At 40.0% G+C, this 144179-nt stretch overlaps 2 protein-coding genes across 2 annotated transcripts; one reads left to right on the top strand and one right to left on the bottom strand.

The window, feature by feature from the left end:
- Positions 1–15051: 15051 nt before the first annotated feature.
- UTP23 (UTP23 small subunit processome component) lies at positions 15052–19913 on the bottom strand. The gene is made up of 3 exons (XM_027730590.2): positions 19551–19913; positions 18074–18248; positions 15052–17165 (listed from the first exon to the last, which is right to left on the bottom strand). The coding sequence occupies exons 1-3, from the start codon at positions 19736–19738 to the stop codon at positions 16779–16781; spliced, it is 750 nt and encodes a 249-aa protein (XP_027586391.1). The 5' UTR covers positions 19739–19913; the 3' UTR covers positions 15052–16778.
- A 9515-nt stretch (positions 19914–29428) lies between these two features.
- Positions 29429–115940, top strand: EIF3H (eukaryotic translation initiation factor 3 subunit H). Its single transcript, XM_027730575.2, has 8 exons — positions 29429–29567; positions 45849–46005; positions 98784–98951; positions 100462–100561; positions 101942–102091; positions 110161–110281; positions 113505–113637; positions 115678–115940. Exons 1-8 carry the CDS (start codon positions 29448–29450, stop codon positions 115773–115775), a joined length of 1047 nt encoding a protein of 348 aa, XP_027586376.1. The 5' UTR covers positions 29429–29447; the 3' UTR covers positions 115776–115940.
- Positions 115941–144179: the final 28239 nt, after the last annotated feature.

Genomic DNA, 144179 nt, shown 5'->3' with positions numbered 1-144179 from the left:
CATTTCTTTTGTCTTTGCTTTTGCTTTTGCTTATGGTTTTCCTTTTCCTTTTTCTTTATTAAATTCAAACTACAGGACAAATATTTCTTTCCCTTTGCCCAGGTATGGAGATTTCACCACTCTAGGCCAAAGGCAGGTGAAAGTCTACTCAATACTAGTGGAAGCTTTGTACAGGGACAAAAAAAAACACTCTGGGAAAGTGTGGCATTCTGTGTCATGAAGAAAACAATGCTGAAATGCCACTGCTGTTGAAGTGAGAGGAAATCTACCCCTGGATTTCAGTTAACTGGTGCCTTGGTCCTGGAGTTTGGGACCAAGGAGCTGGATGTCATGAGGGGACAGTTGATGGTCTTGGCCAGAAACATGGCAATCGTGTCCCATGGGAGCTGATGCCACTGCTCACTCTCACTCACCACCAGTGCCGTAACAAACAGAAATGGTGTTGTGGAAACATGGTCTTCATTGCCTCATGGGAAGATGTAACCCTCTGCAACCAATCACTGTGGTCACCCCAGAGGACTGTGCTGGGCTGGTATCAGCCACTCCTTCACTCTCTCCTTATTCCTTATACTGAGAGAACAGAAATAACATTCAAACATTATTATTATGTGGTCATTGGCCAATTTGGTTAACCATTTTGGTTATCTTACATGCTGCCCTTTTTCCTTTAGCTGACGGAGGAGGAGGGAGTCCAGGCAGGGACTTCCTCATCTGACCCACACCCACACCTACTGGAGAAAGGAATACAGAAAAACATCTCTTTCTCCTGAAATACAAACCTAGTGACCACTACAAATTCCAAATGACACTCAAAGCCATAGTCCAGAGAAGGAAGATCATCCCTTAATTTTTTGCATGTTGGACTAGAAAGGAAAAAGTGATTGTGGAACTTGGGTTTTAAAAAAGACAGAACAAATCGCCTGTCACAGTCAGAAACCACTTGGTCTCTGAAGGGAGTCAGACAGAGGATTAGCCACTGGGTGAACATCATGGTTCTGCACTGCTCAATATTTAGTTACTTTCTTTTCCTCTTTTATTGTCCTATGGTAGCTTCTGTCTGCCTGTTGTCTCCATGCCCAGTTGAAATCTCCATGGTGATTGGTGTGGCGAAAGCAGGCAAGGAGGGCACGTGCTCTAATAGAAGCCTGTCCTCTAATCCTGCACTTCAGATTCTTCTAGTTAGCCTGTCCTGCTCAACAGGTACATTGAAAAACTCCTGTGAGTAATGGATCTGGCTGCTGTCAAAGAACAGGAAATTGGATATGTTTGTTCCTTCCTTAAAATAACCTCAGACAAAACTGCACCTTCCTTGGACTCTGCTTCCATCCAGGCATGCAGGTAACCTAGGTACGGTGGGGCTCTCTGATGATTCTCCACATACTTTATCAGAAGCAAAACAAAAATGCTCTTGATGCTGAAATAAGCTACCCTGATGTACAGACACCTGACCTGTGTAGTGGTCAGTCAGGTGACTTCTTCCTTGAAGAAGTCCCAGATACCTGGGATATCTTGTCCTACCCAAACCTGCAGGCACCCAGCCCTGATGATTGTTGAAAGCAGGGTACCAAATCAAACAGACCCTGCTTTTGGTCTCCTGCTCTTAAAAACCTGCTGCTTTTTTGAAACCCATCCTGCCCGTCTCTTCCTGCCAAGCTCCAACCTCTACAGTGGATCCCGTTTTCTTGCAGCAAGCCAGGTCTGGCACAGCACTCATGTCTGATGGAAATGGCAGTTTCATTACTCCTAAGATGATTTGCTCAATGTGAAATGGGTGTGCTTGGCACAGAAAGATGCATGGCAGATATCACAGACTGAATCAAAGGGTTTGGGGATACCTCATGCTTACTAAGAGGCATGGCCAGAAAAAGAGCCACCTATTCCCCTCTAAAATGCCCCTCTGTGTGCAGGTAACAAAGATATGCAGCCTGAGTTGTGATAGTAGTTGGAAACGTTTTAAATTCCATTTTCAGGTCACATCTAGCAGGCAGGCAGGCTGTCATCAGCTCTGATTTTGCCATTTCATTTTCACTCATTCATGTGGAAAGATCCTGGAGTGCCCAGGGCTGTGATCTGCTCAGTTCTATTTTTGGCTGCCTCCTTTCTGAAGGAAGGTGATTTCTCACATGTGGTTGTTTTCCAATTATCACTTGTTGAGACATACCCCCTGGTTATATTACAAAGAGAATCAGGTGGCAAGTACATATTTACAAGTCTTTATTCTAAGGCACAGGGATACCTTATTGATCTGAGCTCTGAACTGAAGCTATGGATACTCTTGGGAATCGTGTTTCTTCTGGGTGAGTTGACCCAGCCTCTTACTCTTCTCTGAGAGATAGAGAAAATAAAGTATCATAATTTACTTGTGTGTATATGTGAATAGAGTATCGGTGGTCCATTGTACAAGATTTAAAATAACCAATTGTCTCCTACAACATGCTCTGAAGTTTCTATTGTATATGATATGAAACAGGCTTTTTTTTCCCCAGTTACTGTTCACCCAATGCTCACCAAGCTGTTACACAGCTTCTTCCTTCATTTAAAAAGCTTAATCTTTTTGGTGTATAATATTACTTTGTAAAGCACTTTATCAGGAAAAGCACGGATTTGTGGGGGGATGAGTGGGTGAGCTAGCAGTGCTGTGACCTTTCTGTTTGCTCTGTCACACTCACAAGATGCACAGAATTACCTTTGAGCTCTCTCAGCAGCATAAGTTTGAAAACCAGAAAAAGCATGATGATAAATGAAATATTTACATTAGTAGGGAGCAGATGGGCTCATTTCCCATCAAAAATTAGCTCAGTTATTGACAGCATTAAAATAACACCTCAAATACAGGAGAAAAAATCTCAGCAAGGAGCCTGGGGGTGGACAAGAAGTTGGGAGGGAACACAGCCGAGAGAGCTGACTCCGAACAATCAAAGGGATATTCTCTACCATATGGTGTCATTGTCAGTGTATAAAGCTGGGAGAAGAAGAAGGAAAGGGAGGGGAGATATTCAGTGACGACATTTGTCTTCTCAAGTCACCACTAAACATGATGGAGCCCTGCTTTCCTGGGGATGCCTGAGCACCTACCTGCCCATGGGAAGCGGCGAATCAATTCCTTGCTTTCCTTGTGTCATAGCTTTTGTTTGCCTATTAAACTGTCTTTGTCTCAACCCATGAGACTTCTCACTTTTACCCTTCTGAATCTTTCACCCATTCCACCAGGAAGGGAACGAGCAAGTGGCTGTGTGGGGCTGAGTTGACAGATGGGGTTAAACCATGACACTTCCCCATCATCCACCGTCCCAGCAGAGTCTCAGGGCAGATCTCAGGAGTTCTCCAGTGCATCCCAGCTGCAACAACAGGACTAGCAGGGTCTTGTTTGGAGCAGCCTTGTAATCAGTTGAGGCTCCCTTCTGTGTGAACATGTAGCTCAGCAAAACCTCCAGTCATTGGTTTTCCTCCATGCTGGGAGCTCCCAGAAGTTGCAAAAGTCCCAGCGAGAGCTGCTGAGAAGAGTGGATCTGTTTTGTTGATGCTGTGGATATTTCACAGCTCATAACCATTGATTTTTTTGGCAGCCACCTTTTCCTTTGCACCACTGTGGTCAGCAGTTGTCTTTTCTTCTTGGAACTTGAATGAATTTGACGTATTTCTGTAGTTGCTGTTACTTTGGTGAACAGTTTATCCCAAGGTCTTTACACCAGCAGTTTTCCTCTTCCAGTTGTTTGCTCACATCTCATGGAATGATTTCATTAGACCAGCTTCAAGCTCATAGAAGTCAATGTCACAGTTTCTTTTAGAGGTCATTGAGACGCAGTTCATTTTCTTGCTTGTAGCTTTGGAGACAAATTGAGATGCATCAACATCCTGATAATTTCTGGTTCTTTCTCACCCATGTTTTCATTTAGAGACATTCTACTTTTTCTAGGCAGACAATAGATCTTTTATCCCTCTTCTTTCTCTGCATTCTTTGACTCAGAAAGTCACACTGGAGAACCAGCTCATAGAGCTTTTCATCTACAAGCACATGTATTCAGCCTATGGTGAGTTGTTTTGACTCTAGTTCAGACAAAAAAGAGTACCAGATGTAAATAAGACAACTGTAGGGCCACGGAACTGAAGGAGAAAACCAGCATCTTTCTGAGAGTGCCAGAAGGATGCACACAGTAAGTGTAGGAGCTCCCTGTCTAAAATATGAACTCCACAGGCCTGGACTGTGCAACATTACTTTGTACTTGGACACCTGGTCTTGGAGATTTCTGTGAGCAACAGTGAACAGAAGGAGTGCTGAGAAAGAAATAAAAGGTACAATCACACTGCAAAAAGAATAGGCAACAAATTGAAAAGTTCAATAATAGCACCAGATAGCCAGGATGGAAAATGCCCTAAAAACATATGATTGCACTCTGCAGAGGCTTGCAGTTGAAATTTCAATACACTAAGTGGACTATTTCCTTATCAAATGTGACAGAAGGCAGAGCAGACTGTAAGGTTCTGTACAAATATGAACTATGGCCATTATTGAAAGCCACCCTACTGAATAGTCTGACATCTGGAAATTCATTTACCAGTGAGAACAGTTATTTTGTCCATGCCTAAGTCATATTTCTTAACCTTTTCTACCTGTCAGTCATTAAGTTAGAAATAATTATGAGATTGAATAGCATGTTAAGGGAAAAGTGAGTAGTATGAGAAAAAAAAGGTCATTTTCCTCTATTCGGCTTCGTTTTCCATGTTCCCTTCTGTGCCATTCTCACTCTGTATGAGGGATTCATACTAATGTGAAGGAAGAATCAAGTGGCCTGGAAATACTTCATTCTAAACGTGCACTCCTGATCCATGAAGTTGTCCAACAGAATAAACTGGTGTGGTGGATTTTACTGAAATGGAGTTTATTGAAAAGAATAAGCAAGGGAGTTCATTTTTAAGGCAGAAGGGTAAATTTGCCACAATTTCCCAAAGTTAATTAAAAAATGGAACAATCCTGTGAGTGCATCAGTGTTCCTATTAATAATAAATCAATAAGCCAATGGGTTCAAATCACAGAATCAGTTCATTACTGCAGTGAGTAATAAAACTGGAACCTGAGGTTGGCAATGAAATTAGTCCCGTTTCCAACTCTCACGACAGCAAGGAACAGAATTCAAGGAAAAGGCAGCTCCCTTTCATCTCTGGCTGTAGCCTGTAGTAGTCTAACCACCGTATGAAAGTATTTAGTCAGTGAAGAATCATTTTGGTTTCAGGACCATGCCAAGGACACATTGCAATCCCACCCTGTTTCACTTTGAGGAAATGCAATTTAGAGAGTTCCCAGAGGTTCTTCTGTAACATGGCCTTTTCGTGCTGAGCTGCTGCCAGTGGTTTCGGGTTAACTGTTCTCTTGAAATACCAACAAAAGCTAGAAACTTCCCAAAGAAGATTAAAAACTCCTTCCGTGAGGTGCAAAACAAATGGTACAAAGAGGATCCACTGCCCTCAGGCTAGCTGCTCTTTCCTCTCCCAAGGCGTTTCTTCCCATCAACAAATTTCCAAGCACTGCTCTTCTGACCTGTCTGCCTTGTGGAGAGGCTGTTCCAGCACAAAGCTAAACATGTCCTGTAGTAATGACTCCGGATGAGCGGAAGTTGAAAGGTTACCTGAGTTTAGACACTTTTCTTTTGTTTATACCCATGACTCTGAATGTGCTATTCCAGAATAAAATGTCTATCAAATTGTTTATGGCACCTAGAAAACCACTCGTGAATATCACAATACATCCTCCCTCCAGATCTTCTGGATTAAGTGTCCCTACATGAGTACTATCTTCACAGCTGATTTGTAAGAGTTTCTAACTCTCACTCAGATCAGTGCCTTCAGAAATCAGGTGTAATGCCAAATTACGCCCAAGGGGTGATGGGTGCTTTGAGCAAGTGTAAAATTGTCCTGTTTGTTTATCTATGTTTAAAAACCCCCTGTTATTTAAGCACCTGTCACTGTGCAAAGTGTCCCAGTAGGTATCTTTTCCTATGTTTATCCATTTTGAGGTATTGCTTTAGTTAGGAAGGTGGCTGTCAGATAAACACACTCTTTAAGAACGGACTAGGATATTATGATAAGGACAAGATGAGGAAACCAAAGTGCTCTAATTTTTATCCCTCAAATATAAAGTGGAAAAGATACTTCTGCCTTTGTTTTCTTCTGTTTAACATAGGGTAGGGAACAGTCCCCCGCCTGATGTCCATTGGCACAGGCCACTACACAAGAGAGAGGGTCAAATCCTAGTCAGGGTGGGCTCAAAACCTGATGTAGTACTGTCAGCATAATTGTTATCCGGGCACACTGAAGTCCTCTGTGTTCACTGGATCACACTGAACAGTCAGAATAACCAAATGACTGCTTCCAGCTGAAATCACTGTTATGGTACAAAGACCGGGGGTTCAGCATGCTGGGCACAAATACATCACATCTGGCAGAGCAGCTGAGGCTGTGCCACCACTGAGCAACTCTAGAGGGCTGGGTGGGCCATAATATCCCTGCCATAGACTTCTATGGTGAAAACATACAGTCAGGCTTTACTGGATTTGACATATATTTAATGAATTAGAAAAAATGCATGGTAAATTCATTAAGACTTTTCCACGAGGGTCTCTAACCAGACTCCCCTAGCTGGGATTTGAAGGACTTGAAACAAGATGTAGAAATTTTCCCCTTGGATGAGGCCCAGATAACATACTGGAAAGATAAATGCACACTTCTCATCGTCTTTCATTCTTTGTAAAACATTTAGGCTTAGATCTTCCCTGGAGATAAACTGGCACGGATTCACTCATTGCAGCAGGACTGCAATAATTTACAAAGGGCCTGTGAATTTTAAATCACGACACTTATGGCAGAGAGAAAAGGAATATTGCAAACCACAATCTCTCCTGAAGGACCAGGCCCTGGTCCCCGCCTTGCTGCTCTCCCTGACCCCACTCTAAAGCCAGGCTCGATGGAGGTTCTCTCTCTTGTCCACCAGCACCCGGTGTGACCAGGGCACAAGAGCTGCAGCCAGCGCAGCTCAGTGCCTATCGTGTGCCCAATCGTGTCCCCAAGCCGGCGTGGCCCCGCTCCCTGTGTTCAGGCTCCCTGTGGAGCAGCATCCTGGGGCCCCCACACTGGCTCTGCAGCCATCTCTGGGCTCCCCAGGGAGCTTGGGATGCCTCGCACCCTCCCACAGCACAGCCAGAGTCCAGGGACCTGCATCCAGCCCGGCCTCACCAACCTCCCAGCCTCCCACCGGATCCTTTGCAGACCTCCGGGTTTCCATTGAGTGTCCCTCTGAAGTAATTAATGCCGAGGGCCGCATGCTGATTCCGCAGAGCCCATTAATCACTTTTGCTGCGGCACAGGGACTGTTTGTACAGAGTTTGCAGAGATTATCGCCCTGGCTCCGGGATTTGTCACGCTGCATTACAAATGGTGCTTTAGTGAGCTCCTTAGGTCCCAGTGGGCCATAACCTGTCTGAGGCAAAGGCAAATATTGTGGAGCAGCAGAGATTTCCCAAGAAGGGCCTTATCTGTTCCAGATTGCTTGATGGTATAAATAGGACTTCGATATGCGAATGCAATTAATTCCTCAAGGGTTACATTTGATAAGGGCACAGAAATTAATCTTCAGTCACAGAAATAACACTGGCTGTTTCAGGGAGTTCAAGTAAAAGCCTGTCAAGATATCCACTATCCCATTGAAAAATATTGCTTTTTTCCCCCTTTTGGTAGAGTTATATTATTATTATTGTAACCTGCTGAGATTTCTTTTTTGAAGATGTTCTAACAAGGATTAATTCATTAGTAACCAAAGGAAAGGGCACAGCAGCCACAAAACAGCTGAGCCTCATGCACCAACCTGCATGAGTGGGAGGCTGAGCCAGTGTTCCCAGCTTTCAGATCCACTCTCCCATTCAAAACTCGGTAGAAAGGTGAACCAAGATGGGGCACCCTCAGATATACCACACAAGTGGTGCTTACCACTAGGCAGATGAGTAGGATATCAAGAGAAAGTTGTTCCGGGACCAGGACACACAATTTTGGCCCAATCATGAAAAAAAGATGCCGAGAGATCCTCCAGAAAAACCAAAAAAAAAGTGAAAGCAGAGCATTAGCCTTCTTCTTCAGCATAATGGTATCAGATATGTTTGTGGTGGAGGTAAGTTTGTGTTTAACTGGAGGGTGGTTAAAAAGCCTTAATCAAATGTGGTTTTAAAAAAGCGTACATGAAATGAAAGTTTTGTTATTTAGAAGTTTGGTAATTATGTATTTTGAGCAATCCTACCACCTGCAGCTTGAGTCAGTGAGCTACTTCAGAGAGTTCTGGAAGGCACAAGTGAACAGATGGTATGTTTGTGACACCATCAGGTAGTGGGCAGTGAATATTAGTAAACTGGCAAGCATCCACCAAAAATTATTCCAAAGCACGTAATTAAATATGTTATAAATAACAACAAAAACAACAACTAATAGAAAAATAAAAATCAGTAGTTGAAAAGGATGGAATGTGGGGAGGAACCAAGATTTATTCAGATGAATTATAGGGCCTTATTTCTTATCTTTTCCTAGTCCATTACACACAGAGACCAATTAAAAATCTAATAAATTAAACAACCCTCAGATACCCTATATAACTGAAGCTAATTGTCTACCATTTTGATACTGCCAAGCATATGTATTAACAATGTTCTAGTTCTCACCAGAATTAAGAAGTAAATACAGACTTGAAAACAAATCCTCCGGCCATCACAAAAGGCCAAATAGACGGAAGAAAATTCCACAGACTGGCATAAAGCAGTGGTTTGTATGAATGCCATATCCCCATTTTAGTTTTACTATCTTCATCTCAGAAGCTTGGCAGGCCTGCCTGGGTTCTGATAGCACTGATCTTCATGCAAATCTATCTTTGACTCAAGCTTGACACCAATGGTGTTGTTTATGTTTAGGGCAGCAATAAATCTGACTTCTTTTCTACACAATGCAAAAAGAAACACTGCAATTCTGTGGGCATTCTGATGATGATGTAGAACTCCTCTTTTTTTTAATATCCAAGTTAATTAATATAAAAAATCTAATGTGGACAGGCTGAACATATTCTGAGAGGCAAAGGAGGCAAAGTCTACAAGTGGGATAAAAATACAGGCATAGGACTTGGGGGAAGATTCTGTCTATAGACATGCAGCCATGTAGCCTTTGAAGACTACAAGAACCTTGCAAGGACGTGCAGAGGCAGTCAAGAAGGCTAAGGCTTGGCTAGACCTGAAATTGGCCAAAGATGTCAAGAAGAACAAAAAATGGGGTTTTGGACACATAGACAGTAAGCAGAAGCACAGGGAAGATATAGGACCACTGCTAAACAGGGCAGGGAAACTAGTGCCAGGCCACTGTCTATAATATTTGAAAAATTGTGGAGATCATGGGTAGGGTACCCCAGGGATCAATACTGGGCCCCATGATGCTGAACATCTTCATAAATGATCTGGATGATGGGACTGAAAGAAGCCTCGCCAAGTTTGTTGATGACACCTGAGTGGGTGGTGAAGAGGACATGTCAGAAGGGAGAAACATCTTACAGAGAGACATGGACAGGCTGGAAAAGAGGGTGAGCAGGAACTATATGAAGTTAACAAGTGCAAGGTCCTGCACCTGGGACAACATAACAAAAAGCCCAGAACAGGCCAGGATCTTTGTGCCTGGGGAGCAGCATCGCCAAAAAGGACCTGGGGGTCCTGGTGGACAACAAGCTGACCATGAGTCAGCAGTGTGCTGCTGCAGCAAAGCAGATCCTGGGTTTCATCTGCAGGGCCAGTACTAGCAGCGGTAGAGACATCACCATACCGCTCTACTCCATGCTTGTTAGGCTGCACCTGGAGTAGAGTGTCTAGTTCTGGCCCTCACAATTCAGGAAAGGTGTGAACAGACTGGGGAGGGTCCAAAGAGAGGTCATAAAGATGGATCAGAGGGCTGGAGAACCTGCTCTGTGAAGGAAGACTGAAGGACTTAGGTCTTTTCTCCCTGAAGAAGAGAAGGCTCAGGGAGAACTCAACACTGTATTTCAGTATTTAAAGGGTGGCTTCAAAGAGGACAGAGGCTGTCTCTTCCCAAAGAGTCACATAGAGAAGACAAGGAGCAACAGGAGCAAGTGGCACTGGCACAGGTTTCATATCAACATAAAAAAAAGATATTTTTTACAGTAAGAACAATCATTCAGTGGGACAATCTCCTCAGGGATGTGGTGGAGTCCCCATCACTGGAGGTTTCCAAGACGTGATTGAACAGGATGCTAGATAATCTCACTTAGGCTCCCTGACCTGTGAAAGGTTGGACCAAATGATCTTCCAAGGTCCCTTCCAACCCGGGCTGTTTTATGATTCTATCATATTCAAATTATCATTTACATCTTAATTTTAGGGTACAGGGATACCATCATAAGCCCAGTATGCGGCTGACTTTTATTTTGGATGTACTGTGTGTTGGGCAAAGACTGGGTTCTTCCAACAATATCAGCACAGTAGCCAGTTGTCTTGTGAATGTTGTTGTCTAGTTGTTTAGTGGTGCCAATCTGTGGAGAGCTTAGGAGCTCAGGGAAATACGTACACCATCATTCCACAGGCAAGAAGCCAACACATGTTTAAGAGCAATGGCATTCAGCTCAAGCAGGGAGTCTGTGGCAAACAAAAAGCTGAGTTCCTGTCCTAGACCTTTTCTCACAAGACTTTTCCTGTTCATGCTTTTCTATGAAGAACATCCAGCAGAATGCAGGCACTCTCTGGTCTTTTCAGGTGAGCCTGACTAAGCTGCAATCTGCTTTCCTGTTAGGTGCTGCTCTTTGTGATGCAGAAGACACTTCAGCTTGGAAAAGAGAAGAATGAGGGGAAATATCACAGATGTCTATGCAGCCATGAGTGGCATGGGAAAGGTGACTAAAGAATGACTGCTTAAACTTTCACCCATTACAAGGGTCAGCTTACATACATGAAAGTATTTTTCACGTGTTCAAGTTGTGCAGCTCCTTACCACAGAAAATTAGAGGCTTAAATTAGTGAAAGAGAGATTCACTGTCTGCTGTTAAAAACCAAATATTTTTCTGGGGTCAGGAACTCCCTAACAAATTGTTAGAAAGTTGGAAAGTCAGTTGAGGAAGCACCAAAAAGATGTTTTGTCAATTTTCATAATACTCCTAAGAAACAGCTTTCAGCCACTATTGGAGGTGTGATGCTGGGTGAGACACATTTTTGGACCACCCTAGAAGAGCCCTGCTTGTATTCTTGGGAGCTGAAAGAGAGGTCAGGGTGGAAAGAGGGAGCCAGGAATTCTAGAAAAGTTCTCTCTTCATTTTTTCTGAAAACCTGCCTGTCGAAATGGGTGCCAATTCACAGAGTGAAAAATTTCCTCAGTGTTTCCCCAAGACAGTCTGAAAAAATAACCCCCCTGAAGAGTCTAATCAGTAGCATCTTTGGCCCCAGAGGAATTAACATGGCCAAGTGATCATTCTGGATCAACTAGAAGTCAAGACTGCAACGAGCAACTTTTGAGGTTCCCTACTGAGCTCCCGGAAGGAGATTAGACTTTAAAAAAACCCCATACCATGCTCTGGGTCATGATCTCCACAGCCAGAACTGCTGGCTATCCCAGACTATTGCTGTGAGTACACTCAGGAGCAATTAACTGCGTGGATTCACCTATCAGAAATGGCATGAGTCGGTTGCTCCTGGATGTAATATCTGTGTGCTGGGCAGTGAGCCACACGCGATGTTAGGCAAGATCTACAGCAGAATGATTTGGCTGCAAACCTGCCAGTGCTGCAAAGTGTGTGATATTGAAAAACCATAAAGACACAGTGTTTGTCATCATGAGACCTACATTCTGCAGGAAATCTTGGGCTATCAACACAAGATCTATGAGTGGTTTAGTCCATCCAGCTCCCTGTTTTAAAAAGGCAGAAACTGAGTCACAAAGAGTAATGAGGTTTTCTTAACGGAATTGGAATGATTTTTTTTTTAATTTGCTTATGGTTTATTATTTTGTTCCCTACTCTCCTTGACTGCTGAGCCATTTCTGGTTCACCTTTTGCTGCTGACCAATTCTTTCCTCCAGTTAACACTCAGAAACCCTTACATGTATTTTTCTTTCTTCCTTGATTTCTTTAAATCCCAGTAACTACTGTCTCTTTTCTTCCTTCCAACTCTTGACTCTGAATAGTTTTTAATTGGACTCTTGTTAACAGCTTCATTGTTTCCCTGTATCCATACACAGAGCACAGCTGCATGTTCTCCCTCTCAACTGCAGGAGAAGAAATCAGAAAATAAAGTCCCCCTGAGAGAGCCCAGCCTGCGTCTTCCATAACAAGCTGTAGCAACTTTTACAAAATGACTGCCTCTGTGGGCAGACAGCTGAGCTCTCTGAGACAAATCTGGGGCTTGGAGTGCACAGACATAATAATTATCAGAAATACATCACAAGCCCCTCTCTTGGCATTAGTTAGGCCATTCCTAAATCACAAGGTGCAGTCTCTCTCTCACTACTGGCTCTCTGCGTACAAAAACTTTTGCTTTCTGTCATTCTCTCTCTGAACACTGCAATCTTTCTCCCTTAAATTGTAAATGATAACACCTGCTGGGGCTCTTATTTGTTCATTTCTGTATCTCCGGCTGCTCCCTGTGTGAGATATTACGCCCACACAGAGGTATGAAATACACAGTAGCTGCTTGTGAAACTTCTATCTGAAAGATGCAATGAGTATAAATCATGGTATTGTTCCGACGTTCTTCATCTTGTCTCTGACAGAACACGTTCAAGAAACTCCAGGAACACTCTAAAGCTGACGCAGAAGTCATTCACAGTGTATCAGTGTAGCTGAAAACAAATGAGCAGGACTGCTCTGGACATCCTATTTTCTTTTCCCCACTAGCATTTATTTATTCTTTAAGTCATACCATATTCATATTTACTTTAATGATTCATAAACATCTCAGGTTCCAGAAGCTTCTAATTAACTCATCTATTTAGCGTCATTAACAGATGCTCAGGGAGTGATTTATTGTACAATACTGGATCACACCAACATACAAATCCAGCCAATTGAATTGGCAGGCAGTCTAGATAAATGTCTTCTGCTGCTGGTAGATGAGACTCTGTTCTAAATTCAGCATTAACGCCCTGCAGACTGTGGCTGACATTTTCTTCTTCTATCACTCTGCACATGTAGCATACATAGTACTCTACAATACTGGTTGTTTCCCTCTCTTTTAAAAGAAAGATTTAGCGAGGTACTGCCTAGGATTTAGGGTGTATATTTATGCTGAGAAAAGAGGAAATCAATAGCCCCCAAGAAGTTTTTGTTCATACTTGTTTTAATTTACCTGGGGCTTTCTGTAGTTTCAAAACTGAAACCAGTCCCTCTGACACCCTACAGCAAAATGATCCTAAACTTCATTTGAAAAGCTATATTGGGAACCCTGTCTATGCTAGAGTTGTGGTCACAACTCCAGACCATTTATTGATAAATAAGGCAGTGGCTTTTTGGGCAGAACGTGGAGTGAACACCTAGAACAGCAAAGTTAGCTCTACAGGTACTTCCACAGTGGTGTTTTCCATAGGCCTAGGGATGCTTCCAGTGACTTGCACCACAGAATTACTAGAGGGACTTGTCATTGGTTAGCCCGGGCCAACTAAACCTCACCAACCCCTGGCAGGCAGAGGCAGCACATCCTGAAAGCATCCACACGGCCGGTTTGCCGGCAGCCGCGCTGGTGGTGTGTGCTCCGAGCAGAGCCCAGCCCGGGCAGAGCCAGCCCGTCCAGCTGGGCTCGGGCTTACAGGCAGCTCCGAGTGTTGCTGATTTAATGGTATAAATACAGCCAGTCAGTTTGACCTGGATGGGCTTTCTTTTTTTCATATTTCAAAATGGTAACAAAACACGGTCTGATTGCTTGTTGCCTGGGCAGGAGCTCCCTCCCAAAGCTGACAGACAAGTTATTTACCTTGCTGGAGGAAAGCTGCAGCTATGCAGACAAATTTTACAGCTTTTCTCTTAAGAGCTCACTCCCTTTACATTCCAGTTCTTCCCAATGGCAACACCATGACTCAGTTTGTGTTAACAAAATGCCAAGGAAACATAGATAAATATTGTTTTAAATTCCTTAAGGTGGCAGTCATTAGATGACTGTTAAAATAATCTTTTTTTTTGCAAGAATTAGGTTTTTATGTCTATAAGTCTTCAAAAAAAAGTGGATTTAAGCTTTAACTACACTGAAAGGGACTACTGCAAATAATTAGAGTGTTTTCTTCTCTATTTTTAAAAACAATATTTTTAGTAAAGTTACTGAGTTTTAATATACTTTTGACTCAGAATGAGATTTTGATGCTGAACCATCTCTGCTGTCTGCTCCAAACTTTACTTACAGTAGTGATGTCTATGGGTCAGTTTGGGGAGGGGGAAGAAATACAAGCAATATTTACAGTAGAATGAGAAGTAAAACTACATTAACATGGGACTGTGCCCAAATGAGTGCAGGTGAAAGGGCTATGACAGCTTGAGAAAGGCAATATACATCAAACAAATATGCTGCATTAAGATATTTTTAGGAGTTACTAAATTTCGCCTCAGGACTGACTTTGGCAATCAATGTAGGAACAATACTATGATGAGCGTGACTGTTTTAAACTTCAAATAAGCTTTCATCTTGACTACAGCACCATTCCTTGCTGCTTCTGTCTCTCACCGTCCATTCCCAAGATGCATGTGGTCTTGTATGGAACAGTAAAGGCACAGTCACTCCTAACAGCCGTGTTGGGAGGAACAGCTTGGACTGGGGCTACAGCAGCAGTGTCCTGTGCACCTTCCTGTGCTGGCCAGAGGGATACTCTGTAGATTCTAGGGAATGATCCTGCAGTTTTTGCTAAGACTGGCTAACTCTCATCACTCAAGCTAGTTTCTCAAACTCCGTGAAACAGCTTTCCATACGATTTGAAAGGCCAACAGTACAGCTGTGTACTCCAGACATTCAAGAACCTGCGCAGACAACGCACAGAAAAACTACCTTGCAAACACGATACAGAGGCTGAAGAATTGTTTAGGGCACATGGCTTAAACTCACACAGATGAAGAAACAGAAAGCTTTTAAGGACTACATCTTGGTTAAGAAGAAGTGCACTGAGAAAAATTAAAAATCTGGGCAGTGATGACTGGGAACACCGTGAAAGCACACCTATGCCATAGCGTGTGCTATAGTGCATACCCCTCTATTATGTCATCTCAGTCACTCACTTCTGACTTAATGCCACCAGACACGTAAGAAGGCATAGGAAGCAATAGCTACTAGAGAAAATTGGGTACTTGAAACAGATTTGGAAGCTCCTTCTTTGTGCTGCTTTAGGCTGGGATACAGTTAGTTTGCTTCACAGTAGCTGTGTTTTTGGATTTGTGCTGAAAACAGTGTCAGGATGTTTTTGTTGCCATTGAGAAGTGCTTACAGAGGATCAAGGCCTTTTCTGCCTCTCACCCCACCAGCAAGTAGGCTGGGGGTGCACAAGGAGTTTGGAGGCGACAAACCTGGACAGCTGATCCCAGTTGACCCAAGGGATATTCCAGACCATACAGCATCATGCTCAGCATATAAAGCTGGGGAAGAAGGTGGAAGGGGAGGACATTCAGAGTGACAGTGTTTGTCTTCCCAGGTCGCCATTACACATGATGGAGCCCTGCTTTCCTGGGGACAGCTGAACACTTGCTTGCCCATGAGAAGTTGTGAACAAATTCCTTGTTTTGCCTTGCTTTGTGTGTGGCTTTTGCTTTCCCTATTAAACTGTCTTTATCACAACTCACAAGTTCTCTTACTTTTACTCTCCTGATTCTCTCCACCTCCATGTAGGAGGAGTTGAGTAAATGGCTGTGTGGGGCTGAGCTGCTTGCTGGGGTTAAACCACAACTCTCCTCCAACTCAGTTCTGTTCTGTTCATAACCTTACAGAACAGTGAAACAGGTAGCAGGGCCTGAGTCCCATCACCGTCAGCTGCCCTGTATTCCAGGACTCCTGCACAGCTGTGCTATACTGTGACAGCATTAGGTGTTGGTCAGTGCTTTGATTTAGCATTTTCAAACTCTATTCTTCCTATTTAAAAATTAAAAATAAACTACAGATGAAATAGACAGATCAGAGATGCCATTATACTGCCAGGAATATCAACACAATTGCACCTCTGGGATCTTCTTCATAAATGAAGATCAAGAACAACAGACATATCAGTCCACATGGCATTTACATAGTAATTCAGTCTGGATGGGACTTCTGAGGGCATCTGGTCACTTTGCAAAAGAGTTAACTTTTGTATCCAAACAATAAGGATAAATAAGCCATTGTGTTATTTTAGGTCAATTTCATATTCTCTAACAGACTAATTGTCAAAACTAGTCTTAATAAGAATAGCAACTTTGATTTAGAAAAAAGTCTAATATCCCACCAAAATCCATATGGAAGCCAAGAGGCATTTCTAAAAAATTGCTACATATCATGTGAATTTCGACAGGAACCAAGAGGCTGGAGAGAATAATGAAACGTGAGGGTTCCTAAATATTTTGTCACAAACCCAATTACTAAATAAAAGAATAAATTATTAGGAAATAACCCGCAAATGTTAAGATACAGACAATACAGAGAAGATAATAAGCAGACCTACTAAAAATAAGTTTTAATATTAACAACTCAATTTCATGCATAATAATCTTTCTTTTTGCAAAGTTCAAACAATGTTCAAGCCATGTGCTGTTTACATAGATGGACTTATTCTCCTTCTTTCTTCTGCACTGATGGCATGGCTTCTGCTTTAACTCTATTTCGTTTTCTTTTTCTCCTTTTCTTCTTTTCAGCAGAAGGATCCTGACCCTCCTGTGTTTTCTTCTTTTTTTTCTTCAGACAGCTGAGTGGATTGGGGCCACCTGCCCTTTTGCGTTTTCTCCTCTTTTCACCTTCTTGCTTTGCTAGTCCTTCTTTTTCTTTAAGCTCCACAATACTTTGTTTTTGGTACTCTGGAACAAGCTGATTTGTCTGCAACTTTTGAACAAATGCCAAAGATTTAGGAGAAGGTTTGTCTAACACCATCGTGTTTTGAATAATAAACAGGAGAGGAACGCCAGGCTTCTTTTTCACTTTGTTTGATAAGTCCTGGTCCTGCAAAATTAAATACTTTAGTCAACATTTTGGGATTAAATTATATTTGCAATTCAAATGCACCTACTTTTAATACAAAACTATGAAGATAAACTACACTATGAAAAAGATAAGAAACTTAATTCTTATCTTATGAAAAAGATAAGAAACTAGCAGATTTACATGGCAGTGCCTTTCACAGCAATTTAAACTTCAATTTCTCTCCTAATGAGCTGTGCTTCTAATGGAAAATTATCAACATTTCCTTTTTATCCGCATATATATGCACACATGCATTATTTGAGGAAAAAGTCCCAGTTCACTGGTATGCAGACCAACACTCCACAAGAAGTAACATAACTTCTTCTGTCACAAACCATCTTAAATTCTTTTATCTTACATAACTATACAGAATTCTACTATAAACCTTTCTATATATATTGTGTATCATATATACATACAGTCCCAATAACAAACCCAGGAAAAAATGCCTTTCTCATTTGTAAAGTTATTTATTCTGTAGTCCAAAATTTCTTAAAACTGAAGTTATATGGATGTTTGACACTTAATTTCACTTTTCAGACTACTGTGAAAACAGTTCAGGGAACGGAATGCACACAAAGCAACATGCAAATTAGCATCAATGAGTTGTTTTCTTACATCAATAGGTAGTCAGTATGTTTTCTACACTTTCTGCTAAACTAAGCAATATCCTTATAAGGTAAAAAAATCTAGTCATTCAAGTAAGAGAAAAGATTCCCTGCTTCATAATTAGCAAATACATTTAAGAGTGAGTAAGGTTTTACATTATTAATTCCCACAAATGAGGTAAAAATCTTATAATTGAGGTTAGTGGAGGCTTCCTTATCTTTAGGTATCAAAGCATCACTTGAAATGAAATGGAGTTAATGTTTCCCACGAGCTTTTACCTGTGTAGCAATAAAGAAGTGATGAGGGTTGCCGTCTTCAATCATAGAAAGTAAACAGGTGGAACCACTCACAGGATCCTTGTGGTGAGAACAGTTTCGAACTTGAAATCTCTGGGCAATTAATTTTGCTCCATACAGTGCTTTCCCCAATGATTCCAGTTCTTTTATAACACATCTGAAAACCAAAAGAAACAATGATTTCGAAACAAAAAAAAAACCAAAAAAAACCCTCACATTTTTTTATAACAGCAAATGGCTGACATGAGTTATTTAAGAATGAGCAATGCCCAGTTGTTCAGGCTCTATGATTTGTAAATGGCACCCAGAAATCTGAAAGCAGTAGCCCATCTGAAGATATAGCAAGGTTTCCTTGGTTGTCAAAACGATTAACCAGTAATAACTTTAAGTTATAATAAACGATTTAAAAATATTTCACATCAGTGAATATACTGAGTCCTTAAAATTATGTTTGGATATCACCTAGCATATGAACTACTACTTAATAAATATTTTTTTAAAATTTAATTTATTATTATTAAATTTTAAAATTTAATTTATATTTAAAAATGGAAATAAAGAAGATCTGGGGAACAACATGCCAGTCAGTTTCACCTCTGTGCCTGGCAAGATCATGGAGCGGATCCTCCTGGAAAATATACGAAGGCACATGGAAAACGAGGAGTTGACTTGTGACAACCAACATGGTTTCATTAAAAATAAATTGTGAAAATATGGTGACCTTCTATGACAGGGTTACAGTGCTGATGGATAAGGGAAGGGTGACAGATTCAGCTGCCCTAAGTGAAAGATGGTCAAAAAAACCAACAGATATTGCTGAAAGAAGTGGCATTTAGGCAGGACAGGAATACAGTTTGGATCAAAGCCGTTCCTGAACCTCTCACAGCTAAGGACACGACTGGATACTTTATACTGTTTAGAAGTACAGGCCAGTTCTGTACGCTGTGCAAGATGCTCAGTGTGTTTTTTGAGCCTAGGTATACATCTTCCTGGTATTTTCACTACTTGCCTCCATGATGGGCAGTTGGCTATTCCGTCATTGCAGAAATACAAGTGAGGGAAAATTTATTATATACGATATATATAATCAAACAAAAACAAAGGTAACTTCGATATGCAGTGTTCGTGCTTTACTTCCACATCTTTCTCTAGCACATCCTTGTCCTCCCCTGAGAAAAGCTACTTTGGAACCAATCCCGCCCTGGCAGGCTGCAGCTCCAGCCAGGCAGTAATTCCCTCCCTGCCCAGGACATATCAGCTTGCCTTTGCTGTTCCCACTTCGCCAAGAACACGCTGGCGGTGGGAGGAGACCCACCCGGTTCTCCCTCGCACACCGGGGTTACCTTTGGCCCCGCAGTTCCCGCTACCTTCGGAAAGGCAGCTGGGTCTCAGAGAAGCTGCCACCCTCCCGCAGGCTGCCCACAGCCCCAGCGCCGCCTGCTCCCCGCTCGCCCCGTACCGCGTGGTGCAGAGCTGCGCGGCGCCGCCCAGGTACCCGGGCAGCTGCTCCCGGATCTGGATCTTGTTGCGGAGCGCGGCCTGGCAGAAGGTGCCGTCCAGCAGCACCTGGAAGGGCTCGCGGAACTGGAAGCTGTGCTTGTAGAAGCCCATGATCTTCTTGGCGTGTTTCTGCCGCGTCACCCCCATGGTGCCCGCACCGCCCGGAACGGCCGCGCCTGCCCCGGAAGCTGCGCCGGGCCCGGGCGGGGCCTCCTGTCACCGCCGGAGAGCCGGGATCGGCCCGGGCAGCGCTGGGGGGTCACCCCCGGAGAGCCGGGATCGGCCCGGGCAGCGCTGGGGGGTCACCCCCGGAGAGCCGGGATCGGCCGGGGCAGTGATCGGGGAGCTCCCCCCCCCGCCCGCCCTGTCCCACACACGGGTTACCTGAGGGCTGGTTCAGTGCCCCCTGTTCTGCGGTGCTGTGCTGGCTCCTGCCCTTCGCTAAGAGCAGAAATACACGTGTTTTGGTTTAGTTTGTTTTTTTTTTTCCTAATCCACTGTAGTGATAAAATTACAATTGCTGTCGCAGAGACTGTAATTTAATCACACATCAGCCTACGGAATCACAGAATTAGGTGAATCACAGAATCACAATTAGGTTGGAAAAGACCTCTGAGGTTATGGAGTCCAATTTATGTCTGAACACCACCCTGTCAACTAGACCATGGCACCAAGTGTCACATCCAATCTTTCCTTAAACACCTCCAGGGATGGTGATTCCACCACCTCCCTAGGCAGCCAATTCCAATGTCTAATCACCCTTTCTGTGATGAAATTCCTCATAAAGTCCAACTTAAACCTCCCCTAATGCAGCTAGAGACTATATATATCCTCTTGCTAGTTGCCTAGAAGGCTTAGGATGTCTTAGGAATACTTTGGAAGGCTTATTCAACACCTGTTTATATTGTTTCTTTCCATTGGCTACATCAACCTAGGCTCAATGTGCACAAAATGGAAGATGAAAAGCATGTATTCTACATTTTAATACTACTTTTCTTTTTTTATCCTTTTTTTTAAACTTTTTTCTTTTTTTTCAGTGATGAATACTTTAATTTCACTGCAGTCTGGAGAAACAGCTGTCACTCAAAAAGCTATTGCACAAACTCCTCCCTTTCCAACAGAAAATATCAGCACACCAGACATCTGGCATTAAAAATCTGAACTTAATGCCCCTGTTTTAGGCAGGCAAAGGAATGTGATACCTTAACATCATCAAAATGATCATTGGAAGCATATGTCTTTCTATGCAGGTTTCACGGGAGACATCTTTCTGCAGGGGACAACTGTACTGCAAGAAAAAACATGGCAAGTACCTGCCAGTTAGCTGTAATCAGTCAGGCTGCTCTAAGGTCATTTAAGCAAATACCCAGCTGTCATACTGGTCTTTTTGCTAGCAAATAGACATGAGAAATATGTGCTTTGAAGCAAGTTAGTTAGTATTAAGAGAAACTGAAAAATAAATTATTTGATTACTATTCTAGAAATTCAAATCAACAGGAAATTGAGAATATTTTCCATGGGATCCGATTGTGCTGTTGACAGTATTTTTTGCCATTAAATCCTTCTTTCCAGTTGTCTTCAGGGGACAGTTGCACATGCTCATGAGTATTATGGATATACATGGATATATGCCTTATTATGAGCTAAGTGATATGTTAAATTCATTATTAAACATAGTCCTAAATTTAAAAGTCTTTATTAAACTTCAGTCCTGTGGCTGATGTGTTCCCATAGTGCTATGATGACCCAGTTGTTCCATCTAACTGCACAGTTTCATTATTTAAAATATTAGACAAAAGCACTCAGCAAGACTCCGAAGTAAAACTGTATTAGATTAATTATTTTTTCTTCAAGTTGTGTTTTGGTTGGTTAGTTGGTTTTGGGTTTTTTATGTGTGTGTGTGTGTGTGTATGATGACAACTAAGTAATTGCCCAAAGAGAGGCAGTTATTCCGTATTAAGAACATTTTCCACACCTTACAGCTAGAATGAGGAATCTACAATGATAACAGCTGCTATTGCAGTATGGAGATAAAAAGTAAATGACAACTTGAACTAGTTTTTGAACTAAGTGCAAAATAAGATGTAATCCAGAGTAGGGTGTTAAATTCCATTGTGATGAGATACTCTTTCCCTGTTCAGTTGGTAAATATTATCATCACAGACAAGTTGTAATGCGATTGGTATGGTAAAATATGTTCAGAGGGCTGTGTAAGAGGCAAAATGCAGCACAGATTTCTCCTTCATTGAGCAGAAGATAGCATTAATTGGATGATAAACTACTTGAAGTACCATTCTTTAAATTTTATTTCACTTCTATGCAATTCTTTTAAAGTTTTTTTTAATAAATTTTTAATGTTAAAAGTAATGTCTATAAGAGTACTATAGCAGTGCAGAGAGGTACAGTAGAAGTCCTTGATTGCTGCTAGACAGATACAGGTCCAGGGTACAGTTCTGATCTAATAAAACAGTTCATGTCACTTTATCAATACTATTAATACCTTGTGGGTAAATATACAGTATTTATGAAAAAGAAGATGACCTTCTTTCTCTATATCCAAGTTCATGCTGAACTTCCCAAACCTGCAAAATGGGGAGAAGGCATCCCAGGAAACCAGGCTTCACCAGTGACACTGCACACAAAATGTGCACCAGCAGAAAATTAAGTCTTTGCAGAGCAGAGTATCTCTTGGCATATATGAGTTCAGCTCTGGTTTTGAGATGCTAGGTACTGCTGTAGTAGACTTAAATAACAAAATTGCTGTGACATGGATTACTTGAAGCGAAAGCTTTTCTTTATCACAAGAGCTTTGATGTAGGCCTAGTAACAAGGATTTACCTTAATAGCTGGCACTTGGCAAATGCTTGTAGCTTGGTGAGAAAACAGCTTCTGATTCTCCCAAACTTGTCCTGTGTCAGAGCTTTTAAATCTGAATGTGTTTCTTTTGGGCTAATGTGCTCTGTAGTTATCTGCAATAAATCTTAGCACCGTGCTTAAATGTGAGAAATGAACTGATTTTCAAAAAAAGAAAAGGGTAGGGTTTTCAATTACAACATTTGGAAACAAAACTATAATAAACACAGGCCAGTAAAACATCGGTGGAGTGTATCTGAAAATACCTTCCTAGGTGTATTTCTTTAATTCTTCTGAGGCATGTATAAGCCATAGGAGAAGATTCAGAAGCATTTATTGCTAAATTATATTTGTCAGAAGGTGTATTATTCATTACTGGGCCCTCCTTTTATTGCCCTGAGACTGGTCTTGAGCTTTTGAATTTTAACCTTCATCATGTACATCCATCTTTTACAGTGCCTATTTTTCTGTTATCTCAAGGGAAGACAGCATCTGGATTTACAATAACCATGGCTGCGACAAGCTCTGTTTTTCCTTTATGGATTGGTATGATCTTAGCAGATGAGAATTTTGTGTATGACAAAGCTTTCTGCACTTTTCTGGCTCTACTGTTACTATACTCTTTAGTTAGAAAGATTACTTCTGGCTTAAATACCATAACTGCCCATCACTGTGTGTCCCACATTAACTGTCTTTTAAACTGTGTATCATACAAAGCCCACATTCAATGTAGAAGTTGGCATATTTAGTTTCACTACATACTGGTGGCTTGCAAGGGTAAGAAATAAAATACAGTGGATATAAATGCAGGTTTTAAGTGACTGTTTATAGCAGCACATACTTTGAGAATGCTCTGGAGAACAAAGATTTTGCAGGCAACTTTACCTTTCTTACTGGAGCTGAAAGAAATTATAGGGCTGAAAATAATCAGCGGGATTCTTGACAGCTTCTCAAATGTTATACCATCTTTTCTCTCTTTTTTGACATTGAGCTAAATTCCCATGAAAGATGAACAGAATCAGGAATTACCCAATTTAACTAAATCTTTTGTCTTTCTGAATAGATGCACACTACTGATACACATTGTTCAGTTTATGCAGCATTTTTGGTTGATGCAGCTCCTTAAGATGTACATGTTAAACAACTGTTTTCATGCTGCTGTAAGGACACACAAGGGCATCCTTTCAGAGCAGCCTTTCCTCCCTGCACCGTTCCTCCAGGTCTGCACCAGTTAGTTGCCATTCCGCACCACGTGTGACATGCTGCTGCACTGCTCCCTCTGCACTTGCAGGGCTTGAAGAAGCGCTGGAGGGATGTAAAAGTGCCATAATGTAGAAAGATAGGAAGTCTTACTGGAATACTCAGGATTGGAATTGTAACTTCAGTTTGTGAAGTGTGAAGAACACAGGAGAGAGGAAGATACCTTGCCAAATCCTGATTATCTTCTTGCTGATGTGCTAGGAAAATAGAGGGGAAGAACAGAGTGATGCTTTACACCTCATCTTCTATTGTACCTATTGCTTCATTTTGAGCAGAAAATCCCTCTCCCCCGTTTAGTACTTCTGACAGAAAGTAAATATAAGTCCATTTTATTTCTCTTAAACACTGTCTTCCCTTGGAGCTGACAGGAAGCTTGGAAGACATAAAACATTTTTGATTTTTGGTATGCTTGCTTCCATTTGTTTCCTCATTTCTTGTTCTCCTTAGAGAAGGCTATTATATTCAGCATGTGATGGCTTGCATGTCATCAAGAATCAGAAGGTGCATTAATTGAAAATGAAGAGAAGGCTGAACAAATTGACATCAAAAGAGCAATTATGTGGGAAGCCTACCTCCAACAAGAAATTAACTTTATGGCCAAAATTCTGACTTGTGCAAGAGAATTGACTTCAGGCCTGAAGTGTGTCTTTTCACCCTTTCACTGATTTCAGGGAGAAATCATATAACTGGAACAGAGAAGTGGAATCTTTACATTTTGGTGATAGATCATATATGCTGTCTATGCTTACACAATTTTCTAACTTGATACTCTAGGAAGAGTCTGGCTCTGCTTAGAAACATACAATAACATTGGAAAGTAACTTGACTTTCTTTTACAGACCAAAATTAGCACTTAAAATGTCTGAGTTTGTTTTATCATATGCATTTACTAGTAGGCAATTTTATCATTAATTCCTTTGTCATTTTTTTTGTTCCCGTTAGTAGTATGGTAATGGGTTTGAGGTGCTATAGTAAATGATCCACTAATAATAAAAAATAGCTATAAACACCTGGAACGTAAAAAGAATGAATAAGAAGGTAACTAAAACATTTATTGGAAAACAGTCATTGAAAAAAGCATAGAAAAAACCTTGAGCAGTGGAAAAAACACCAAACTTTCCCAAGGGAAGAGCTTATATTTTTTAATATTTCGTTCATTTGCAGAAATACCTTATTATGCTACTGTCCATTTTTTTTAATATAATGCTTTTATATTTAGTCTAGAAAATGCTAAAAGGTTGCCTGTGTAAGAGCATGGTTGAAACCATAGCCTCTGAAACCTCCATTCTTAGAGAAAATAAATTGAATTTTCAAAGTTTAGATTCTGGTCCTGTAGTTGCTTTATTGCATTTGATGTTTGTCCCTGGGGGTTTCTATGCTGTTGCAGTTCCCACTTTTACCATTTTTCTATCACTACTGCACCTTATTACTTTCCATTTCCTATTTCAAATAAAAAAAGCCAATAAAACCAATTTCTTCACATTGATTCTCTTGAAGAAAATTAGAAAAAACTGTGGAATAGAATTCTGTATTGGTACCAATAACTTCTACAATCACAATTAGCCTCATGAGAAATAATAGTACTGAAAAATTCTTTGGCACAAAATGCTCATGCATTTGCGTAGCCTGATCTTAAATTTTCCCATTGAGCTACTCTGTGGAAAGTAGTAAGCATTGGATGAATATCTGACATTTCAGAAGGTGACTATTTAGCAGTGAAACGGAATGTTGTAGATGCTGTAGAAATAGGTATGCAAAGGGCCTGACTTCAGTGAGTCACAGTTGGGAATCAGTGGTATCTGAACACAGTGGGTGTGGAGAGCAGCCTCATTTATCAGGGAGAACCTTCCTTAGCATGGGTTGATAGCCCAGGGATATTTAATTTTCTTGAGTCTTAAATTGCTGTGGTCAGCAGAACACAAATAACTGAACCCCCTGAATTATACAAGGCTTATACACAATGCTGCTTCCTGAGGCTGGAGTTGGCATTTGGAATTGCCTGTGCATGGCATGCAGCACTGCTCAGTGCAACTGCAGCTACAGGTTCTACAGAGTTACACAAGCACACACCTGGCAAAACTGCATCTGCTGAGGAGACCTGAGGTCTTCTGACATGCTTTTGAGGGGCGGGGGGGACAAAGGAAAGAAGACAAAGGAAAGAAAAGATTGAGCATTTGAGAGATCTTGTCTGTCTCATGGCTTTGGAAATGTGATGCACAAGTATTCTTGCCATCCTTCTGCTTCCTCCCCCATCCTGAGGGAGGGCAGTGAGCGAGAGGCTGAGTAGGTGTGTGGCTGTTGGCCAGGGTCAACTCACCACAGATATACAGAGGGACCTCTCGTCATTAGGATTTTCACTCTCCCTATGGGTTATGAGAGTGGTATGTAAAAGACAGGTGATTATCAAAAGGTGTCCTGTGAATAAGAAGGGGATTTCAAAAGGAGCAGATTCCATGGCATGCGCATAGAATTATGTAGAATTTGCTTTTTACTTGTACAAAGGGATTAGGTACAGCCTTAAATTCACTACCCTCCTCCCAAATACAAGCCTTACTTTATGCAGAAAAGATGTTAGATTGTGACTTCATTTTTAAGCAGCACATTGGCCGTAGGTACATTTCCTATGATAGGACTCTGAGAAAGGTCACCAATGTATTCCTATGAAGATGTGCCACATCCCTGTGTTTCATGACGTTTGAAAGCTTAAGCCTGGATACCTCACCCCTTTCAGAAAACTGAGCTTTTCTGAACTTGAAACTTCTGTAAGACTTCAAGATATTACAAGGCAATTTTAAGTTTGTCCTAGGGGAGTCTTCTGCCACTAAGTTTTGGAGAATATTTTACTGGAAACTTTTTTTTTTTTACATAATAATGTTGGTTTAGACAACTGTAGTTATTAGTGCAAGTTTGTATTTGGGGTGTTTTTGTGTCTCAGTACAAGTACAGACTGCTATATGTATATCCTAAGTGATTCTTCCCTATTCCTTTACACTTTGTGATAATGAAATTAAAGTATTCATTATGCATAGAAATACTTGGAATTGCTGAGAGGATAGGAAAGAAAAACACAGAATTCAGACATGACCCATTTACCAAGTGGTAACAAGTCATTGCAGGTTAGCCCTTCTCTGGTGAATGGTCTTAGCCTGCAGCATACACAAATGAAATTCAAGTTGGTTTAGCCCTTAAGGTAAAGTCAGTCTGATGATTTGGAAGGGATTATATCTTTGAACCCTAATCAGATAATTAGCAGCTCTAGTTCTGCTCATAGCCCTGATATGGTACAGAGGTGCTGTGGGGGGAGATGACACATCTCAGTTTCACCAAAGTTTTTACTTAAGCAGGACTGGGGAATAAAAAGGTTCTGGTTGGTTCCAGCTGTCTTTTAAATTTAGAGTATAATTTAAAAATGATTAATGGAAATTGTGCACTACTTGAATTTTCTAATGTGTTCAGCGGTTTTCCTGAGTAGCTTGGGCAATGTTACTAAAATTTTTCACTCTGACATCCTTTTCATGGCCTCCTTTTCAAGAATTCAGTATTTTCAATGGTGAATTTTTTTATGGCTTCTTGCCTCCGGTGATCTGGGGAGTTCTGCAAAGTAGAGAGTTGATATTTGTGTTTCATTTTTCATGTTAATCATAATTAACCAAGTTGACTGAATTATTCTAGCAGTGCATTAAGTAGTGTAAGCCCTATGCCAATCCCATGAATAGGGCTATTTTGGGTGCCCACAGCAACCTCTTTGAATATGCTGATGTTCTGTGCTGCAGCTACTTGTTGTTTTTTTTTTTTTCTTTTCTTTTTTAAATTACATTGACTTTCTGTTCAAAACCTCCATAGGCAGAAGTAATACATCACATTTGTCTTATCCCAGGAGCTCTAATTCCCTTTTAGATTCCTAAGAATGTGCCAGTGGTAAAACACTCTGCATTTTCTGACAAAAGGTATGTTTTTCTATTTAAATACCTTGCAACAGCAGCTTTGAAGTAGCCCACAGATCTCTAGCAGTCCATGGACTGGAGTTGAAAACTACTATATTACCATAATACTATTTCCTAATCTTAGTTTTCTTTAATTAAAACTATTTGATCATATTTGTAAATTAAAACTGGATATGCATGTGAATATAACAGCACAGTGGAATAATAATATTGAATTAAGCAACTTTGTTCTCTAGAAAAAACTTCAAAAGGCAATGCCAGTGGGAGTGCAACCTTCAGTCATGGAAACCTGCTGAGGGCAGGACTCAAATTTGCAACACCTACGTGATGGCTGAGCTTGCTGGCCACAGCAAACTGCTCTGAAACTCAAGGTAGTTCTTGCATCAGTCTCTCTACAAACTGCTTTTGGACCAACACCCGCTGCACATGCACTTCAGTCTCTTTGAGGTACAAGGTACGTTTGACCTCAGTGATCCTGCAATTCTAAACTTCCCCTTCAATCTCCATTTAAGAGTTTTTTCCCTCAATGGAAAATGTAAAGTGGGATTCATCTCACCCTACTTTAGACATCTATCACAAGGTGTTCTTAGCAAAGCTGGGGGTCCAAGTTTCTTGTTAGAGTCAGTGCAAGTCTAGTCAGTGACATCAGTGGCATTTAGGATATGATTTCACTTGTTGGGATGATTATTACACTAGAATCTTTGCTTGAATTTGTTTCAGAACCAATGCAGGCAGCTGGTAGGGAATATTCTAAATGATGTTAGAGTTATTTTATAGGAACGGGCAAATGCTGAGTCCGTGTCTGCTGGAAAATGCAGATATATCTTCATATTGGCCTTAGGAAGTAGGTTTCCCTCCCTTAGTTAAAAATTATTGTCAACTACATTGTCGAAAAGGTAAATTTTTATGTGGTCACATATTTGGCATAGTGTCTAGACAGCTTTGGGGGGTCTGGTAGAGCTGCCTTTCACGGCCCATTGCATTTTTCAGAAGAGTGGGTAAGGTTTGAAATATTAAAAAGAAAAAACAAAACAAAAACCTCAAGCAAAATAGAGCAGCAAAGCAAACCCAACACTTAACCTTTACTACAACACAAACTCACTCCTGGGAATTGAACAAATAGTCGATACTTCAGGCATTTGTGTCTAATGTTCAGACCATCCCCCTATACCCGGCACTGGTGAGGCCTCAAATCCTGTGTCCAGTTTTGGGGCCCTCACTACAAGAAGGACACTGAGGGGCTGGAGCGTGTCCAGAGAAGGGCAGCAGAGCTGGTGAAGGGTCTGGAGCACAAGTCCCACAAGCAGCTGAGGGAGCTGGGGGTGTTCAGCCCAGAGGAGGCTCCAGGGAGACCTCATCGCTCTCTAGAACCGCCTGAAAGGACGCTCTTGCCAGGTGGGGGTCAGTCTCTTCACCCAGGTAAATGAGAGGACAGAATGAGAGGAAATGGCCTCAAGCTGCACCAGGGGAGGTTCATGTCGGACATCAGGAAGAATTTACAGCAATGGCTGTTAAACATTAAAATGGGCTGCCCAGGGAGATGGTGGAGCCTCCGTCCCTGGAGATGTGTAAGGAAAGACTGGACATGGCACTTAGTGCCATGGTCTAGTTGACAAGGTGGTGATCGGTCACAGGTTGGACTCGATGATCTCTGACTGGGAAGCACAGGGCACGGCTGTCCCCGGGCACACCGAGCTAGGGCCTCGTTCCCGCCCGGGGCCGCTTCTTCGCGCACCGCCCCGGCCATTTGGCCGCTTCCTGTGCGCCGTGTTTCTCTTTCCGGCCGTGCGGGGACAGCGATGGCGTCGCGCAAGGAGGGCCCGGGCGCTGCCGGCGGCGGCTTCGGTGCCAGCAAGGGCAAGGGCAAAGCTGCGGCTGCGGGAGACTCGGCCGTCAAGCAAGTGCAGATCGACGGGCTGGTGAGCGGAGGGCCCGGGGCCGCCGCGGGCGGGGGGCGGGCGGGGCGGCCGCGTGGAACCGCCAGCGGGGCCGGTCCGTGGGGCAGTGCCGGGAGCGGGGCCGCCTGAAGGGCAGGAACGGCCTCATCCTCTTGCTGAGCCTCCCGTGCCGGGCTCCCCCTGCTCGTCCCAGGGCTGGGAGCGGCTCCCGTCCGGTGTGAGCGAAGGTCGGACCAGGGCAGAGAGTAAATTAAATTGCCTTTAAATGCCCCCTCTCATCCCTCAGCTCCGCCGCCCCGTGCCCGGGTTTGCCGGTTCCAGCTTTCACGCCTCAGACTCGCCACACACTCAGAAAGCTGCGCAGGTGTACGAGGTGACAAGCACGGCGGGTTTTTCCCTCCCCGTTGTGCTTTATGCCGTCCCTGCCAGGGCTGCAGCACCGGTTGCTTTTGCTTAATGAGAAATAAAGTAACCTGGCGGGTTGGAGGGACGTATCAGAGAACGGAGTCATCCTGATACAGACAATCCATGCAGACCTGGAATAGAAGAACATCTCCTAAAGCTGATTCTTGGCTTTGCTGCTGCCTCTTCGTGTGTTGGTTCATGTCTTATCAGTTGGTAATACTATTAATGACATAGAAAGGAAGAGTTACTTCTGAAGGGTAGAAGCACTGTTTATTACTTCATTGTCTTTGCCAAATGTCAGTAGAACACTGTGCAGCTGAAGCAGGAAGGAGAGAATTGGTGCCCTGGTTATGAGAAGGAACATCATAGTTTTGAGAGAAACTTTAGAGCCTGCTTGGCATTTATTACTGAAAGTCTTCAGTCCTTGTCCTGGAGTTACATAGTGGAGAAAATATTTGGGAAGAGAAAGAATAACTTATTTGTGTGTAGTAGGTTTTGTGAAAGAGAAAACTTGAATTATAGTTTTGTGCACTGTCCTGTCCAACTGTCTGTGTGTCCATGACTTTGGTGTATGGAACATTTTCAAGGAGTGGTGAAAACTGACTGTGAAATGCCCTAAAAATCTAGCAGTGGATGTCAGACTGCTCCTGCTCGGGCTGGTGCCAGACAGTCAGTGTGGGTGTGTGGCTGTTTATTAGCAAGTTTAAGAGAACAGTGAAAAAGGGAATAGTTAAGAGCAGGATACAGAGCCTTAATTCCATTTCTGTGCAATCAGTTTTGAACTTTGATAACAACTGTTAAATCTGATTTATTTTGTTCCTGCTTTAAAGAAATAAAGAGAACAGGTGTTTAAAAACTGTTCTCTATCAGATGTATAATCTGCTTTGTGAGCTGCTGTTGGTTCAGATCAACTGTGAATGGCCCTGATGGTCTCCTTACAGTCCAGCAAATGCCTTTGAGTACTTTCTGTTTCATGCTTTTTTCCCCCCCTTGTCCTTGTGTGTTCTCCTGGTGCAGCTCAGTGGTGCCTCTTGCATGGAGTCCTACAGAGGGAGGTGGAAGCTTTCACCTTCCCACCTGCTGGAGATGTGTCTTACACAAAGTGTTCTCAGGACACTGACGGTGTGGTTCATAAACTTCCGTGATACCTATGAGGGAGCAAAATGTTGGCATAAATTTGCTTGCTTTGTAAACAAAGAGGCTTCTGTTGCAAATCCTTCAAGTATCTTACTGAAATCTGCTAAAATGTTCCTAATATTTCACTGTGCTCTCACAAAGTAACAAGAGTACACTTCCCCACTCACCAGGGATGAGTTAAATACAGTGATCTCTAGAACAAGCACAAGCTGACACTACTAATGATTATTACTAAATATATCAAAAGCAGATCACAATATTCCGTAAAAGGAAGAGCAGAAATCTCATCTTTCTGTTTATTGTGTGGTTTAAACTGCAGGACACGGTCAGTTCAATCATTCAGAAGACAACCAGTTCCAAAAAGAGAGGACATCAAACATGGCTTGTTTAACAACGTCGACGGCTCTGGACCCACATGCAATCAGTGTTTTTTCCTCTGTTGTAAAAGCAGCTGGATAGAGTCCATTTCCTTTGATGCTGTAGTCATTCCTGTACTCCTACACTGGATGAAGAACAATACCCACTTTTGCTTACTGTGCCTTACAAAAGGCATTCCTTATTCAAAACTCCCAATATAATTGTATGCATAGATAATTCCTGTCTGCTATAAATTTCTCAAAAATTAATCAGAAAACAATACAATCTTCTAGATATTAAAACCAAAATAAATTACTCTAATAGCATTAATATTTCAAGAAGTGAATTTAACCTATCTTACTAGTTAGGATTTCATTGTTTGTTTTTACTCTTGACGTGGCAGTACTTCTAAATTTGTTAGTTTGTTACCTGAAAAGCTGCACTTGATCTAAATCCAAATTACACCATATGTAGTGAAATAAGGAATTAATCAGATTAAAATAAGAAGTTAACTCTGGGTTGTTGTATTGTACCAAATTTAAAAAGGAGGCCCGAAAGTAAGTATTGCTGCATCATTATGTGCTATGTTTTAAGGTAAATATTGGAGATTTTATACTTTACTGTTCCTCTGAAATAACAAGCTTTCTAAACATACTTTCACATTCTCACATACGGAGAAGACTAATACATCCAGTATTTGTTCCAGCTGCCTAATTCTGTGAGCATTTGAATATACATTTAGGTGTCCTTCTTAAATTTTGTATAGAGCTTAAGTTAAAGTACCTTTGTAAGTTTATTTATATTAAATACAAACATGCATCGGCTAAAACATAAATATGTCAAGAAGATGGTTAGAAGTTGTAGGCCTTGTCTGCATTTGTGCACCTCCAGCACTAGTGTGGCTGTAGTGCAGATATTTCTCTTGTGTCAGATATGACTGATTTAATCAAAGATTGTTACTTTAAGCTTCATTGCATCATCCCTAGTTTGGTGATGGTGCAGTATGCCCAGTGCTTTGTATTCTTACCTGTGGTGTGTAGAAGGTTTATCTGTTTATTTATTTATTTATAAAAATATAGGTAAGAATGTGTGAGTCTGCCTTTTTAAAAACACCCTAACATCATTATTGAATTCTTTTTCAGTAGTTACTCTACTCATAATTGTGATATTTAGGTTGCTTGTGCCATGTTTTCTTATTACCAGCCATTTTTGCCTTAAAGATGTAGGATTGACTAGACTGTATTCCCAGCTAGGGATAGGGAAAGCCTAGTTAGCTTCTTGGGTGAGGAGCCCTTTAGGGTGATATGTTTGATCATAGTAAATTAAATAAGGTACCATGATTGCTGAAAATCAGTTTTTGAGGCTTATCTTGCAAATGTTTGCTTAAGCACTTTTTAAAATTCTAACTTTTGACACTCTAGGAAAGAAAGCAATCAATATCCATAGTATTTGAGTAATTTTTAGTACCAGTGAAGCCTGTATTGAACTGGCTAAAAATCTCTTGACATTTCTTAAGTTGTAAATATTGTGCCTTTCCTAGCATTTCTTCTGCTTTTTTTCCCCCCCTTCTATACCCTTTTTGAAGAATGCACAGAGAGTGTGTTCTACCTGCTCTTCTCTGTACAGTTTCTTGACACTGCAGAGCTGTAGAATAGGATTTTAGGGCATAATGTCCTTTAGGCTGTATTGTGTTTTGTGTGTTCTCTAAAGGAGTTAAAATGGAATTTTAAGTTGAAGTTTAATCTAGTTGACTTTTCCTTGACCTGTTTCCCTAAAAAATTAGATCAGATTATGCTGGCTCTGAGAGTTAGTGTGTGAAGTGAATACTGGCTTAATGTGTTCATGGATACCTTGAAGCATAGAGAAGACAGAGGCGCTTTGTTTTATGCGCTATTAATCTTCATGTACAATGAGTTGCGTGAGTCTAACCCAGAGGGGAACTTCTGACATATAATCTATGCTTAAATTCAGAAGAGAAAGCATTATTGTGTGCTGGTAAGTTGAAAGGGCAAGAACTTCCTTGGAATGTAACACTTTTCAGGCTTAGTGAAGATTTCTTAAACTGCAGTGGGTAAAGTACCCACATCGTGATGGTGTGAGGACGCAGATTTTGTCAGGGGATAGCAGGTATACTTGCTAACAAAGCATAAACTTTATATGATTTGTAAGAGCGCAGTGGTGCACTTGGCATCTCATAAGTGTCATGGTAAGTGTACTCAAGTGAGGCATTTAAAACCAGAACATCTGGTATCGCTTCATACCGTGAAACTCGCGTGCTGACAAAAGGAGTTAATCTAAATGTGGAGGGGGCTTAAATGTGTTGAGCAGTGTTACACTTCAAGGCTTTAAGGGGAAAATCTTATTTCAAAACAGGCTTTTCTTTTTTTGCTCAATGCAAGGAGAAATAATGTGTTGCCTTCTACAGTGCTGTCATTAAGAGTTAAACTTCTCATTATATTTTGTCCCTCTTGTGCATATCAGGCTGGTCTCTTATGTGGTAATTGTGTATGCATAGCTTCTGTGAAAGCAGTAAATTGTGCTCTTGTGATTTCTATTTGGTTGTGTTAATACCGAGGAAAAGAGTATTTCCACCAAATATGTTTCAAATAACTTCCTACATTTTAGTGATGAGAATATTATATCTGAAACACAGCAGGTAATAAGCATTACCTTTGTATCCTATTTAGGTGTTAACTTTGACTCTGTGAGTGGGGAGGTGACAAGTGCTGGCTTTGTTGCTGGGGTAGTGCATTATGTCCTCTTGCACACTGAAACCTTGTTAAATGTTCTCCTTTGGTTTTCAGTTTGTAAGAGAATTAGACCTTTGCAGCTGATGTACATCACAGTGTAGTTGAGGGAAGTGTATGTGGTACAGGAGGCCACAGAGAGGAAATCAGCACGTACAGATACTGAAAGGCCCTTGGTGGTGTGTATGAAGTGAACAACTTCTAGACCCTATTCCGCCTTAGGACTTTTTCTTCCATCTTTTAATTAAATCTTACTGACCTTATGACAGGCCTTGTAGGAAGAGGATCAAGTCTCTTGTTTTTGGATATTTGTATTTGTATATTTTTGGATATGGCTACTTTGTATGTTGTTTTTCCGTATTTACGCACAAGCTCAAAATATGTTCTCAGTGATGGTACAGCTTTGACCATGCTGTTCTTTCATATTACTTTTAGTCTTCTGGCAGCATTAACATTGCAGAGATGTGATACTGGCTTTACAACAGTGCTCAGCGGTTTGATAGAGTTACCATGTAACAGAATGGCATCAGCTTAATGAAAAGTAAATAAATTGTTAGTGTACTAAATGGAAAAAAATAATCAGGCTCATATAATAAATACTCCTGTTAGTATTTTTAAAGCTCTTCAGTAATCTAAGACCAAGACAATGGAACTTACCTTTGATAATGTCTTTTGTAATATGCATACACAAAGTTACTTAAGCATAAATGTAGGAATATTTTTGAATTACTTGTATATGAATATTTATTTCAGGTAAGCATTTTACTAATTTCTTTTGTCTTAATCAAATTTTAAAGTTAATACAGAGGCTTATTTTCTCTTCAGACCGGAGTTTCAAGATGCAGCTGACGTTTGCTGTATGCATGCAATAACAGGCTAGTTCTCTTTTATAAATATTTGGGGTTTTTCTGGAAAATGAGTGTTAGGATGTTGCTTTGAGCATATAAGGCTTGTCAGTCTTTGCCTTTGTTCTGTTCACGCTTTGTATTCTGCTTTGCAGTCTGTTCCTTGGCATCATTCCTGTTCCATGGAGCCCATATCTGTGCAGTAAGCACTATGCATACCTCTTTGTGTTAGGCAAGTGTTCTTTGGTGTTTAGGATCTTGGAGGTGCAAATCACTTGTCAATATTTGGGATTTTTTATGTGTAGCTGAGGAAGAATTCTGACAAAATCCTTCACCAATATAGGGCTGAGTTTTGAGCACTTAGGACTCGGGGTTTTTTTACTATTACATTACTATCAATGCAAAAAAGAAATAAAGACTGTTTTAGAGCTTTTTGAACTTTAAATGACACTTAGGGTATTTACTGCAGCTGTCATCACTCCTTGGGAACAATTTGAAAGCTATACTGCTTTCTCCATTGGCTTTCTCAGTGATAAAATTAGAATGGTTGTTTTTAATCTCACTGTCACAGTAGCTGTTATTAGAAGTGGAAGTCTTCTGGAAGTAATTTTCATGTGGCAGATCTCTGACGTTCAAGTTTGGTGTGTTTTTTTCTCAATTTTACACTTTTTTCTCAGGGAAACTGAGACTCTCTCCAGGCTTGGTTCTCTGGATTGCACTGACTGTTACTAGGAGGATCCGTCTCTGTTGCCTTAGCACATAACCAAGTGTTTGCCAAAAAGGCTGAGTGCTTCAATGTGGAAAAAATTGTTGTGTAAAAGGTTATAAATTATTAAAGTGACATGGAAGTCATGTCCGGTAGGGATTTTACTGGTTACTTGGAAGCATCTGTTGAATGCATATGGAAATCGTGCTTTAAAGACACACCCTTAAATAGTATATTATATGTATTCTGGTTTTGTTTTGCAGGACATGGTTCTTGAAAAAGATCAGTAGTCTCAGATAAGCCCTCACTCCCTGCTTCCCATCTAGGTCTACCCTATTTTACTAGTTTTTGACGCTCAAATAGGTAAGGGTAACTATCTTGCAGTTTTTATCTTCAAAATGGTAACACTCTGGCACAATCTGATTAAAGAATAAGCTGCTAAATGAAGTTGCTACTGCTACTTTTGGCTGTCATCTTCAAATCTTTTCACAGAAAGCTACTAGAAGTTGATGCTGAAGAGAAAACCTTATACTTGCAAATACACTCCCAGCTCAGTGAGCACTGTGAATGGTTGAAGGATGGTGAGTCACTAATAGACAGAACATATGTATCGACTGTATGGTGAAGTGTGAGCGCAAGGCTCTGCTGTTTCAAGCAGAAAATGTTGAAACTGTGCCTGCCTCTACCGCTTCTATATAGTTTCCATATGTTGTGCTCTGAAGGAGTGTATTCATCAGCTTTCATTCTTGAAATGATGGTTAAGTATTGAATTCATTAAAAATAATAAATATAAATTGTATTGGCGATTTACAAAAATTGCCTGAAGCACTGAATGTTTTCAAAAGATTTGAGTTCAGTGAGATTTGGGAAATAGGAGAAATAATATACTAACTAGTCCTGGGGAAATGCTCCATCCCACTTGTAACTAGCAGAATTTTGGATGTTGATATTATTACAACCCTATCACTGCCTCCTGACAGTGTGCTAATAACATCTAATGCCCTGCCACTGCAGGATTGAGGTCCTGGGGCTGCCTTACAGAAATGTTTCTACAAGGAAGTGATTCTACAGTGCCTGTGGCCCTGATGGTTTCCATGGGAATACGCATGAATGCATATACTGTGAAATGTGTTATGAGACTTTGTATTGCAGAGAAATACATTATACCAGTGTGTGAACACAGCAATGGAGAATTTAAATACACAAGTGTAATGGTGCATTTTTACTTACACTGAGGCCATATTTAAGAGGACTAATGGCTTGTGATTAACCATGGGGATGGTTGTTAACTTGAACTGCTGTGCAGTATGAAAGAACCCCCAAAATACAGTGGGATCAAAATCAGGAAGAGATTGGGGTCTATTTGGTAAAACACACCTCGATTAACATTCAGTATTTTCCTATGTTTTAATAAACTTCTCTTTTCTCCACAGTTTAATTAGTTTTTCCTTTGATGTACTGCCATTTGTGTTTAACTTCCTCCCTTTGCAAGAACAAGCAGTTCACTTGGACATGAGTAAATAAATGACTTAAGCAGATATTTCATGGTACCTACAAGACATTAGCTGATGAATGCAGGTTCCTGGCAGAGTCAAGGAAAAACACAGCCTATGAAAAACCAACATACCTCTAACCAAAACACAGTAATCTTCCTTCTAATGTTGTACTTGTACAGAAACAGGCTCAATGTCTGTACCGTTTCAGTTCTTCAGGCTGAATTTCACCTGCCTGTGTGTCTCAGTTTGTCTTTTCTGTTTTATATTTTAGATAAGGTATTCACCAATTTTAGTTCTAGGTATTAAGAAATCGTTTGTTTCATATTCCGTGTCTTGTTTTTTCTGAAATCAGTGATTTTTATAATTTGGAGTAGCTTTTTTTAATAGGCTTTATGTTGTCTTTTTTTTTAAATATCTGTGACTTTTAAAGTATCCCAGTAACAGAATGGGTGAGCAGCTAATCCACGTGTACAGCAGCTTAGTGTGCTTCCAGTAAATAGTGTCTGTGTCTATCACTTGGCAGTGTCTGTAGTGAATCTGGACTTGCACTGTGAGAATGACCACCTCTGTTGGAAGCCTGGGGCTGTTGAAAGGGGCAGGGAGGCTGTATGGATGTAGAGGAAGGCCCTCTGCATCCTGATAGGAGGGTTTCCCTCTTGCTTAAGGGAAATTCTAGGGCTCTTGAATCACAGCAGTTTGGAAGTAATTCTTTTTAAAAAGAGAGATAAAGCAACTGAAGAAGTGGGTACTTACCAAGTATTTTCTGTGGGGCATTTTCTGGTGGTGGTTGAAGCTTGAGTTCAGTTTGCATTAAATTGCTGCTGAGCTACACAGAATCTGTGCAAGAGAATTACAGAAAGTTAAAAATGAACTGAATGTCTACTTTTCCTAGACTGAGCTTCGGGGTAAGCAAGGTAGAGTTTTTCCAGCCATGCCCCAAACAGTGCATATAAGCAGTTAATGTTCAGGAAGGAGTGATAAAATGCTTCGTGGCCTGTTACTGACTTAGAATTGTGCTTTGAATCAGCCATTTACTGAGATAAAATGGCAAGGTCTGTTATATCTGGCTTAATGCTATGTATGGATGTTATCATCTTCTTTGTTCTGTTGGGAAAAAACCCAACCAAACACTGCAGGAAAGTGTTAGAGGGCTAGTTAGTGTGAGTTAGTTGGTTACAAACAAGAAGTAATATGGAAAACCATCTAGATTCCTATAATTACAGAATGAAATGGTTCCTAAACCAAGATGTAGTAGGCAGAAAATATTTGTTAAATCAACAATCTGATGTGATTTCAGTAGTTTTCTTAAGCCTCCTGCATGTTGTGGAGCAGCAAGGTTACTAATGTTCCCTGTTGTAGTTGAGTCATCTAAAATCTTGAGGTTTACAAACTAAGCAGGTGCTATTGTACCAAGTGATGTAATAAGTCACCCAGGGAACAAAAAGGTTTGGATGCTTCTCATACGCTTCCTAATACTCAAAAATATTCAAATAGAAGCATATAACATCATCCCCCCATAGTTCAAGATAGACTATTTTCCATTCAATTTAACATGAATTTCCAAAATCATTTGGTACTGAAGGCCTGCATGAGACAAAATCAACAGACTCCTATAATTTATAATTTCAGTATGAAAATATATGTAGCAGCCCCTGCTCAAGAACCACCTCAGATCAATACGCATTGTTCACAGTTGATGAATTTAGGCTCAGCTCCAAGACACTTCCACTCTCGTCAAGAGGAGATTTTGATGTTTGCACCCACTTGAAATGGTATGAAATAGCACGTGTCATTCCATTATGCTTCCTATATAAGTACTGTTTTTAAGCCCCAAATTTCTGTCAAGTTCAGAAGTAAGATTTTAACATCTGGTGTTGAATTAGCTGTGAGTGACATAAAATGTGAGCTTACTATTTCAAGAACTATATTTTCAAAGGCTTTATAAATGTTGGTGTTTAGACTCTAGCAAGTCAAGATAAAGGTAAAATATTGTGGGGCGTTCAAGGTCTTCTGTCCAAAAGATGACTGTTACACTTCCTGGACAGAACAGTGAGGGCTAAGGCTTGTTATTTCTGAAGTTGCTATTCAAAACAACATTTTTCTGAAGTTGCCTTGCTTTTCAAGTCTACTCAGTTTTGTCCTTTTGGCTTTAGATTTTTGGACAGGATGTTCAGATTAAGTATCTTTCTGATTATTCTCAGGGAATTAAAATACCTTTTTTTTGGCCACCAATCGTAGTTAGGACTGAAGATATCTGGCAAAGCAATTACTTTAAGATGTTGAAGGTCTTAATGGAAACCAGTACTTTTTTATTTATTTTTTTTTTTTTACTTCTCCTGTATTAAAATTGGTCTAATGGTTTAAGAGCTTTTATTCCAAAGTTAAGCACAAAGAAGAAAAGAATAAATGTTTAGACCTCTGCCATGTCAGGAATGGTCAGAAATGCAGTACTGTTGCATAAGAGAATCTAGAAAAATTCGAAGATCTCTGCAGATGAGCTATAATATGCATTTAGGTGAATTTGGTGTTTGTCAGTAGAGATTGTAAAATTTCTCAAGATTAGTATAACATGTGAAATTCAGTTTCACCTCTAATCTTCAGTTTCATAGAATGGTTTGGGTTGGAAGGGACTTTAGGGATCATCTAGTTCCAACCCCCCTGCCGTGGGCAGGGACACTTTTCACTAGGTCAGGTTACTCAGAGCCCTGTCCAGCCTGGCCTTGAACCTCCAGGGATGGGGCATCCACAGCATCTCTGTCCAACCTGTTCCAGTACCTCACTGCTCTCACAGTAAAGAATTTTTCCTAATATCTAATCTAGACCTACTCTTCTGTCAGTTTGAAGCCATTTCCCCTTGTTCTGTCACTACATGCTCCTGTAAAAGGTCCCTCTCCAACATTCTTGTGGGCTCTCTTCAGGTACTGGCCTGCCACAATTGGGTCATGCCAAAGCCTTCTCTTTTTCCAGGCTGAACAAACCCAATTCTCTCAGCCTTTCCTCATAGGAGAGGTGCTCCATCCATCTAATAACATGGTGGCCCTCATTTGGACTCACTCCAACAGGTCTATGTCCCTCTTATGCTGGGGGCTCTAGAGCTGGATGCAGCACTTAGGTGGGGTCTCACAGGAGTGGGGTAGTGGGGCAGAATCACCTCTCTTCTGGGCCCTACTGCCCACACTGCTTTGGGTACAGCCCAGGCCATAATTGGCTTTCTGGGCTGTGAGTGCACCTTACCTGCTCATGTCCAGCCTCTCATCCATCAGCACCCCCAAGTTCTTCTCGGCAGGGCTGCTCTCAGTCTGTTCATCCTCACCCTGTTTTTGTACCGGGGGTTGCCCTGACCCAAGTGCAGCATCTTGTAACTGCTCTTGTTAAACCTCATAAGATTCCCATGGGCCCACTTCTCAAGTTTGTCCTGGCCTCTCTGGATGGCATCCTGTCCTTCAGGTCTGTCAGCTTCACCACTCAGCTTAGTGTTGACCTCATGCCATGGCTTTATTCTTGTTCATATCCAGCACCTATGAGACCAGGGTATCGACCTGTTGATTTTGTGCTTTTGACGTGTTATCTGTCACAATGCTTTCTAGAACCGGTTTCTGTGAAGTGTCTGTAAACATCTGTCTCCTTAATCATCTGGAGGAGAGTGTTATGTGTATTAGACATATGTTTTCTTACTCTTAATCGTTGCAATGGTATCTTTAATTTACTTCTGAGTTTCTTTTCTCCTGGCAGGAAAGTTGAGTCTTTCTGTTACTGTCTTATCAAGTGGTGCTATAGCCAGGAGACAAATCAGTTCAAGGCAAGTTTTTGCTTGGTCAGTTTCCAGAACTTGTCTTTTGTAAGCATAGGCTAAGCACTTATCTGTAGTGTGTAAAAACCTCATCTAGAACTATTAAAAATGTTAGCATGGTCCATGTTTCACTATAGCTAGTTTTTCCTATTTTTTTCTAAGTCTTTGTTTATTAAACAAAGCCATTCCATGCTTACTTGAGAATTTCAGAACTATTTAATTAAATTTCAATTTTGCATAGCTAATTGGTAAAGTTTCAGCACAACACCAGTTGTAGATTTGCTTTTGGTGTAGTGTGACTTGGGGAAGGGGACAGGGCCCCTAAATTAGTGAAAAATTTGATTTGTGAAATTTGGTATGTCTTCACGTGAATATTAATTGCTAAACAGTTCAACTCTCTTTCCAGAAGGGGCAGATATGCATTTTATGTGTAACAGGTAGATGTTGATTCTAGGCATCTTGAAGGTTAGCTCAAGTCAAACTCAATTGCATGAGTCATTGTTAGTAATGATAGTTGAGATGGATCCATTTACAAAACTGCATTATCAGTTCTGTCTTGAACTTGGCTTATGCTAGAATTTTAAGTAAAATTGCTCATACTGTAACACTTAAATATAAAAGTTCGTGGTTTGAGTTTTAAGAATTCATGGAGAAGGCTCATTGTGTGGTATGGATGTATTCAAAATATATCAGACATTATTATCAGTGATAGCTTTCAAGACCCTCTTGCCAAGCTAAATGTTGATCACAGTTTCACTGGTGTTAAATACCGAGAGGATGTGAGTGTCATGGCACCTTCCACATGGATGCCCATGTCAGTTATGTTTGGTTTGCAAACATGACACGGTGTTACTTCGACTCTCTCCTCATCCTCTCCCCAGATGATGACAATTGGTGGTAGCGGTTGTGCCCACAAAGCTTTCTGGGGTGGCAAAAGGCACTTTAAAAAAGCATTTAAAAAGATTTAAATACTTGATTTAAGATTGTAGATCAGCGTGTCACATCATGTATCCAGTGGGCTAACAGCAGCTCTCTCCTTTGATTTCACATGTGTAAGACATGACACAGGTACTGGAAATCTGGTTGCAATGTGGTGACGTTCAGCTCTCTGGAACAGAGTCCTGAATGAATCATCAGTGCTTTGATTTGCTGTTGTCTGTCTGTCGAGAAATGCAGAAATGTGCATCTTGGCATATTAGTGTCCCTACAGCGGGATCTTCCCGGGACCCCCAAAGGCTCACCAGGCTTCAGCTGAGGGTTCATGTTACACGTAGTTCTGTAATGAGGTAAAACTTCGGAAATTAACAACCATGATGTTGGGATGTTGCCAAAGTTAAAATTTGGCCTTATACAGTTAAAATATGTATCTTTGATGTTCTTAATAGGTTCAGAATGGCGCCTTTTTTTTTTTTTGTAGTATGACTTCATTCTTAATGTTGGAACAGTGCTTTGAAGATCTGGAGATTAGGAGCACTGCTGAACTGCAGGGTTTTTTTTTAGGATTAATGGCAATTAAAATCTGACAAGTGGCTACTCCAAGTGATTAAAATACTTTGGTATTTTAAACACTAAATTTACAAGACTGGGGGACTCCTGAGTTTTATGTAGGAGTTACTTGTATATCCTTTTCTAAAGAGTTGTTATGTACCTGAATATTTCTTATATGTTAATTTACTAAATCATACTGCATACAATTATTGACTTGTGTTCGGGGTATTAGAATTTAGAAATCTGGGTTTTTTTGTTATTTTATATATTTTCTCCTTGAGGACATAACCTTTCCTGGCTGCCCAGCTGCATTACTTAAATAAAAGTAACAGTTGAAATGTGGTTTGGTTACTGTTAATGTTGTGTAGCAGTGGCATAGCAGTGTCGGGTCTAAGGGTATTATAATTGTACAAAGGGGCAATATCTATTATTAGAGGAATAGATGGATGGGAATTGTAAATAGTGTTTGTAAGGGGAATCAGCATTGAATGAGAGATGGGTTATACTGGTGCAGTGATGTCATTTGAAAAAATTCTTATTTTTCAGAGTGTGTTGTATTACTTGCATTATTAATATTAATATTTCTTACATGTATTTTCAGACCAATAAAACTATTCTGATTCTGTTCCAGAGCTTCATAAACATAACATCTTTTTTTTTTTTTTTTTCCCTGAAATGTCTAGATACAAGTTAGTGCTCTTTTTTGGGGGATATATATAGTTTACTCAATATGAAGTATCAGAGGTCATGGCATTGTTTGTATAGTGGTCGGCTCTTCCTGCTGTATCTAGACTAGCAAATAAATGGCCACGGCATTTTTAGAGTTTGAAACTGGTCTTGTTATCACTAGAGGAATAGTTTTACTTTGCACCTGAAGGTCTTTTTTTAGTACAAGTTTCAGTGCACATTTCCTGCCTGGTCTTAGGGTAGTATTTTGATGGCAGGTTTTTCAAGATGAGTTTAAGAGAGTGTGTCATTAGATGCATCTTCTTATAAATTATTTTGGTAGCTAATGTATTCTCCGGTGCAGTCATAGACACGAAATTTAGTGACCTTCTCTGCTCCCTTTCTCAGACTCTGTTAGAAAACAAGGTTGCAGGTAGGCCTAAATCCCTGGGGTCTGTATCTCCCTGGATAGTGTCTGCTGTGATCTTCAGGCTGGAGATCAAAAACTGCAGACTTAAGTAATAATTTATTTGTAAATTGGGGTATTTGGTTAGCCTTTAGCAGTGTTGAAATCCTAGTTTTCTGTGGTTGAAAAATCATTGATACTCTGTAATAGCCCATGCTTGTTTCATTTGTGGCTGCTTTCTGTGAGTAATTATCATCAGGAACACTGCAGTAAAATTGGCATCGTATCACAAATGCTTCTGGAGTGAAATCGAACAGGCAAATAGTATTTCCAATAGTAGGGACAGTGCGTGTGCATAGAGAGCTCAGCAGCTAATGAGAAAAAGTGGAAAAGGTGAAGCTTACAAGATTGTGAAGATGCTGAGAATAATTTTATAGGAGGCAGAGAGCTTGCTGTGCCGTAATCTGGCAGGTTAGTTATGGATTCCTTGACTGTGGAAGACAGAGCTTATGGCAAGTGTATGATAAATCTGAACTTTACCCTAAATACAAGTTGAATATTATTTATGTGCTAGCTCTGTGGTACATTCATCTTCTACATCCAGGTGGTCTCAAAAAGGTGTTTGCTGTACTGCTTCCATCACTGTTAAATTCTGCTTCACCACCCACTGATCTTAATTTCCTTACTATTTTCTTATGAAATGAGGTGTATATAACCAGAGTATCTTTTTGTCTCTCTGGTCTGTAGACCTGTTTTAACAAATTAAATAAAGGTGTGGTGGCAAAAGACCTGAGTGACACATGTGAATGTGTATTGGAGTGAAATAGTGTTTTCTGCCGATGATCGAGAATCTCCAGTGCAAGTGTATCTGGATGCAAGAGGAGGCACAATTGAGTGATACTGTGAATAAACAAGGAATGAGTGGGTGTTAGTCCAGTTTATATCTAACTTAGTTGGAAAGAGGTGCTTCTTTTCAGTTCTACCTCCCTGCCCTGCCCCAGAGCAGGCTGTATATGAAGCAATTATTTTCCCATTTTAGCCAAAGAAGACAGTGAACTTGTAAAGAATTTCTATTCTTAGTCTCCGTTTTCTTCTATTTTACCTGTATTGTGGTGCTTTAAAACACATTAATGGTGTTTTAAAAATTGTGACATTTGCTAATCAACCAAGGAGAAAGCTAGGGACAAATATATGTTCCTCATGTGCAAGTATGAGCTTAACTTCTTTTTTTTCCCCCCACCTCTGTAGAATGTTCACTAAATACCAGTATTTATAAAAAATCTGTTTCCAGGGTGATTGAGCTGAAATCTGTTAAACTAGTCTGTTTGCCAACAGACATTCAGGTAGTATTACTTTAATGAAAATAATCATCAGACATTTTCTGTTGCGTTTTGAATGGATGGATTAGTGTTTAATGAACTAAACCCCACTTATGTGTAACAAACATGGGCAAAGCATAGCTTTTTTCAAGTCTGTGTTTGTGGTTGGTGTCTTACCTTATTCTAATTCTTGTTGTTGAGCGTAAAATGTTATTTGAGTGTAAATTGTTGCTAGCAAATGATTGACTGTTTTGAGTGGTTTTGTTCATACTGTTCCAATTTACAATATCATCTCATGAGAATGATTCATTGTAGAGTTCAGATTTAGGAAGGAAGTGTGAACTACATTGTTAAAAATATTATGAGTAATTTGTCCATCTTTTTTTTTCTCTGTTTTATCATTGATTTTTCTTAAATACCCTATGACACAGCCCAAAACATATAAATTGAACTGTATTTGAAGTAAAACTGCAGTGAGGTGTAATTTTAAAGGTTAATGCAACTGAAATTTGATGTGGTCTGCACCTTTTACAAAACTCGTACCAGTTTCCGCATAGTTACTCAAGGTGTTTTTGTTAGTTTCTTGTGCAGTGTTTCCCTCAAGAGGGAGCTTATTGGTGCTGCGAGATACTGTTAAAAGCTAACAGCAACAAGATAAAGTAAAAGAGGATCAATATTTCATTTTAGAATGGTGTTTCAGAAAATTGGTTTAGAACTGCATTTTGATGGTTCATTTAATGGACTTTTTTATTCTCCTATAATATTAGGATGGCTGCCTATTCCTCAACCTGTATTAAAATTGCTGGTGTTTAAGCCAGTAGCTCACTTGTTTTGCAGCTCTAATCTGTGCAACACTTCAACAAATTTAGAATTCCAGATATGTAGTTTGAGGACCAAAAAAATGCATTGCATATTATGATTTTCTTGTCTTGTATTCTAGGTTGTGTTAAAGATCATTAAACATTACCAAGAAGAAGGACAAGGGAATGAAGTGGTCCAAGGAGTGCTGCTGGGTCTTGTGGTGGATGACAGACTTGAAATCACAAATTGCTTCCCTTTTCCTCAGCATACAGAAGATGATGCAGACTTTGATGAAGGTAATGGTTACAGTTTTGCAAAACTTTAGGTAAAAAAGAAGATCCATACGGGCTAAAAGGGTTTTTTTCCCCTATAGTGAGCAGAAGCTTGTATGTACTCAGAGATATTTTTTAATATGATGTGAAGTATCAATGGGATAATTGCAATGCCATCCTGATTATCCAACTTAAAGCTTGTCTGTATAAGGAAAGTCATTGTGATAAATACTCTGTTATATGGACACACTTTAGGGTAAGACTGTCCACACAGGAAGGTACATTAGTTTCCTGTCTAGAATTCCAGTAGACTTTAAAGCTTTTTATGGAAGTGGCTGTGTGTACATGTGTGCATACACACACATGTGGATGTAGCTCAGCATGTAGATTCCTCTCTGGGTTTATTTGTATGTGTTATGTACTCGTGGAAAGCCTGGAGAGCGGAGCTTTCCAAGTATAAGAGGCTTTGGCTAACTGGAAATCTGGGTGATCTTTTTGCTTCTTGAAATGAGCTAGAAAGTAGCATTGGAGGTTTCTCTCTATTTCAGTGTTTCCTACTGATCCTAGTGGTCCTAGTGATGTTTTGTTCTTGACGCTGCAAGTCAATGTAATTAGCTGGACACAGAATGACATAAAATTTCTAGAGTAAATTTAAACGTCTTACAATTCTAATCTTGGTAATATATGCATGTGTGTGTGTATTTAATGATATTGGTAGAAAAACTTCTCTTTTAGGGCTTAAAGAGAGTCAGTTTAACTTCAAGAGTAACCAAAGAGGCAATATAGTCAAATTAGTTGCAGTTGGAAGCTTGATTCTATCTAATTTTGATAATTCAGTTTGAGTTTTAAATTTCAATAAGATTGCCTAATCTGGAAGTATAAACTTCTTTTTCTTGCTTATAATGAGATAAGGAATTATTAAGTTAATATTTTGTTTTATAACAAAAGAATCTCGAACCTTGCCTTTAAAGGAGAGATAATTTTAAGAATTCTTTACAACTTGGTAAGGTTTCTTAGCTGGCTTTTATCACTTCTTTTGTGGGATTATAGAGTTTTCTATAAGGAACATGCAAAACAAAAGGGAGTCTTAGTTTTCCTACATTGACATGGTGCTTGAGTCAGAACTCTATTTTGTTAAGGCCTAAAAAATGCTTTAAAGATTCCTTCTCTTCTAGAGCTCTTCAAAGGATTAAAGTAATCTAAATTCTTAATTGGAGCCCATGCTTCATGTTTTTTCTGTAGAAAATGGCTGAATTATTTCCATGTAGCTGATAGGTGAAATGAATTTCTTAGTTTCAGACAATTTCATAGTTTCAGTTTCTCACTGATGGATATCATGCTGAGCTGTAAGCTTGTGAGCTGATATGCAGAGTTCACCTGTTCCTGCCTGAAAGTATTCTTGATGCCAGTCTTTCTTTTTCCCTTTTTCACCAAGTAGGCAAGAATCCTGGCATTAAGTAAAGTCCAAAGTCAATGCTGGTGGAGCTTTCCTCACCTGGATCCCTTCACTTGTCAGCTTCTGTTCCCGTGCTGCGGGCACAGAAAGCGGAGCAGCCGGAGTGGGAAGGGAGCCTGTGGCAGTGGGGCTGATGCTGCCTCCAGCAGTGCTGGGGAGTCTGCAGCCAGGTCAGGGGAGCTTGGCTCTGCTGAGCCCTGTAAGCCAACCTCAGGAGACATTGTCTGTTGGTTTCCATCTTCCCTAGTCTCTGCTGTGTGGGTCACAGGGATGTTCTCTCTGTATTCTTCTCAGTGAAATACAGTTAAATAGACTGAACCATTCAGGAAGTGCACAGCACTCAGGTTTGTTCTGCATTCCTTTACTTGGGGCCTGTTCAGGCCTTTAACCTGTGTGGTAGAGCCTAGGGAAGATGAAAACCCGAACAAAATGTCTTTTGAGCATTCGGTATCTTTTTAGGCTCCTCAGAGTTTTCTTCTGTCTTGCCAATGTGAAAAACAATAATGTTTTATAAATACTCCTTGTTTGTTTTCCCTGGAGCTGTGTTTCCCTATGCAAGCATCCTGCCAGATTTTCAAAAGATTCTTTTTTTCTTCTAGATGCAGATAATTCAGAGAAATCTCTTGTTATGTGCCAGAACCTTAAAATTCAGGATGCTAAAAACTAAACCAAACAGGGCACTTTCTTTCCCCTAGGACTTGTATGTTACATCAGTATCATAACTGGCTTTATATATTTCCACAAATTCAGGCCCAGAGATATGGAGGGAAAATATAAGGGCCCTGGCACTTCAGCACTGCTGTCACATAGAATAATACCTAACGCTGTGCTCTTCTGTTAGTATAATGTTGTATTGTCTTTTCTTCTGCCTTAGTGTGTATTTTTGTTACTTTTTTTCACCCTTGTCTAAAATTCTGAAATAGGAACAATCCTATGAAAATTCCAAATTTCTGATCATGCAGAAAGCATTTCTTAGCAGAGTTTTGTCACCCTTGATCTTATGTTGAGGCATGAACTGTTGCACTGACTGAGGGAACACACTACCCCAGCTGCCCTTCTGAGGGGAGGAAACACGGAGTGGTTGTCTGTTGGGAAACTTCTAATCTGCTATGCTGAGAATTGAATGAATATACCCCAAAAATAACTTCTTCTATATAATTTTGCAAGAGCTGTAGGAACAGGTCACCTGAAAAATACTCATTTGTCTTGTTGTCTCGAGGTGATCGTTATTAAGAGAGTTGAGCTTTTGTAGAAGAGGGTGATATCTGAGCAAACAAACTGTTGGGTAGTTGGCAAGACACATTTGAGTGAATGTTTCCCTCTTTTAAACTGTGCAAGTCTAATACAAAACACATTTTTGAGGGTGCTGAGAAAGTATCCTTAAACTGAACTTGAAATAGGTGTACATGACATTTATGAACCAATTTGGTAAAGATGTAGTTCTAACTTGCTGTCAACAACCATTTCTTCAGATATGCTTAGTTATGCTTTTGTTAGGGTGCCATTTTGTCCCTTGCTGCTAATGCCTGAGATAATATCAAATTTTGACTATTTGCTGTTACAGAATTCTGTCAAAAGTTAATTTTTTTATTTAAAAAAAGCATACTCAAAGTTGTTCTTTTAGTGCAAGAACATTTTTTAGTGCAGTTTAAATTGGACTATTTCTGGAAACTGTAGAAAACGTGAGAGGTTTTTTTAGCTTCAGGTAATTCTTATTACAAATCTGGGAGGGCTGTCCACCATTTATGAATCCACAGGTGTTTTTCATCTTAGAAAGTTTCTCCTGCAGTGTTGTCTTCCTATGATTCTTTTTGCAAAGTGTGATTTTTTTTTTTTTTTGTAAGATTTTCCTGTCAGGGAAGTCTTAAACACTTAGGTTGGCCTGCTGCAGCACGAGATTTTTACAGGGGATGGGAAGGCTCAACCCAGCTCTGTTAGAAATCTGTAGGTGAAGTGTAGTTGATGATGTGGAGCAAATGGAGAAAAATTGCAGAAATGTGGTATGTTGTTGAGTCTTCAGCATAAGATGCTTCGGTGTGAATGTTTGGTATTTTGGGGCTGCGCTCTGGACTTTTAAGCATTTACTTTTCAGATAATTGTGCTTCCTTATTGCTGGTGCACTTAAATCCTCTTAGGCCTTAAATTTATTTTTCAAGACACAGATCTTTAATTTTATGGAAATACTTTCAGTGATCTACATGTGCAACCCCTTTTCCTGTGCTCCCTGCTTCTCCCCTCCCTCTCCGGTCCTGCACCTGATGGATTCAGCTCTTGTTCAGGGTTTCTGTCAGGTTTCTGTTGTAAGGATTTTTGGCTTAGGCATTTCTGTGAAATGATGCAGTATTCCAGCTTGTCTTTGTGAAGGTACTTTTATGAGAAGCACTTTCACTTTAGGACACTTCCAAGCCTTTGTCTGAGCATAGATTTGCTTTCTTTCAGTTAAGGTTTACAAACAACCATATTTTCTGTGTATTCTTCCTGAGAAATAAATGTATTTTTTGTGACTATAAATTTTGTCTCTAAGCAACATGTTCAGTTCTTTTCACTTCATAGTTTTTATCTTCTATGGTTTTCACCGAGTAGCTTTTCTCCCTGTTTAAAGGAAATTTATATTTCTTTCTTGGAAATCCAAGAGTTAAAAATGAAATATACAACTTGTATTTTGTTGATCTTGTGAGACATTATTTTTAAACAGATTTATTTCAGCCTAATATATTTTAGTAACTTAGTTACAAAGCTAATAAATTAAGTGCTCTGGTAATTATACCAGTAGAAACTTTGAGACAGTTATATAATTATACATCAAAATAAGTTCTATATGGTTGTAACTTTTTCTTCTTTTATAACTGTTTAGAATTTTCATTAGATTTCCTCTGAAATTCTACAGATGAAAAGCTGATGCTGCCTTCTCTCTCTGCCCCCCAACATGATTTTTACTTTCTTACTGAGAAGGTTCATTTTGTTTTTCAGTTTACAGGTTAGAAGTATCAAAATGATTAAAGATTCCATTCCCTGTATTTTTCTGTGCTGTAGGTTGAATTTAGTTGTATGATCAGTCAGAAACAACTAGAAATAACGCGGTGCAACATCTCCATGAAACCACCATTTTCTTTAGCCTCAAATGGATGCAGTTTCATGTGGAGAAACGTGTTGCAGCGCATAAATAGCACTTCTTCAGGGTTTTACTCAGCCAGAGGCAGCAGTTTGCACTGCTGAGCCTCACCTGCAGCGCTGCCAGCACAGTCACCTGTGGTACGTGGCCCTTGCAGAAGCAGAGGACTCCGGGTAGAATCATAGAATCATCAAGATTGGAAGAGACCTACAGGATTATGCAGTCCAACCATCAATCCAGCACTGCCACTGTAACCCCTCAAGCACTGAACCAGATCAAGATGCCTCCACCACCTCCCTTAGCAACCTATTCCAATGCCTGACCACCCCAACAGTGGTGAAAAAATTTTTTTCTAATATCTGAATTTCCCCTGTCTCAGCTTAAGGCCATTTCCTCTGGTCTTCTCACTGCAGGCGCGGCAGAAGAGGCCAGTCCCCATCTCACTGCAGCCTCCTTTCAGGTAGTTGTAGAGGGTGATGAGGTCCCTCCTGAGCCTCCTCTTCTGGACACTAAACAAACCCAGCTCCCTCAGCCGTTCCTCGTAAGACATGTTCTCTAAACCTTTTGAGAGCCTTATTGCCCTTTGCTGGGCATACCTCAGTACCTCTGAGTTCTTTTTAAGGTGGAGGTCCCCTTGTTGAAGTGAGGTAGCTAAAAGGAACATGCTTAGGAAAATTAAGATAAAGCAATGAGCTGAACATGTTCTTTTGAACTGTTGTCTACCAGCAGTGAGGATGCAGCAAGTGTTGTCTCTATTGAGACCCCCTCCTGTTCTATTGGATGCCTTGTTCTTGAAATTGCATTTCTTGATGCCTGTGGTCTCCTGCACCAGTTTGACATTATAAGGGCTTCAAGGCCAGAGTCATAGAAGTTCTTAGGCTTCCCAGCATACTGTGTGTCAGTGCATAGGTGTGGGGGTGTTGGGTGGACTGTTTTGGTTTTTTTTAAAAGCATCTTCATAAAAAAGACTATTGTTTGTAGAGGGTTGGGGTTTGGTTTTTTTTTGTTCCATTATGTTAATAATTTGGCTCCACAAACAACTGTGTGAGTACAACTGGAGGGGCAGTTTGAACGCCCTAAAGTGCTTGAAACCACTGTATGGTGAAACCAGAATCTCACAGACAGTGCATATATACCAACAGGGAACAAACGGACTCTGAGTGTCACCTTCCTTTGCTAGTATTTCAGTAGAAGTTGTGATGTCATTAAATCACAGCCCCCTAGCAGTGTCGATTCGTCTCTTTTCCATAAATTGTCTTTTTTTTTTTTTTAATGAAAACAACTTTCAGTTATTCCCATTTTAATCAAAAAGTTTTATCATATCTTGTATTTCTCTTATGTTGTTACAGGACAGACCATGAGCGCTCAGTAACTGTGTCCTGAATAGGCAGATGCAGTTTTAGCTGCCTTTTTTATTGGGGCTTTTTTTTTTGTTTGTTTAGGTTTATTCTCTTGAGGTATAACAGTTGCAACTCATGTCTGTTGTTTTCTGTTGTAAGAAAATGTTTATGAAATGCAGAAATCAAGTTACATGAAATTTGAGTTTTATTTCAGTAAAGACAGGAACAGATGACCCAAAAGCTCCTAAATCACAGCCTTGTTCAGACTCCAGTTGTAGTCCTTTATGTGAATTCCTCATCCATGTTTTTCATAAGGCCTGTAGTAATTTAGGAAAAAAGCCATACTATGTAAATGTTGACTTTCCAATTACTAAGTGCTGGCAAAAGCCTGTCAGGTCTGTTCGTGCATTTATGAAGTTTCGCTTTGTTCTCTGTATAAAAAGGATATTGAATTTTAAGTTGGATTTTTTTTCTTTATCATTTGGCTGTAATGAATTTGTGAAATAGTAGACGATAAGGATTAATTTATATAAGCAATTCTGATGATTATGATAGAGGATGGATGGTGAGTTGTCAAAAACTCAATCTCATCTGCTCTTCCATATTTTTTTTTGCGGATGGCCAGTATATTTTGGAATATACTGATGGACAAAGAGGTTAGTTATTAGGTGTGCTTAATTATCATCAAATAAGATATATCACGTAATCAAGGTTCTTTAATAAAACTGGTAATCACACCTGAATTATTTTGTACTTTACCTGTCACTTTTGATTTGTTTCCTAAAAGGAAACTAATATTTGCATGGTTTGTGTAATGGTAATGATTTAGTGGAGTATCAGGCATGCAGCATGTTAAATGTTTTGCCTAAGTTTTCATACTTTGCAAACCTACCTCTACTGACGGGAGGTTTTTGTCTTTATGGGACAAGGAAGAAGAAATCCCGATAAAAGGCTACTTTTTCAGGGTGCAGGCTCTGGATGTGCAGACACGTGGACTTATCTTTATCAGACACGGCAGTCTGTGCCAAAGTATGTTTTTGTAATAACAAGTGCCGTGGAAAAGCGCTTTCAATTCCCTCAAGCAGAGCAGAGGGAGGGTACGAGGGTACGTGAGTGTCCCCGCGTCCGCGCTCGGGAGCTCCGGGATGCGGGCACGGCCCGAGCCGCCGTCAGAGGGCGCTCCTGCCCAGCGCACGGATCCCGCCGGGGCCGCCTTCCCGGCGGGAATCCTGGGCCTGCGGACGGCACAGGAATACAGTGATCTCATCTGATAACGTGCATGTAATCTTTTATACAAATGAATGCAGAAAATATGTTACAGAATACACTGGCTATCCCGACTCAATGTTTTTTCTGTTCTTAAGTCAGCCTGGATGTGCTGTGTGCTCGAAGGCTCAGTGTACATGAAGAGCATTTGATTCAGACATTTCCATGTGTATGTATCCTAAAAGCAGGACAGGAGCTTGCTTGTCCTGCGGGTTTGCTTCTTTGCTTCCAGTTCTGCCACACGTAACTAAGAAAGGGAAGGCAGCATTTGTGATGGAACTTCTTGGTTTATCTGAGGGGGTTATACTATCGGACTGGGTAAACTTAAAAATTGCATATCAACTATTCATCTTCTATTAGTATTGCACAAACTGCCTGAAATGCTTTGTTTACTGCATTTCTGGATTTTCAAGTTGATTTTTACTGTAGAGGCAATGCTTTAAAGTGGTAGGTTAATCCTTTTGTTCAACGCCTAATTTTGTATCCAAAAAAGAGATCATTTTACTCTTTAAAGTACAAGGCATATTAAAGTTTTATTTAAATCGGTTTCCATTGACATTTTGCTGCAAAAGAAGTTAGTGTAATTTGATTTTAAATGCAAAATGTTCTACTAGCTCTTAGCCTTTTTTTCTTTTCTTTAAGGAAACATATTTCATGGCATTTTTCCTTGGGTAATTTTAAACAGAAAAACCTTATGACTGCTGAAATTCTGTCATAGGTTGTTTGATTTTTTTTTTTTTTCCCCCCACCATAATTCACGATTGCAGGGGATATTATTAACATATTTAATAAACTTACACACTGAACTCTACTGAAAAATATGCTTAAGAATATTCACTTACTAACCCTAAGAAATTAAGTTAAAGAAGCTTCTGTTTTCAGAGGTATGTAGTTTGCTCTATGTAATCATCTTTTAGCAATATTAGAATGAGCTGGAAGATTGTATCCAGCTCAGTAACGTGTTTAAACATTTCACTATATGTAAGTTTTCAGCTTGAAGCCAAGAGTTTTTTACTTTATAGCTTGTGTTCTATCTTAGTTATATGTTTTATTTAAAATCATTATATACAATAATTTAGTTTGTTATATGGATGCTTCATATAATTCTGTGCGACTTGAAGAAACTCATTAATTTTTATGTGGTCAGCAGTAAGAAAGCCCAATTTCTTTTACCTGCAGTTTAGGTAAAATAATACAAATGAACTGTTCTGAATTTGATTTTTTTCTGGTACTATAATCAGCTCAACTTTGACTAAAGACATAAAAATGCACAGAAGAGGATAACCAATTATATAATAACAGTATATTCAGATATTTCATATCTGTTATTTGATTTCAGGCATCGATCTGAATTTTGTGCCTGTATTGTAGTTTGTGAGAGTGATTTGAAAACATTAAGCCTCGTTCTTGCTGTTTACTAGGGGAGAGAAAATGTGGGTTATTTACCCTGAATACTCAAAAATGATTTTTGATGAGTTACAAAGAATGTGAAGGTTTTTTAATTTTTATAAATTCTTTTAATTTATTTGTTCAGTTTGGGGAATATGCAAGAATTCAGAAATATGAAAATATTTTATATTTCCACACACTTTAAATGGCACAGGTGCAAATGACCTTGTGTTTGTATTTTATCATTAACTTGTGGAAATATTATGGAAAACAGTATCTAATGTGCTAGTTCCTATTAAAACAGAGACTGACGAGAAATTTTTGTCCTTCTACTACAGACCATTTTGTGAAACAGTATTTCTGTGAACATATGGCAATGGTGAAACTTACTGGCTTTTTTTTTTTCCCAGATGTACTCTCTCTTTTGCTAAGCATTCGAATTTTCCTGTACTACAGTTCAGGAAAAAAGTCTGGAGATAACCATTTGTATTTTAAAGAAGCAGTTTTTCCATGCAATTGCTAGGACATTATAGACATCCTGGTTAGATCCTGTCTTTATCTTGCCGAGCTGAGGTAGGTGGCTGCTTTGGGTGCCTGAAGTTAGCAAAGTAGTGGCTCTAGGCTACCTCTGTGTTTGGAGGAGCTAAAGCTTCATCCAGAAAGAAGCCCAAACCGTGTGAAGACAGCATGGTCAGTTCTGCTAAAAATTTTCAACTTCTTCATCCTTGTTTATTATTCCTCATCTTGGACAATGTGGTACAGGAGTGGACATTTCCATTGGACTGCCTGGATCACACTCTGTGCTTTTTGCATGTCTTCCTTCAGGGACCCATTGCTTGTGGTCCTTGTGGCTGCTCTGAGCTTTGGCCATACATTTGGACTCTACGCTCGTCTGTTCTTTTGGTAACATTTTTCCCAATGGGACTGGACCAAGAGGAAGAGAGAGTTCTTTTAACACCTTCTTATTACCTCTTTCCATTCCCCCTCCTTTCCTTTTTTGCTAATGCAAGTATTTAGCCATTTCCTTTCCCAAAGAATGCTGTAATAAACTTGATGGAGCTGAAGGAAAGCACAGCAAACTGAGCAAATCCCATATTTTTTTCCTGAGAGCCAAAATGAAGGAAATGCCTATACTTCTATTGAAAAGCAATTCAAATCAATACATCTGGATGAAAAGCGATAGAAACTTATTGAAATAAGTGGTAGCAGTAAATTAAGAAATATAATTTTGGTTCTTATTTCTCCCTCCATAGTGTTTTATGGATTTCTCAACTGCATAATCTGGAAAAATTATATAGCATTATTCTCTAAGAAAATGATCCATACTCAAAGTATAGTACACATTAAACCCAAGTTGGACCTATTTTGTTCGTAGAGTTTGCGTTTATTTTATTGATGTAAAGGCAGACATGAAACTAGCTCAAGATTCAGGACTGAATATTGAATTGAATACTTCAGGAACAGACTTGAAATCCATTTTGCTGACAGGAAACCTACTGCAGCAGTGGAGTTAAAGAGATAAGAAGTGGTTTCACGATAATTATGAAACATAAAAGACTTTCTAGATAAATACTAGTCTTTGATAGAAGAGAGAAAAATCCTTAATAGAGTTTAAGTTTATATCTGTATTTTAGCATTATTTATTTATGATTAGTATGTGTTGTTAAATCCAGTGGTACAGTCAAAAATATATGGAGTAACCAAGACAGCTCAAACTGAGCAAATCTTGCTTATTTCTGTAGTTTGGTAGGCCGGTGTATAGAATCTTAATATCAGCAAAATCTAAGAAAATAAAAGCTCTTTAACTTCTTTATTATTTAAATAATAACTTCTTTAAACTGAAGAAGAACAGGGTGTGCATAGTTGCACATGTAATAATGTATAGTAGCTTAAATTTATATAATTCCTTATTGACTGTATCCACAAAATGTATTTATTGCAGATAAGGGTCTCACCCATCTAACTTGAAGACATTTACTGTATTTTGGTTTGTGGTGTGTCAGTCAGCTGCTGTAGTTTGCAGCTTGTCTTTTGTTTCGCTGTTTGCTGAATACACAGTTTGATTTCTTTTATTGGATTACATGCTTCAGTACAACGTAAACTCATGCAGTAGAAAAATACACATTAAAATAGGTTGTTTACCCTTCAGTGAAATACTCATATTTTTTTGTAGGTTTAGTGTGATAAATCCTCTGTACATATTTATAGCCAACATGCAGCAGCGTGGAGTTCTAGTCGATAATAGAAACGGAAGGATTTCTTAAAACTTTTTAGAAAACAAGACAGGCATGTTCTTTGTGAGATATATTTAGGTCATAAGGGACATCTGCTAAGGATAATTTTTTAACACTTGCTAACAATCCTAATATAATATGGTCTATTCATCAGTCATATTGTTCCTGACTTGGCTAGTGTGGATTTTAGTGATTCCCGATGTGCATTCAGACTCTCTTAATTGCTAGTTTCTTGCTGTTCTATCTTATTGTTTTGCAGGACAATGCATAAGCAGGCACAGAATAATCAAAATGGTTTCCCTGTCCATATTAGGCACCTAACAAGAGATATATTTGCTGTGCAATGTGTGCGTGTGTTTGCAAGTGGAAGTCTCGTTGAAACAAAATAAATCTTACCAGGGAAATAATTCAACAAGATTTGAACATGGTATTCAGTGTCTATGTGTGTGTGTGTGTATATGTATTTATATATGCGTCTATATGTATATATATATTTATATATATATATTTATATATAAAAACCTGCTCCGTGCCGAGTGTCTTGCAGCTTTTATGGTGTGCTTTTATGTAGCAGAGAAATTGGAGGGGTAAGGTAGGGAGGAACGACAGACACCGAACGTCGGGGTTTTGGAGTTGCCGGCAAACTTAAATTGTGCCAGTTTTGTGCCTTTGGTTGAGAAATAAAAGCTTGTTCAGAGATATTTGCAGTACAGCCGAGATCTAATCTTTATGTTTTAATGAACTCAGAATTTCACTTGGCTGCGAGGCGTTTGACTCCAAAGAGATGCAGGTAATGTTCCTGCAGCTCAGACACGTGAGGCAGATAGTGCTGGGCTTCATTGTTTGAGGGGAGAGAGGTTATGTTGGAGTTTAGGTTTTGATATTAGTGAAACAGGAAAACTGACCAGATGAAGTTTGGTAAAATTACTGAAAGGGGTATTTGTAATTTGTAATTTGGCTTTCACGTGTAGATAGAAATACATTCCCCCCCCCCAGCATGTTCTTTTTTCGTGGTTTTTGTTTGTTTGTTTGTTTGTTTTTTTTTCTTTTTACCAGTTTGTATTGCTCCATACTGTATTCTTACTTACTGATAGAATAGTAGCTGTTTTATGTTTTGGGATAATTGTTCTAATCATTAAGTGTTTTGCCTTAATCTATTTTGTGCAACTCTGAACTGTTTGTGATAGTGAAAGAAAGAAAAAGGTAGAAATTGTAGCTTTTGCAGCAGGTTGGGGGAAGCTTTCTTTATAGCTTAGTCCAGGTGTCAAATCTTGTTTAAAAGTAAGTGTTGTCCCTCTGATCAGTTTTGGAAGGAACAAAACAACTTTATTTGCTGGATTTGTTACTCTCATTTTTACTCAGTTGTCTTAACCAAGCACAGTAGATGATCTTAAAATCCTGCATAGCTGCAGAACATGAAAATTGTTTGTTGTTGATTGGTTTGTTCTGTTTTTTATTTTAATTTTTCCAATTCTTTTGGTGATTTGTATTTCTGCTCTAACAAAACGTGTTTAGGAAGACTGTTTGGGGCTATTAAAGCAGTACAAGTGATCCAGAATAAATCAGCCTGTGGCTGATGTCAGTTGTTGAGTACAGTTGAAAGACCATAGTCTACACAAATGTTGATTTCATTCAGAGTTTAAATCTGTAGCTGTATGATGTAATTGAATTATTTTACTGGACTTGATAGTTGTTCTCCACATTGAATAGTTGAAAATTTGATTCATCTATGCATTGTTGATTAAAATAGTTTGGCAAAAACTTTATGTAAACTGCTTTACTTAAAGTATATGTACAGTTTAAGCATAGATCTGCTGATTTTCTGAGGCTGCAGCCTGGGAGAAAGGAACGAGGGAAGACTGAGAAGGGAATTGAAGACGCTGTTGTAAGGATGCAGTTTGGACACTGGGTGCCACTCCCGGTACACACTGAGGCTCAACAGCCTTTCTCATGCAGTGGAACAACAAGCACTCGTAAAAATGGAGGTCTTTGTTACTCAGGAAATTCTGAAGGTCTTCGTCCCCTGTGCCTAGCAGTTCTTGCAGTTGAAAAACATTTTCCTCAGTCCTACAAGGAGTAACTAAAGCTTTAAGGGCAGGATTTTTTTATTTTTTGTTATTTCAATTCTACTGAGGATGATTTTCTAGACTCGATGTGTTGCTGTTTAGTTACCTAGCTTCCATCACATACAAGAAAGACAAGATTGCAGCATCAACTATTCAGGAACTAGACCAAACATGACAATTCTCCTCAGGAATAGGAAGAATAATTTCAAAGCAAAAGAATGGGAATGAAATATCTCCCTGCGAGCCTGTATATATATATATACACATATACATATATATATATGTGTGTGTGTGTGTATATATACACATACACACTCTCTGTCACGTGCTTGCTTGTTAGATTAGTTCAGTGTCAAAATCATTGGGTGGTGTGTTACTGATGGAAGACTAAAGGACAGTTGAGGATTGGTTTGGGTTTGATCGATTTCCAGAAACTAGAATTGGAGGCATATAGTGATGGTTTCCAATAGGCACCAAGTGCTGGAGATGTGAGGAATGCTGAGGAGATGGAATAAGGAGTGGGAATAAGAAATGTTTAGATGTAAATTAGAACGAGGTTAGTGCTCCCACCCTGAAAGCTACGTAGCTCTCAAACTGGGAAGCGCGACCTGATTTATGCTTTACTGTGCTCATGCCCAGAGGCGTCAGCTGGCTCTGGGTGTCCTGAACATTATACAAACACGTACTTGCTCAAACATTTTAGAAACAGCACTGGAGTTTAGGTGTCCAGGTCTTAATGGCTTTCAGTGGAATATTGTTGGCATCTCTACCTGGCTAATTTGGAAACTGAAATTTCAGTAATAACTGAAAGGCAAATGGGGGTTTGGAAGGTGAAATGCCATAGCATTTTGAAAATGTTAGACCTCTAAGCCTGATTTCCATGCAAAAATTTTGTCTACTCTTTTGTTTCAAAAGAAATTGAAATAGTGGGTCAGAAATTAAAATGTGCTTACGGAGGAAGCAAGGCACTACTTGAAATAAGGAAGGACAGGGTGAGGGATGAGGGAGCTCCTTGTAAAATTCTACTTTGATGCAATGGTATAGAATTAAAAACAAAAGGTCCCTCTATCCTCAAATGTAGAAATTTGAGCTTTGTGTTTTATGTTTTAAAATGACATTTTAAAAAGAGTTCCTGTTCCAGTGTTCTATTGTATGATGCTTGACTGAATCTTCCAAAACATTTTTCTTATGATGTTTCAAGTGAAAAATTAATTGATATATTTGGATGCATAAAGCACCAAGTTAAAATGAAGAATAAATGTCAAATCAGCTTTTTTTTTCTCTTTGCCTGCTTGCCATCAGAGCTTATAGTAATTTTAAAGGTAAAGACTTTCGTGAGTAGTTAAAATTTTTAACCGTGTTTTTACATGAAACTTGCAGGTTAAGTCTCTTAAAGTTGCCATTGAATTTTTTCGACTTTCCAGGACAGACACATTGGCCTACAGAAAACTATGGCAAACTTGCTTCATTTGGTATTCCTGTATAATTAGCTAAGCTTTATGTAGATAGTGAATAATACGAAGCCACGCTGGTTTCTGTGGTTTTGTCAACTCTGGCAAAAAGCCTGAGTTTAAAATTAGTATTTTTAACTTCTTTTTTTTTTAATATTAAACCTTCTTATCAAAAGGCACCAGGTACATAACCAGAGCCAGAAATGAAAGAACTGGCACAAACCTTCTTTTGTTGACACCTGAAAATGTATTAAATGGGCCACTTGAAATAATGAGTACGGCATACGATAAGGTAGAGCCACCTGGGTTTTATTGGGCTACTTGATGCTTTGATCACAACTTTATTTAAAGAGGTGTCTGTTTACAGCATCAATGTTCCTTGTCATTGCTGTGATTTAGATTTAATCTGACACAATACAAAGAGGAATTGCAAAAATCAAGGCAGTACTTAAATGGGTAAACTGGTATGAGAGAGATGCTAGTTCAGTGTGTCAACCTGGGAACAAAAGCACCTGTTAAACAAGACCTGTAATCTGAAAGAGCAGTAGATGACTTTCAGCAGATCTGGGACACATCATGGCATGGAGAGAGTGATAATAACTCAGGCTTGCTGGGAGCAGACAGAGGAGTTCGCGTGGAATGGGGCGCTGTCGTCTCCGACAGAAGGATCAGGGTAGACGTCAGTAAGAACTTGTGTATGTTGGTGTGGTGCAGCCATGTCCCTTAGGAGCTGGTGTCGCAGAGATGGACGGTTGGAGGCCCTGGGCACAGCTCTGTACTGTGAAACAGCCAGTTTCTTGACCAGCCTTGGGTTCCCAGCACAGCCTCTGTACAATGCAGACATGCTCCTTAAGATTTCCCTTTGCTTTCTCTTCTTGCATTTAAATGGCACTTCAACATGAAAGAAGGAACATTTGGGTCTAGCCTCTGATCCCACTCATTCTTGCTAATAAATTAATAAAATCTGATCCATCTTAATAACTTGAATAGGGGAAAGATCTGTCTTTATTCCTTCTCTTGATAAAATTTTCATGCAGTTTTGCAGACATGAAATAAAGCCATCACTATATACAAGTTGTAATTTGTGTAGGTTATAACTTTTTGAGGCTTTGCTGAGAGCTGCTTGTTTGGTGGCACCTGGGTATTTGATTTGGTCGTGAATACTTAAGCATATTATTCAGCCTCTAACGATACTGCTTTTCTTGTCTAGTTATCTGCTACTGTAGATTCCCTCTCCCCCCCTATTTTTTAGTATATAACTAAGTACCAACTAGTGTTTAATGTAATGGTGACAGTAGTTTTTAATTGGGATTAATTGTGTCTTTGGTTTCTTCAGTGTAGACAGAGTGAAAGGACATTTGATTAAGTCTCCATTAAGAAAAAGGTTTTTGCAAAGGATTTTTTTCCTGTGTCCAGGATGGCTGCAAGAAGAAGCAGTGGGTTAAACTTTTATCAAGGGTGAGTCACGGCTGGAAACGGTGTAAGAGTAGTGGTGCAGTAGGGCAGGTTGAGTGGAAGTCTGGGGAGGTTGTGAAGGATGAGTTAGCCAGAGGCTTGCTACAAACGGTGTATAATGGGAGAAAACAGCTATCAGATGGTTTTAGCTTGGTCCCTGTGATTTTGATATCCTGTTAATCTTGAATTTGAAAGAGACTTCAAATTACTGAAATTGATGCATTTCAAGTACCGTTGATATTTTCAATACACCCCTGTATATGTGGAAGTCTTAATTTGTGTAGGGGCTGATATGAAGGTGGTTTGATTTAGTTGAAAATACGTATGGTTATGAAATGGAAAACCAACATTTGAATGAAAACATTTCAACCTTTGTAGTTCAAATATCTCAGAGTAGTATAAAGAAGAAATAATATTTTACTTTTCGTTATTTGGCATTTTATTCAACTGTATGTGTTGCAGTTTTTTCCCTTTTAATATAGAGGAAGGTAGTTGATGTGAACATGGTAAACACAGTGTAATGCCCAAATGTCTTTAAGATCCACTACTTTGTAAAACAAGAAAGATAATTTTGTGAGGATGGGGCAAATCCTCCCCACTTTTAAATGTTTGATTTTTTTTTCTGTTTTCAGATTACTTACAAAAGTTAAAGCTTTCTTATATATTTAACTGTAAAATCTATTTTTTCTTAATGTTTTTTAGCAATTTTAGTGTAAAATTTAATGTTCATTAAATACATGCATGCGGCTGTTTTATTAGTCCACAGTTTCTTTCAGAGCAACTAAAGTTTAATTATTGAGCTAAATTTTTAATTAGTTTTACTGATGACTTTTTTACATTTAAAGAAGTACTGTAATCTTAGTTAAAATAGCAGTAGGTCTGTATTTTAAGGGGACGTGGATGCAATATATATATAACCTTCTTTCACTTTCCCTTACCTCAGGGGGTCTCATAATTTGTCACTATGTTCTAACTCAGTTCAAAGCTTAAGTGAACCTCTTTAAACATGTGTCCGCAGGAGATGCTGGACTGACTTGTGTGGAATGAAGTCCTGTAACTCCTCCTAGTTGTGCTCCTGTGGTTGTCTGGGGCTCTGGCTGGGTGCAGTTGGTACTGCTGTGTTTTGGGCTGGGCAGGGGTCTTGTTTGCATGCTTTGCACCAGAGGTTGTTCCAGCCAGGTCTGTAGCTGAGCCCTCGTTTGTACAGGTGTGAAATGGAAAGTGCCACATAAACGGGGACAGATTGGTGACTGCCTGGGATTACCTGGACCTACCCTGTGAGTTCAGAGACTGTCAGCTGTCTTTCATCAATGGGTCTGTTTCTGTCTGGATGAGTTCTCAAATGTGGCACTCTGCTTAATGTTAAAAGGTATTGTCTAAAAGAAGCAAATGGTAGCAGTCAATTTTTATATTCAAGTGTCAAAGCATAATATTAACGTACACTCCCAGTCCCCATTAACTCTTTAAGTTGGCTAAGAGAGTGACACAACTTCCACCATACTTTTAAGTCTTTCTGCCAAATGTGTGTGTTTTAGGTATGGAAACTAGTTGATGAAATGATTTGTTTATTGTAAACTTTGATAAAAGCAGTAGTTGTCACTTCTAAGAGCACATTTTGTATATACCATTTCTAGGAAAGGTGCTGGCCTTCAGCTCAAGTAGACTTCTTTGTTTTCATTTCCTAGTAACATATTGAAGATCCTTGGCTCAGGTAGAGGCCCATCCCTGTTTTTTTGAAAATGAGAGGCAACTGTTATGATTACTGTTACTGCAGCTCTGCAGGTCGCAGGTAGCCAGGAGTGCCTGATGCCTCTCTGTGAGTCTGGGGCCAACAGAGGGTTATTTTTCAGAAGGTGCCGTGGTTGAAGAGCTGCGTCACCAGGTGAAGGAGCTACAGGAAGAAGTGAACAGGCTTCGTAGTATTCAAGTGAAAGACCAAGAGGGAAACCAATTATTTTCAGAGACACTACAGTCTCAAGACTCTCAGGAGTCTCGAACCTTCATTGTAGTGGAGAAGCAGGTGGGCTCAGAACCCTGCAGGGTAATTAGTCAGAGGACTGTTGGTCAAGGGACTGTTGTTAAAGATGAGGGCTGGAAGCAGGTCACTGCACATACCAGGATCAATGTTCCTCCTCCTTCTCAGAATTTGGCAAGTAGGACTGGCACCTTCTACAACAGGTATGAGGCTCTGAAACTAGAAGGCCAGACAACTGATGAGATGAGCAAAGGTCCCTCTGGGATAGAGGGGCCTCCTAAAGCAGCATCACCTGTACCCCACATCACAACCTCCTCTATTGAGAGGAGAAGAAGGGCAGTTGTGATAGGAGACTCCTTTCTAAGGGGAACAGGGCCTAGTGTGCAGACTGGACCCAATCCACCGGGAAGTCTGCTGTCTCCCAGGGACTTGGGTAAGGGACATTACTGGAAAACTCTCCGGTCTAGTAAGACCCTCTGATTACTATCCACTAGTGGTTGTTAGGCTGGCAGCAATGAAATAACGAAGAGAAGTCCAAGAGCAATCAAAAGAGACTTCAGGGGCTGGGACAACTGGTAGAAAGATCAGGAGCGCAGGTAGTGCTTTCCTGGATCCTTCCAGTAACAAGGAATAATATTGATAGGAACAGGCAGATCTATCAGGTCTTGGCACAGTGCCAAGGCTGGCGTAATTGGAAAAATTTTAGATTTTTTGACCATGGAACGATCTACTCAACACCTTGTCTACTGAGACCTGATGGGATGCACCTATTTTAGAGGGGAAAAAAAGCACAGGAGCTAGCAGGGCTCACTGACAGAGCTTTAAACTAACTTGAAAGGGGGAAGGGACAAAACCAGGCTCACCAGTGATGAGCCGTGGGATGGTGTGCCAAAACTTGAGGAAAAGAGTGTGAATGGGATCCCTTAATCTGCCTCACCAGGTGTTGGCTACAATGTACCACACCTGAAACGTTTCTACAGTAATACATGCTGCACGAGGAACAAACAAGAGCAGATCCAAGCTTTGGCCCCGTCCCAGAGATTTGACATCATTGGCAAAAATGAAAACTGGTGCGATGAGTCCTTTTACTGGAGTTCCGCGTTGGATGGTTACAGGCTCTTCAGAAGGGATAGTCAGGGCAGAAGAGGCGGAGGGCTGACGCTGTATGTAGTAGAAGGGTTAGAATATATGGAGCTCACAGCTGGAACTGGCACAGTTGAGAGCCTCTGGGTGAGAATCAAGGGGCAAACAAATAATGTGGATGTCATCGTGGGACTCTGCTATAGACCTCCCAGCCAGGATGATGACACCAACGAATTATTCTTTGAGGAACTAAGGGACACTTGCAAGTCAACTGCCCTTGTCCTTATGGGGTACTTCAACTTGCCAGAAATTAACTGGGAGCATCACACAGCTGGTACAACCTGGGCCAGAAGATTCCCAAAAATCTTGGATGGCAACTTAATGGAACAGGTCCTAAGGAAGCCAACTCAGAAAGATGCCCTCCTTGATCTGCTGCTTGTCAACAGAGGGGATCTCTTGAGCGAAGTGGAGATTGGTGGCCATCTTGGCCACAGCGACCACAGAGCGATTGAGTTTAAAATCTTTTGACAGGAGGAAAAGTGCCAGGAAAACCTCAGCTCTGGACATGAGGAGAGCAGACTTCAGACTGTTCAGGGAATAAGTGAGTGAGGCACCTTGGGACGATGTTTTTGCAGGTCTGGGGTACATCAGTGTTGGTCACTTTTTAAGCGTCACCTCCTAAGGGCACAGGAGGAGGCAGTTTCTGAATGTCGGAAGTCAAGCAGGCGAAGCAAAAGGCCAGCTTGGCTGAACTTTGAAATAGGGCAAAAAAGGAAGGTGTATGCCCAGTGGAAGTAGAGTCAGGTGACATGGGAAGAAAACAGAGATACTGCTTGCCACTGTAGGGAGAAAATTCATGTGTCCAAAGCTCAACTGGAGTTTAACTGGACAGAAATTTGGGGGCCAGTAAAAAGAGTTTTTTCCAATATATTAAGGGTAGTAAGCAGTATAGAAATATCATTGGCCCATTACAGGATGAGGACGGTCACCTCACAAACAGGGATAGAGACAAGGCTTTCTTTGTCTCTGTCTTCAACACGGATGATGGAGCAAGGGGGTCTCAGTGCCCTGAGCTGGAGGAGTGTGACTGTGCAAATAATCAACTCCCACTTGACCCTGAACTTGTGCAGGATCTGCTGCTCCAGCTGGATCTGTGTAAATCTATGGGGCCTGATGGGATTCACTGAAGAATCCTAAAAGAGCTGGCTGATATCACAAAACTTCTCGATTTTTGAGAGGTCTTGGGAATCTGGAGAGGTCCCAGCTGACTGGAAGCTGGCGAATGTTGTCCCAATTTTCAAGAAAGGCATGAAGGAGGACTCCATAAAATACAGGCCTGCCAGTCTCACTTCAGTGCCTGGTAAAGTTATGGAGAAGATTATTCTGGGAGATATTGAAAAACACCTGAAAGACAACACAGTCATTGGTCACAGCCAGCACAGCTTCCTGAGAGTAAAGTCCTGCTTGTCAAATCTGATTTCCTTGTATGACAAGGTAACCCACCTAGTTAATCAAGGGAAGCCAGTTGATATAATCTTTTTGGGTTTCAGTAAAGTTTTCCGTACTGTCTCTCACAGGATCCTTCTGGACAAAATATCCAGCCTACAGCTGGATAAACACATCATGTGCTGGGTGAGCAATTGGCTCACAGGTCAAGCACAGAGGGTAATAGTGAATGTGGTAACATCAGACTGGCGACCTGTCACTAGTGGGGTTCCACAGGGCTCCATCTTAGGCCCTGTGCTCTTCAACATCTTCATAAATGACTTGGATGCAGGACTGGAAGGGATACAGAGCAAGTTTGCAGATGTCACAAAGCTGGAAGGAGCTGTTGACTCCCCTGAAGGCAGAGAGGCCCTGGAGAGAGACCTCCACAAATTAGAGGACTGGGCAATCACCAACCATAGAAAGTTCAACAAGGGGAAGTGTCGGATTCTGCACCTGAAATGGGACAATCCTGGATGTTCGTACAGGCTGGGGAATGGGATGCTGGAAGGCAGTGCTGGGAAAGGAACCTGGGCATCCTGGTCAACATGAAATTGCATATGAGTCAGCAGTGCCCTGGCAGCCAGGAGGGCCAGCAGTGTCTTGGGGGGGTCATCAGGCAAAGCATCACCAGCTGGTTGAGGGAGGGAATTGTCCCCTTCTGCTCTGCACTGGAGTGGCCTCACCTTGAATATTGTGTTGCAGTTTTGGGCACCACAATATAAGAAAGATATTAAGCTCTTACAGAGTTTCCAAAAGAGGGCAATGAGGGTGGTGAAGGGCCTTGAGGGGAAACCTTGAGGAGCAGCTGAGGTCACTTGGTCTGTTCAGCCTGGAGAAGAGGAGACTAAAGGGGAGACCTCACTGCAGTTACAACTTCCTCCTGAGGGGAAGAGGAGGGGCAGGTACCAGTCTCTTCTCTATGGTGACCAGAGACAGGACCAAGGGAATGGCCTGAATATGTGTCAGGGAGGTTCAGGTTGGATATTAGAAAAAGGTTTTTCACCCAGAGGGTGGTTGGGCACTGGAACAGGCTTCCCCGGGGAGTGGTCACAGCACCAAGCCTGACAGAAGCGTTTGGATGATGCTCTCAGGCCCATGGTGTGACTGTTGGGGATGGTCCTGTGCAGGGCTAAGGGTTGGACTCGATGATCCTTGTGTGTCCCTTCCAACTCAACATATCCTATGGTTGTATAAAGTAGTAATTTAACTTCCACTCTCATCAAACATCCCTATCATATCTTGATAAATGCAAGGTCACCATTCTGTTTTTATCAAGATGTGGCTAAAAGTGTTAAAAGAACTGTAGACATGGATGAATAACTAGATGTTTCACTATATTTATTTTCTACCACTAAATGTTTTTTGTCTATAAATCCATTCAAACTCCTGTAGGTTAACATCACCCCACCCTCCTGCTTTTTGTTATGTAGGAATAGAATGAATGTATCGTGACATGAACAACATAATTGATCAGGTGTTTTTAAACACATCAGCAGTCTTTTAATTTAAAAAGTATTAACTATTTAGACGTGCTGTTGGTATTTTTCTTCCCTGAACGTTTTTCTCCAGTCAGGACTTCCATAAAGGTATATGCCTGTTTCTTTTTGTCTCTGTGTAAGGAAAAGGTGTATAGTGCACTGAACATCTATAAAATGGTATTGCTGTTGGCTCTCTGAAAAGGGAAAATTACTCAAGAGAGACTTGGAAGAAAAGAATGGAAAGGGACCTTGGTTTCAGGCCTGGGGAACTGCAAAGCACTTCTGAGCTGCTGGAAGGAAAAAAAAAAGAGTTTGTTTATACTAGTAAATCATAACTCGAAGCTATAGTGAATGCAGGACTAAAGTGAATTTAACCAGTGCTGTGTGACTTTGATCATCATTATGGTTTGTTTTGCATTTCCTTTGCAGTGTCCCACCAGGCTGTCTTTGAATCGGCTTTGTTGTCATCATGTCATCCACACGTGCAGACTCCGACACTGCTGTTCTTCTGTCCTATCTGGAACCTTGCAAATGCTGTATTTTCTTTAGCTTTTATAGAGCGTTTTGTGTCTTATTCCGTCTTTTTGTATGGAATATCACTCTATGGTAAACCAATTTTTACTATCACCTCTTTTTTAAAGTCTCTTCCATCCCCCATCCAGATTATGGCATTAGAGGAACAGTTGATTTACAGCTCTCTTCCTTGATCTTTCTCTTTCCTTCCCCCAGCTTGTCCTCTTAACACAGAGCAGATCTGCCCTTGCTTGCACTGCTGCTCTTTCTCCCCTGCATTTCCTGCTTGGAAACCTTTTCTCTACTTGATCTTCTGACCTGCAGACCAGGCAGATAAAAGCACTGTCTCTTTGCTGCACTGTCCTTTTTGCTACCTCTACTGGATCCATATCACTGGTGATCATGAGCGTGAATTTTCCGGTGTTTATGTTACTGCCTGTTCCAAACTTTTAATTTAGAAGGAAGTCTTCATCTAATACATTATTTAAATAATGTTATGATGGATGAAGTGTAAGCATTCTAACTGGTTATAGAACCAATACATGATTTGAAAAATATGCAATTAAAAGTTAAACTTGCAAGGGTGACCGGCCGGTGGTCCTTTTGCTTCCTCTACGCTACAGCTTTTATACTCGTTAGATGGTATCTGGCAACACATGTTACATGCAGCTGACAGAAGTTTCATGGATCTCAGGTACTGCAGCCAAAAACACAGTCTGTATGTGGCTCACAGGCTGTGTATTTTTGGGCAGTCTACCTGAGGCTGCAGATGTCTTGAACCAAATGCCCTGTTTTATGCAGGGAAGTGTAGGTAGCTGAACCACAAAAGTGCACTGTGTCTGAGATGTCTGCTGTGGGGAACCGAGCCAACATATGTAGTAGAGAGTTTTAATGGTTGTAAAGCTGCCAACACTAGGTAAAAGGTGGGATAAGAGAATGATTTGTACCTGGAGTGTGAGATTAATACCCTGCACTTGCATAGCACCTTTCATTTGACGATCTTGGCATGCTTTATGATCAGTTAATTGCCTCGTAACCTCTCTGTGAGGTAAACTATCACTAGTTTACAGTTAAAGAAACTGATGCATAGAAGAATTGAAGTAACTTCCTTGGGATGCCTGGGCAGTTGTGGGAAAAACGTTTAAAGATTGTCTTCTGCTAATTTTAGAACGTCTAACATCACAACACTAACATCGCTATACAAAAGGCAAGAATTGATTCTGGTTTTGCTTCTCCAGCTCTTCAGCTGTGTGGGTACCTTTCCTGTGTTTTTTCCCCCCTGTGGTCCGTTGAACTGTGGTCTTACAGGTGGCAGCTGTAGGGAACTGGAAAAGGAAACAAAATGCTCTTTTGACTGAGTTACGAGCACTGCAAATTGTCCATTTCTTTTAGATACTGAAGACCAGAATTTTAACATGAAAAGAGTTGAAATCTTGACTTTATTCTCATTCTTCTCAACATGCAGGTGTCATAAAGCTTCTTCCTTTTGTTTTTGTCACTTGAAGAAGTCATAAACCAGTAATCCTGTAGTGCCTGAGTTACTATGTTTGAGGCTAAACTGCTGGTGATGGTCTGGAAATTCTGGGTGAGGTAGAAACTAACTAACAGTGCTCCCATGAAGGCATGATTTTGTCTCTGTTAGAACTGACGAGTATTAAATAAAATTATATTTCTGTTTTAGTGCATGAACACACTTCTCTGTCGCCCAAAAAACCCTTTTAGTTAGTTTTTTCCTAGTGGCCTTTATTCATGTTATCAATAAAATAATCAGAGCTATCCTTTTATTTTTTTAACCATGTCTGTGTAAAACTCCTGCTTGTCCATACTGGTTGTGAAGACAGGAGTAAGTAGAAGTTAATATGTCCTGGGAAAGGATCAACTATTTGGTTGAAGAGGCATATGAAAATTAATTTATGTTTTAGGGAAACAATGCTATGGGCTGCATCCTTCGTAGTAGTATATATGAAAAGCTATTTTCAGAAAGATAACTCAGAATAGTAATTCTTACAGTAGGAAAATACTTTAAAATATTTTGGAAGTATGACAATTTTGTGTTCTGGTTTGAAGTACTCAAGGATAAAAATGGACACTGCATACATACCCTCCAGCATCCTGAAACATGATTTCCATGTTGCATGTATCAGTTCTTATTAGTAGTGACTTTCTTCTGGTTTTAAGACACTAGACAGTGAAAGGTGGTAAAAAAAGCTGGTGTCAGTCATGTGCTCAGTAAGCAGAACACATTTTTTGACCTCACCTTTGTAGAAGAAAAAGAAAAAAGTAGACAGGATTTTTTTCTAAAGATACTGTGGACTTGACAAGACTGGTAATTGGTTTTAATCTTTCATTTCAGCTTCTTTGCCTCACAAGATGAAGTATTTTTTCTTTTACTTCTTAATAGGCCATAATGCATCTCGTGCTTTGAGGCAGGTATTCAAGATAGAGAAGATTTTTGTTGCTTACTTTTTTTTTACCCCAAACCTGCTCTTTGTCATTCTTTCTAATCTGCATCTAATTTAGCAAAGCTGTACAGTATTGCTTCCTTAAAATAAGAGCAACTAGAGCTGAACATAATTTAACTAGTTTCTTAAAGAGAAATATATTGAAACAGATGTACAAAGCTTGTCTTTGTTACTGGAGACAATTTTAGAAACTTTTTAGATGGCACAAGGATGATTGCTGTGATGGGAAAGGTAATGGATTCTTTCCGGGGAGAAGACTTAGAATCATAGAATCATTAAGGTTGGAAAAGACTTCAAGATCATTGAGTGCAACCTTTTACTGAACACCACCTTGTCAACTAAACCACAGCACTAAGTGCCACATGCACTCATTTCTTGAACACTTCCAGGGTGACTCTACCACCTCCCAGGAAACCTATTCCGATACCTGACCGCCCTTTCCATGAAGTGTCCAACCTACCTCCTGTGGCGCAGCTGGAGACATTTTCCTCTTGTCCTGTCGCTTGTTGCCTGGGAGAAGAACTTACAGTTTCAAGTTCAAATGACAAGTTGAGAAGTTTTGAACTAGAGGCAGCTGCTGATGCTGTTTTTAAAACTTTTAGAATCATAGAATGGCCTGGGTTGGAAGGGACCTTAAAGGTCATCTGGTTCCAACACCTCTGCTGTGGGAAATGATTCTCTGATACTCCTGAAATGTATTGCATACATGTAATATTAACCAGCTCAATCTAGTTCATCCAACCCCAAGAAAGTTAGTTAAGTCACATTAGGTATGTTACAAATTTCAGAGGTTCATACTGGTAATTGTTCAAACTTACATGGTAGAGAGCAGAACAGAATTAGTCCCTTGTCCTGTAAGTGCACCTGCAAACCTTCTGACCATGGCTGTTTTCTTCTGGTGTTTGGTACTCGTTCTGCATTTGGGATGTAATTAAAGAGCAGATGTTACTGGAGTACCTGTTGCTGTAGCCTAGGTAAGGTTATGGTCATCCTGAAGAAAAGCAAACACCTCTGGTTGTTTTTCTCTTCAGTGCAGTGCAAAATGTGCGGTGCCGTGAGTGTTTTAGTCATTTACGTGCTCCTTCTGCGTGGAGTTTCTCTCCTGCCTGACTTGCATGCATTTTTCATTGTTGAAATGGTATTGATGCGTCGCCCATTTTCAGTGCGCAGTTCATTTGTCACACAGAAGAGAACTGGCTCTGCTGGCCATAAAATTTGTTTCATTGCCAATACATTTAAACATTTCTGATTAACTTTTATTGGGGTCATTTTATTAAATTTGTTGCCTGCGAGTATCATGCTGAGGTAAAGATTGCTGCTTCAGATGCCACAAATTTTATTAAATTGTTATCTGAGAGCATGGTGGTTCTTTGTTCCTGGCCTGGACATCAAGTTGATTTGGAATCTTGCAAAAAAACATGGTGTTTCCTTCTTTTAAATTGACATCGTGCTAAGTAGGCCTCCCGGTTGCTTTACACAATTATTTTCAAAATATGTAGAAAACCCAGAAATATGAAGAGACTACTTCTAAAAACTTGATGTCTCATTTGAAAGATAAATTTATTTGTTTTGCCTCTTCTACAAAAGAGTTTGCAAAATAATAACACCCAAGAAAACGTGGCTCTTACAAGTAGTGTTATCATCTTTACAGAAAATAATCCAGCTGACCTATTTGAAACACATATTTACTGTTTCCTTTCACAGTGGTCTGGAAATGAAGTTTTTAGCATTTCATGATTCAGCCCTGGAGGAGATTTTATTTTTTTTTTTTAATTGACTGCTTTTAGTGCAAGTTAATTAGACCTTACTCCCAAGAAGAGTAAGATACTAGTAATCTTACTGCAGCTCAATATTGATTTGAAGATTACACTTTATTAATTTATACTTTAAAAATAAACGCATTTTCATTATTTAAGAAACATTGCTGGGTAAGAGTAGATGTTCTTATATTTATTGATAATAAATATTTTTTTTAATTGTAATCAAAGTAATATGATTCTATATGATGAAAACTAGGCGATAGTTAATTGATCTCATAGCAGTCAAATAGTATTACACGTCCATTCTGCTGAGGAATAGAGATAAGTGGGTTATTAATTTTAAGTGGTAAATGGACTACTAGGTAGTGTTTACCTACAATTTATACTGGGAAAAAAATGTCTTTAGTAGGCTTTTGGAGAAAATTTTAGATGAATTAACTCTAGTCCCTAGTGGTAAATAGAAAGACAAAGAAGGATTGGTAAAAAGCATATCAGTGAGAAATGCAGAAGATAATAGCATACCACTTTTATGTTTACAAGATGATAATTTACTAGTTTTGTATTTACTCAGTAAGAGTTACCTAAGTAAACAGACAAAGGTTAAGGAGCAGGGACGATGGAAAGAAATGTGGGCAATTAAAATGGCTAAGAATGGAGAGAGAGAAGAGAATTTATACATGAAGAAATAATGTATTTACTGTAGTGGGAGTTGTAACTTGGTGTTACTGGGACTGAAATGGCAGTGGCAAGTAAAAGTTATAAGGCAGGGTGTTGGTTTTTTTAGCATGGTCTTTCTTTTTGTAAAGACAAGGCTAAAATGGGTAAATTAATTTTCTGCATTGTAAAAATTAAATTATTTGATTCAACGCATAAAAAACAGCATTTGAGAAATTTGATGAACTGTCTGCTAAGTGATTATTTTACCTCCGCGAGAGACCCTGAGGCCTGCAAGTTTTTGACACTGAGGGAAATGTGTAATTCCTTAAAATAACTCCTGCTGCTAACCTAAGTAAAGAGAGAACTTTCGTATGGAAACGTAATATATGTGTTCCCTTAGTTATGCCAGAAGTGCAGATATGGTGTTGCATGTGGGCTTTTCTGTGGCCCCTAGAAACACAATTGCTGAACATCTGACAGCAAAGAATGTGTTTGACCGTAAATTCGTAGTAATCTGTGTTTTCTATGAGAAGAGGGTAGTAATCTTTTGCCTTGTGTCACCTAATCTGAATTTCAATTCTTCAGTTACATAAACGCTACAAAAATCAAAATGTAGGCTTCTGTTCTAGAACGTTTGTTGATTTCTTTTTTAATAGTAATTTCTATTTTCAGTTTGTGTCTTCTATTAAAAAAAAATAAATTTTTTTTTCCTCGGGCTTTTGTGGACTAATCCTCTTGATATTAAACCGTGGCCTTCCTTTTCTAAAATGAACTGGCTATGAAATGTCTTAATTACTTGAACATTAGGTAGTTCTTCATGTGAAGAGCCAAAGCATATCAGCCCGCTCCCATTTTGTCAGAGGAACATGCTTTGTATGCTTTTTAAAAATTACTAAAACTACTTTATCATTGTGTGTTCCATCGTGGTAGACAGACAGTATTTCATGAAAACCACATATAAGGTACAGATTACAAAAACTTAGTGTACTGTATAGATGTTCCAAAAGGTGATCTGTCTGCATACCAGGAGAGATGTTTACTTCTACTCAACAAAACCACATTATTTTCTTAAGCAAGAGAGCTATTTATACAAAATATTGTCACTTCAGGACACATATGAATGTGTGTCCTAATGACTAGATGAATCTGTTTGAGGCGCCATGAGATGGTGGTATGTGTTTCTGGCACACCATACTTACTGGTATTCTGATGTTTCAGACCAGATTTTATTATAAACATAATTTATATGAAAACTGGCCATGTAAATAGTGCTCTCCCTCCCTCCTCCCCAGCAGAAACATGCCTTTTAAAAATTTTGTTTGAGATGTTTTAACCCTGTTGTAAAATCAACGGGAGAACAAGACCCGAACATTTACAAGAGTCGCAGTATTTGAAGTCTGCTCTGTCTGCTGTTTATCATGGGTATATTTTTTCTTTAGAAGTAAGAAGAAAATAAATTTCAGTAAATTGCTGTAGCTGGATAACCTTCATGGAAGTTGAAAAAAACCCCCCAGAAACAGCCGACTTGCTAATAGATTGTGTAATTTGTTATTGAAAAAAGGATACTTCGCAGCTATTAGAAGACTGAACAATATTATAACCAGCTAGAGGAAAATGAATTGTAAGTCATTCCAAAATAAATAAAGCTTGTTGTTCTTACTGTGATACTGAAGAGAGGCAAAAGTAAAATCTTTGGAAATATTTTAACATGTTGTTTTTCTAAGTGTAATTAATTAATGACTCCTAATTTTTTTCCCATGTAATTTGTATAAGTCAGTTATTATCAGTGGGAAAAAAAATGCAAACAAACCCAACAGATTTTCTTCTATTTTTTTATAAAATTCTACAAAAGATGGTGAATGAAGTCTGGTAACTTTACTATTCCATGCAGTGGGCAGATTGAGGCAGGATTTTTAAGCATTGTTTTAGAAAAAGACAACTATCTACCCAGTTCTGAAAATTCCACTAGTCTCAGATAATTGAGGGAAAGGACACTGACAAATAGAGTTGACCATCATTTAGTCACACTCAACACCTGACTCTGCAGGCAGAAGAATCCTGCTGTTTTTCAGATGCCTTTTTTGGCTTTATTAAATTACCTGAAGGTAACATGGAGATTTTTCTGGTTCTTCTAGTTTTTTGTGTGTCTTGGTAGCTGCCGTGGAGGTGGTGGGCAATTGCAAAGGGAACAGTTTACAAAGGTGGAGGATGGGCTGGGTACTAGCTTGGGAATGTCCCTTAACAGCATCTCACAGACCAAATTTATTCTATCAAGACAGATCTCCCTAGGTTCACTTTCCATTTATAAAACTATAAATTTACTCTCTCTCAGAGAGAGTAGCTAATTTGGTGGCAGGGAAGATCTCAACTGACATTTCACCCCAGAATGAGAAGGTATATGTAATCTGACCATAAAAAAGGTGCATCACTGAACAGAATTAAGCAACAAATGATAAAAAAATAAACATTTAAAGCACTGCGTAACTAACCTGTTAAATGTTGAAAGTATATACTGAAGGAGATAATTTTTCATTCCCAGTTTATAAGGCAGTACTATGTTATATCCTCACAGAAACATGCAAGTAAAGAGAGGATAAGGTAAGATATCTTATATTTTGCTTGACACAGAAATGACTTTTCAGTGTACAAACTTTAAGTGTAACACATTTGGTTTACAATAAGGTATTAGCTTTTAATCAGGTTTTTCCTGTGCTTTAGCTGATACAGTCTGTTTTTTTGCAAAACCTCTCATGAGTTCTTTATTTAAGCATATTTTAAACTGTAATTGCACTTAATGTTCTGGTCAGATGGAGGGGACTCTATCTGTGAATGTTTGGTGTTTTGGGTTTTTTGTTTGTTTTTGCTTGGGGGGTGGGGTTTGTTTGTGGTTTTTTTGTTGTTTTGGTTTGGTTTTTTGGTTGGGTTTTTTTTATTATATGCTGATATAGTTTTTTAAAACCATTCTGCTGTTTGGATCCTTATGGTACCTCAGCCTTCCTAGTACCCAGTTTAATGAACTGTCTCTGTTCAAACACGAGTATGTTTTTCTCTGCTGTTTTTCTTGTGTGCCTAAAAGTTGGGTGTCTCAGGGGATTTTTAGAGTAATTTTTAAGCTACTCACTTATTTTTCATGGAACTCAGTCTTTTTCCCATAAATTACATTTAAGTGACTCAGAAGTTGTAAATGGTCCTTCAGTTCCCAAGGAAAAAGCCCTCCTTGCTGCAGCATCTGTTTGATGATGTAGCAGGTAAAACACCAGCATTAGAATGGTGGGCCCAGAGGGGTTGCTGTACATTTGTTTATTTGCGTCAAGATACCTGTCAAACCAAAATGTGGTCATGTTGCATTTGTGTGATGCACCAACTACTGTGTTTCCTTGGTTGGGATTAAAATAGACCTGATAAATTAATTGACTTTCATCAAGCTTTCTCGTGTCCTGGTAGAGGAGTGTTTTCTCCATGAAAAATGAGAAGGACTTGCAGCTGGTTTCGGACAACTCTTCATAAGCAAAAACGGCTTTTCTTAAAAAGTTTAGTGAAATAATGAAAAAGGTGATGGGAATGGGGTGTGTGAATAGCAAAATGGAAACGAGCCTTTCTTTCAGTATCGAATGAGAAATTACATGCAGAAAATCGAAAAGGCAAACCAAAACTTAGAGAGATAAACTTCCACTTGTAACTATAACAGTTCTTCCCTTGTACTCCAGCCTTCTTTATACTGTCTTAGAATGTATTAAAGCAGTTGTATAGGAAAACTATCTATATCACCTTTGTGAATTGCTATGAAGAAATTATCAGTATACTGGTCAAAGTCAAAGGAAGACAAACAATAGATTTATAAACAAGAAAATATCAAGAGACTAAATTATTTATTTGTCCCTTTATTTTACCTGTACATAGGAATGGCTGTGGTTTAGGTTGTGGTTGACTTCTTTTAAGAACAGATCTAGGATAGAACTTGAGAGATTATCCACATGCTGACTGTAAGTGGTATATTTAGAAAGCTCTGTGTGTCAGAAAGAGCAGATGTATTCCAAGGTGGGATTTTCTGTGCAAACTAAAGCTTGCTTGGATTGACAAGAAAATGAGCCATAGGGAATGTCAAACTAAGGAAGAAAGCCAGCTGGGAAGAAGAAGAAAATATACTGCCTAGTTTTTATCAGCTGTCCTACTTAGGAGGAGGTTGAGAGGTTTTGAGAAATGGATAAAAGGTGATTCAGTTGGTTGGTATAAAGCCTGAGCTGGTGAAGTCACGTTGATTCAATAGGAAGATGCTCAAACGTGTAACTTCTCTAGAAAAGGTATGAAGGTGTTCGCTAGTGCTATGAAAAAACTGATGCTGTTGTGATCCAGGCTGAAGGATCAAACTCAATTTGAGGTCTTGATCCTGCATTTGCTGCAAAATGTAACATATGTTTCAAGCCTTTTAATTGTTCTGCTATTTTACAAGTCTCCTCAGAACAGAAATCTCTGTTCTCTGTCTTTCTCTCAAGAAATGCAATTCACAGTTAGAATTTGAATAATCTTTTTTGTGATTCATCTTGCCTGTATAGCGTTGTGCAGAGAGGAAGACATTTTCTTTGATGGTTCCTGTCTTGACTTATTTCATGTACTTGTTTAAGGTCATAGAGTGAAATACAGTATGTACCATTATTTCCTCTGCATAATTTGATCCTACTTGACGTGCCAACAGCACACAGAACCGTGTGTATGGGGACAGTGACTTGCATGCACTGTAGGATGGGGAGAAGAATGCAGGATGACTTAAAGTGAGATATGTCAACATTTCCAAGTCCTGTAACTCTGCTTGGCAATAGAACTTTTCAGAAACTGTTTCCTAATAACTTAGTTTTATATAAAAATACTCAAATCAGTGATTCTGACACCAAGCAGCCTGAAGACTTTGAGTATTAACTCAGTCTTCTGTTGCATGTTTTTCTGTTTCAGACTGGTTTGGAACTTAAATCGTTAGAATACTTTCTGTATTGATACACAGTGCACCCAAAATGCCTGTTTTAGCTGACAAAGCAAAGAATTACTCTTTAAACAGCTTTTTACACAGAAGGGGTTTTTGGTGATATTTTGTTTGTTTGGGTTTTTAAAAGAAAATATTTATTTTGGAATTCTGACACTCCTTTTTAATCATTTGCTGCATAAATCCTGTGTCTGTATGTAAGGCACTCTGACTGTAGATTTGTCCTTCACATTCTAAATTTTAGTGAATTAAAGTTTTCAGTTAATGACACAGGGCCTTTGCTTTTAATTTTACAATATTTTTTCAGTTCTCAAATGTGAAAAGCAAAGAAAGGCTGTACATAAGTACAGCTGTACATAAGTACATTGTTTGATGAATTCTGTAAGTTCTGGATGACTTCAAGTTATTGTAATGCTATTTTAATGTCTTTCTTGTGTTTTTCCTGATTACTTATAGCTCTTGCTAGGGCACACATTACTAGGAGCAGACTATTTCATTGCTCTGTCATTTCTGAAGCAAATGATCATTGTTACAGGAAGACCTTTGTAGGCAGTGTTCAGTTTAAAAATATTCTTAAAGTTATCTCTCAGCTGTTAAATTTTATACTTCAAGCATCCCTGGCACAGCAAATATTAGGTAACAGAGGTATTTATATTGTGGCCTGGAAGCAACAGTGTATCGATTAAGTTGGACGGTTTCAAGAATGGTAAATTAACCGTAACATGTAATTTACCCCTTCTTTGTTATTTTATTAGGACAGAATTTTTGAATTATGTATAGCAAAAAAAAAAAAAAGAAAATTGGGTATTTCTAGTTACGATGCTGTTCATTCTAGGAGTGGTTTGTTGTCTGCAGATGAACTTTCATAATACATGTGATTTAATTAACAGCCAAGGGATGGGAGCGATCCCGACTGTTCCTCTGTGCGCTTGGCTCCGTGTTCCTTCCTCCTCCCTTGTACAGGGTCGAGCACCTGCATGGCCACAGAGTGAGTCAGATTAGCCTTTTGATGCACTGGAGAGTGAATCGAACAAGTTGATGAAGCTTATGTAGCTGGAGGAAGAGGAGGATTGGGTATGGACTGCTCATTTCAGCAGCAGCTGGGAGTAAAGGACTGAGTGTAACATGAAACAGTGTAATTTTTGTTCCCGGCTTACTTACTTTGTTGTCCCTTAACCCAGAAGAGAGTTTATTTTTTAATTACCAAGAGCTGCAGACGTTATTGGCGTGACTAGTTTTACTCTTAGCTAAATATGCAGATAACAGTCAGATACAGTAATTCTGAAACAAGCCTGCACAAAATATTATCTGTATTACAACTCTAGACTTACTTGTCAAATTCTGTAGAAAATCTGAGAAACTGCTGTGACTCATTAAGGCAAGAACTAAATTTGAGCTCACAAAGAAAGGCAGCTTAGCTGGGTATTTAAGTGATACTTGGCTTGAGATTCATTCAAACTGCTGTACTGTGGACAAGGCAGCTAAACAGGTAATGATTTCTAGACCCTATAGTATGCAAACTTCGTAGGGCTGTCTGCATCGGAATATCATTTGCGTTGGCTTGATATTTTTGGGGTATGGGGTGGGTTTTTTTCTTTTTTTTCCCACACAGCTGCTTTGAGCTACGAAAAGCTTTTGCGTCACACTTGTCTTCAAAGTACTCCAAAGTTATATTGCAAGGTGGATTATTTGCAACAGTTATTTGAAACAGAAGTTGGGGATTGCTTGCTTTTTCTTAAATCTCAACAAATGCAAGTTCCCCCTTCGCGCCTCGGTTCTCATTGTGTCAAAGGTGGTCCTTCCTTATCCATTCTCCTGGAACCTTTCATCACTTTTCTGCAGGGTTTCAAGAAGCAGGACACAAGCAACATCTAGTAATTTTGTATGCTTGGTATTGCAGTTCTATTTCTACATAATAGACTCTTGGTATTGTGCATGATTCATATCATGACAGTACTGGCCTAGCCATGTTTTCCATGGCCAGTTCTTAATCTCTGTTTTCTCTAGTTGATCACATTACATTCATCTATTCCCTGTTTTTGTCTCATGTCTTGCATTAAGTACATGTAAAACTTTTCTGATTTTTATAATAAAGGCATTTTTGCAAAGCTAAGTGGGAGAAAAGGGCCTTGTACTGAGCGAGTTCTCTGCAGCACACTTTGTGTTAACGTGTGGTCTATTCATTGAAGAAGTTTGTGTTCCTGTGATGGCATTAAACATCTTAATAGCTTTCAGTCCTACTATGAAATTTTTATCCAAGAAAAGTAAGTTTGGGTGTGGATATCACTTCTTCCTCTTCTGATGAACCAGACGCTCACTTGGGTATTTATGCTTCTGATTTTTGTCTCCGGTTTGATGTTAGAATTGTTTAGTGACCAATTTTCTTGGTCACCAAACATTGTTTAGTGACCAGTTCTGTTTCCACTGTCTGTAATGTTCCTAGCATTTGTAACACTGTGTAAAACCCAGCCTCTCTTTCGTCAGTACTAATGGAAGTGAATGATAGTATGAGGTGATGGAAACATTTTATTTCCTAAACACTTCTCAGTTTGCCGTTGATTTCGATTTCTCTGGAGGACTGATCTTTCACAGCTGTTGCAAAATGTAAGTGGTTTTTTTCCCCTGCTGTGCAGATATCTGCCTTTTTCTAAACTCTCCATGGCACAAAATGGTCTTTTTAAAATGTCACAAATACAAAGCAATTTATGTTGGCATTAAATATAAACATTTTGCTGTCGTTGTTTATGGAAGAAATTGAAAGTTTAGGAGTGAATGGGTAAAAAAAGATAAATATTGAGCAACCTCCTCATAGAAATAGGAAAGGGAGTTACACGTAGTTTATTCCTTATGAAATATCTCACATTCAGTTTTATGAGTTACTACTTAAAAATACTTGAGGCCTTCACTTTTATATAATTGCAGTAACTATGCCAGTAAGTCTTTGTTGTTTTGCAAATAAGTTTTGTTGTAAGTTTGCTTGTAGTTTAAAACTAGTGAAAACTATATTTATGTATATATGTATGCATATCTAGTTTTATATATCTCTATATATGTACATATATAAATATGCCTAGATAAATGGTAACATATGTGTAAAACTGCCTAAAACCCCCTATAATATAAAATAATAGGATAGGTTTTAAATAAGATAACTCTACTTTTAGAAATTATTTTCCGCTGAGGGGTAGTGCTGGACATTAATGCATACATATGGAAGCATAATGTTGATTCAGATGGAAAAGGAAATATCAATTTAGATTGAGGAATGTGTTCCCTATAATCCTCCCTGTTCTCAGTTATTCTTGTTGAGCTTTGCGTGGAGCTTGTAGCTCTGGTGCGGGAATACTAACTTCAGTAGCAGATGTGAGCCTGAAGCTTATTACATGTTTAACCAGATGTTTCATTTATCTTTAGGGCAACCTTCTGGTTTGTTTTTTATATCAAACACTGTGAGAAATAAAATTCAGAATATATTTTAAACATGAATATTTGGAGATAAAGGAACCCTTTTATAACCTGAAGAAGCATTGTAGTGTCTCATATTAAATCTATTTTTCTTTTTTAGTCTGTATTTCAACAGGATACTTTATAATTTCATATGTTGATTCAATCTGATCTAGACTAAGCTTGCTTGTAAAGATAATGTAACCCTAAACTGACAGAGTTTTGTGTGTTTATGTAAACTCATTGTCGACTTCTATATTTATTAATAGTTCATGGGATTTGATATCTTGCATATTTACTGCTAGAATTTGTTTATGATTTGAAATAATCTTTTGGTTGAAGAAGTTTCATCATTTTCAGTAACAAATGTGAATCTCAAAAAGAGACCCCTTAGGGTGATGCAGCTGATAGTTCTTGAAGGAAATGGATCTTTGGGACACTCGTGTGACTCACTGGCCATTGCCTCTGTGCAGGATTTTAAGTCAGAAATTCAGCTTCTGTGCACCTGCACCTGCTCAAAGTCTGCTGCCCTTGCCATGTTTGAGTTACAACATTGTCCTAAAACTGATGTGCGTCTCGTGTCTGTGAATGAAAATTTTAGTACTTGTAACTTGCAGTTCAGAGTATAACAAAGCCATATTTTGGGAAGTTTTACCAGTGAAAATTGTAGGGGACAGCAAATGAAATGTTTATGAAGTGTGTTTAGTGACTTTTGTTCATCAAGCACATTTAATAGTGTGGGAACACATCAGGGACTCTCTCTGCCTTCTGTCTTTTCTTTCATCACTGTATCAGTGCCACGGAAAAGAAATATCCCATTTGCAAACTTAACAAAAACCAGAGTGAATTGTTAGTGAATTTCAACTAGAAGGTAAGCAGAAACCAAGTAAACTCTTAAATCTGACTTTGCAGTAGATCTGAATATTACAGTGGAGTCCTGGAGAAAAAATGTCAGATGTTGCAAAATGAAGCACCGATCGAGAGCAATTCTTGCACTTGAAATGCAGCATTGGAAAGCACGTTGTTTATTGCTCTTGTTCTTGAAAGGAGGAGTAAAAAAGAGTAATTTTAAAACTACTTTGGTTTAAGAGTTTGTGAACTCTTGTGTAATATGGAGCAGATCTTAACAAAGTCTATTCTGGTACATAATCTGTGGATCTCTCCTTTGTGGCTGTGCAAACGTCTTTTCCCTTTGGGACTTAATTACATAGCCTCCTTCTAACAGCTACAATTGCTTACATAGAAAAGTAGTATCAGGAGTGTATTTTGTGTATTTATAGCTATCTTTTAAAACAACAGCTGGCTACCAGGGCTAGTGTGTTGTGATCAGCAATTGCTCTCCAAAACACAATTTGGAAGTTGTTTTAAAAGCTAATTGGCGTATCTGTAAGTCTGGGATAGTATTTCTGTTCCTTCTCATGCTTTCAAGGTAATGCTCAGAAAGGAGGCCATGAGGATAGACTTTAATTGCCACGTGGCCTTGTGGCAATAAAGGAGTAAAGGAGACGAGCCTGGGCTCCCCTTCTCCTTTAAATGACAACAGTGGACTGGGCAAAGTTTCAGTTGTGTTATGGTGATCATATAGCACATTTAGCCAGTTGCCAAAAATCTTCCTGGAGGATTGGTTGTCCGTTGCAGAAATGGGATAATTCACCATGGACTGAGTTATGCCAAGTCCTTAGTGGAAGTCTGAATTTGTGAAACCATTGTGAATTCAGCTCTCCCTCAGTGAGATTTTGGTAGTGCAATTGTCATTTTGTTGAGTGTTTCTCATTCTCAGACTCTGGCAAGGACATTTTCTCATGTGGAATCTTCTCTTTCACCTGCTGAAGGAGTGGGACATGGTTTCAAGACCCCTCAACACCTTAAGTGTAAAAATTCAAGAAAGATTATTTGTAGAAAAAGTGTATTAGACTTTTAAGCTAAGCAGTAACCGACATATTTACTGTGCAGAAAAAAAATATATTGTATTATGCTACCAATGAACATAATCTGTTCGGTGTTTTATGGCTAAGGGCTCTGTGCACACACACTGCAAGCTCTGTGTCTGTGTGGATACATTAATGCTCACTAATAAGCATCACTGTGACTCACAGTCTTCCTACAGAAAGAAGGATTTTTTTTTTTTTTGAGTCCCCTTGAGTATATTCTTATCATTAAATATGAAGGAGGTGTTTTAAACACAAACTGTAGTTGTTTAGAGACTCTGAGAATGGTATAAACATCTTTCTTCTAAGGCAGAGTAAACTCCTGACAAAGTTTGCAGATTTCCTGCTGGCACCTGATATTGTGATTGTTACACATAAAAATAAAATAAATTGGGAAATTTAAGATAATTGTTTTAAGTAAGCAGAAATTGATCTTATTCTTCCTGAATTGTCACCTTAACAGGTACCTCAAAGTTGCTACTGTTCCACTATTATTCTGAACTGTTTTCTGGTGTGAATGTGTAACTGTGGCAAATGGAAATTTTTACTTTTCAGTGAAATACTTCAGAAAATAGCATTCTTTGTAATACCTTACAGAGAAAGTCTTCAGTAGTTCATCTAGTTTTAATTGTGGTTATATTATTAAAGAGAATTTACTGATTTTACTGTTGATGGCTGCAACAGAATTTCTCAATTTTTTTTTTTAAACGTTAAAGAGAGAACATCATGGTCAGTGTACTAAGATGCTTTTTAATTTATATTTCTTTCTGCCACATTTCCCTGTCTGTTGAACAAAATGATTTCTCTAGGCCCCTCTTTTCAAGTCCTCTTGACATTGCAGTTCAGTGTTATTCAGTCCTTGGCTTTGTTTCCTTTTTGTCCTTTGACAGTTCTGTATTTTCATGTTTGCTTACCATATTGAACTGCAGTCGCAAATCTAGGCACAGTTTGTGTATTTTCGGACTAGCTTACCCATGTTAATTTTTTTGAAACCATTTCTGTTACATTTTTGACATTCAGTGAGAGTGGCTGAAATAAATATAATCTATGGCTGTTAACCAAAGATTTTATACCTATTGTGACTCGTGTCTTGTTTGCATTTGAAAAGGTATTTAGGCTGAATCCTTTGAGAATTATATAGTGCTCTGCATAATTGCTTTTAACGTTTTCAATAACTAACAAAAAGATGAATGCAGAATAAAAATAGCTGCTTTTGAAACACAAAAAGTCTTCTTTGATGAAATTTCGTTCTATGGTTGGTTGTTTCTAGAAGCCTGTATTTTACTCAAACCAAACTTGGTTTACTTAGATTGCAATATTTTTTCTTCAACACTTAGCAGAACTTCGTGATCCTGACCCCTTAAAAAAAAATAAAAAATTACTAATAATGTTAAATGTGACTGAAATGAATGTTTGGGGTTTTTTTTGTTATTTTTCTTTACCGTCTTCTAACTTACTAAGCCATCTTTTCCAGTCATAGAATGATTGAATAGTGGAGGTTGGAATGGATTGCTGGAGGTCTCTGGTTCAATCCCCCTGCTCAAAGCAGCATCAACTAGAACAAGATTGTCCACATGAGTTTTGATTGTCTCCAAGGGTAGAGGCTCTACAGCTTCTCTGGGCAGCCTGTTGTGGGGTTTGCTCTTCCTCACAGCTTGAAAGCAAACAAATAAGGTATTTTGTCATATGTTGAAGTTGAATTTCCAAAGTATTTATGTGCATGGATAAGATCCCCCTCAGCCTTCCCTTCTCCAGCTCTCTCAGCTTCTTCTTGAATGACAGATGCCCTAGTCATCTTCATGGCCTCTCCCTGAACTCTCTGCACGAAGTCTGTGTCTCTCTTGTCCTGGGGAGCCCAGCTTTGGACACAGCACCCCCGATGTGTCTCACCAGGTCTGAGCAGAGGGGAAGGATCATCACTTGACCTGCTGGCAATGCTTTGCCTAATGCCCAAGAACTGCCTTTGCTGCAAGGGTCCATTGATGGCTCAACTGGATGTCCACCAGGGCTCCCAGGGCCTTTTCTGCAGTCTCTCCAGCCAGTCAGCCCCAGCATGTGCTGCTGCCTCCCCAGGGGCAGGACTTTGCGATTCCCTTTGCTGAGCTTTTTTCCAGCATGTTGAAGTCGCTCTGGATGTCGGCAGAAACTTCCTCCCAGTTTTGTATCATGTCAAAGTTGCTGAGGTGTACTCTATCCCATCATCCAGGTCATTAATGAAGATGATGGAAGAGTATTGGACCCAGTACTGACCCCCAGGACACACCACTAGTGACTGGCCTCTGGATGGACTTTGCTGCTGATCACAGCCCTGCACCTCGTCATCATTATGTCTTTTATCTGAAGTCTGTTTGGACTCTATTAATCTTGTTGAATTCTTTTTTTTTTTTTTTCTCCACCTATAATCTGAGGTTGTAAATATATTGTAGTTACAAAGGCATTTTGGCAGTCAGTGAAATATAGGTACCACCAAGTGATTCAATGATTCATCTCTTCCTCAAATTAAGCTGTTTTGCTTTGAGGCTGTGTACAGGATAAATGGTGAATGCTGTCCCAAGGGTTTGTACTCTTCAGAGAAGCGAGAATGGAAAGAATTGACTTGTCCAGCCCCCATCAGGGAGTCCTTCAGCTGAGCAAGCAGTGGAACCACAGCCTCCTGCCTCCAGCTCCGATGTGTTGTGTATTTTCTCTTACTCATTAGAGAATTGATTGCAATGGATCTATCCCTCTGCTTCCCAACTGGTTTCCCATGTAAAAAACCTTCTTTAAGTTTATAACTTCCTTCTTGGCACAAGCACTTCTTCTGCCTGTTATAACAGGGTGTGAGTTTAGTTCTTGGCTACTTTAAAAGAACAAGCCACACTTAGATATAAAAGTGCTATGTTGCTGAAATATTAGCTTTGGCTTGCAAAATCCAGCCATATGATGTTACAAGCCCTAGAAAGAGGAACCATTTGCCCTGACTCTGTCTTGTGTAGCTTGATCTAAAAACCCTGAGCTTTATTTTCTAAATTTGCTATTCTTAAACTCCTGTAGGTTTTAGTTTTATTTAAATTATTTGATATCTTTTTCATTTGAACATACTGCGTGATCTTAAGTTGCTAGGTGCCAAAGACTGCTTGTGCAAAGGCATGACTTTTTACCTCAAATGTCTAACCAGTCCTGGTTTTATTGTTCCTCTTGCTGGGCTAATGGAACAGACTTTCTGAATCTGGCCTGAATTCATTGTGTCTTTGAGGACACATTGAAGAAGTTATACTAATGCAGGCATTGCTAGTGTTAGCCTGGGCTTTAGAAACATGACTAATATGAATAGTGATGCCATTCAGTGGATACCATGCAGTGTTGTAGCTCCTAACTGCAGTACTAACACAGAATAAAATGGGGGTTTCTGTTTTGAGCTACCTTGGCCTGATTTCCCTAATGGCCACATTATTATCTGGGCAGTGGCGAGAAATCGTTAACTTGAAATTACTGGGGGGGGGAGTGGCAAGGGGGACAGATATAGAGATGGACCTTGTAATAGTGCAAGCAAACACACTCTCTGTCAGGCTTCTCTGTCTTGTTTATTGTTGAGAAGTTGCCTTTACATGACTTCTTCTAGGTATATAAAAGTATGGTCACGTGCGTTGACATTTACCTGGTAAATCCACCTTGATTTCTGATTAAATGCATGTTTACATATGGAGGGGTGTGTATATTTTGTCTCTCCCTCTTCTTCCACCCCCTCCCATCCGTGTGTCTATATATGTACATATATATACACACACAAGTGAAAACAAGGAAGCAGTAAGTGATGATGATGATGAATCAGATTTCCTTGAGAAGAAAATGGGACCCGTAGTAGCTAACTATTATGCAGGTTGTCCAAGACAAGGTTGGAAGTCTGATATAGAAATATTTTGGGTGTTTGGAGAATATTAATGCATCAGCACAGTTAGGCTGGATCTGCCTTGACCAGTGTACTGGATTTTTCTTTCCTCACATCTGTGTGGGAAGCCTGAAGATTGAACCATGCTTGTTTAAGTAGTGCAGTAGATTCTTGTGTGTTAAAACAAGGTCTGGCATGTGTGTGTCTCCCTTTCGTGGTTCTTGTGTCAAAATGGTGCAGTAGCTGCCAGTGAGCATTTCAAAACCCTACCTACTGGCTTTCCATGGCAGCTGTGTTATAAGCTGCTCACCCTGTGTTAAAGAATCATATTGGAGTTATTTAGAAGTCTGTGCTGTTATGCCTGAAATTGTACACTTCTAAAGCCTTAAGTACCTTAATATTCTTTCACTAATTAAATGTTGCACATGCCAATTAATCGATAGCTGCTGTGACAGCAATCATGTAAGGAAACAGTACAATGATGTATTAGTGATGTTCTTGAACATTTCCGTGTTGGAATTGGCATAAAAACAAGGTTTCACCTAATGAAGCACAACATGCTTCCTCAATTGATTACCTCCAAAATTCTTCACACATTGTTTTTCTTCTAACACCAGTGCCTAGCTGTATGGGATGAGACGTGTTGAAAATTTGGATGTCATCGGTTCTGGATGAAGAATTTTTGGTCAGAATTTCCTGTCTCTCATCACATACCTCTTGCTGCCTGCTAGCATCCATGGCCACTAAGTACCTTCTTGAATCTCCAATACGTTGCTGATGCCATTACCTGTCATATCGACAGTTACATAATATTATACATAATATATAGGGAGTGAAGGAGGCTGGTTTTCACTTGCAGGAAGTTCTACCAGAACTTGATTTAAACTGCTGTTCCTTGGTGCAGCCAACAGCTTCCAAAATGATTGTGTCATGACTGTTGGCAGGGAGGACTTAATACAAAAGCATAGGTTTTCATGAGATCTGGAAATGTCATCTAATTGCAGTAATTTAGGAGCCTTTTGGGTAAATTCTTTCACAAGGTTTGAACCGTTGGTTGTACTCTTCCTCCAAAACTGAATTTTTTTCTTCAAGCTCCCTAGAAAATGTTAATCATTGTCATCTATTCATGAGCCCACCTAAAATCAGTTTCCTTCATGTTGTTTCACAAATATGTCTGAACTGTCCTGAAGAGAACTGACCTGAAGGGAATTGAGAACAGCTCTTGGTAGCCAACATGCTACAGTAAAATACAAGTGTAATGTGTACCTCTTATGAATAATTTAATGTAATTTAAAAAAATACATCTGTTTGATGTACTTAGTTATGGCTCTCGTTAGGCATCAGCTCTGTATGGATCCATGGCCTCCACATGTGCAACACAAACCTTTCACTTCATCTGTAGAAATCTTTAGGTGTAGGGGTCGGTTGCTTACCCTTTCGTAAGCCAGCATGTTAAAAACTTCTTGTGTTAGAGTTAGGATAGTAAAAGTTGATTTTTTTCCGTCTCTTTTAAAGAGCTGCCCAGTGATAAGTGATGTTGGATGTGTCTGTCAGCCAACAGTGGCTGGATCTATAGCTCAGGAACTAAACCAGCAGGGAAGCCGTCACTCTTGGATCTGTCTCCAAGCTAAAGAAGGGCAAAGATTTCTATTGTGGCAGGGATTGCAAGCAAGAGGGTTTAACTTATTTTGTGTGAAAGTCAATGCTTGACAAAGCAAATGTCTGACCCCGAATCTCATAGTGGAGAGATGTTTTCTCATGTGTCTACTGAGTAGGACTTTGCCTGGATGCTGGCTTATTTGTACGTTGTGTGAATTAAAGTTATGTTGCTCATGGCTTGAAGACTTGGCTGAGAAGGTCGTACAGCAGATATCCAAGTGAAGCTGCCCTTGGTTGGAGCTTTCCTACAGTTTAATCATTGCTCTCTAAGCGGGTCGAGTGGGATGTCTCAGTCTTTCTTTGTGTCATGGAGAGTGACGTGGCTGCTGTTCAATGGGATGTGTTACTCAGAGGTGTCAGGTGGAGTTCTAAGAGAGTTTTAAGAGGTATGCTGAAATGTCCTTGTAACACTGTGTTCATCTCCTAATTATTGGTAGGGCAGAGAATGAAGTGTTATTCCTACTGGAAATAAAGAAGTTAATGTGGCATTTTACAGCTGTTTGCTCAGTGAGTAACAGCACCTGGGCTAGATATAAAACTGGTAGACTTTGTAAAACTAATGTGAATTTTGGGGGTTGTGTGGGGTCCTCGTTTCCTCCTGAAAGGAGCAGTAGATGTTGACTGCTTCGAGCCTTCCTAGTCTGTGGGGAGGTCTTTCTCTGCACAGTAGACCCCCTGTGGAAGAAGCAGGAAGCCCAATGCTGAAGACACTGGGCTTGTAATTTTTTTGTGTAATTTTGATTCAAAGGACGGGTTTATGGGGGCACCTACCATGTTGTTCTTACTTTACTGATTCTCTCTGCCATGTGTTTAGCTGTGTTATCCCTACATGATGGGCTGATAGAGGTCACCGAAAACAAATAGTTTGTGTAACTTTCAACTGATGAAAGAGGCTGTAGCAATGATTTTTCTTTTAATGAATCCTCATTTGCTATAAGGACAATTCAGGAAAATTGTTGTATGGGGGCTGTGTCTACCTTAGTGTTCAGACCACATTTTGTGAGCTTGAAACTTAAGAATAGTGTGAGAAAGTCTTGAAAACAGACCTGTCGATATTCAATACCAAGCCATCAGAAAACTACTTGCTTCATTGTATCTGGTAACAGAAGATGGGTGTTTTGACTTTAAGTGAGCTGTTGAGGATGTCCCTCCTCTTCCCACCGCCCTTTGAATTTCTGCAATGCAAACAATGAACGATACAAAATACCCAAACTTTGAAGCTTTACAAAGAAATGGTTTTTTTTCTGCATTTCAGGGAGAAGTGAGGAATTTAAAAGCCCCCAAACCCTTTATGTGAAGTTGTCATTTTTCTTCACTTATTGAAAAGTTTGTAACAAAATGAGACTGACTTACTTGTGATGTGTGCTGTATGACATTGCTGAAAATGCAGGGATTGCTGAGTTGTTTCTATTTTGGTGTCTGTCCCTGTTCTACTTTCAAATTGTTGAATATGAAAATCTGTGTTATATTAAAAAGTAAAAGTGACTGTGTAATTCATTAATCTTTAAACATTTCCAGTTTTTTTCCAGATAATTGAATAACCTTTCTGAGTATTTATGTAATATAAAATTTCATAAAATACATTAAACTGATTGACATTTATGTAGGAAAGGAGTTAGAGTTTCACCACACAGTTTTGTGTTATTGTGTGCTTAATTGCTTTGTAACTGGGAGAACTAAGGTGGCTATGTTGATGTTTTGTAAAAAAAGATCTTTTACCTATTAATGTAGCCTCACTAGAGGAAACAAGCAAAAATCAATGGCCAGTAAAGAAACTTAAGGAATCTTATGGAACTTTTAAAAAACTCATTTTGTAAAGGACGTGCTTAGTTAGATATGAGGTTACAGTTGTTTTTTTTACCATACTGATTCCTTTTCATGCCTTTAATCCTACTTTACATTTTATCAGCTGGAAAGATACTTATTGGACAAAATTGGTGTAAGTAAAGGCTTCAAGGTGCTGAAATTCACGGGAATACACTCCTAATAGAAAACAGTTGATGCTTTCATTAGGCATGTGATGTTTATTAGGAAATGAGATAGCATCTTCCTGCTCTTTTACAAGGAAAGCAAGAATTAAGTTGCCCAGATGGCATTTTTAGTAGTACAATGTACTGCTGTCATGACAATATAGGCTGAAACTTTTTTCTTCATAAAGATTTCCATCTCATATAAAATTTGTCTTCAGTCCATGTAAAAATAGTAGTGTAATAAGCCAAACGAATGCTTAGATAAGAATAATGTTTACCTGCTGTATAGGAGAAGATGGGAGGATTAAGTGGTGAGTGTTTGTAAGATACTGTGAAGATGGGGCTTTCTAGATAAATGCCAATAATACACTCCAAATATATGACAGAAAACCTTCAAAATATGTTGCCTTTTCTTCTGGCCATTGCTTCTTAAAAATCATTGCCAACAAAATAGTTGAATTATATTGCTTGATTTCAACTTCAGTGTCAAGATGCTAGTTTAAAATGGATTTCTGAAATAAAGCATGCTTTTTGAAAACTCAAGTGTTTTAATATTTCTGAAAGATAGTAATATAATGCTTTTATCCTTTGGAATAATCATGGATACTTTAGAACACAATTTTGCAAGTTACCTTGGCAGTTTTGCCCGCCTTATTTAGAATCTTCTTGAGGCTTTGGATGTGTTGTTGTGTTTATTTAAAAACGGAACAAGTTTCCATTGTCTTGAGTTGTGTTGAGAATTGTGTGGTCAGTGAGATTTATTTAGCTTGTCCAAAGGCTTATCTGAGTGTTTGCTCATGTGTTAATAAAATGATATAATAGCTTGATGGGTTTGATTGCCTCCTAATTCAGTGGTTATGTGCTTAGACCAAAGCCTTAATCTGCCTTTCAGAAAACCCTGGGTGAGTGCCAACACATGTGCAGGAAGTGGTGTGCTTCCATTTGCTACTTTCTCGTTGTCCTGTCACGCACATCCCCATGCTCCCCATTCTCTTGCTCTGAAAACTTGTCCTCATCCTCCTTTTCTCCCACCAGCCACAGAGCTGCCCTTTCCTACCTTGCCCTGCTTTGGCAGGAGCTGCGTCCTTGTGCTGACCTGTGTCTTGGAGCCACCTCTGTAAAGCAACGAGGTGGTGATGGGCAGCCACTGCCTGCCTTGGTGGCGTGTCCCAGACTCCAAGACAGTTACCCCTGTCCCTACTGCCAAGGCTCTGGTCATCAGCTCTGGTGGGGACTGTGCTCTGGCAACTGCTGACTAAGCTGGTAATAAATAACAGTCTGGAGATACATGCTTACACTGGGGTAAGTATCTCCAGACAGAAGCACTCCAAATGTTGTTTTTTATTTTTCTTATGCTCTGCTACTTTTCACTGTTCACCTACTGATTGTGATATCTCCTCTGGGTGTCCTGTGCTTTTTTCTGTAGAGCTCAATTAATATCACACAGTGCTGTCGTAAAACCAACATTGAATTGTGATCAAGGTTAAAAATGAATGAGTTTACTGAGCATACATAATGCATTGTTACTTAAGAGTTTTTCCTCTTCTGTTTCTCCCCTTATTTCTCATAAAATGAAGGACCTTTTTGTTTCAGAAAAGCATTAAGACACTAGCAAATCCTCAGTTGCTGTAATGAGCATTCACTGAGAAGATGGTTGTGCTTGCTCTTAGAAGAGCAGTAGTATTGGTGGCATAGATAAGGGTGATTGCTACAGATGTGCATTCAGTTTAACTCATAACCCATAGAGAAAATGCAGATTTGTGAATGTGCAGTTTTTCCACCGCAGTTACTAACTCATTAGAACACAACAATTCTTAAAAGAAATTAATATTTGGCCAAATGTTTTCTGCCCTTTTTTTTCATCTTTTAGTTTAGCAGTTAAAATGGAGTTGAATTAAGTCTTTTGCCTCGCTTTTGTTTTTGTGGTCTTACGACTGACTATAACTCTTGGACTTTTGCCTATTTTCAGGTGATTTTTTCCCATTCAGATTCTTGCAGGCCCTGGTCTGCTTAGCTTCCAAGTTTAGAGGAGATCAGGTGCTCTCAGCCCGGTATAGCAAAAGTGCATAAAATACAGTACTGTTTTGTAACCCTGACTTGATATTTCAGAGGAGGAAATTAATATTATTGAGGAAGGCAATATTTACTTTTAATTTTTTTTCCTCCCTGAATAGGAGAATTGTTGAGTTACTGAGCTTGTGCATTTGTCTTGGGAGAAGCGTGCGTGTGAGGTGGTTGGATATAGATAAAAATCTGCAAGTATTTGTATGCATATGTGGCACATAGTTTAGCTTAGGAAATATATTTCAGCAGTATCTAAAGGCTTTTTCAGATAAAACATTGCCTCTGCTGGAATTAATTGTGAATTCTTATTTCTCTTTGCCCATCCTTTTTATTTTTATTTTTTAACCAGAACAAGTTGTTTGTGGTATTACTTATATTTGTATGTTCACAATTGGAATTGTTATCAATAGATGAGGTTATTGTTATTCATAGTTTTTTAGACAATTAATTGAGATTGTGTGTGTGGAGGGGAACGAATTAATCTGTTGTCTCCATAATTCTCTGTGCTAAATTAAATTAAATAAATCAATTTTCCTTCTTTTCAAATGCATATGCTGGCTCCTTGAACTAGCATCTGCTAACTCGGGTTAGTCATTGAAGATACTGTCTGAAGCATACATGTGGTTTGGCAAAGTTAATATGTATAGAAAAACCCAAATTTTTTGTGCTGTGAAGTGTATAGCACTTGTTCAGTACGCATACTACCACATGGTAGCACTTCAAAAGAGACAAATTACTGCCTTAAAAATACTATCCACGTTAGTAGTGGTGCTATAAAAGGGATATTTTTCAATATAGCTGTTTTTCAATATAGTTTGACCAGATTAACCAAAATTTGCCACATTTCGTTTTGCCAGTTAAATTCAGAGAAGTGTTAGTGCAGAAGCTGGGTGCTGGCTCTTCTAATGGATTGTTGTGTACCATGGAAAGTATGCCTAGTCCTGAGTAAATTTTAGGTAGTTTTGGTTGATCTGTCTTCTGGGTGTTCAACATTCTGCAAGGAAACAATATCCATCTTCAGGTTTGAGGAGGCTGTTGAGGGTGAGGGAGCAGTAAAGGTCCACCTTGTTCTTGAACCAGTGACTTGCCCTCGTGAAGGCCTATGCACCTTTTGCTATTTGAGCACATAGTGAAAGGACAAATTCGTGCAACGTGAGTCAAGACAAGCATTTAATTGTGAAATGCAGACTGAAGGCTACGCAGATGTTGATTGTTGCCTACTTTGTGCAGGGTCCACTGCAGTGAACTGGGTGAGGAGCAGCGTAAAACCGGTCAGTCTGTGGCTCGTCATACCGGGTACAAAGGTCTTCCACTGGGGTGGGCCTTGGCTTTTTAGGAGGCATGTTGGTTGCTACTTTTGAAACCAAATTTCTTAAGGCATATCAACTTAAAGAATGTTTTGGAAATTAAGGCCTTGAGCATCTGAGGTGTCATCAAATGTATTGCCTCCAGGCCACCTTTGATCAGGATCTCACATGTCGTAATGTTTACTGGCAATCTGAATGTACCCGGGTGGAAATGCATCTCCTCTGATGGTAATGGTAACTATTTAAAGACTAAATTTCAGCAACATGCACATGTGTATATGACCACATGAGAGGTGAATTCTAATGAATTGTTTGTAAAGAAACAATTTAGTGATAAGTAAACTTCCATCATATATCAGGTTACTGCAAGAACACTTGTTTTGGAAGTGTTTTAGGAATAAGCTGTTACTTCAAGAAGGTTGTGAATTTGCTAGTTGTTGTGAAACTCCGGAGTCTTAGATTTGTTTGCATTTTAAAATAATCATATGGACCTTTTTTCAATCCCTCAGCCTATTTGACCTATTCTTAAATCAGGTTTTCAAATAGTGAAGTTATAGACCAAGGATATTTTAAGGTATAGAAAACATGGCTGAATTGTCCCAGTGTTGAACGGGTCATCACATCAGTGCTCAGTTCTTGGCCTTGTATCTGATATATGATATAATTTTGTTGGGCTTTGTTAGTAACATAGGGTATATATCTTCTAAATGTTAAAGCCCAGACAAAGCCACTAATGTTGCCAGTACTTTTTAGAAAAAAAACAATGTCTTTGTTATTTTAGTATTTACTTCAATCTTTTATATTTATTAAAATAAATCGAGTTCAGGGGGAAAAATACCCACCAATCTACTGTAACAGGGTCTACTGTCAAGGTTTTTCAGTTGAGGCATTTTGCTAATACAAATACACACAAGTCAGTCATATTCAAACAAAATACCCATATTGCATAGTTTTACACTTTTTCTGCTTTAAACAAATTATAGTAACACTTTCTAGCTTCATTAATCCAGCCCCATTTGTTTGCAAACTAACAAAATATCACCCTTTTAGAGGGAGGAGGGTGTGTTTTTTTTTTTTTTTTTTTTAATAACAGCAAAAGAGAATCTTCTGTTAAAAAAATCCACCCCAGAAAGGTGTTCAGGAGGTGCATGATGGCTCAGGAGACAAAAGGTTGTGCATTCTCAATGCAAGCAGCACCACCGAGAAGTGCAAACACAACTGTGGGGTTTCCTTCTCGTAAGGACACCCCTGAACAAATGCTTTGCTTTAAGATGTAGGTACGCTGTTTAAATGTGGGGTAAAGGGGGGAAGCATCCTGGTCTAGTTGTTCCCTGCCCTTTTCTTTGCTCACCTCAGTTCTGGGTGCTCTCAGACTTAGTGGCACTTTTTAGTGGCAACTTTGCAGTGTGACTTGGGAAGGACTATGACATGGAACAATGAATTTATTAGAAAAAGTGCATGACTATCCCAAATCCTTGCAGATTGAGGACTATGTAGAAGGAGGAGTGAGCTTTTGCCCAGTCTGTGCTAAACTTCTAGGTAGAAAGATGATGTTCTGCATACTGGGCAAATGATGTAAAGAAACAGTGGTGATGGTATCAACAAAAGCAACTTGGGGGCTTTTATCCATTTGTTATCCATTTGTGCAAGTTGGCAGCTTGTTGGAGCTATCTAGCTACTAATACATGTTATAAAATATATATGTTTGGTTAAAAGAGTTTCCATTTCTCCCTGGTGGGGACTGCATCATGTTTTAATTTCTGCAGTTGTTTTCCTAAGGCAAAGATGTTAGCTATTGATGCTTTATTGGTTCTTTGACATTTTTTCCACTATTGCCTTCATTATCATCTAACTGCTAACAGTCATGAGAGGAGGAATTGCTGAGTTAGAAATCTGGGTGGTTTTCGTTGAGTCCTCTTTCTTCTCGACAATATCTCTTATATCATGCTCAGTTACATGTTTTTTTCAGAAAAGAAGTTATATTGGAACTTGGTTACCAGTTACCTCTCAGATGAACACTTTTAAGAGTATTATATACCTTTATTTGACTCTAAAAAATCTGGAGGTTTTCTTAGAGTATTCCCACTCTTCAGTATGGCACTTCTCAAGGGAGGAATTATCTGGATGTGTCAACCACATGATTTCATTGGAATCTATATCTGAGTATTTTTTCCCCATCATTACATGACCACTCCTGCTTTGGCAATGTCCACAATTACAAGAGAATTGCCACTGCAAGGAGCAGTCTAGCTCAGCTATCTAAAAGTCCACATTTCATTTCATTCTTACAAAATCTTTTATCTCTTTCAGCTGCTTTTGAAAATCCTTTCTATTGTTTCCTCTTTTTGGCTTCATTTGGCTAGAAAGGATCTAACCATAATTTCATTTTTTTAGCATGTTGCAGCAAGTCATGTGAAAAACAAGTCTTGCTTTCCACACAGATAATAACTTTGAAAAACTTATTTTAACCAAAATAATTCATTCTAGCTACATTTAATAACTGGATCATATGCTTTTTTAATTAAAAATTGTGGTCAGAGCAGGAGTCTTTTAGTTTGTTCTGGGGAGGTCTGTGTTCTGAGGTCTGCCCCCCAAAAAATCAACCAAAACCTTTTAAGTTTAAGGACTGAGCTTCTTTGACAAGCTAGATCTTAGCTTTGCTTTTGAGAGAAATGTCGAGATGCTGAAGCATCGGGACTGCTGGATGAGGAGCTTCAGACTGACCACTGTTTCTGGAAGTTGTACAGTGAACTTCCTTTGACCTGGCAGGGGGAAGGTTTTTATTCTGACTTTGAAATAGCTGTTAGATCAGTTCTACAGGCTCTGCTGAAGAGTGTGGTGGCATCTCTAGATGGGCCTTGGTTTAGAAGCAGGCACACGGTGCAGGCCTTTGCTGACTGAGCGTTAGGGACTGAAGCTTGGGTGGGTTTGCTGTACTAGTTTTGGGGTGTTGTATTATCATGGTGCCCTGGATGAAACACTAATTTCAAGCCATTTCTATTAAGGTACTGTGAAGTAGAATGCAACCACCAACATACACTGATAGAAGAAATCTGCAAGGATTTATATAAGTGTTTATAAGTGTTACTTTAAAAATACAGTCAGTCAGATATGGCAGTTTAAAGAAAAGGGCCAGAGACTGTAGAATGTAGTTTGTGCTGTAAGGGTGGGTGATAAGTTGGAAAAATATTTGTCAAGTCCTGAAAAATGTCTCCTAGTATCTTTAATATGTTTGGATTTTATTTCCTTTTGAAAAAGTATGAAGTGGAGTCTGAAAACGTGGCACATTCTGCCCCTAATGAATTTGTGTTGCTTTTTTATAATGAATATCATGTTTTCATCTGCGCAAGGAGAAGCCTTAAAAAAAATTAACAAAAATGAATGCATAAGGGGTGTGTGTTTTATCTTTGTAGTTTTTGCAGCTGCAGACAAAACTGAAGGATTGTGTAGTGTTGTTGCATTTGATTTCCTGTTGGTTGGCTCTGAGCATTGGTTCATCTGATAATCACACTGAAATCTGTTTCCTTAAGTTTAACCAGCAGGCACTGTGTCTGTCTGTTTAAAAGGTCTGATAAGTGATAAGGTGTGTTTCTCTGCTCAATGGGATTGTGTTAAATATTCCTGAATAGAATTCTGTTCCATAAAGGTGATCTGTTTGAATGAAGCATTTAGTAGGAATAAAATTTATGTGGTTGGTCCAATGAAACATTACAGCTGTTGGTGTAAAAAACCTGACAAAAAAAAGTTGTCATCTTTTTAAAGTAACTTACTGTATATAGATGCGTGTGTATTATATACAATAGTATGTACATACACGCATTCTTTGTATTTATATACATCTAAAAAGAAGAAACAGTGTTGAAAAAGAGGAGATAAATACAGTCAAAACTATCTGACAGCTATCGCTGGTCCCCCAAACTCCTAACATAAATGTAGTTTTTTGTTGTGAAAAAGACACAGATAGTTTATAATCTGTTTCTTATACTCATGAAATAATTCTCCTTTTGATTCCACAAGTTAATTCCAGTCAGTATTGCAACTTAAATCACAATATGTCTTTGTTACTAATTGGTAAAATGTTACTGCTTAATGAAACCCAGTATAATTTTTTTTTTTATGAATGAGCAAGGTAATGCACACTGTAAATGACATGTAACAGTTTGTTGATCACTTTAGCAATTAAATGCAGCTGAAAAAGTCTGCTTACTCAGGCTGGTCTTATTCTCTGAGGAAGCTCTGGATTTTAATGAAGACAGTCCAGCAGCGAGTAAACAAATTTATGGGCAGTTGCAAAAATGAAAATAAAATAAAATACAATTTACTCATTTAATATCAAGCTTTCTCTCTAAATAGTACAAATTGTGTAAGTTTACTTTTTAAACATACTTTTTATTTAATCTAGTTCAATACCAGATGGAAATGATGCGAAGCCTCCGCCACGTAAACATTGATCATCTTCACGTTGGCTGGTACCAGTCCACGTACTATGGCTCTTTTGTCACTCGTGCCCTCCTGGACTCCCAGTTCAGCTACCAGCACGCAATTGAGGAGTCTGTAGTTCTCATTTACGGTTAGTATGAGGTTTCCTTTATTATTCTTTTCCCCTCTTAATATTATTATTACTATTTTTGTATTCTGTCTTTTGCCTGTAAGAGTAGCCTGGCAGGCCTTTTCGAGTAAATACCAACCCTGTGTCTACGGCAGCCTCAGCAGCAGCTAAGTCTAGACAGGGTTTCCTTCTTTCTGTTTATTTTTCTTGCTATCAGAGCCCTGATGTGTACGTTTTGGAATGCTGGAGTAGCTGCTTCATTTTTATTCCTTCATCTCCCCTCCCTCGTGGAAGGGGCTGGTGGAACCCGACCAGATGTCTAACAAACCCCGCTTGCTAGCGTGTCTGGCTCTGTACGTGACTGACCAATCATCGCACGAATTGCCAAGTTTTTTTTATACCTCTGACAGAAGCATACAAAACCTGGACTGTTTCTTAGCACAAAGATTTTTTTCTTTTCTGCCTATTTAATGGTGTTTCCTCAAGCTCTCCAGACCAGATGTTCTGTGCTGTATCAGAACCGTAGGCAATTTAACAGCTTTATAGCCTCCCCCTCCCCAAACACTCACAGTTTGCCATATCTGGCAGACTTGCATATAGTTTCCAGCTGAGAAGTAAATGTAACGTCCTGAGTATCTGTCAGAAAAAATACTAATGAATACGATCAATCTTATGAGCTGCCCCAAAATTGTTTCAGTATGTTAACAATTGGATTACAGTAAAGAACAAGTTGTTAAAGTATACTTATATTGGCTGGAAACATTGCATCATCAGACCTTGATGAATTTTCCACTTGTTTCAGTCTATTTTGGTTTTCATTTTATCACCGATTGCTAAAAGTTTTACTGTGTTAAGTTTCAGACAACATGAATGTTAACACAGCTTTTATTCTCATGTTGGCATGCTTCAGCCGTTATCATGCTGCAAGTGTTAAGCTTCTTTGTCCAAGGAATGTAACAGTTTGTTTAGAAAATTTCCCCCTAAATTCAGCAGAGTATGTCAAGGCAAAACGAATCTTTTTATATACCAGTTACATTGACATACACGGAGCAGCATGGCAACTTGATCTGAATTAGCTTATTGCTACTCTAAAATTACATTTCTTAATATAAAATATAGTTTAATGAATATTTTAATTTACTGCATAATAGCTGGAAGGAAAAATCTTTATTTAAATGAGGTCGCTGTTACGTACGTTCTGTGGATAATTCATATGAAAGAAAAGAAAATGTGAATTGGACCTTTAATGTGGAAATAATGTGAGTAGAATGGGTCTAGGTCCCCCCCATGTTCTCCAACTTAAGTTTACTAATTCACTTCACTAGATATTGTTGGATGTATTTTACCTCGCAGTACAATAGGATCGCCTTTGCTATAGTGTCTTTTTTGTGTTCATTGTCTTAATTTTTGTTAATAGGACTACGTAGTTATTTTCCTCCTGTTTATGTCACTCAGATATTTAAAAATAAAAAAGGCAATCTGGGTTTGTTAATACTGCTGATATTATGATTCCTCCATTTTTAATGAATAGATCCCATTAAGACTGCCCAAGGGTCTTTGTCCCTGAAGGCATATAGGCTGACTCCCAAACTGATGGAAGTTTGCAAAGAAAAAGACTTCTCTCCAGAAGCGTAAGTAACTTCAAAGAATGTTTTCTCACAGGGTTTGCTGAATTTGGGGTGCAGAATAGTACATGGGATAATGAAACACTGTGTTTTAAAATCTCGTGTACAGTGCGTGCTGGAAAAATGGATCTATGTGGGTAGTGGTAGATGAGCACTGATACAGGGGGCTGAGAGGGCATGAAAGTCAGTCTTTAGGCATCAGGGTAAGTGCTGGAACTTGAACTGATTTTGGGGCTAGTCAGTGGATGTGCTGAGAGGACCACGGAGAAGATAGCTGTATCTGGGGACAGAGCCAAAAACAGACAAAAAGAAATGGAGGAAGGGAAATACCTGATCTGTCTTGAAGGAAAATAGAACAGGTATTCTGGAATAGCTGTTGCTGTGTATTTATTCCAAATTAACTCCCCCATGTGGACACAATCTTCTGGAGTAAAGTAGGATAATTACTCTGTTTCAGAAGATGAGCTGCTTGTTACAGATGTAGGCCTTAGCTGGCATCCTTTTCCTCCAGCAGCTAACTATTCAACAGCAAAAGCACAAGCACGTGTTAAAATTACTTCACTGAGAAAAAACATAATCATTTCGTTGCTTGGTGTCTAAACATTTCCATAATGAACAAACAAATTTGTGATTAGTCTAAAAAAAAAAAAAGGAGGGGGGGAGGAGGCAAAATTGAAAAAAATTTTATTCCAAAATCCAATATGAATACAGAGAAGTTAAGGCTGTATTTCCTTAGAAACTTATAGATCATGCTTTTATTTCCAGATTTAATGGAAGGTATTACTGTCTGCTTTATTATAAAGCAATAGCAATAGTTTTTTATGTGCATATTGTAAAAAAATACACACTGGAAGTTTATATTTTAATATTCACCATAGAATTTAATTATTCCAAAACATAGGCTATTTTGTGAATCTTATTTTTTGGTCATTAAAAATTTTAATTATTCAGCTATTTGGGAAATCGTTTTTCATTGTAGCAGTTATGATGTTGAATATATTTTAGTGTCATGTGGTAACTAACGGTTCACTTTTATTTAAGAAACCCTGATGGCAGGGAAATCAGTAAAATATTTTGGAAGGGGCAGAGTTAATCCTGTCAGTACAGTCTGTTGCTGGAGGCTTTTTCATGTAGGTAATGTATTAGCAAGCAAGGCAGCTGCTTGACTTGTGAGAGTTTTTCCTAGAGCAGCTTTTCCTAGTCTTTATAAACGTGAGGTTTTGCCATGCAAATGCGCTCTTACCAAAACTTCACTCGTGTTAGATTGTGGGACTATGACAGTCAAGAGTTTTTACAAAATTGCCAATTGTTGGAGCAGCAGTTCAACAAAGAGAATAAGAGAAGTACTGGTTATATTGGTAAATATTCTTTAACTTTTTCTCACAGCTTGAAAAAAGCAAATATTGCATATGAAAACATGTTTGAAGAAGTGCCCATTGTAATTAAGAATTCATACCTGATCAATGTGATGTTGTGGGAACTGGAAAAGAAATCTGCAGTAGCCGATAGACATGAATTGCTCAGTCTGGCTAGCAGGTAAGTACTTGTTACAGTAATGGATGTACTTTTATTCGCTTTCCCAAACCACAGTTGAACACCTTGGGTGAAATCCCAGTCTCATTACAGTCCGTGCAAGCTTTGCCTTGACTTTTAATGGGGTTAACACTTTACCATTCATGTTCTTTTGCTGAAGGAAAATTGCATGGTAAAACTGTAGCATTAGATTCAAGGACTAAGTTCAGTCTGTAATCCACATATACCTGCACTGCTTGTGGTATGGATTTCTTCAAGAAAATGTGGGCACTCAGAAAATTTAGGCAAATAGATCTGTATATAAAAGCTGGTTGTTAAATATTCCTTAAGTAATTATATGAATTATTTTAATAAAAAAGAAGTTGCAGTTGTTTTACTTTGGTAACAGGATGAATTTGAAAATAAAATAAAATAATAAAGGCTCTGAGAAACTGACAAAAATGCTCAGACTGATTGTCATGACAGCCAGCATTCATAATGGCAGAAATTGAGTTTCTAAAATGATCTTTTTATAACTTTAAGAATAACATTTTGTTCTTGTAGCACTTTGTCCTGAAAATACACTTCTGATTACAAAGCTGGAATGCCTTCTAGCAGTATGATCAAAAATTTGGTGGTGCTTAAATCTTATTTGGATTATTATTGGGCTGACAAAACAACCAGATACACAAAATGATGCAGTATCTTGTTGTATGTAGAAACTGGGGTTTTGGGGTATAACACTCAACTTACACATCAGGGTGTTGTCTGCCAAGCTTCTGATGCTAGTGACCTCTTTTCTTTTTCCTTTTTTCTGCTGCCCCCCCCCCCCCCCCCCCATATAAGACTGAAGATAATGATCCATATTTCTAGTGGAAATTTTCCACTCTGTCTACTTGAGCTTATGCGGAGGTATAGAGGGATCTGATAGCTTTTAGAGAAAGTTGTTAAGAGAGAACAAGTATAGGGTTGAACTCTGCTGGGGAATTTACAAATGTCACAAGTGATACTTAGTCAATAATTCTGTCCAGTAAAGTTGTGACTTTGCGCATTGGAATTAATGAAGTGAAGAATTTTTGCCAAGATGTTCGGTCTGTTTGACTCCACAGGGTTTTTGTCAACTCTTTCTTTCCTTGGTCAAAGATCACAAACCTTACCCCATCTGAGGAGAGGGTGGACACTGGATGTAGGAGATGACAATGATTTGATTCCTTGTGAGCTCTGTCACTTTACTGTGAAAAAGAGGACCATGCTGAGGATACAGCAGGTTGCAGGTGACCTGACAGCCCTTGGTTGTTTCTATGAGTTTGCTCTTGTATAAAGGTCTGCGACTACCCAGCACCCTGGATCCTAGCAAGGGGTGCTGCTGGTCACACAATACAATTCTGGAAATGGAAAGTAATTTGAACAGATCACAAGCCACAGTTGAAGTTTTTCATTAGCTTTACATCTTACATAGTAACTGTTCAGTACCACTGCCCTGGCTCAAGATCAAAGATAAGAACTGTACAAATTGTTTTCTGTTCTGGAGTGATAGTGTTAAAAGCCTGGTGCAAGACAGGCTGTTGTGTTGATCCTCGTATCAGTAAAGGGGACGAGAAGTGAACAAGAGAAACACAAACCCAAAATTAAAAACAGACTTTCTGGGCAGATTTTTCTGGCTCACCTGGTCTATTCAAGGAACTTAGGGTGATTAGTTTGGTTTGATGGAGAGAAGATTTTGGAAATTACCCCAGTGGGTTGCTTGGAATTTTTGTATGTGTCCTTTTTTTAATATTTGATAGCTGCTTTTAGTTACCATGCAGGTTACATTCAGTGATATCTTACATTGGTATAACTCAGCAGCTAGCAAATTAAAACATTTTAATGCTTGTTTATTCAAGGTAGGGTGACTTGTACTGCTTGCTGAAATATTTAACTAGTTTTTACTTGAATTCAGCTGCGAAAGTTGCTCTGTCAAAGAATATATTACCTGAAGTAGGGAAGTTCAAACCCCCACTATTTGGAGTTTTATTTTCATTTTTCTGTATTTATTTTCACATTGCCTTATTTTTGTCTTTCAGTAGCTGTGGCTAAAACATTTCAGATAGCAACTTTTAATTTTGGTGCCTGTCTTCTGCACTTTGCAATTATTGCTGTCGTTGACAGTAACTTCAAGGCTCCTTTTTTACTTTGGCCTTGTTTTTGTTTTGGTTTGGTTTGGTTTGGTTTTTTGTTTTTGTTTGTTTTTTGTTTTGTTGGTTTTTTGTTTGTTTTTGTTTGTTTTTCTTTGTTTTGTTTGGGTTTTTTTGTTGTTGGTTTATTTCTTTGGCGTTCGGGGTTGGTTAGGCTTTTTTGGTTTTTTGATGGTTTTGGGGGGTTTTTTTTGTTCTTTTTGAGCATCCCTGAACCTTTTGTAATCTTCTGAAGCAATAGTTTTGGCAATAAAATTATTTACCTATAGTTCCTCTCCTCTGGAGAGTTTACTTCATCATGATTTTCACATGTTCAACCACCCGCCTTGTCTGAGTTTGAAGCTCTACCTATTTGAGGTACTTTGCCTGCACCTTAATATCATTCTCCTTTTGAAGTACATTTGTGATCGCATATTGTAGTTTACTTTTGGGGGGCAAAAATTTGTGTTTCTCTTGTGAAATCTGAATTGACTGTAATATTCTAGGCAAAGAAGTTGGAGGCAGACTAGCACAAGGCTAGCAAGTAGTAGCAAGTAAAGACCCTTTTCTCAAACTGTTACCCTCCTGCTACCCTTAAGGACCAAAATGTCTTGAAGACCTTGGAGCACTGCCAGTCTTTTGATAGAGACTCAAGAATTAAAATCCTGTCAGATAATGTTCCAGATCTTCAGAGAAATAATTACAACCAACTTTCTCATTCTCATCCATCTCTTCCTTATTTTATTGATGATCTAGTTTAAATTAAAAAAACCTTTTTTGTGGTCTAGCTTCATAATAGGGTTGTTCTATAATATCTCAATTTGTCTCAAGCAATTTTTCTAATAGTGTGCGTCAGTAGAAGCAAACATGTGCTGAACATTTACTGCACTAACATCTACTTGGCAGATATATTTTTCAAACATCAGATGCAGTATTTTTGCGAAAGTGACAATAAGGAGGGTTACATTGGCTTTTGAAAACAATATTAAACTTTATACATTTTACTGCTTATTCAAAAATCTCAATGTGCTTAACAGATTATTAGGATAATTATGAAAATCTCTAATTTGCAGAGGGGGGAACCTGACACAGGGAGGTTAAATGTGTTGCCCAAAGGCACACATCAAAGTCAGAGTAGAAAACAAATGGAGCTCAAGACTCTTGACTTACATATCTCATTCAAACAAAATCCTCTTAAACAGCACAGATTGAACTCAGGTTGAAATGCTGAGATGTAGACAAGTTCTGCTAAGTGGTGGGAATGTTCCTTAGAAATTTTTAATCAAAAAGATGTGCTTTGCCCAGCAGTACCTCTCTAATCCACTGAAAGCTGTTCTCACCAGGAGGAAAAACGCTGTACAAGGTGGCACCTTTCCCAAAAAGCAGTGACTCGGAGAGAGGCCTCAGTAGAGCTGATGGAAAGTGGAAAAAATGAGCAACAGATACAGCATTTTCTTATGCTTCCTCTTGCTGCTCCTTGTTCTTGTCTTCTTTAGCCATGGTGCAAGCAAAATAAAATCAAATAAGGGAGGGGGTCCAAATATGGCAATTGTAGGCAAGTTTAGGGGGGCATCTTTTTGGGATATCTCCAGCTTCAGAATTGTTGTACCCAAAATTTGGTGCCTCGGTTACAGCATCATGACTCAGATCTTAGAGGGAGCTGAGGCACCCAGGCTCCCGGCCCAGTGTGGGTACGTGGGCTTCTCCAAAAGTGTGAGCTGAGGCCTGTGAGCTGTGTGTGGAAACAACTAAAACTAATGAGCAGGACACGGGCAGCTGAGAATGATGTGAATTGCTGCTGCTCTTTGAAGTTTGGGTGTTTCACTTGAGGCTTCATTTTGGGTGTTTCAGACCTTTAGCAAGTGTGACTGGAGTCCTTTTCTGATTAAAGATGCTGAACTAAATGTGGGCTTCATGTGTAGTTCCCCATTATGAATCCTACAGAAGTGGAGCCAGTTTGAGGTTCCAGCCCCAGCTGCTTGCCTCGTTTCTCCCCCTACCCCCATTTCATCTCTACACCCCTCCCACCCTCAAAGATTTTTATTCCCTCATCTGTTTCAGAATATGGCTGTACAAATAGCTTTGTGGAATAGTGTGATGGAAAAAGGCAGACTCCCACTCTTCCCTTCCAGCCTTTCCTTCAGCCTCCCTAAAAAAAAAAAAAAGAACCCCCAACAGGGGGTGGGTTTGCATTTACAGTAGACTATTTCACTAAAAGAGTTTGAAGTGTGCCCACGCAAACAGCTGAATCCATACAGCTGAGAATGCTGTAATCTTTGGGCAAAGAGGGAGAGGCAGGAAGATGCTGATGCTGGAACCTCTTAAACTGACTTTGCTGGCAACAGTAAACTGCACCTTTGCTCTCCTTAAAATATGTCTGCAAAGGGAGGCTCTGGTGCTACGAGCACTCCCTCAGGAAGAGGAAGGTTTGCATTCACGTCTCTTAGCCAGACCTGAATCCTAGCTGGATGTCCTTGTAGTGAGTGATCTGTGAGTTCAGTTAATATACAGTTGTTGCTTTCTCTTTCGGTGGCTGCTGGACCACAACACTGCCAGATGCAAGGCTCACTACTGGGAAGAAAAGACAGAAAAGACCAGAGTGTTACCTGCAGATTATGCTACTCCACAGGTTTCTACTTCTCACCCTCAGAATTAAGTGACCTTTGTATTTGATAATTGTTAAACAAGGAATCAGGAGTAATCCGTGTGCCAAGGACCTGATTTCATATCTGCCCTTTTCTGTGAAGGTTTATACCCCATCAAGTATAAGGCTGTTACAGAAAAAGTGCACAGCACAAGAAATTGCTTTCCAGGCTATACTTTCTAGTCTGTTTTATGTTCTAAACAGGCTTTGACAGTTTCCCTTTGACAGTTTGTATGTGTTTGTCCTTTTTGGGCATTTTTGATTATGCCAACTAAGCTACGCAGATAAGTGTCAAATGATAAACTTCTGGAAGTTTTACAGGTCTCTCCCTACAGGTGCATGATCCTGTAACAGTTCTGTTGGAGTGCTCTTGCATTAGATTATTTCTTCATTAGATGTGTAAGAATCCACATGACAGATTTTTTTCCCCTGATTTTTATTCTGTTTCTACCTCTTTTATTATCTGTATTTCTTCCCAAAAAAGAACACAGTGTGGACTTTGTGATGCTTAATATGAAAGCAGTTCTGCAGCTGGTAGTTTTCTTTTATGAGGATTCACATACCAGTGTGGTGGTCTCCAGGTTCTATCTCAGGGTGGAGCTGTCTTCTAGTTCAGCTCAAGAGTGTGCTCAGATCATCACCACTGGGTGATCTGAGACCTGACTTGTTTCAGATGAAACTAAACTGAAAAGAGGCATTAGGAAGATAATTACTGTGCTTCAGCCACTTCCAGATCACTGGACCGTGTCAGAAGTAGTGATAAGAGCCCCCCGAGACACATGTACCATGGCCATTGGTTTCTCAACACCAGCTGTTTTGCTCTATAGATCTGCTTCTGTTGGTCTACACTACTCACTAATTTAAATGTAAACTCAATTTAATCGACTCCTTTGCTGAGTCTGCTGACTGAAATGCATCCACTGAAATTGCAGGTTCTTTATTACTGATGCCCCCAGAACAACAACAAAGCCAAGTGCTGAGCTCCACATTGTCTACATTTGACTATCACAGAGCCCTGTAGGGAAGTGAGTCTTGATGAGCATGTGAACAGCATTTACTGGCACCCCTTTTTAAAATACATATATTTTAATTTTTTTTTTTAAATTGCATTGATGCACAGAGGTACCTAGTAATGTGATCTTTGAGATCTGCAGCAAGGTAAGGAGGTACCTAGAGGACCCTTTGGGCTAATTAAGTGTATGGTGAGTGTTATGGACTGGAGCAATGTGATCTAACTTTCTGAATACCACCAGAATAAACTCCAGCTGAGTAAAACTTGGTTAAACGTTGTATATATACATTTTTACAAATTACTTGCTATTGGTCTTTCTATTTTTTTTTTTTTAAGAAATGGAGCAAAAAGGGGTATCAACCACATGAGAGCTGAGGAAAAAGCTGGTCCTGTATTTGCAACATACTTATCACTTCATGTCTCAGTTCACATCTGTTTAAGTTATCTGTTTTTAGCTTTTTGTTTCCCTGGCAATGAGAGCAAACACTGTATTACTGCAACTTCTAACAATAACTCTCTGTTTCTGTATTCTGCTGTACTAAGCTGGTCCCAAAGAGATTCATATAAAACATATTCTTTGTAACCAACTATATTTCACATGGACACTATCTGTAAAATAATTATGTATTTGTGATGTGCACATACCCCACAAGGCCTTTAGTGTGTACCTACACAGGCATTTCTGATAATAGCCAGTTCTAACACAAACTCCGTGTAATATAAACTCTGTAAAAAACTGGAAACATGCACACCCCTAGCCATGGCAATATTCCACAGTTCTAAATACCATGTTCTTGAAATGTTCAACCAAAAAACCCCCAAGAAGTTTAAAAATAATTATTATAGTGGCGCCTTTCTTGCTGCTGTGTAGCTGAAATCCTCCTCACCATCTGCCCCTGTGCACAACTGAGATCTAACTCTGGCTTGTAAATAAATTGTGGTCTGAAGTTACTGATGCAGCCCTTTGTTCAGTGAGCAGGCAGCTCAGGGAGTGAAACAGCTGTCCTAGCACTGAGATAAGGGTGCCTCCAGCTTCGATCTCAGCAGGTATCCTACTGCCTCACTACATTACCAGCTTCTGTCTCCAGCTATGAGTTCTATGGATTTGGGGAATAACTTACACTTAAAAAGGGATGTGTGTAATATTACGTATGGTTCCCTTTAGCTTTGTGCCTTTGTATTCCAGTTAGAGTCTCCCCAGTCCGTAGGCTGTAGGATGGCAGGAATGCATTGTGAAAGGCAGAAAGAATCTCAGATAACACAGAGAAACAGTGACTGAAGGATATGATTCTGACATTGAAGTGCACCAAACTTTTTTATTGGAAAGAAACTCTCATGAATTGTAGTGAGGAAGAGAAGGGTGGAGTTTAGCTTTTGAGTTGTTGGCCTTTAGCCAAGTAGTACTGGCTAAGGCTTAGCTCAGTGCCAACAAACTAGCTTCTGATCAAAGGGATCAATAGAGAGCAGAAAGTGTCCTTCTTTGCTGCTCTACCCTGTAAACACAATTTGGGATAAATACTGTCTCCATGGGCACCAACCTAAAAACTTCCAAAACTTTGACTTGGAAGTTATACCTTGAGTTGAACATTCCTGCAAAATACTGAATCCATTGCTAAAAATGGTAACAATAAAAGTTGTTTAACAGACTGCATTTGTCTGGCCAAGGCAGTAGATCGCATAACTGGAACTGGACGCGCCCAGCCTTGCTGCTTCCATGTTGGTATGGAATGTGGAGCTGGCTGGACTGGATGCAACTCTCCCTTTCAACGGCTAAGATCAAGCAATGTCTGCTGAACTTCAGGCGTGGTTTGATATACTAGTTAATGAGATGCAGTTCTCAAGAAGTTCTCTGCAGAGATAGTTAAAAATCTGTGAAAAACCTTGTAAGTAAGTAGTAATTCGAAACCAAACTCTTTGAACACATCTCCTGGAATATTGTTTGGGTTACATGTCACAAAAGCATCAGACTTTTTCTTTCAAACGTATGACCTGCATCTGTAATAACTTTAAATTCATTCAAGGCATTGTTTTTTCATTACTGAGAGGTTCCTGGAAAGACCAAAACACTTAAATATGGTATTTGCAACAAGGCAAAGATGCTAGAGGAGGAGATGCCATGTAAAGTATCATCAGATAAGTATATGAACAAAGATAAGGAGTTTAAGGATTTGCAAGCAGTGCCATTAGTGCAAAAATGATGGTAGATGACAGAATGGCTTTTAAATTTTAAAACTTCTTTTTTAATAGAAAATTTAATCTTTCATGAATGTTTCTTGTATTTCAGTAATCACCTTGGGAAGAGTCTGCAGCTACTGATGGACAGAGTGGATGAGATGAGCCAAGACATTGTTAAATACAATACGTACCTGAGGAATGTAAGCAAACAGCAGCAGCAGAAACATCAGGTTGGTAACATGGAAAAACCTGAATGAGAGCATTTTTTTTTTCCACAAGATACGTTTTGGGTAGTGTTATCCAAGACAGATGAATTGGGATCTAAGCAAGATAAAATTCATACAAAAACATACCTATTAAGTCATGAGGTGGATTGACCCTGGCTGGGTGCCAAATGTCCTGGAAGGCCACTTTATCGCTCCCCTCCTCAGCTGGGCAGGGAAGAAAAAATACAAGGAAACTCCCAGAAATCAATATGAAGACAGGGAGCGATCATGTAGCTGTTACTGTCACGGGCAAAACGGGCTCAATTTGGGGAAATTACTTTAATTTATTACCAGTCAAATCAGAGTAGGGTGATGAGAAATAAACCCAAATATTAAAACACCTTCCCCCCAACCCTTCCCTTCTACCTGGGCTCAGCTTCACTCCCTATTTTCTCTCCTTTTTCCCCTCAGCAGCACAAGGGGTTGGGAACGGGGGCTGGGGTCAGTTGATCACACATTGTCTCTGCCACTTCTTCCTCTTCAGGGGTAGGACTTCTCACACTCGTCCCCTGCTCCATGAGCTGCAGGAGCACAGCTGCTTCACCATTGTCTTTACCAAGAGCTGCAGGGGAATCTTAGCTCTGGTGCCTGGAGCAGCTCTTCCCACTCCTTCCTCACTGACCCTGGTGTCTGTAGGGCTGTATCTCTCACACACTCTCATTGCCCTCTCTCAGCTGCCATTATGCAGGGCTTTATTTCCCCCCTTCTTAAATGTTTTATCTCAGAGGTACTGTCAGTGTTGCTGTTGGGCTCAGCTTTGGCCAGTGGCAGGTCCATCTCAGAGCGAGCTAGTGTTGGCTCTGTTGGACATGGTGGAAGCTTCTGGCAATCTTTCACAGAATCCATCCCTGTAGCCCCCCTGCTACCAAACCTTGCTGCACAAACCCTATACAAGAAGATTTATAAAATGTGCTAGATTTCACTTCTAGTGACATATAGTATGGATTTGGCTTTCTTTGCAATTTTACGTGTGTATTAATGATTTATGATAAACCAAAATAATTTATAAATACACTATAGACACAGGGATCAGACATTCAGTAAATGAAAGAGGTGAAAGTACAAGCTTTGTTCCAAAACAAATTGTGTTTTAGTTCCATCACACGTAATGTATCTAGTCATGTATCTAGAAATAAAGAAATGTAATCCAGTGGACTGTGAAGACAGCAGCCTGTTCTCTGATTGGAAAGAACATTTTAGTTATGTTTTGTATCAGTAGATAATGATACTGATTGGGTGATGCTGACTTTTAATTTCTGGTGCCAAAGGGCCTCTTTAAAATCCAAAGCAGTCTGATTAGAGAACCTTGAGTACGGAGAACAGCTCTAGGTGGCCCTGCTTAAGCAGAGGGGTTGGACAAGGTGACCTCCAGAGGTCCCTTCCAACCTTAGCTGTGCTATGATTTGGAGACATTATTACTTTCTTTGCTGTTGCAGCCTTTGATAAAGCAATGCTGTGTCTAACTATAGAAGAATGGTGGTAAATTGGAAAAAAGCACTATGAGAATGATTTAAGAGCCTGGAGAGCAGATCTCGGTGAACACAACTCACATCACATGATAAGTTAACAAATTACTTACTTACTCAAGAAATACCTGCATGAAAAATAAATTTGAACTCTTTAATCTAGCAGACAGAGATATGACAAGATTCAATATTGGCCAACTGAAAATTGGCCAGACCACTTCTAAGATAAAATATTGCAGGTATTGCCACACAAAGTAAGTTATTATTAAAAAGAACACCTGTGGCTCATGTGAAATGCTTCATCACTTACTATTTTAAAGTCAAAATTGCCTTTTTTCACTTAAGTGAAGCTTGGACAGGGAATACTTCAGGGAAGCAGCACATGATCAGTGATCTCTCCTGGCTTTGTAATTCCTGAGGACATAGAAGCTTCATACATGTTATCTTCAGAAAATTTGTTTTCCTTTACTGCCTAATTTGAATAGAAAGATGGCATCTACTTCAGAGGTTTTTGTTAATAACAAGGGGATCTATTTATTTTGGAAAGCAGAGCAAAGTAGGTTCCATGGTGTCTCAATTTCTTTACTAACTATAGCTGCTTTAGTAGTGGCTCATTGTGGCATAGTTAGTGGTTGTAACTTCATTTTTGAAATGGAGCAATTGTGATTAAGAGCAAGCTGTTTCAATAAAGAATAATAGGCAGACTGCTGAGAAGTGAATGGGGTAATGCAAAGAAAGAAGAATCTACATGCAATTCACATACAAATATGGGCATTTAAGATTTTATTTTTAACATTGTCTGAAAACATGTATTTGTCACTACTACTGGAAAAAAATTACTTCATTTGATTATGTGCCACCAAGTAAGAACTGTTTTCAAACTCACAGAATCACAGATACATTTAAGTGAGAGAAAACACTCTGTGCTCTCTGCCCCATTAAAATAAAGATTTGTGTGTGTGTGTGTTGAATATGAGGGCTTTGAAGACAAACCTTATAACTAGTTCCATGCTGTGACATACAGTATGAAATCTCATATACATGTTTTCAGATTTGTGTACTTCTGCAAGAACAAATGTTTATCCAAAAGCTGCAGAAATGGTCTGCTTCAATTTTTGTAAAGTTTGAGTAATCTATATGGGAAAGAGAAGCAGTGAAAACAAATATTTTTTTTTTATATATAGCATAATAATTTCTACAAACTGCTACTCTAGTATGTCCTCTAGTAACCCACAAAGAAATGGCATTGAAGTGGCAGAATATCTAAATAACTGGAATAGAGAAATAAATCATTGTGCTTGGTTTCAGTCACCACTTCGTTCTCAGTTTAGAATTAATATTTTTTGGCTTAAAATACCTTATTTAATCAAGTTTGCTTCCCCTTGCACATTAATATTGTTTTGACCTTTAACTTGCATAAAATGGAAAATTTCTTGTTTATATAACTATCTGAGGTAATGGTTTCTCATACCTACCATATTCCATACCTTGCTTTTCTCTGTGGGGCAATGGAGGCCTTTATCTATCATGCTGTATTCTTTCCATCAGACACAGCATTACCCCACCACCTCAGTACCTCATAGTTCTGCAGCATCTCTCTTATTTAAGGTGCCAGTAATTTTTAAAGCATACTTGCTGGTTAGTAAAAAGCACCTGGAAAGAAAAACTTTTTGCAGCTTTGGAAGTCCTGCTGCCTTCTGAACCTGTTGCTTTATTTTCAGTACCAGCAGAGACGTCAGCAAGAAAATATACAGCGTCAAAGTCGAGGAGAACCCCCTCTTCCTGAGGAGGACATCAATAAACTGTTCAAACCACCACAGCCACCTCCAAGAATGGAGTCACTCCTTATTGCAGGTGATGTTTAGCAGCGTTTTCAACTCATCTTTTCATATATGAATGTTAGCTTGAGGAAAAAATGCAGTTGTATCCTTTGAAAGCATCTTTATTTTTCATTACCTTTGCCATTATGGTGTGATATTGTGGCATTGGTAGCTTTCCAAATACTGTCCTTGATGTGTTAAATTTGGGATTTTAAAGGAGAGATGGAGAAATGCCCACAGGGCAGGCTTTCTACATGAATGGGTGTAGCTGCTGCCTGCACTCATGCCCCAGCCCCTCCCTGAGCTCCAGAAGTTCAGGCAGGAACTGTACAGGCAGGAATAAGCTGTTGGGGCTGGAACTTCTGATTCAGAGCAGTTACTGCGGCCCTAAGTTACTGATAACATTTTTAGGTTTGAACTGGCTGTTGCAGCAGCTGAGACGGTTTTGCTTTTAATTTCAAATAGAATGAGGATAATTTTGTTGATTTATATGGCCAGAGATTTAGGGAAACTATCCCCATCATCTTGGACCCCAAGGGAATGAAAATATAAATGGGAACAAAGCATAGATAGGTGTAGGTACCACCCCCCAATTTCCTTTTTGCTGGGCATAGCCACAGTCAGTGCCTGTCCTGTGCCTCGTGGAAAGGTAAAAATACTGGGACTTCACAGTGTCAACAGACAGGAGACAACCTAGATACCCTACTGAGTAAAATAAAATTGGACAATGTCATGAGAAAGCAAATTGTTTAACCAAGCAGGCTATTTGGATCAAATAGCTATTACCTTGTTTTGTACTGAGACAAAATTAAGCCAAAATCCTGGTAATATACTGTACAGAAAAGAGTGCTTTGATGTTAATAAAAAATAAATTCATTTGAGTTACCGGTCTTAAATTCTGAAGTGACAAAAAGATTATTATTTTAATATTTAATACTTTCATGCTACTAATAAGGGCTGCTTTTAGAAGAAATAATATTCTTGATTTATTATTCCTCACAGAGTCTTTAAAAAAAAAAGGTATTGTTTTGATAGTTTTTACCAGTTACTGAATCCTAGCACCAATTAAGTATTTAAACATTCAGCTCTAGCATAGCTTATAAATGCAATGGCTGTGTGTATGTGTGTACATGTGTGTTTTATGAAAGTGATAGCTTAAGATGAATCATCTCCTACAAGAGAAGGAATTGAAAATGATTATACTTAAAGGAAAAAACAGTTTTCAGCCAGAGCACTTTCTTTGTTCTTTTCCTATAGTCAGGGGAAGAATTGAAAGCATACACTTCAGCTTAGATGAAGTAAAGTTTGTGGATAAAGAATAAAACTTAGCTCTTTTGTCTCTGAGGCATTTAAAAACTTTTCAAATAGAGCATTACATTGAGAGTTTATTGGCCTTCTCAACAGCCTGAATTTTGATTAAACTGGCTTCATGTTTTGCTTTTCCTAGTTAACAAGGGAAATAACTTGTAGCTGTAAGAGTATAAAAATGCTTTGATGGGCGTGTTTGATTTGTAAAACACCAACGAATCTTCATACCCTGATGAATCTTGAAGTAGTGAATAAAGTGAAATGTTAGGTGGAAAAAAAAGGCTAGCAGAATGTCAGGAGTACCACAATTTTCAGTCTGCTGCAGAAAAATATTTTTTACAAATATTTTAACAAGGACAGCAGATACATAAGAACAGAATTGAAATTCAATCTCTTAGTATTTTTAGAGCATCTAAATTGAGGAATTAATGCGATTGAGCTTTCCGTGCAGCGGCAAAAATTGTTTATTCTTTTTATTGTCCTATGTATTTTCAGAAATTGTATGTAATATTGTAGGAAGATTGAGGGGTTTTCTGAGCATACCAGTTAACCTGTTCTCCTGATTTAGTTTCTTCTTCTTCCCAAACCTGTTTGGGAATCCTGAAAGTGTAAAATTCCTATGTGTAGAGTAGTTGAGCAGTTTTGGTTGCTTCTTTCTATAAATCCTCAATGATTCACATTCATTTGGCTTTTGAAAAATGGTGTTCCAGGTAGTTTTTCTAAATTTCAAAACTGACAAGGGTTTACTCTTCTTTCTTTTTGACAGGTCAAATTAATACCTACTGCCAGAATATTAAGGAGTTTAATGCACAGAACCTGGGCAAGCTTTTCATGGCTCAGGCTCTCCAGGATTACAACAACTGAAGAAACTTTGCTGTAGCCCTCAACAGGAAAAGTTATTTACGACTTTACACTCTTCATGATCATCTTGAAAATTTATTAAATTGGGAAGAGAGTCTTATAAAACAGAGTCACCTTGGTTTGTGTAGAATTCTCCTGTAAGAAAAATAAAGGCAAATTTTAATGATATTTTAGTGTTTCCTTGCTTGGTGGCTCTATTGAACTGGAATTTTCTATGGTCACTCAGGTTTTATAAATGTTTGGCAGTTATTCATGTTTAGTCATAGTAAATAATACAGGTTTTATTTAACTTGGAGTCAGAAATAAAAACAAATATTGCAAATGTTCAGTATAGCTGACTTACAGAAGAAATTTAAGATTTCCCCATTTTCGTTGGGAAGTTACAACTGTAACTTGCTAGGGACTAGGGACAATTGCTCATTTTTGTTTTAATCTGTTTGGACAGTCTGGTGCAATGGTCCTTCCATGTTTCACAGAGCTTCACATTCAGGCCATACAAAACCAGTGTGATGTGGAGACTGGTTCCCACCATACTGTGCTATGCTGGGTTCTCATATTCTCTTGCTACCACCAACTGAGTCGAAATCAGAATCTGGAGTCAAAAATTGGAATGAAAACCAGTTAATGATTGGACTTAGTGATCTTAAAGGTCTTTTCCAGCCTAAACGATTCTGTGCAACCCAGTGGTGCTGCTGAATTGTTTGTGGTGGAAAGTGCAGAAATAACCAACCTGGAGCAGCCAGTGTAGTGTAAATGGGCAGCACCTGCAGTAGCTTTGCCATCTGGATGAGCCTTTATTCCTGAACTCAGGCCACTTATCTTTTTAACAAGAAAGTTAATTTAAAAATTTAGTACGTGGAAACGCACACGTGTTACTGTCATTGATTTCCTCTTTTTTTTTCCCCTCTTGAGCTCTTTCTTGCATGTCTTTCAGCCTAAAATGGCTGAAGAAGTGTGGTTTGGTCCTAGCATGGAGTATTTCAGCCTCTCAAGTGAATGCTTTGGAAAGTCAGAACTGTGTGAAAACTGGAGTTTAGACTAAGAATTTACTCTTTTCCAATCTAAACTATAGTGATTGCAGTATTTATGTAGATATGGATGCAAAATTTGTTCAGTCCTCATGTATCTGGCAAATTGCCAGGCTGATCTTTTACTTTAGAAAGTTTGGGTACCTTTTTTGTGTCAGCTTTCATACAGTGAACTTCTCTGAAATCAAAGATTACTTAAGTATCCTGTTACAGTGCCACATGACTGAGTTTCATTTCCTATACAAAAAAATATTCAAATTGTGTTAATATTTCTAGTTTTCTGTAGCACCAAAATAAACACCAGGGAACAGAAGTAGGAGCAGATAATTAGGCTGAGACATTTGAGAGAGAAAAAAACTATCTTCTGGATAACTGGGAATAGAAGATTGTCTCTGTAGTGACTGTGCATGGAAGGAAGCAGCAGTAACATTATATGTACTAGGAGGTCTGCAAAGGAGGTGTTAGCAAAATAAATACTTGGAATAGGTTAAAAACAAGCTGTGTGTTTTGAGTTAGTTCCTTAAGACTGAGAATGTAAATGTGAGAAAGAGGGCAGTAATATTCTTCTGTGCTGGAGTTTAACAAGATCAGTGGATTTTATTTGACCGGATCGAATGTGCTAAATGTCAGTTAAAGTCCATGAAGACATAAGGAAGACTTCAATAGAGACTTTTGACTTCTAAAGGCATAGACCTGAATCGGACAGGGAAGTAAGATACAAAAATAGGTGAGGTGTAAGTAGACTTTACAGAGTCTGTTCTGAATCACGCTTTGGTCTTCTATCATGGTGGAAATAATTAGAGGAAGCCTGCCTGAGCAAGGGAGGTGGAGTCAGTTGAAGGTGTTGATCTATAAATGAGAACCAACATCTGTGGAGATTAAAAATTAATGGGAATAGGACTGTGTCTTTGTGCTGGATTAAGTGTGGGCTTTCCCCACTATTTCTGTATTTCTGGAAATTCGCTTTTACATGTTCTTTTCCTAAGGTGAGTGAGCTGGCAGCTCATTCACCATAAGAAGTGTTCTTTCTAATTACCATACCACTACCTATATTTTCTCCTTCCTTGTTTGTAAAAGGCTTTTCTGTAAAACAATGAAAATGAAGTGACGTGAGCGTCCCTGAAAATTACGTCTAAAAATTTAGAACTTCTTTTTGGTCAGCAAGCACTTGCAGAGGCAAGCAAGGCCTCTACCCTGTGGTTCCATCTCCATTAAGTGTCCACAGGTAACAGACATACAAACACGAGACAAAATGCACATGTGAGGGAAAGCCTTCCCTTTGGTGACTATACACACAGTCTGCATCAAGCCATCGTCTCTCCTGTCAGGCTCCTAACCATGTAGGTTTGTGTTAACTGGTTTGTAATTGGTTTTTATTTGTGCAGAACTGCAATTCTTGTAAGAGAAAATGTTACTTTGGAATTCAGCTGTAATTGGCATGAGTCTTACAGGCTCTCTAAGTGAGATGAGTGTAAGTCTTTCAAAAGCGAGGTCTGAAAGGAGAATAAGGGTGACAATTATCTTAGTTTTGATGCTGAAGAAGAACAGCATTTCTTCTAGTTGTTCAGTACTTGGGATCTTCACCCATATAGCTCTAATTTTGCTGTGAGATTTACTGTCTGTTTCACTGCTACTTGTGAAATGTCTAATTGTACTGATAATTTGAGCCAATGTGGGATGTGAAGTGCCATCTCCCTTAACCACAGCACTAGCTCAGGGCACAGTGCCGGGGGGGTGCTCCTCTCCCAGTGCCCTTTTCATGTGTAGACAAAACAAAGGCTTTGCTGGTGAAGGGTGGGGTGGGTGCAACTTGGTCCATAAAGAGTTAGAAAGTTACTGCTCCAATAGTTTGAGGTAGTCACAGTAATGGTGTGCTCCTCCTCGATCACAACACAAAGTGGAATAGGTTAATCTCAGCCTTTCTAACAGTCTGAAACGTCTGCTTGTACAGGCAGCCCAGGTTGTCTTCAGGACAGACTATAGGAGAAGATGCTAAACTTTGGATCATCTATTGGTTTAACTGAAAAAATAAGTAATTCCTCAGATACGGTTAACTACCACAGCTGTTGTCAGAATCTAGTCCTTAACATTAATATTTATGGAAAATGAAACTAAATGGGAGAGTTCTTCTGTAATCCAAAGATACTTGGTGTGACATTGTCTTGACACCACGATACGATGTGCTATTTCCGGTGTTCTCAAAGTTGAACCAAACTCCGTCTAAATTGTAAAGTGTCCTGCTGCTGACTGCCCACAGAGGAAACCTGGGCTGCTCTCCCACCTTCTACACAGCTTATCATGTACTTTTTCTTTTCAGCTCCACATGATGTTCCCCAAAATGCTTAAAACATTTTGGAGGCCTAATTTCTACTCCTACACATCCTGCCAAAGTCTGGACATGTGTACCAAGCTGACCAGTGTGGCTATAAGGTACTGCCAGATAAAGATGGGTAATGGTTGTGCAGATCTAAGCACCTGCACAGAGGACAGAGTAGAGAAGGTCTGGGTGAGATTGTGGATGTCATTTTTGATGCTAACAAGGACATTGGGTGGGATTGGCATTGGCAACCAGTAGCAGTTGTAAAGAACCTCTAACATCTTTGTGTTTATGCTCTTTATACTTTGTAAATTTCTGAGCACGTTCTTGTTGGTCGGTATTGCCCGATTTTTTGCCTTCTGACAAATATCTGCTATGACAAATCACTGGTGACAATCTGAGGTATCTTTAAGAAGCAAGCACTATTTAATGGCTCTCACTTGACAGTCAGAGGACTCCGGGTGCTCTGTTAAGATGTCATTAGGAGCTGGTGATGCAAATAATATTGCCAGCCAAAATATGTGCAGTGTGTGCAGTAAGAGGAATTGAATTGCTCTCTGTAGAACTGCTTCTCATCTGGTTTGACAGCCCTGGGGTGAGAGATATGTCCCTCATGATTTTCCATGCCTGTACGTTTTCTTCCCTTGGATTTTATGCTTCTTTTTAATTTTCTTTGGATTTTACCCACAGCTTGTTGATTTTTAAGCAAAATGAGCATGCTGCTCTAAATCCAATACCTTCTGTCACTATGTTCTTTACCTTTTCATGAATTCTTCTGGAAAGCTGTATCTGCAGTTGGAAGGATGCTTGAAATTTTGTGGTCTTAACATTGCATTCATGGTGGAAGTTTCAGTTGCTCAGGTGTCAGATATGGTCCCAAATTCAGTGTTCTCATGCTTCTTGCCTTCGGCTGCATGACCCTGAATGCCTCGGCACTGCTCAGGAGATGGTGGTGCTGCTCCTTGGGACTAGTCCAGTGGGACTTGTTCAGAAGCTTTTCATGTTGACTTTACAACTGCAAGGAGATTTATACAAAGTTGGGCCTGTATTTTATTTTTGATCTTTTAATTGATAGAACAAATTGCTGTTGACACAACTCATCATATGCCAAGCAATAGTGAACTGCACAGAGCTGGGGAAGATGTCTGTAAAAACAACAGTTTTGGCAAAAGCTCCTTAATGAGAGAAAAGTTAATGGCTTATTTCAATTAAAGCAAACATTTATATGTCAGGAAAAATGGCCAGATCTATTTTACAATGATATTAAAAGTGTCAGTAAAATAAACAAGGAAGAGTAGCAATGTATTTATCTATCTGTCAGAAACACAGCTAAAGACTTCCAAACTTTATAAGATGAAAAGAATGTGTGCAACAAGGACTTCCATTCTGGTTGGAATGATCAAATTGTTAAATCTCTCACTGAGATGGTATTCTTTAATATCATACATTACATCAATATTTTGATTTTATTTTTTCCTTCATCTGGATTTGACTAATACATATGTAGTTTTATATGAAAAAATGTGTCCTGTTCTCATTATTCAGTGTGTGATTTCATCTCATATCTCAGTAAAAGTGATGAAGAACCACATCCCATAGGTTAGAAAGTTCAAAGCTGATTGAACTCTTCAGGGGTTTCATCCCACACACAGTGTTTGCTTGCTTGGGTATCCTGATGTTTAAAAACAAATGAAAGGAATTAAAGTAGGTTTTCTCTGTTACAGAATTGATTTTTTTTTTTTTTTGTTCCCAAGTCTTTCACTTGGCTTCTTTAACATTAGCAGAATTAATAATTAGCCTGCAGATTGAATCTAAGGCAGGAAAAGATATGTAACTGGGATGCACCAGTTGCAATAGACTTGCCTTTTTCGAGTTGTGGTAAAAAATGTACTTGAGAGGGAAGTATAGCTAATAATGACCAATTTACGTATTTTAGAAGAAGTAGTATGCAGATAAGGCTTGTCTGTCCTGCAGCAGATTGTAATGTTTGAGCAGTTTCTGCTTTGGACCAAATGTGTGACTTCCAAGATATTTATTTATTTATTACCAAAAAAATAAAGCCTGATCTTATTAATTCCTGTAACATTTAACTTAACACAGAAGTCAGGCAGATCCATTGTTACTAGCTATGAAAAACCTAGTTTCCAAAAGGATTAACAATTACAAATTTCAGCGATGTTAACAAATTTACGCGATGTTAACAACTTGTTTATATGGACTATGAGGTCATTTCAATTATTAATTTTTAGTGTGACTCCTGAAGTCATGTTCTAAGTTATCTAGGTTTCTAGTGCAATAAAGGGGGAAAAAACAAACCCTTTCAATTTATAGAAGAGTACTTTCTACAGTTACACGTGTGAGCACAAGCGTTCATGGGCTTGGTTTCTTGTGGCTTTTTTGGTCTTTTTTAGTTCAACCACAAATAGCTGTTCACAATGACTCCTACACACAACTGCCACATTAGATCTTCGGTTCTCTCTCCAGGAGTTTCTCACCCTCCCTTGTTTGAGCGTGTGCTGGTCCAGCGCTCCACCTCAGCTGCCTGGTCCTGGCTGCCACGCAAGGGCTCCAGCCACTGCCTGCTCCCAGCCCCTCCTGGGCCCCGTGTTGTGCAGGTCTGCCCTGGGACCTCAGTGGCTCAGCCTGCTGATATCATCTCATTGCACTTGGCCAATGAGTTTAGAAGTTACCAGAGAGGAGTTAAGATTCTGCATAACTGCTTAAACTCTGCCTCTTGAGAAAAGCTTGATATTACCCTTCATTTATGCTGATACCACCAGTTGTGTAGGGGAGGTTGTGTGTGAAGAAGCTGTGCAGATCTGGGTTCACATGTACCACCAGCATCCATCCTGGACTGACTGACAGAGTCAAAACAAGCTACTTGGAAATTAAAAGCTCCCATTTGCTAATTGATTTTTTTAAGACTTCAGTAAATATTTAATTAATTCCCACTCTCCAAGGAAAGATTTCTACTTGGGGAGGATACCCAGAGGTTTTAATTTTATATATCTGTAGAAGGGAAATCAGGTAATTTATGAGAAGACCGGCTTCTGAATCAAGCATCAAACCAGTATGTGGTTGTAAAGTGACTGACTTGTGTTTATCTACAAATTACATATGCTGGCAGAAAAGTCAAATCGTATACCATTTGCTGGTGTTAATGTTTTTGAAGTCATAAGAATTGTCATTAGATCACAGCATTGTTAAAAGAGATTACTTTTATGTATTTATGGTAATTTTCAGCTATCTTAAGTAAGTGGTACGAATCAGGCATCTTTCTGAAATTTCTCATCTCTTTAGTAGGCGACTGCTGCTTCCTCTCTTGGGACAACCAAAACTTTGCTTTTCTCCTACAAAATATAAGAGGGCTTTCCTCACTGAAAGAGGTGAAAGGGGATCTGGGCCATGAACTGAGCAGTCCCAAAGGAGGAAACACCTGTGCCTGGAGAGAAGTTTGTCCCTGTATTGTGGCCCACCAGCCACAAGCTCTCCTTGCCACCCACCACCTCTGCCTGCCACGCAGGCAAAAGCTGTGATCTTGCCATTCCTGTTACTAGAGTGCAAGTAGTGCTGCTGATAGACATGGATGAATAATTTCTTCAAGTAAAGAGTAGCTCTTTTTTATTTGAAACATATGAGCTGCTGCTTCATTCACAACTGCCTGGCAATACAGACGAGACCCTAGCAGGACTCCTCTCTAAACCTGGATACAATAGAACCAGATAACTGCCTAAGCAGATTCTTGCTCCTACTGCTTCACTCCTCCTATGCAATAAGCATCAATTCTCTCTTTTGTATTTTCTGAGGGTAAGCTCCTTAAGACAGATGCTGTAGTCTGTCATATGCATTTAAAGTGTTTCATGTCCTCAATCCAGCCCATGCTCAGCAGGTCCTTCATATCATTTAGAGAATCTAAGTATAATTGCCTGATTATTGCATCTGACGGAGAAAATAGTACGTGATTAAGCCATTAAAAGGTTCTGTACTGAGTAACAGGATGAAGATTGCACTGACAATTCAAGTTTTTCCTGTCTCTTGAGGGCTCATATTTCCACAGTTTAGTAAAACAGATTTTATTGTATGAATTTGTGTAGAATGCCATGCCAACTGTATTTTGAGGCTGTATTGGAAAGAGTTACCCTCTCTGAGAGCCAAGAGAGTGGAAAGCAGCAGCCCAGTGCAATTACTTCCTATGTGTATCTGACAGCAGAGAGGTGTTAATGGGCTGCTTTGCTGCTTGCTGAACAGCAAAGCAGTATAGAGCCCAAAATGCATAGATGTGATGAACCCTTCTAGTCTTGTAATGCTACCAGCCAAACAAGGTTGTTCTGCTTTACCTCTTCTTAGCACATGCTTTTAATTTCTTATGTCCCTTAATTCTGTAATGAGCTCATCATGTTACTTATTTTCAGCTATACTCTGTGTTCTTTGTCAGCCTTTATCCTTGGTCATTCTTTGAATTTTCAACAGGGTGATGATCGAAACTCCTGTTTTCCCTTATGGAAGTGCCAGAACTTTTCATATGAAACTCTAGTTTTGCTACTTTAGTTTTCCCACTTTTTTTTTTTTTTCTGTAACCTCAGTTTTGGAAATAGCTGAATCCCTTGAGCAAAAGCTTCCCAAAAAAGATCCTATTAGTCAGACAGCTAACATCAGGAATGTTTAGCCTGAATTGTTCAAAGTTATCCTGAAGTGGAGTATTACAATGGAAAATGTTAAGTAGCCTCCGCATAAATGCGGCTACTTGTGCTGCCATTAATATCCTTGGCCTTGCAGAGAATGTTCTTCTGCTAGCTAAATTAGATTAAGCAGGAAATTTTCTTATTCTTTAATGTCTATCAGGTTTAAGACTTCTAGGCTTGAGCCTGTTGCCACTAAAGCTGATGGTAAAACTGTTGGATTCTGTGAGAACATGGACTTTCCAGGAATGATGTCAAAATGTTGTACTGTTGAAATCTGTGAGTATTAAGAATACAAGAATATAGATATTAGAGTGCAAAACTGAAGTGAATAGCTTTCAGACCAGACTTAAGTGTGAACAAGGATGTGTACAGCAATTCAGTCTGTTTTAACATTAGCTTGTAAAAATCTGTAAGTGTATTAAGAACATAGGAATCCCCATGGCTTCTGGTAAAATTGCATTTTTAATATTGTAGGAAAAAAATAGTATGATGAAGGGTTCAATTCCATTTTTCTGAATGCTTCATATATCAGAAGAATTACAACTCTCAGGAGAGCATAATATAATATCTAAAGTCATATTGGTATTTAATGTTTTATCATTGTAGTTCTGCTTGCAGCCTCTGCACCTTATTCCATTACCCTCAGATATGCCTTGGTGTTATTCAGATTTAAATAGCTTTTACGACTCTCTGGCAAGAAACCAATTGCAAGTATATTGTCTGCATTGCTTTCTAAAAAATCTGATAATATAAGCTGCTGCCCTTTTCAGCTGGTGATTGCTGCCTGGTGGCACTATTAAAGAGCAGGTAAACAAGCAGCATCCCAGGGTCTCAGCTGGCATATTGTCACTCGGGTGTAGTAATATGTGCTCCTGAGGACAGGTGAGATTTAAAATACTGAGCTATTTTGTCCTTTATTTTATATGTGCTGGGCAATTTTTCTGTCCCCATGAAAGTCAAATATATTCAATGCTGTTTTGTGTTGATTTTGAGTTCCCAGAGACTTTTTTTTTTTTTTTCAGAGCTAAATACCTGCTGTCCCAGTTCATGGGCCAGCCCAGAGCTGGTTTTGGGAGCAAGAAGTTCAGTGGGATGAATCATTGCCTGAGATAATTCACTGTGGTGATATCCCAGCCAGCTGGAGATACTGCTCTGCTGTGCCCTGCATAGTACAGGCAACCTTCAGGCTGGGAGCCCTCAGGGAACATGCTGTATCTGTGAGCTGAACCACTCTGCTCAGCCTCTGCTCTGTTCCACACAACATGCCCAGGAATCGAGTGGGAGGTGAGAGGTTTCAGTACGTCTGGAGTGGGAAGTCGACACCTCCCCAGTTTGAAAGCAAGAGGTGATGGTGACTGAAGTCAACAGTTTTACAGACCATTCCTGGAGAGCAGAAGCCTATTCCCAGCAGAGGAGATCTGATGTCCCATAAAATGTGCAGGGGCAGGAGTAACATCCGACTCTAAAATTACAGGCTATCCACCCACTCATATCCACCATACAGAGAATTCACAGCAAGTGCTCATACTTGACCACCTTGCAAAGCTCAGCTACAAATGAGCTCCTCTCTTTTGGATTGCTCTGCTGAGCTAAATGGGAGAACCTCTCTGAAGCTTGTTCATGGCTGATTTTAATAGCAGTGGTCTCATCCTGATGTGTGGGGCTCTAATTGTGCACATCCCATTAGTGCTAATGGAGTTATGCACCTGAAGTCCTGTGCCTGAAGATGAGACTATAAATCCAAGGTTACAACCTCATTAAAGTTGTTTATTTCATGTATAATAGCCCTTTTGCCACCAGGATACCTTAATTCATTGCTTTATTTGTCCCTTTGAATTAAGTCTTCTCATCTTAAGATCATAACTGCCTCTTTTGTGCTGTGCCCTGAGATGACCACTCATACTTTTCTCCATCTCTATTGCTCAACAGGGCAAAAAAAAGCCCAGACCCACCTCTGAAGAGACCCTGATACAAGGTACTTTTCTGGTTTTGCATATCTTTTAGGCCTCACCAATTCCTGCATTGTTTTTAATGATGAGTGCTGGAAGGTGCTGCTAGGTTATGCTGTTCCTCAGCACAATTTCCCATTGCTTTTGGAAATCCAGCTCTATTCACTACTTCCCTGCAGGCAGTGAGGGCAGGGCACAGTGGAAGTTAGGGCAGCAGCAGCTGGGCTCATGCTGGAGAAGGTGCATGTGCACATTGAGGAATGAGATTCTGCGGCACATGGGGTCTGGAATAAAGGCATGGGAGAAAGAAAAGGTGGGAAAACCAGGAGGGAACTGGGGCTTGTAGAACCAAAGAGAGCTCACTTTAGTGAAGAACAAGTGCCCACAACCAGTGGGATAGAAAGATGGGCTTCCCCGAGTGACAAAAGCAGGCTGAGCTGTGACCATTTACAAAAAAAGGGTGGTTTGTGAACAGATGGACTGTGCTGATGGCACACAGCCTATGAAGGCTGCTGGGCAGAGGAGATGTTTGCTCCAGTCCTGCAGGAGGAGACATTTCTGGCAAGTAAGTACCTCATCATTTGTATCCATCTTATGAAGATGAACACCTTGGTCTCCTGCTTTCTTGTGGTGTTTTCATCCCTGAATCCTACTTGTCTCTGAAGGGTGATATATGCAGGAGTATCAGGGCCTTTTCTGGTTCATCAAAAATTGTGGATGGCAAAAAAAAAAATTACTTTCTAATGGCCTTTGCTTTGAACTTCTAATTTTATTTTAGCAAGAGTGATTTTGTTCACATTGGTCATGAAAAGCTTTGCCATCTCCAGGCCAAGACTTTCTACAGCAGTTCATCAGCTGGGTGCCCATCACAGGTTGCTTTGACAAGACTGGTTTGCCAAAGGCATGAAGTCTGAACTCTGTAAAGGGAGTATAACAAGGTTAATGGTTATTTCAGAATATAGGTCTTTTCTGTCATGGAAGGGTTGAAAAACCTGCTTTAGGTCCATGTTTCTTGATTTGGATTTTTACTGCTTTTGGCAGGAGGACACTGAGATAACAGGAAGGACTGGGGGAAGTGAGCGCCTGTGCTTTGTCCAGCCTGGTATGTCAGAGGACAATGGAGATGTTTCAAAAACACGAGTAGAAAGATGATCACTAACAGGATAAGCAAAGGGGGGATCATTTTGGAGTGTCTTGGTGGGGAGAAGAAAGGGGAGGAATTAGGAAGACACAGTTGAAAAATCAGTTGACTTGAAGAAATGTCTCTGTGTAAAGGAGACATTAAAAGCAGAGGCAAAAGTAGTTTTTAATATAATTGAGTGAGAAGAGTGCTGCATGGAGGAAGTTCAAACTAGGTATAAATATGATGAATGTGAGCAGACTGAAGTGTTGTGCCTCAAAACAATAACAAAAGTGGAACTACTTTACATTATTTTTTCCATTTCTGTTTTATTTTCTTACTCATTTAAGTGAATAATTAAGATAGAGGTTGCTCCCAAGTACCTACTTCGCCAAAGGTTGCATTGTCTCCTGGGCAATGGGACCCAGGGCAGCCACCTTAGAGGTGTTTTAAAGTAAAAATCTGAAATGTCAGGTGTACTGAATGCTTGTGTCTGCTTCACTGTGATAATGGCATGCCTACCATTAGCATGCTTTCAAGCTACAGCATTGCAAACATGGCCAGTATCCAGGCACAGCTCTCTCTCCCCATCCATAACTGAGACCATAATTTCTCAACCATCTCTTGCTGCCCTGCTGGCAAAGCAAGCAGCTATGCCAGCCGTGCAGTCATTCAATTTGTGCAAGCCTAGGGAGAGTGTGAGGACCCTTCAGTCAAGGACTCTTCAGTGAAACTGCTGGCATTACCCCTTTTGTGATAATCACAGACATTTATCTATTAAAAGAAACAAATTCAGACACTGTCAGTTTGTACCAACTTTTTGTTCTTCCATGCCGATCTGGTTTGTTGTTAAAGAGCTGTGCAGTTTTTTGTAAATTTTTAAGGGGTTTTTATTTTTGACCAAATCAGCACAATGTAGTAGTGACAGTAAAAATCAGGCCATTTTAACATCTGGCTGTGAGTCGTGTTTGACATTGGCAGCAAATAAATAAAGGCATTCTGTTGTTTCCCTGTGAAATGAGTTCCCTGTGAAATTAGGGGTTTTTGCTTTGTTTTGTTTTGTTGGGGTTATTTTTGTCATTTAGGTGTGTACTGTGCTCCACAGAAAGTGTGGGATTCCTCTTGAGACTCTCCTAATTCTGGGCCGGGTAGGATAAATGTTTAGCAATCGACTTGGCAGAGGAAGAGCTGCTGGGAGCCACCGCCCAGGGAGCATCCCACCACCTACTCCCAGAGCAGATGCAGCAATACTGGTACCACCGAGATCCTTGCTGCCATGCCACCCAGGTTGCTGGTTGCTGGCCTGGGCAAGCCCTTTGATGAGACCACACAAGCTGGCTTTCATCTAGAGGCTACCACCTGCAAAGGGCTCTCGTGTATCACTTGGCCCCAGAGAGATTCATCTCAACTGTCTTCTGCTGCCTGTGTTGGACCTGGTCTTCTGGGTGCCTCTCTTTGAAGTGTGCGATGGTCGGGGGACCAGATGAAGGCACCTACTTTTGGATGCGATGTTTGTGCCCTGAGCTCTGCTGACTGCAGAGGAGACAGTGAGTTACCTGCTCAGGTGCATGCAGACTCTCAGCCAAATGGACATAGCCTCTGGTACTTCCACAGTGAGATCACACTAGGGTTGAGGGTCCCACCTCATTTTCCCCAGCTCATCCAATCTCTTTTCTTTGCCCTTTATAAGTAGATGAGATCCACCTCTTCATCCTGGGCATTTGCTACTTTGAAAACTCTGAATTTGCACCTGGAAATAGGAATAAAGCAAGTCTGCATACAAGGAATCTCCTTGCTGTGCTGTGCCACCCTCTGCTGCATCTGCCAGCAGCAGGTGTGTATGTGTGCTCCTTCGTACTCTAAAAGTGAAGTCCTCCTGATAATCAAACTTTGAAATACAGTACGTGCCTGTCCTAGTGAGACAATCATGTTGGTTACATGGAGCATATCGTGCCTTTGTCAATATTTTTTAATAGCTACAAATATTTTCTATCAAGTTTTATTAAGTGAGACCCACATACTTCTCCCAGCTGTGACTGCGGTCTGTTCCTACATAGCTGTTCACTCCGCCCTTGCTCAGCAACACTTCACAGTCATGCTGTGGTGCAGATGAAGAATTTGGGTTTGAAGCTGCAATCTGATTTCCATTAAAGCTGTATGGAAATTTGCCACACACCTGCCTAGGAAGCTGGAACAAATAATTCAGTGCTGTACAGTGATACGTAATGGCAAGTGGATAACTTCAATAACCTTGTACTAGGTTATGCCCCTCAGTGCTCTGTCCTTTCATGGCAAGAGAAGGAAAAAAACCCAAGAGAGGCATGGAGAGGCTAGAAAAGGCTGTGGACTTTCTCAGTGTGAGTTTTCAGCCTTTCTGAAAGGAAGGAACTGACATCTGGTACAGCTGAGGAATGCAGCGAGGAGAGCAAACTGCGAGACCCACTAACGCTCGCTGGGGAGAGTCGGCACCAACGAGAGCAGGGCCGAGTTAATTGCTAGAAGTTAATAACCATACATGGCAAAAAGAAGAGCATGTAAATCTTTGTGCCTGACTCCCATTTTCAGAAATGCCTTTGGACTTTAGAAGCACATGTCATAAGTAGAATTTAGACTCTTCATTGCATGGATCACTTTTGCTAGGAAGGCCACCTTCATTACACACATCTATTAACTGTTAACTGTGGGAGCAACTCTGCTGCAAGCGATTGATTTGCCCCCACTTGGATGCTACTGCAGAAAATTATTTTGAAAGCTAGGCAGGCAGGAGTTGCTAGGTTTGTGTCTTGTGCTGCTTAGGAAATCAGTTGGTCATATTGGTTTCCTAGTGCTTTCTCACTTCTTTTTGTTATCTTTTTTGCATTTCTATGAACACCTGAGTATTAGTATCTGCAGTCAGAGCAAGTGCCATCAGATCTAACTGCCGTTGTTTCATTTTATATTTTATAGCTTTAATAGGCTAGGCATCTCACATGAGAGGTGAAAGCCATCGTGGTTTTATTTTGGAGTTCATAAACTAATATATGAGAAAATGATCTTAACAAATACAGGTTTGCATTTAAAGAAACCTCGATTTGCATAAAATTACATTAGAATTTTTTTCTGCAACATCTTTTAATTATCACTGTTTCTTATTCTTGTAAGCTAGATGCTCCCTGCCTCCAGGCTGTTGGTGATCTGTAAGTTACGTTGGAGACAACATATCTAATTCAGCAAGAATGATGCACTGACTCCGATACATAGTGCAGCCTGTTAAAAGAGATAATTTGATCTTGCTAAATATATGAATAGATTAAGGATGAAGTAACTTTAACAATTGCAGTTGGTACTCTGGGCTCATGGCCTTCAATGACAGCTTTCTCCCTGTTGTCAAATCTACTTCTGCATCAGAAGCACTGCAGATTGAATCTGTTTATTATCACCAAACCCTAAACCTTATCAGCTGCGTAGAGACACCTGTTAATCATCTCAAGCTGTTTACATACAAACTTGCCCTTGCAGGCCTGGTCTTGAACGGGGGGAGGGGTGGGGGACATTACATCTCGGATGGCACCAAGTTGTGCCAGCCCAAGCTGAAGAGGTGCCTCACTGCAGACCTGTTTACCCTGCTCCAGTGGCTGTGGGCTCTGTCCCCACTGTGCTGCCTCAGGTGGCAAGTGACCCAGGAGAAAGAAGGTCCAAACATAACCTTGCTCTCAGAGCAAGCAGGAGGGTAGCTGTAGTTGCAGATAGGGAGAACATTTGCTGCCCAAGAAGGTGTCATTCCCTCAGTGTCACTTCCCAGTGCAGTAAACTCTCTTGGCTGATGTAAATAATATCAGTGAATTAAACAGAAGTGATTTCTACTATTACATAGTTATTGTAACTGTTTCCAAGTTGTATGTCAAAGAGATTTTTCAGGCATGTCTGTGCTCAGAGGGAACTGTAGGTAGATCTGTGTGCTCAGTTTCAACATTAATCTTGGGACAAGTAGGTAACAAGTAGTCTCTCAATGACATTGCAGTATATTGTGTTTACGATGTCAAACTAAGGCCATTCTGATTTTTTGACTTCTATAAAACACCCCATATACTGTACTAGGAAATAGTCACTTTTTTACGTATGATGTGCCAGGTTGGTATGGTGAGACAGTTTTGGTACATTTCCAAAGGAACTAGACTTCTGGGATTTTTTTATTTCATTCCATCCAATGCAATCTGATCTACTGCCGGTCCCATGTGAAGCCACTTTATATACCTTTGGCCACACAACTCCACATGATTACTAGCTGACTTTCTTGGCTCTAGAAAAATTGTCAGACCATTTTTTGATTTCAGCTCCAAACAAGGCGAATCAGGACACTTGCTGATCCTGGTTCTGCATGCAAATCTTGGGGAAAAACCCCACATATTTTCATTAAATATAGCTTAATTAAAAAAAAAAAAATCTCTGAACTACATTTTTCTTCTATGAGAGCAATTATCAGATGCTGGTTTCTTTACTGGAGAGCAACACCATTCTTGTACCCCTTGTTGGAGACTGGAACAGATTTTGAAACAGAGAAATCTGCTTTACTAATAAAATCTATCAGACAGCTAAACATGCATACCCAGTAATTCCTAGAGTTTTGTGTGAACTGCTCACTGGAAAACTGTGGGGTCTCTCATACCTGAAAATATTTCTACATGTTATTATTTTTCAATCTTTGTTTTCATTTGGTGATGTCAGGATGCCAAATTTATAAATAATGGGGTCTTTTCACATTTTGTTTAATACTGGATGAGTTGCATCCCTCTGGTTGTAGCTATGGTTTAACTTTATTGCCCTGTAGACCCTTCAGGGTCAGCCATTTCTTGGTCATGCTCCCAGGTAAGGGATTGTGGGTGGGTTGATTCTGCAGAGGGCAGATGGAATGGCATCACTGCTGGAGCAATAACACTGCCCACCAGACATCTGGGGACAGCGGAATCCAGTCTTGCCTCCCCCTAATGCTACTGACCAGGGGTTTGGGAGCAGAGTAGGAAAGAGTTTTGAGTAAATTTCACTCAAAATGCAGATTTTGCAGCTTGGACTTATTCCTGTCACTGGCCAGGGAACATTCTGCTGGTAGTTTCTATGTGATAAAGAAACAGTGAGGAGGGGGTAGCACATTCCTGATGCAATGGAAGTAGGTACAGGCTTTGGGAGCCCAAGTCAGAGCTCTACCCTATTTCACAGAAGCTAAATGAACATTTCTCAATCTTTTAAAATCAAAGGACCTACAAGCTTTTTTGATCTGAACACCAGCAGCCAGGGAGCGAGTGGTGCCTGTGGGCAGGCATTGACATAAATAAGCGCCTGCCAACTGCGTGGGATGGTGTGTGTGTTTTTTGGTTTAGTTTCTTAATTATTTTTCTGCAATCACTTCACAGACCACCTTCTGGTACCTTATGGATTGTGGATTGCCCATGGGCCCCACGGAGCAATGCTGTGCTGGATGGCTATTAAGAACTTGGCTGCACCAGAGGCATTATAAATGAAGGATTTATGTGCTGTTACATATATTCCCTGAAATAATCACCTCTATCTCAAGTACTTTGATACTGATAAGTGGCTGAGGTAGAATTTGTGTTCCTATCTAGTCCTACATGCTTTGTTTTGCAATTATCCACCTTCACTGATTTTCTCATATAGACTTAAATTTAGCAATTATTTCTTTGCAACGATTTACATTAACTCAGACACTGCATCCAAGGGTTTAATCCAAAGTGTACATTTCAGGTGAAACATTAGAGACTTTTCAGCATCTGTAATAATTTTTCTGTATTAAATGTAGGAATTTTTTAATTTAACATTAAAAAAATACACTTGAATAGTATGGGCCAGCTTCAAAGTGGCTGCAGACAGGAAATTGGAGATTGGATGCTCTCTTTTAGCCCATCTGAACATAAAGTTTCACAGGAGTTCCAAGGCCAACTCAGTGTGGTCCTGGTTTGCTGAGCTTTCTGCTTCACAGGGAACGTGAGCTGCTTCCTGGGAATGAATGAAACTGTCAGGAGACTGGTCAGCATGACTTTGCCCTGCAGAGAGCTGAGTGCTGCTGCCCTGTACCCCATTAGTGGGGTCCTTCTAGGTATGTTTCTTTCTGTTGTGTCAGATCAATGACAGCCCATGGACACTTGGGTCAGTAGTTAGTTGGTGGTCACCAGCTTAAACTGAGAAACCCAATTTGCCTTGAGGAGGAGTTGGCAGATGAACTGGGTGTCTGACAGGAGAACGCATGGCTGGGGCAAAGCACAGGAAGTGACTGATTGACATCACTTCATTAACCTCTATTAATTCCTATAACCAAGGCCTTGGGCAAATGCTAAGGAAAAGCTGCTCTTGCCTCAAAAAGCATTGTGTACCAATATTTACAGCACAGCTCATGGCTTCAGGCTGAGAGCTGGTGGTCCTGCACCAGTGACAGCTTCCCACTCCCTGCATCCATCTACACATGGGGCAGCTCCCAAGACAACAGAGGGGAAGGTACCTATCTAGGAAAGGTGGGTAATAATATGATAATGATAAAGAAAAGGTGAATTAATCATTATATGTAAAAAGGGTAACTAGCAAGCAGGTTACCACTTAGCAGCTGGCCTTTTGATCTGTTTGGTCAGGCAGGTTTTCTCAGGAGTGGCTGACAGGCTGCAGTACTTGATCTCTCCAGTACATACATCTCATTCTGTGGGTAACTGGATGAGTGATAAATCTGGCTACGCTGCAGTAGAGCTTAACCCTGCTTGTGAACAACCACTGTAAAAACATTTGGGGCATGTGCTGCGTTTTAAACATTGATGTCATGGCCGTTTCTGTTGCGGTTTCAAAACACTGGAAGAGACAAAGCAACAGGCTTATATAGTTCACCGTCTCTCTTTTGCTTGTTCTTAATCTTAAAGAGGTTTTTTTTTTCATTCATAAATAGCATTCTTTTCATTTTCTTTTAATTTTGTCTGCCGCTTTGGGTGTCAGATCTGGTTTATATACTCAGTGTACACACACATTCCTTAAAATAGAGGGATCCTGCTGTTTTGCCTGAAGCACTTTGCAGCCCTTTCCTGGTTATAGCAACATCTACTCAAAGAGCAAACTTTTCTGCCCTGCCAAGTATGACTTGCAGCAGAATTGGTGGAGCCAGCATTGAACCTCTGTGCTCTCCTCATACCCTGCCTGTCCTGTAGCTAAGGAAAACTAATCTTCCCTCACAGCTGAGCAATTAGGATTTTTTGGTCAAAGGAACAGATGGGAGGGGAAACCTCCTTACCTGCCCTGTAGGAATGTGTACTCTCCTGTAGTCAATTGGAAAAATGATGGTGCAGCAATTTTCTCGCGTGACTCTTGATGCTGATTACTTTCTTTAAATATAATTTCCTGTGAGTGTAGAAGTATCTCAGGTTTCATTTTGTGTTAGAAGAAGGTAATTTTCTAAGTAACGCTTTAAGTTTGTTGAAGAAAAACTTGAGAGAAAAATTTAAAGGCTCAAAATCCAAAAGGTGAACAAGAAGAAACCCACAGGGTATTATTATCAAGACAAACAAACAAGCTAACCAACTAACCAACCCAGCAAATACTGTCTGGTCCAGTTTCTGAAGGGGGCTGGCAGTGGTGTGCACATCTGTCTGTTGTACTGACATTGTCAATAACTCCCTCTGCCCCTCCTCCTCCCCCTTGTCTTCTAATTTTGTGAATGATATTTTTATAACTGCTTCTTCTTGGATATGTTTGGTGTTGGTGTAGGGAAAGGCCAGGAGAACTGCCGTCATCTGATCTGCTCTGGGCTTGGTTGTGTTTTCGTGTGCATGGTTTTTGCTTGCTGTCCCTGCCTCGTGCCTCCCTGATTGCCTCTGTTCTGGGTCAGTGAGTTCAGCAGCTTGGGAGGGCGTCAAATCCTTGTAAGGCTGATCTGCTTGGTCAGGACACTTTTACAAATGTGCCTTACGTCGATCTAATTGTCCTCTGCCTTGACAGCCTGCAGACCTCCCAGGATGTCCCGTTCCCTGCTTTGTGGCTTTCCCTCCATCATTTTCCATACCGTGTTTATCTCTTTCACAGCTAGAAGAGCTCAAGACAGAGCTGGCAATGGAGATACAGTGGCTTTATTAAGAGGATCTGGTATTGTTATTTACTTTCCCTGTGGTTCTTCTATTAATGGCCATCGCAGTTCATGTTTTATTTCAGTCTGACATTTGATGTATGAATGCTTAATTTCAAACTTTGCCTGAAAATATCCACAAGATTTATGTTTGGAGTTGCCAAAAGCAGTAGCCCCATAGAGGGTAGGCTGCTGCAACTCCATGACCTTCGGACCAGCCAGCAGAGACACTGAGCACGTGTTCCCAGTAGGTGTACGTGGGTGCACACACATACCTATGTGCACAGCCTGAAAGTAACACCAAGTCATCATCATCATGGCTGGGCTTCGCGAACGAAGATTTGGGGAGGGCTCTACCCGCATTTGCTACAAGTCCACTGGTGGCTAAAGAGGCCAATATGAGATAGACACGTCCGATTGCAAAAGGCACAGCAGAAAGACTCCTTGGATGGTATCAGCAAGACACGGTTCTTTCTGCGTTGTCTTTTCTCCTCGAGAGTGATCCTGCGTGCGTTCTCAAAAGAAGCAGCAGTGTCACAGATGGTGTGTCTCCAGGCCTCCTGATTTGAGGCCAGAGTAGACCAGTGATGAAGATCAATATGGCCAAGGCTGAGATGTTGTCTCAGGGTGTCCTTGTATCTTCTCTTTGGGGCTCCTGTCATGCGGCAGCCGGTGGCAAGTTCACCATAAAGCAAGATCTTAGGGAGGCAGTGGTCCTTCATCCTGGAGACATGTCCTGCCCAACGCAGCTGCGTTCTCATCAACATGGCCTCAATACTTGTGACTGCTGCTTGCTCTAGAACAGACTTATTAGTCACATAATCTGACCCATGGTAAAGCAGAGAGAAATACACAACCCCAGCACAAATGAACAAATCCCATCTTCTTGTCTGGCTCAGCAGGACTGAGGTCCGTTATTAGGACTAAATAGACATACATATATACAAGGTGGACCCCTCCAGCATCTGGGCTCAATCTGGGTCCCAGTCTCCTCAGTTGCTGGCATCTGCACAGGTGAGGTACCAAGGCCACATCTCCTCTCCAATTGCTGCACTCAGTCCCCTTTGTGCACACATGTACACAGAAGAAAGAGCCCTGCATCCATAAGAGAGTTAGAAATGGAGTTCTTTAAGAAGGTAGGATAGACTGCTGCATGGCCAGACAAACATACTGACCAGACACATTTTTATGTGCAGCTGGCTCCTTTTATGCCCTTTTCCCTCTATTTTTCTGCATCTATTCCTCCCCAAAGCACATCAGTCCCTCCCTTTCACAGCCTTTGATTCATCTCCTAAACATATTAAAGAATCTTGCACATTTCCAGCATACTCTTACCCTGCATCCCCATAACGAGCTCAGTCCCCCAGGGCAGGGACATCCAATCTGTTCAGTAGCCTTGAGAGCTGCCCTGGTGGACTCATGGTCCTCGGTCTTGCTCAACACTGGGGGCTGATGCTTTTCTGGGATGGCCCTGGGGGAGCTGGGACAGGGTTTCATGTCTCTGACCGGGGCATCCCCAGTGCCTCTGTGCTCTTCTGTATGTGTGTGGCTGAGCTCCATCATAGAACTGAATAGGTTTTTTCTGGAACAAGAAATTGTCCAGAAACACTAGAGATTATCCAAGACTTAGGCATGTTCAGAAACGCCTGAGTGACTTAGCAGCCTTGTGTCCTTCCTTGATACTTAAGATCATAAAACTCATCAAAAAATGGTTGCTGTTTGTGGTCCCAAGTTGCTTTCGAATTTACTCCTGTTTTGACTAGTATTCCACAAGCCATAGATTTTGTACTGTGAAAACTGCTTCCAACATAACAATTTATGGTTAAACCGCAGCACATATTTTAGAAAGATAGGTACTTTGAGTTAGGACTGGATAAATAATGGAAAATGCATCACACCATTTAGCCACTTATTCCAATAGCAACTTTGGTCTAACAGACAGTGATTTGTCACAATCCACTGTCTAAAACCTAATTCAAATGTGTTGTGCTGATTGACAGAGCTGTAGTCAACAACATTCAATGCAGAAATAAGAGGATATTTTCTTCTCTGTGTGCTTGTTAGATTAAAGAGCTCTCAAGGATCAGAAGAAGTGTCTCTGTCTGAGGAACAGAGGCATCTGTGAATGGTAGGGGTGTAATTTCCTACCCACTTCCAGTTACACTCTCTTGTGATCCATCTGTCTGGGAAACTATCAGGTATTGTGTTTTATAATTACTGATTGTTAAAAATATCATCTCCATTGGAAGTTTAAAAAAATGAAATCTCAACAGACTCTCAAAAAAACGAAAGCAAAGCTACCATTAGGAAAAAAACCAACCAACTTTTAATGAGAAAGAGATTAAAAATGGCAAGGATTTGATCTTAAAAAAGCAACCCAAACAACCCATGTAGACCATTTCAGTGATAAAAGAAATTTACATGCTTATGAAAACATTTCATGTCAAGAAAGTGCATTAAAATGTTTAGATGAAGATGTCTCAGTATAATTGTAGGATTACATCAAGAAGTGTCCTTTGCCTGTTCAGGTGCAAGGCTGAACTTAGAGTTCGACCTTCACAGTAACAGCTGCGTTCAACTTCCTTCATCTGGGAACAAAGTGGTTCATCAAACTGACAGGAAAGATGGATGTATTTGCTAATGGGATCTACGTCTCCTTAAATAAGTGTCTGATTTCCCCATAGAGCTGAATTTAGACAGGAAGAGCAGGTGCCTCACAGTCCCAGTTCTCCCTTCAGCTAGATGAGAGGGGACACTCCTAGACCCCTTCCCACCTACACACCTGGATTTCCTTCCCACAGAAAGAAAAAGCTGTGGCTAGTTACATGTCTAGACCTAGACCTGGAAGGTCTTCCTAGGCCCCTGTTATGGATATAGCCAGGACTGACATTCTGGAGGTCTCTGAAGGCACTTCATTTCCATGACGAATGTATAAAGAATTAGGAGAACCATTGCATTAAACATTAGAGGAGCCTTAATTAAGTGGATTTAATCCTACCTGGACCAATCATCACTTCACTGGCTCTGAATTGTTAAAGCAAGAAAGAGCATTATCAGGTAGCAGGGACTGAAAACTCATGCATAATCCTAGTGACTGTGATGGCACAACTCAGTATATATGCTGATTTAACAACAGAATTTACCCTCTATTTATTGATGAATACATATCCCATTCCTTATTCTGTTCTGGTATCACCATTTGCTTCTACAAAAAACTAGATGTCCCCAGTCCAGCTGAACCACGTACCTGAGAAAAATGAGTCGGTTGATACTATCTAATCTTTCCATTTTTACTATAGTTGCTTCATGCTTTCTTTTCTTGGTTCCTATTCACCCAGATTAGGAATCAGTCATCTAGAGTTGCAGAATTACAACATTTGCTTGTTGCTCTCTGTTAAAGGGACTGATCCATCCATACCAATAACCTCCTGAGAGGCCACCTAAATCCAGCTGGGCTTGCCCCTTCCTGCAGTGCTACATGCCAGGGATGCTTGTTGGAGCGAGGAACCTCACTCCTCGTGTCCAGGCATAGACAGACATACTGGAAGATGTTGGGCTGACCTACACAGCAGCGATACAGAGTCTTGGATTTATGCAACCAAACCTGAGAGATAAGAAAGGGAAATGACCAACTGTGGTTCATGGCCATGGACTAATTCTTATTTTGGAACTAAGACCATAAGCCCTGATGCTACATATCTTCAGCATGGCACCTTCAGTGAAGTCATACCAATTTCCAAGGGCTGATGACTTACTACTCTGGCTTAGTAACTGTGTGCCTATTTCTTCCTCTGCAGGTGGTCAACATAGGAGGGAAAAGGTAGGGTGGAATTTCACATCAAAGTTCAAATTGACTAGTTCACCCTAGAAGGAATAACTCTAAGCCTGCATAGGCAGGGAAAGAGTTAAAAACTGGAATTCCAGTTTGGACATCAAGAGGAATAATGACTTTTACTACATCCTTCTGCCCAGCAAGTATAGTAACAAACTGGGTGGATGAGGATCTCTCCCTGTTTGTAGAGACTGAAAATTATGGTATTTGCATGGCAATAAACTGTTGTGGGAATAAAAACAGCTCTCAGATGTTTACTGCTGGCAAACAGGGGGATCCAGAAAAAAAGGGATCACGTAAGGATTTATGTTTTGTGGTGGAGACACTGACAGTAAAATATATTTTTAAAAAAGACAGTATTCTTACCTGACACCATGGGCAGGCTCTACTTCTTTGTGGTCTCACCCCACTGGCCTGTGTTTCACACTCTGCAGAGCCAGTACACTTTCTTTGCCAAATGAGAGCGTGACAACTTCTCTCTCATCCTCTGCCCTGGAGGCTTCTTAAAAGGAGGAAGAAAAGTGAATATGGAAAGTGACTGGCTAAATTACCCAGGAGCCAAAGTATTGGGAGGGTATGAGGGGGTTGAAGTACAGTTTGTGGGTTACTGTAGCTATTATCTCAAATTGCTCGTCCCATGGAGTTTTGATGGGGTAACCAGAGGCTTACTGTACTTTTAGTCACAATTCGGTTGTTGCCCCTGGGGATCCCCGTGCACTGAATGGACTATTTTTCCTATGGAAAAACTCAAAATACTCTTTAAGCTCTCTTGTATGTACCTTCAGTCCTTGAGAAGCCTCCAGAGGTAAGTGCCCAGACAGAACTCCTGGGATTTCCTCCACTGGGACACGCAAAGTATTTTTCCCAGGGCGATGTGTGGTTTTTCCGTAAAAGTTGTCTGAGTCAGGGCTGTCAGGAGAATGGGATGAGGGGGATGGACATATTGCCCTGTGGGGACACTGGGTGTGGCATGGCCCATAGCCATCAAGTCTTTCTGGTGGTCAGGGTGCCTGAGTTGGGGTTGCAAGACCTCACTGTGGCAGCAGCTGGAGGCGGAAGGGGAATTTCTGCATCCAGAAGGGAGCCAGCTTTGCATAAGGAAATAATCTCATACGACAGTGTGATGAATTTGTGTGTATGTATATCCTCTGTGGCTGGAGGCAGTCCAAGCTACGTGTCTGTGTGCCATAGGCCCTCTGTGGCTCAGAGCAAACAGAGGATCCCTTTCAGCCTACGTGGTGGGGAACCGTCCTCCTGGCACGAGGCGCCCCTGGGTCATGGGTCATTTCCCAAGCTGGGCGTTTTGGTTTAACAATGCTCAGGAAAGAGACTTTGATTTTTGCTGGTTTATACTAGTGAAATCTCCGGAGAAAGAATGGTTGATTTTGTGCTGCTATGCTTAATTGATTTAATTTGGTAATGGTAGAGCTTTATTGGTGAAAGCGCTCTTTCTCTGGTGTAACCCAGAGAACCTGCCAGCACTGCTCTCCTCTAGCAAACCCTCTCCTACACAGGTAAGAGCTGATGCAAAGGGGTGCTCAGGATCTGCCCAGTGCCCTCTTCTATTGCATGGAGGAGTCTGGCAGAAAATATCCATCTGCTTCAGCCCAGTAATGCTCCTCAACGAGAAACAGGTTGCGGGGTGCAGTGTGACTGTGCCAGCAGCCGTTCGCAGCAGGGGCGAAGCCGTCTGCCCCGAGCAGGCGGCAGGAGGGGAGCGGCTCCCTGCCAGCAGAGCTGGCGTGGGCTGGTGGGGTGGACTGAGCCATCTCTGTTCCCCCACACCGCGGCCACCCCGGCCTCCCTCTTTCCCAGTAGTTACGTCAGAGCCTGTGCACTTTGCCAGTAGGTTTGATACGACTGACTAAAAGCACCATTTTCCTGGTAAAACAAACACAGACTCCTTTTTAAAAACACCTTTTGATACTTTATGAGCGGGGCTGGTATATGTAACCTATCAAGCCCAACATATGGCTTATTATGACATTTAGCTGATTAAAATAGTCTAGACATAAACTTGAGATTTCAAAAATGTTTAAGCTAAGTCCGAAGTACATTTTAATGTACAGTAGATGTATACTGCAATTTGGGCCACCTGTGTCCCTGTAGGAATTATGGAGCAGGAAGTACTTTTGACTCAAGAAGTGTGTCTGAAAATTGAGGCTGTAAATTAACAACAGCTTGTCTATTAGATTATTTCACCCATAAAGGAGTCTGTATATTTCTAAATGCCTCATGATTTTCAAAACCTTGCTGTTGTTACTTTTATTAAAAAAGGAGGTTGGCAACAGTCTGGGCATCTAGGTCGAGCACATTTTTAGAATATCATGGAATAAATAGCAGCAGCCAGCCAGACGGTGGTGAAGCATACCTGTGGCCACAAGAGGAGGAAACCCCGGGTTGGCCTGTTAGTGGGCAAGGTGGTGCTGGTGTTCCCTGGCATCCAGGAGACTCAGCCCAGCTTGTTGCAGACAACGGGTCTCCTGCTTGTTGGCCATTTCAAAGCCAAAAGCACTGTGTACATACCATCATTAGCCATCCCTGCAAAAGGCCAGATAATTTACCTCTTTGTCAGCTTCCCGGTCTTGCCGCATAACTTCACATCATCTACTTGCTTGCCTTACTCCTTTATTTTTCCTTCCTTCCAAGGGTTTTGTCTATTTATGGTTGTTCAGCTGTCTCTGGAAAGGCCAGAACAGGAAACTAAGGAGAAAAAAAATTAAATGTGTGCCACACAATCTGTCCCAAGCTTCCCTGGAGTGGCTTTCAAAGAGGGGAGCAATGAATCCTAAAGGCTTCAGAAAGGGGTCCATCTCTGCGGACTCTTAGTAAGTGGCATCACAGTAAGGCTGAATAATGGTAAGGGCGTGGTCAGCAGGGGTGACAGGGCTGGGAGAAATGCCTACAGAGAAATTTCCATGAGGAGGAAGTCATGGGACAGAATATGTATCCTATCCCCCATAAATTGTTATATAGTTCCCATTTTGCTGAGCAGTTCTGCCGCATAAGTTAGACCTAATGACTTGCACAGAGCATGAGAGAGTGGCCTACATGGGGGTGATTACTTTGGCAAAGAGCTGTGTTATGTTCAGTCTCGTCATTATGGAGATGTCTAGATACATTAACCCTCTGTAGTTCGTCCTCAAGAGAGGTCTGTACCCCCCGCATGGACACTTCTGTCCTGCTGAATGGAATAACACTTTGGCTGAGGTATGGGATCCTGTTACACAGGCAAATGTTTGGCCCAGGTGACAACTCACGGAAACTCTTGGTTCACAGGGCTGCGGTTTGGTAACTAGTGCTCCCATGGTCTTGCAACACCCCACCTGCAAGTAGACAGTAGGCCCCTGGCAGGTGAGGCAGTGGAGGATGTGTCCTTGCTCTGTGTCTGGGCAAAAACACAACTGTTGGTGGTCCAGCCAATGCTACTGGATGGTGGGAGGCTCTTGTTCTCCCTGCAGAGATGTCTTCCTGTCACATTAGAGCTAGTGGCAAGTGTTCAGGTTGTCTGCAGCACGAATGTTCTGTCTAGCAGCCCTTCTGATATGCAAGAGCATGCTGAGTGCAAAGCCCAGGTTATCTGAGGGGCTCCAGACAAAACCTGCTGCAAGCCAAGTCAGGGCAAACACACATGCACAAAACCACTAGGTCCTCTGAATGTCCCCTCCACTTCCCTGGTTTCTCCCTTTTGCAATACCCTTGCCTTGTTGGCTTGGTGTTGCCCCACCCCTGCTCTTCCAGGCTTGGTCCATCTGGCACATTGGTTCCTAAATCAGAGGTGGACAGGCTTGCCAGGATGCCTGGTTCCATCTGACCGCCTGAAGGCATCTCACTTGCCTTTTAATCCATGAATGAAAGTGAGCCAGACAGAGGGGAATATTCTGGCTTTGCTGCAGAGTGCGACTGTGTCAAGCACATAATGTTGTTTCTTCTTTGCATGTGCAGAGCTGGGTCAAATGGGCCAGTGTGGGCTGTAGCCAGAGCTTGCTTGCACCACAGTCCTGGTAGGGAGTGGGCAGTGAGCAGGGGCTGCTGGGCAGATGATGGACCCCCATGCTGGTGGGTGAGGTTAGGGAGCAGGGCCGGACTGATGCTGGAAGAGAAGGAGTAGTTGTCACTCTGGATCAGCTTCTCCCATCCCAGAATGCAGCATATTAAAGCAATTAAGAAAAACTCTGCTCAATGTGGGGATTTTGAGGGGAAATATGAATGTAAGGGTACAGCATTCCTCGATCAGAGGGGAGAAATAGCAGAGGGTAAATTAAACACAGCTGGAATGAGCATAAGAAATAGATTAATTCCATGAGATTTTTTTTTTCTTTCCGTTCTTTACAAATTATAGGAGCTAGGAAAACTAGCACTTCTTAATTCCACTTGGTATGCAACCCTTTAATCCTCTAGTCTGTCAGCCAGCATGCACTGAATTCAAGTGCAAGCCATTCATCCTACAAACCCTCAATGGGGGACTCCTCTCCCACACACCCTCTGCACATATCCTTTTTGCCTCCCCTTGTGCTGCTGTGAGAACAAATACTGTGGATAAGAGAACTCTGGAAAATATATTGGGAAATAATGTTTGCTGGTAAGTTGTGATACTGGTTCAGAGAAATGAACAGAGCTCATTTGCAACAGCAATGTCAGGTTCTCCTACCAATATGCTTGTCAGAGTGGGAATCATCCCATCCCTCAGTTCTGAGGCTGCACAGAACCCAACACAATAGTGTCTTGGTCTGTGGCTCATGTGTTTAGTTTAATGCAACATATATGGTAAATATCAGTGGACTAAGGCTCACCAGCTATTGCTGCTGTGGCAAATGCTCAGCTCTTCTTGGTTCTGGTCACCTTATCACAAGGTTGGGTGGGACCTGTGGAATCCTGAGCTTAGCCTGGGTGCTCTTGAATTATGGGGGAGGAGAGAGAAACCAGAGCTAACAGGAAAAATACAATTTTTTTGGTGCCAGTATTGCTGTACATTGCTGCACATTGATCTCAATCCTGCTGGATCTCAGTTAAAGTGGCTGGGGAAGCCCATCTGACCATTGCTTTAGGACGAGGATCAGCTTGAAGTTCGTGCCTGTAGGGCCTGGAGTGTACACTGAGAGGGTAACTGAGTCCAGGGATATGATTCCAGAGATGCTGGGGGGAGGCAGCCAGTGCCTGGAGCTGCCCAGAACTGCAGGACAGTGCAGTATGTTCCCCTGCCTGCCGTATGTGAGTGCAGGCTGCTGCAGAGCTCAGCAGCCCAAAGCATGCCTTGCACCAGGACGTACTGGCCCCTTGGCTCAGCCAGCCATTGGCCCCCCTCCTACCCCTACATTCCTCTGTCTTCTGGGGTTTTGCCTCTCCCAGGAAAGTCAGTCCTCGGGTTTGGGACCAGGCTGTTGGATACAGCC

This window comes from Pipra filicauda, unplaced genomic scaffold, assembly GCF_003945595.2.
Source record: "Pipra filicauda isolate LSUMZ 115617 unplaced genomic scaffold, ASM394559v2 scaffold243_size1161148_pilon, whole genome shotgun sequence".
NCBI classification, from domain to species: domain Eukaryota; kingdom Metazoa; phylum Chordata; class Aves; order Passeriformes; family Pipridae; genus Pipra; species Pipra filicauda.
Note: the sequence above shows the minus strand (reverse complement) of the source record. Positions and strands in the feature narration are given on the sequence as shown.

Coding starts and splice junctions, on each gene's coding strand:
- UTP23 (XM_027730590.2), bottom strand. CDS start 19,738: ATGGGGGTGACGCGGCAGAAACACGCCAAGAAGATCATGGGCTTCTAC. Junction 18,249..19,550: donor GCGCAGCTCTGCACCACGCG/GTACGGGGCGAG, acceptor TTTGGTTTTCAG/ATGTGTTATAAAAGAACTGG. Junction 17,166..18,073: donor ACTTCTTTATTGCTACACAG/GTAAAAGCTCGT, acceptor TTAATTTTGCAG/GACCAGGACTTATCAAACAA.
- EIF3H (XM_027730575.2), top strand. CDS start 29,448: ATGGCGTCGCGCAAGGAGGGCCCGGGCGCTGCCGGCGGCGGCTTCGGT. Junction 100,562..101,941: donor AAAGACTTCTCTCCAGAAGC/GTAAGTAACTTC, acceptor TTTTTCTCACAG/CTTGAAAAAAGCAAATATTG. Junction 110,282..113,504: donor AGCAGCAGCAGAAACATCAG/GTTGGTAACATG, acceptor CTTTATTTTCAG/TACCAGCAGAGACGTCAGCA.